General features: G+C 42.6%; 1 protein-coding gene across 1 annotated transcript; it reads right to left on the bottom strand.

Annotated features, from left to right (window-relative positions):
- Window positions 1–53,461: 53,461 nt before the first annotated feature.
- LOC127663490 (ectodysplasin-A-like) lies at window positions 53,462–98,047 on the bottom strand. The gene is made up of 6 exons (XM_052155088.1): window positions 97,972–98,047; window positions 91,665–91,841; window positions 91,546–91,580; window positions 88,325–88,376; window positions 77,021–77,151; window positions 53,462–53,707 (listed from the first exon to the last, which is right to left on the bottom strand). The coding sequence occupies exons 1-6, from the start codon at window positions 98,045–98,047 to the stop codon at window positions 53,462–53,464; spliced, it is 717 nt and encodes a 238-aa protein (XP_052011048.1).
- Between the last annotated feature and the right edge of the window lie 46,132 nt (window positions 98,048–144,179).

Raw genomic sequence — 144,179 nt, 5'->3', positions numbered from 1 at the left:
CGCCACTTTAGGGCGTAAAGGTGCCTGGTAGAGGGGCTCTGGCTTGGTTGATGGTATTCACAACGGTCGCCGGTAAGCCGGGCTAGCTCTTCCGCGTCCCGCCCAGGGACCAGACGTGGAGGTTCCAGAGGTCTGGGCGTGGGTGCCAGAGTGTGCCCCGTCCCTGAGAGAGGAGGTCCTTTCTCAGGGAATTCGCCAGGGAGGAGCTGTCGCGAGGAGCCTGAGTTCCGAGAACCAAGTCCGAGTGGGCCAGTAGGGGGCCACCAACGTGACTTGCTCCTCGTCCTCCCTGACCTTGCACAGCACCGGTGCAAGAAGGCTCACTGGGGAAATGCGTACTTGCGCAGCCCCGAGGGCCAGCTGTGTGCCAGCCGTCTGTCCCGAGGGGAGCCTCTGTTAGGGCGCACCAGAGCGGGCAGTGGGAGGTTTCCTGGGCGCGAACAGGTCTACCTGGGCCTTGCCAAACCGTTCCCAAATCAGCTGGACCGACTGGGGTGAAGCCTCCACTCCCGCCGGGCAGGCGTTGTCGTGATAGCGCGTCCGCTACGACGCTGAGCTTGCCGGGATGTGAGTGGCACGCAGCGACTTGAGTCGCTGCTGGCTCCATAGGAGGAGACGGCGGCGAGTTGTGACATGTGGCGGAGCGTACGCCGCCTTGCCGATTTATGCACGCCACCACCGTGGTGCTGTCCGATCTCACGAGGACATGTTTGTCCCGAACTAACGGGAGGAACTTCCTGAGAGCAAGAAGGACGGTCAGCAACTCCAGGCAATTGATGTGCCAACGCAGCGGGCCCCTTTCCAACGGCCCGCTGCTGCGTGCCCGCTGCACACGGCACCCCACCCGGACCGGAGGCGTCGGTTGTGACCAGGACGCGTCGGGACACCTGCTGCAGGGGCACTCCTGCCCGTAAAAAGCAGAGGTCTGTCCAGGGTCGGAGTGTTTTGAGGCAGGCGGGGTGATCCTTACCCGATGCGTGCCGCGGTGCCATGCTTGTCTCGGGACTCGAGTCTGGAGCCAGTGCTGGAGTGGTCTCATATGCATCAACCCCAGCGGCGCGACCGCCGCGGAGGACGCCATATGCCCCAGGAGCCTCTGGAAAAGTTTTAGAGGGACCACTGTGCCTGGCTTGAAGGAAGCGAGGCAGTCCAGCACCGACTGAGCACGCTCCCTCGTGAGACGTGCTGTCATTGAGACTGAGTCTAACTCCAACCCGAGAAAAGAGATGCTCTGAACCGGAGTGAGCTTGCTCTTTTCCAGTTGACCTGAAGCCCCAAGCAGCTGAGGTGCCTTAGCACCTGGTCTCTGTGTGTGCATAGTAACTCTCGCGAGTGTGCTAGGGTGAGCCAGTCAACGAGGTAGTTGAGAATGCGGATGCCGGCTACTCGTAGCTGGCCAAGGGCCGCCTCTGCGACTTTCGTGAAGACGCGAGGGGACAGAGACAGGCCGAAGGGGAGGACTTTGTACTGAAACGCCTGGCCGTCGAACGCGAACCGTAGGAAGGGTCGGTGTCGTGGCAGAATTGAGACGTGGAAGTACGCGTCCTTCAGGTCTAGAATGCTGAACGCCAGCCAGAATATTTCTCTGCGTAAGCATTTTGAACGGGAGTTTTAACAAGGCCCGATTGAAAACTCGCAAGTCCAGGATTGGTCGTAAGCCACCGCCTTTCTTGGGTACAATGAAGTAAGGGCTGTAGAAACCCTTCCTCATTTCAGTTGGAGGGACGGGCTCTACCGCGCCCTTGGCTAAGAGGGTCGCGATTTCCGTGCGCAGGGAACTGGCGTGCTCGCCGTGTACTGCGGAAAGCGGACGCTCCTGAAGGGGGCGGAGCCGGGCAAACTGAATTGCGTAACCGAAGTCGAATGGTCCGGTGCAGCCAGCGTGATGCGCTGGGAAGCGAAAGCCACGCTTCCCAGCTCTGCGCTAGGGGCACCAAAGGGACGAGTATTTTAGACGTACCCGGCGGGGCCTCGCGAGCGGGCGGAACAGGTAATGCAGCGTCGGGCGGCTTCGTTGCGGCCTGAGGCTGAGGTGCTGAGAATAGACTCAAAGCACTTACCTTGCTCCGCTGCCCGGCTGGGGGCGGGTTCTTGACTGAGGAGGAGGTCTGATGTTGGCGCCCTCTGGACTCGCCTGAACCGGCCGGCCGGGGACAGTCGTGGGCAGGCTGAAGGCGGATCGCCGCGTCCGGTGTACCGGACTGTTGTGATCTGAAAGCACATTGTCGCGAAAACGGCATTTGCGGGCCAGGTGACCCAGAGGCAAAGGAAATAGCTCTTTTATTGAGAATGTGGGTACCACAGCCCCGCCAGGGGTGTGGCAAATGAAAAACAAAGGATTCTCCTCCCGCCCTCCACCGGGGACGGAGCGGTCTTACCACCTCCGGAGCTAACGTCTTCGGCTCTGGGTCGGCTGTCTCAGGAACGCTTGGGAGCCTTCCGGGTCCTGGAGGGGGTTCGTGAGACAGGGGCGGCGCCGCCTGCGGAGTGCTCGACGCTGGGGCTGAGAGCTGGGCCCAGGTTGAGGTGGAGCAGGAGCTGGTTTCCTCACAGGGGACGCCTCGGCGGGCAGACAGGGCAGGGCCCGTGAGCGGCAGGTCTGCGGCGGGGCATGATGTGCGAAATGGCCTCCGCCTGCTTCTTCACCGCGGAGAACTGTTGGGCGAAGTCCTCGATGGTGTCACCGAAAAGGCCAATCTGGGGAGACAGGTGCGTCCAGGAAGCGGTTTTTGTCAGCCTCACGCATCTCGACCAGGTTGAGCCAAAGATGGCGTTCCTGGACCACTAGGGTGGCCATCGCCTGTCCGAGTGCCTGCGCTGTGGCCTTCGCCGCTCTCAGGGCGAGGTCGGTCGCTGAGCGCAGTTCCTGCAGCACATCAGGATCAGGTCCACCCCGTGCATGTTTCTGAGAGCTTTGGCCTGGTGGACTTGCAGGAGGGCCATCGCATGCAGGGCGGAGGCAGCGTGTCCAGCCGTAGTGTAGGCCTTCGCGTTAAGCGAGGATGTTGTCCTACAGGGCTTGGATGGGAGTACGGGCGACCCCGCCAGGAGGTAGGGCTACCGGGCATAGATGGTGCGCAACTGCCCTATCAACCTGGGGAATCGTGTCGCACTCCATGGCGCCTCGCCGTCGAGGGTGGAGAGAGTGGAGCGGGTGGCACCTAGACGAGCGGACAGCGGGGCTCTCCACGTAGACGCCAGCTCATCATGCACCTCTGGGAAGAAAGGGACCGGGGGATGCGAGGCCGCGAACGCGCGCTGCCCCCAGGAACCATTCATTCAACCGAGAAGGCTGTGGGGAGGATGGAGGGTTCCAGTCCAACCCCACGCTCAAGGCGGCCCGGGCAAGCATGTCGGACATCTGAGCTGCCGGCCTCAGCCTGGGCCTGCTGGCCCGGGCGGCAGTCCAGGGAGTCCTCGGCATCAGACACCGCGACTCTCCGATGCAGCGGCGAGCTCATCTGCTTCGGACTCGGAGGATAGACAGCCGGGCCGTGAGGCGAAGCCGCTATCGCCGCGAAGCGTGGACGGAGACCAGCGAAGCGTGTCAGGGAACGGGAGGTTCGCGGGGGCTACCCGGCGAAACTGCACCCGCTGCCGCTTCCAATCGCCTCCAGCGCCAACCGCACCGTCCTTAATCCCGTGGGAAGAAGGAGCAATGCGGGTGCAGCTGGGGTGGCTTGCTTTCTGTTGAAAGCGAGCCGCGATCGCTAACGTGGTCATGGTCATGTTCTCGCAGTGAGAACATGAACCATCCACAAACGCCGCCTGGTGTGATCGCGCCCAAACACACGAGACAGCGCCTGTGGCCGTCTGAAGCAGAGAGCACTCTACCGCGATCCAGGAACGACACAGGGGCGGAAAGGCATCTTGAAAAAGACGCGTCCTTAAAAGGACGCTCAACGCCGCTGTGTTTGCTCTTTTAGAGAAAATTACTCTTTTAGTAAAAACTCTTTTAATACACAGTGTGTGTGTGATACGCGTTCGCGCTTGTCGGCGCTCAGGGGCAACAATGCACGCCGTGCACTGAGAAGGAGAAAGCCGCTGTTGTGCGCCGTCAAGATCCAACAGCATGCAGATCGTCAGAGGAAAACAGGAATGTTTAAGTGGCGTGTAACTCGCAGCAAACTGCAGACAGACCATCGGCTCCGAAGAAATTTTCTGAATGAACTCCCGTATTTGCCCCGCTTAAATACCTGTATGTCCGGGGGCGGGGTATGCAAATACTGACTGCCAACTCCCATTGGCCCTTTTCAATAAGATCAGAGGTGAATATCGCCGCTCAAGAGAGACCCCTAGTGTCGCTTTTCCGACACAACGTGGAGAGAGCGACAGAAGGGGAACCAATAGTTAATGAAGAAATGTCTATCAAAGTACAGTTAAAGCATCAATTAATTATATAACAAGGTTACCAACTTACCACTCTTTCTGTCGTCTCATGATGCTGTTTTAAAGACTGAAAGATGGGAATCTAATGCAGTTAGATTCCTCTAATGCCACCCTCACACCACCACCTAAATTCACCTACATGTTTTTCACAAAATAATTTTCCAAGCTATTTAACGTTTTAAATTAACGTTTAAAAAATCTGTAACTTTAAAGTAATAATATTAATAAATGTTATCGTTACTGTTATTATTATAACTATTATTTTGTAAAAGCAACCGTTCCGTTTTCATGCGCTGATCACACAGTGATTCGGCCAATCAGGACAAAGTGAGCATTTAGAGGATTGACTGAATGGCCACGCCTAGCAGGTGCGCACATGAGTTGATCATGCATCGGAAGAGCCAAAGAGAATGAAACATCGTCAGATGATGCTGCATGTCATATAACTTTATAAACTTGTTTTCTATTTGAGTGCAATATATATAAAAAAAATCTATAAAAAAAAAGCCATAAATGAAAACAAAGTGAAAATAATACAGTAAAAACATTGCTTGCAAGTAAACAGATATATAGATATTTAAAAAAATCCTCCTTAGAACCAGTAAAATTTTTTTTTTGAATGTATTAATTTGTCATGTCATTACATTGTTTAGAGATTGTCCTCTGCAGTGACACCAGGACTCAGTAAAATCAAATCAAATCAAATTAAAATAATAATAAAATAAAAAAATGTACCAAAACATTTTTAGGTTTCAGGAATTTTTTTAACAAAACTTTGTATAGAATGAATGAAAGACATATCTGAATGAATTGATATATCATTTCACTTTATGCACTATATGTGGTTAAAATGGCTATAGTATCATTCAATGATGATGATTATTCGTTCTGTCATATCCGATTTTTGTAGATTCTATATGGGTCATCTCTCGTCATGCTTTCAATGCTTCTGTTTTCTTTTTTCTTTCTTTATCTTTATGTCTTACACACACACACACACAAATGGTTTGATATGAGGTGTGTATACTGTATGGGACGTCCTGTATAAGACCTGACCATTGTTATTTTCTACTTATTAGAAATGAGGTCTTTATAGGCCTCTGAAGTCGAATAATGTGACATTTCTCCAAAATGCTAAAGTAAAATGGTTTGATATGAGATGTGTATACTGTATGGGACGTCCCCCACAAGAACTGACCATTATTTTTTTCTACTTATTAGAAATGAGGTCTTTATGGGCCTCTGAAGTCGAATAATGTGACATTTCTCCAAAATGCTACAGTAAAATGGTTTGATATAAGGTGTGTATACTGTATGGGACGTCCCGTATAAGAACTGACCATTAGTTTTTTCTACTTGTTAGAAATGAGGTCTTTATGGGCCTCTGAAGTCGAATAATGTGACATTTCTCCAAAATGCTACAGTAAACTGGTTTGATATAAGGTGTGTATACTGTATGGGACGTCCCGTATAAGAACTGACCATTAGTTTTTTTCTACTTATTAGAAATGAGGTATTAATGGGCCTCTGAAGTCGAATAATGTGACATTTCTCCAAAATGCTACAGTAAAATGGTTTGATATGAGGTGTGCATACTGTATGGGACGTCCCGTATAAGAACTGACCATTCGTTTTTTCTACTTGTTAGAAATGAGGTCTTTATGGGCCTCAGAAGTCAAATAATGTGACATTTCTCCAAAATGCTACAGTAAAATGGTTTGATATGAGGAGTGTATACTGTATGGGACGTCCCGTATAAGAACTGACCATTAGTTTTTTTCTACTTATTAGAAATGAGGTATTAATGGGCCTCTGAAGTCGAATAATGTGACATTTCTCCAAAATGCTACAGTAAAATGGTTTGATATGAGGTGTGCATACTGTATGGGACGTCCCGTATAAGAACTGACCATTCGTTTTTTCTACTTATTAGAAATGAGGTCTTTATGGGCCTCAGAAGTCAAATAATGTGACATTTCTCCAAAATGCTACAGTAAAATGGTTTGATATGAGGTGTGTATACTGTATGGGACGTCCCGTATAAGAACTGACCATTAGTTTTTTTCTACTTATTAGAAATGAGGTATTAATGGGCCTCTGAAGTCGAATAATGTGACATTTCTCCAAAATGCTACAGTAAAATGTTTTGATATAAGGTGTGCATACTGTATGGGACGTCCCGTATAAGAACTGACCATTAGTTTTTTCTACTTATTAGAAATTTGGCTTTTAGAAATAAAGAAAAAAGATAGATAGATAGATAGATAGATAGATAGATAGATAGATAGATAGATAGATAGATAGATAGATAGATAGATAGATAGATAGATAGATTGAAAGAACGAAAGAACGGACGAAAGAAAGAAAGAAATAGATAGATAGATAGATAGATAGATAGATAGATAGATAGATAGATAGATAGATAGATAGATAGATAGATAGATAGATAGATAGAAATAAAGAAATAGAAAGATAGATAGATATAAATAAAGAGATAGATAGATAGATAGATAGATAGATAGATAGATAGATAGATAGATAGATAGATAGATAGATAGATAGATAGATAGATATAAAGAAAAAATATAGTTAGAAAGAAAGAAAGAAAAAGATAGACACAATAGATAGATAGATAGATAGATAGATAGATAGATAGATATAAAGAAAGAAAAAATATAGATATAAAGAAAGAAAGAAAAAGATAGATAGATATAAAGAAAGAAAAATTATAGATAGAAAGAAAGAAAGAAAAAGATAGACACAATAGATAGATTGATAGATAGATAGATAGATAGATAGATAGATATATATAAAGAAAGAAAAAGATAGAAAGAAAGAAAAAAGATAGATAGATAGATAGATAGAAATAAAGAAAAAAATAGTTAGAAAGAAAGAAAGAAAAAGATAGACAGGATAGATAGATAGATAGATAGATAGATAGATAGATAGATAGATAGATAGATATAAAGAAAGAAAAATTATAGATAGAAAGAAAGAAAGAAAAAAATAGATAGATAGATAGATAGATAGATATAAAGAAAGAAAAATTATAGATAGAAAGAAAGATAGATAGATAGATAGATAGATAGATAGATAGATAGATAGATAGATAGATAGATAGATAGATATAAAGAAAGAAAAATTATAGATAGAAAGAAAGAAAGAGAAAAGATAGACACAATAGATAGATAGATAGATATAAAGAAAGAAAAATTATAGATAGAAAGAAAGAAAGAAAGAAAAAGATAGACACAATAGATAGATATATAGATAGATAGATAGATAGAAAGAAAAAATATAGATAGAAAGAAAGAAAGAAAAAGAAAGAAAGAAAAAGATAGATAGATAGATAGATAGATAGATAGATAGATAGATAGATAGATAGATAGATAGATAGATAGATAGATAGATAGATAGATAAAAAAGACATAGAAAGAAAGAAAGAAAAAAGATAGATAGACAGACGGACGGATCGATCTGGGCAACTCAAGTGCTCTGAAAGCGCGTTCTTTCTGTGCTGTTACTGAAATTACCGTATTCATAGTAATAGGCGCACACACGTCTTTTTTTGGCGGCTGGCTTGACCGTGTATTTTCAAACCACGGCTGGCTTGACCGCAGTGACTAACTGACAGAATTAATAACTTTTTTACAACAGAAATTAATCAACACTGAATTTACTTAAGCTGGATTATGACACTATTTTGTTCTAGATCTACAGAGACAAACTTTGTTGCATAATTTTCCTATTATCCCTGTAAAGCTGCTTTGAAACAGTCTGTATTGTAAAAAGTGCTATATAATAAATGTGACTAAGTGAGAATTGTGACGAAGGCACTTGATCACGTATCGTTATTTTACAGTTGGATTGTATCACTTTGTTAGGTTACATATTCATGGTTTGTGATTTAATTTGTTGTTGGCGTTGTATTTTACCGCATTTGTTAAATTTTCTGACCATGAGAATTGCATTAATTGTATTTTATTTCACCTATAGAACCACATAACGATTCAGAGAGGTTCAGCGCTACCACCTTTGGAGCAATGCACAACATGCTGCAGAAATTTTCACTGCCCTTTTTGTGATGGTCTTTGAGGCACCCTTTGATTTCACAGTTGTAAGTCTTTGTTAAAATATATATATTTTAACTAAATAATATAATCTATTAAATTGATCTATTAACACTTTTTTCCCCCCTTATGCAAGTCTGATTTCCCTCTTATTCGAAAATGGTGGTGCCTTATTCTGATGGAGAACTTTGCCACTCTCTCACTCTCTCAAGTTTTTCTCTGTCTATAAATTAACTTAAAAATTTATTTGTCACAGGAAACATGCTGCCGTTGATGTGCAGGTGCCACCTAAAGCACAAGAAACTGAAATCGACGACAAGGAATGTTTTTATCGTCTCAAACGGGCACATGAAAGAGCATAATTTCAAAACAATAATTTACATGCATCCTGATTAAAACACAATGTATTGTTGAGGACACTTCCAATCTCCCCAGGGACAACAGATGGAAATTAGCTAGCAGCTAAATGTGGTGCAAACCATCTTTTCTCTTGTGAGAATAATTTCTTTGAAATGAATTAAATATTTCATTCCTTTTTTTGTACTCTTCTCTCATGAAGGAACCACAGATAGTCAAAGACCTCAGGACCGCAGTTGCATGGCTCTGGGAAAACTGCCACTCGTTCAGAGGTTTTGTGGAAGAGCCGTGGTATCTTAACCTAAATAAGGAAGACCAGGAAAAGGCCCTTCTTAAACTTGATCAGGCAGAAAAGAAAGATGATCTGGAACTGGCCAAAGAGCCTTTCATGTTTCAGTTCCAGTTTAAGGAAGACATGGAACTTTTTCTTAGCAAGTGTCATGATGAAAGGCGCCTCAGGATTAACTGCATTTGTATGGAGTTTTGATTTATTTTAATTATTTTTCTCTTGAGAATTATTGTTAAAGGGTAACTAAACACCTGCTCAGAGTCTGACTCCACCCACTAGAAATATTTGAAAATGCAGGAAAAGTGGGCAGACCCCGGCGGGGATAGAGGGAACGAACCGAGTGGCGGGGCTGAGCGGGGGGCACCTGAGACTCGTAGTGACGGATTAATTGACAGCTGCTGTCAGACTCTATGTTATTATTATTCCTCACACGGTCGCAAGACGACATGTACATGAATCTGGCGTGGTGAGCTGGAACCTGCTTACGTCAGCTGTCACCGCTACGTCACGAGTACCGCAACAGCCAATAGGAAAATTCAACTGCAGTAGCCACCGTTCAACCTGAAGAGGGCAGCACTCAGACGTTTTTACACCATATATTGTAGAATTAAAACACTTTATACACAAATGTCAAAAAATTACTTGAATCAATGACCAGTACTATTAAAGCCCCATGCTTACAGATCATTAACTAAAAAAAGTTGGTTTAGGGTTTAGTTACCCTTTAAATGTGTGCCTGCATAACTTTTATAAGATTTATATTCTTTGGTTTAATTTAGTTTTATATAATCTATTTATTATTTAGTTCAATTTTGTATTTTTTATTAATTACTATTATTTATTTGGAGCAGGTACAGCTAGTTTGTGATTCTTTTGATATTTCAAAAGATGATTTGAGAAAAAACTAATTTTATTTAAATTAATCATTTTTGTTTTTTCAGTCCATCATATAATTGTTGTGTTCTATGAAAAAAATTGTTGGTTGAGTATTAAAAATTATTTTCAATTAAATCAAATGTTCAAACGCTCAAGCTTTGTTTTCATTGTATTTTTTTGTTTTAAGCTTTGTTAAATTTATATTGTTAATCATTTGACTCAATTTATATTGTTAATCATTTGACTCAACAAAAACAAATGGATAAAGTATAATTTTAACTTTTAAAAAACTATTAACATTTGTTAATAGTAGTACATTGTCTTTTGTTGGACAAAACATAATTCTTATCTTTTATACTATTTGAGAATTGAGATATATACTGTACATATATATATATATATATATATATATATATATATATATATATATATATATATATATATATATATATATCTTTTCAATTAAATCATTTAAAAAAAGTATTTATAATAACGTTGTTTTAAACTTTAAAGCTGAAGTAGCGCAATGCCTTGCCGCACCCACTTCCGGCATCAGACGGTTAGGCTGGCGCTGTCGTCCTCACACTGCTATGACGTATGGTTCTGCGGTTCTGCAGTTAGACCTATCTTGGATTTTGTGAGACAATGGGGGGTGGACCTCCGATCCTCTAGGGGGGTCCGGGGGCATGCTCCCCTGTAAGAAAATTTTGTACATTTTAAAGTTATATACTTCCATCTGGTGCACATTGAGAGCAAAATTAAGAGGTTAGTATTGTGTTCTTGTAAACAATTTTGTGATCGTAAAGCTGCAGTAGGCAACTTTGAAATAAATTGAATTGTGAGAAACAGAGCCCCAAATTCTTCCCCATATACATGATGCTCTTCACCCCCAGCCAGGGTTTAATTGACAGAGCCAAGGCCTGCCTCGCTAAAAGCGATTTGGCTAAAGTTAGCTGGATTGACACTACCTGACCCACAATTTTCACCCAGAGCTAGAGTCTGTGGTGCTAACTAATCTCTCACAGGGCCTCGTTTAACTTAGAACCCATGTCTCTTCCTCATCTAGTGTTTGACGTCTCTTAAAATATGTTTGTATGCTTGTTCTGAAAAGCAGGGTACAAACTAGGGATGTCAGTTTCAGCTTTTTATCTTTTAATGTTACCTCAGACTGCTAATGATAGCTAGCTATTGAAGCCGTAAGCAGTGTAACGCTATCCCAATTAAGCTAGTAATGCTAATTTTAATTTACATTAATCATCATGATTGTAACTTTGACAGTAATTTTATCTGTTTGCTCTTGTACACTGATAATGATAAATTGTGTGTGGAGTAGTGTGTAAATGCAGTGGATACATTTAATGTTAGTTAACATTAATTACCTCAAAGATTTGTCATCCTCCTCAACCAAATAAAGTTAGGAATACTCCAGTGCAGAGTGTGTGTGAGCGCATGAGTTTACAGCAGCGGGTGAGGAGCTGACTGAACTGACCGGCACATGAGAGAGAGCGCAAAACACAACCTTTTATTTTATCTTATTATGAGACTGAGAAGTGCAAAAATATTTTAGATGAGAAGTGTAAAAATGATTCGGTTCATTATGAGACTGTGGCGGGGATATAGGGTTCAAAACAGTGTTACTATGAATGCAAACTTTATTACAGTGAAAAAGACACTATTAGCATAACATAAATATATTTTAATTAATTCAAATTTCCAACATTCTTTTGAATGTCCGTGTACTAAAATAAAATATTTGATGCCATGAGTGTACCTTCATTTACTGTTACTATTATTTTGAATGGTCATGGAAAATGAAGCAATGTGATAACAAGTTTACCTCGTCGCAAAAAGTAGTTCGTAAAATGTACCTGATGAACATTCACCTTTTGCTGAACCTTTATGCTTCGCAGAGCTAATGTGTGCTTCTAAATCACTTGCACCTTCAACTGACACATAAGTGCAGCTTTATATGTCATACATTCTGCTTCCCACGGATCTACACCTGGACTAAAGCATCTAAAATCTTCTGTAAATTTGCACTTTCATTTGAGCATTCGTGGAGAGATTTACAGGCAGGAATTTGGCCAATAGATGTCGCAAAAGAAGGCTAGACTTACAAAGACGGGTTAAAGCAATGCAAATATGCACGCACACACAATGAAGTATTAGACCAGATGCACATCATAATGCAATCCCGGACATTTTCCGCAAATTTAGAATCCGACGCTTTTTTAATAGGCCGGGCGCTTTTTTAAGGTCCCAAAAAGAGGACGTATGGTCACCCTTCATTTGGATGTCCTTGACCAGCCCACAAGTTTAAAAACATTAAGCTAAACATGTAGGTAACATCAGTAAATCCTCACCATTACTCTTCTTTTCGATAAAGTCCAAAAGGCTGCATTGCTTTATTTCTTGATGTTTCATTTTTCCTCCAAAGTGACACAAGCTGCCTTTCTCTAGTAGTGGAAGGCGGAGGGGGAGAGTGTCACGTCACGTGAACTTCAATCAAAATGTAGCAATATTATTGCGAGTAGCCTACGTTCTTCGAAGACCTTCGAGACAGGCTGTGTCATGAAGATTATTGAATATTCATACAGAAATATGTTTGTTGTTGAGCAGCGCCTAAACTTTGTGTTACCTTTAAAATTACATTCAGGGCTAAAGTCAAAACAATCGGGGCTGAAGTCCCGGAGAAATGAACTGGCGACGCCAATGGTCTACAGCTCCCTTACGACTCAGTGCACTTCACATTGTGTTTATTAATGCATATGGGGAGTACCTTCTTGCACGATCTAGTTGAAACCTCTCTACAATAATACCATTATTCTAATATTGGCTATAGTGTTTGAGCCCCGCCTGTTTTGGCGTGAAACTGTCCGCTATAAAAACAGGTGCACAAACACCATTTCCGTATAATTTATTCCTTCAAGACAGTGACCATCTCTTGTCTCGAAGCCCTCTACCTTCGCCATCAATTTATATCAGTGGGCGGAATCTTCACAGGAACACTTTCCGCTCCTCTGCAGTGCTCCAGGGAAACGCCCTTCCGCTTGACGCTTCACTGGTGAACAGGCCTCAGCATCCTGATTCCCCGCAGTGCTTTGGCAGGGTTTGTGTATCCTTACAAAGCAAAATATTGTATTTTTTTGAAGGGGTGCACTGAAATTTCGGCTGCCGAAATTTTTGGCCGAAAAAGGCACTTTCGTTTTTTGGCCGAAAGAGAAAAAAGGCAGAAAAGATATACCTCTTCGCCCCGCCCCTCAGTACTCAGATTTCACTCTGGATCGATCTAGCCCTTATCACAGCGCTACCCAACAAATCATGTCAGCGGTGTGGAAATTCTTCAAAGTTTCTGATAAGGACATGAAATTTGCGATCTGCAGTGTTTGTTCAACAGAAATTTTAAGAGGGGGTACGGTGCCAAATAACTTTTCCACGACAGGTTTGATACACCACCTAAAAACACGACATCCAATTCAATATACAGATTACAGCAAGAGATTCTACAGGAAAGTGCCCCGATCCACAGCAGTCCCACAACTAGCGCAGCTACACCACAACTTCAGACGTATCTAGCTGATCTACCCATTGCCAGAAGCGACAATCCCCTTGACTACTGGCGCATAAACAAAGACTACTTTCCTTTGCTTGCGTGGATTGCACACAGGTATTTATCTGCCCCAAGCACTAGCACAGAGAGTGAGAGACTGTTCAGTGCAGAATCACATGTTCTAGATGAGCTTTCTGACGGGAGAGACTGTCAGAAAGTTTAGCAACTTTTGTTCTTGAAGAGAAACCTGTCACTTGTACTTAAATAGAAAGCGGTCCAATTTGATGTGTATAACAATTACATTAAAATTTGTGTAGCCCTGCAACACTTGTTCTTCACTTGAGGCTACATCTGTTTACAGTTTGAGGTTGGATTTAGTTCTGTTACTGCTGTCATGCACTGTTGTTTTGCACAATAATTTTCACTTAAAGTAGACATACGTTTACATAAACAGAATAGAGGCCCGCGGCCATTCTGTGTTTTGCCTGTTGTTTTAATTAAAAAGACTTGCATATTTAAACTTTTTGAAAGATGCTAGCCTTTTGAATGATGCTAGCTAAGTTCAATACTTGACTGTTGTTTTGCATATAACAGTTTTGTAAAACTTTACATTATTTGGATAATTGTTAATAAAATCTGTCAAATTTGATTGTTAAAGAACTGAATGAAGAATAATATTTAATATTGTTTTAATATATTTTCTGTCCTCTTTTGGTGTGTTACTTTCAATAAAAGTGTGATTATTTTATTGGTTTGTAGTTTTTCAATTCAGATTCATTAAATTCATGAAATGAATGAAAAAGTTTCATATTAATACAATTATACACAAAACAAAATATATTTTTTAAAATAGGTTTTTAAATTTTAATTTCGGTGCATCCCTAATTTCTTGTGATATATATTATTTATATATTTCTTTATATAAAAGAGTCACTTACGTGTTCGTGTCTTTTAAAGATGTCATTCCGTAAGTGTTTCCTGTGTGAGAGACGCATCCCGCTATCAGATCAGCAGAATGATGGCACATCATTGTGGTGGCACACGCCCTGCAAGCCCCTCAATCTCTACGAAGAGCATGTTTTCCGATATGTAATGTGCGAGATGAGCTCCGGCCTTCTGAAAAAGCGTGTGGCCTCGTCTCGTTCAACGGTTCTGACACTGGGATAATAATGATAATCAGATGCACCGATACCACTTTTGCTATTCCGATTCCAATATTGGAAATCTCAGGACCGGCCGATCCCGATCCGATACCAGTGTTGTTTTTTTGCTTAATCAGTTTAGAATATCTTTACATTATTGTATGGAACTAATCTTTAATATATAAATAAACACAAACCTCTAACTACTAATTTTTTCAATATAAATGTATAGCTTATTAAGAAACACTTTATTATTAACTAGTATAATGGATAATGTAATTCCAGTATATTTCATCAGTAGAAAAGCAGCAGTTTCTTTTTTTTGGCAAATTTTATTTTAAATTGTATCTGGATTTAAAGGATTCAGATCTCTTTTTTTTTTTTTTTATTTAGTTGTAAGATATCAGCTCACTTTTCATTCACACAGTTATTTTTTGGAATCCATTCAACTTAAATATTATTACAATTTGTTATCTCAATCGTGCACCTTTAACTTTTAAACCCTCATGCTTTTATTTTGACATTCTGAACTCTCCAGGCAAGTTCACAGTAGTGTAATTCGCTTCTTATTCCAATTCTGGTAAAATCTAAATGCATATACTAAGTGAACTGAGCTATTGAGCATCTACTTCTGAGATGTTGTTCGTGAGTGAAGGCTAAAATTAGCCGTGATTGTGTATGTAAACAGAGCAGCACCATTCAATAATGCGCTGGAGCTGCATGTCCATTTTATATATTTACTTATTAAACACAGCCTTCTGTGATTCACAGAGCTATTGCATGTCTTCAAGTGGCTTGAAGAAACTGTCCTCTTTTAAGTCCACTTACATTGTGAACACCAAAAGCACTAAGGTCATTTGCGGCTGGTTGCCTTTCTGGTTCACTTTAACCAAACTGGATTTGGATCACTTAAAACGTACTATATGTGAAACCACCCTAAGAAACAAGTGAGATTCAGCGCAACAGTAGATGCCCATCCAGCGCGTGTCAGTATCACTGATCCATTTTAGAAAAACAGTGCAGTTACACAAAAAAAGCATGTTTCTCAATTCTTATTTGTCTGCCTATATATTTGGGAATTTCTATTGAACAAAAAAGGTCTAGGTCAATTTATTTATAGAGCACATTTAAAAACAACAAGTGTATACCAAAGTGCTGTACATGGGCAAATAAATAAATTAAGATTAAATACATTAAACAACACAATATACATTAATTCAAAAGCCAAATAATATAGATAAGTCTGCAGGTGTGACTTAAAAAGGTGAAAAGTTGGAGCAGATATGTTGCCAGAGGTTATTCCACAGGGCAGATCCCTTAATATCTCTTTAAACAGATTAAGAACTGTCCACTAGGGCTTGATGTTAGGAGGAATGTGATATGTGATAAACCTACGATTAATGGGTCAAAATGACAAGTTATCATTTGATATTGCTTATTTCTATGTACATATATTTTTAATATGAAAAAGTAGACCCCCTGAACAGAGTAGGTTTAGGCATACGACTAATTACTTTATCACAAATGCCTTATTTTATTAACAAAATAATTTCTCTAATCCTGATGCTCTTCTCCAATGTGCAAAATCAAACATTTATTAGGAGTTATGCCAGCATCTTAAAATCCTGCACCTCTGACCAGTGTCACAAACTTAGCGACTTTGCCACTAGATTTAGTGACTTTTTGACCCATCTAGCGACTAGCAACAATTTTAAAGACTTTTGTAGCCTGCTTTAGCAACATTCTTCCATATCTGACGACACAAAATATCATCAGCTCTGTCGTGAATGATGTCTAATATTTTTCAGGGTTCTAGCGCCCCCCTGTGTTTCAAGTAATATGACTGACCTGCATGCCATCAGCAGTCGGATTTTTGTCCAAACCGATGTTCTATAAATCGAATGACAGATGAGCTGACCTGTTGTTGGTATTTGTTGCGACAGTCTCAACCTCAATTCACGTGCATGCTCTCCGTTTAGAAAAGAAAAGTCAGCCTACAGCAATAGAAGAGCATTGAGAAATGATCTAGCAGAGAGAGAGAGTGGATAGGAACTCCTGATCTATAATAAAGCATAAGTGAAATGAACAGATGAGGTGTCGTTGTCAAAAGTAATTGTGACTCAGTAACACTGGCACAAGTAATTCACACTGATGGTTCAGCATCACACAACAGATATGTTTTAAAAAAAAAGATATTACAAATGATCTCCAAAACAGCTCCACATGAGGCATTATTAGGCATATAGATCTATGTTTTAAAATAAATAGTAAAACAAATCATCCCAACACTACACCGCTGCCTACCCTTAGTTGATATTGCTAGGATAACCCTAACCTTAACCTGACTGTCATTGTTTAATAATACAGTTTAATTAGAAACAAAACTCAATAAAATAATAATAACAATAATAAAGCCTAAATAGAAATCTCTCTAATCACTGTCTAATGTTTGACCATTCAATTAGTGATAGCTAAATGATTAGTAAAATACTAATTGTTAAATCATTAGTTCAGTAAAAAAAAAAACGGAAAAAAAAAAAAACCATATGGTTCTACACCTTTAAAGAACATTTTGTACATGAAAAGTATGTTTGTTTAAATCCATTAATTTCAAGGATTGTGCGTATAATACCTATGTAAATCTGCCTGCATAATCTCTAGAAAATAATTTTTTATCAATCTTACAAACAACTGTGATTTGGTGCAGTGTGAACAGTGCTGAGAAAAGTTGTTTCTGTGATGTCATGTGACAATACCGTTTATGTGCTGCTTCGGAATAGGTAGGACAATAAGTTTCTCATTTATAAATACATTTGAGGACATTTAATAGTTGTTCAAATAAAAATATACATATATTTTCTGTGTGCTAAATTGTCCAAATGTTTTTTGGTTCAATTACGATTTTCTGAAAGTTGGTATGGACGTGTTCCCATCATCCCTTCCTAAATCTACACTTCCACTGTATTTAATGTTACACAGTTTCTGTCACAGTCTGACTTGACTGTGCCTCCTCTGACTGTCAGTTTGTCTTGTGTGAGTGTTTTCCTGTGTTGGTTTTGTCTGTCACTCCCTCTTGTGTTTTGCACGTGGAGAACACCTGCTCCGTTACTTGTACAACAGTTATTTCTGCAATTATCTGACCAGTCCCCTGTGGCCAATCTATGTGACCATCCTAAGGCCTGTCCAGTTCCCTGTGGTCATTGACGACTCAGTCTCCTGTGGCCACCATCCGGACTGTGCAGTCAACAGCATCCAATTTCAAGTCTGCCCAGCTTCCTGTGGCTGCCAAAGACAAGCTTGACCTCGGCCTCCTCCCTGGCCGCCAGACCCTGTCCCATTCCTGAGGCCTCCATCCTGGCCATCTGAGCCTGTTCCACCTGACCTTGCTACTTCACACAGACTTACACCCTGGTCGGCTGACCCTGTGTCTGTCCTGAGGCTTCCTCCCAGTCCGCCAGACCCTGCCTCCCTTCCTCAGGCTGTCCTGGTCTGCTGATTTGATTTTACTGGATCTTAGCACAACTTTTGACATGGTAGATCATAACATCCTTCTGTCATGCCTTGAACAGTGGGTGGGCATTAAGCATACAGCACTACTCTGGTTTGATCTTAAATTCAGTACATTCTCAGTGGCTATTGGCTAGTTCTTTACATAATCAGTTTCTGCCTCCTGTGGGGTTCCTCAGGGGTAAATTTTGAGGCCACCTATATTTAATCTGTACATGCTTCCACTCGGTAACATTGTTAGGAAATATAACATCTACTGTATTTCCATTTCTATGCTGATGATTCTCAGCTGTACTTCCCATTAAAATCTTTAGTCTCTCATGGACTGTCTTGAGGATATTAAATGCTGGATGGCAAATAACTTTCTCCAGCTCAACAATGATAAAACTGAGGTGATTATCTTTGGTCCCTCCAAAACCAGAAGCTCTAAAGGTAAGTTACTTTCTCACTCCATATGTTGTCTCATGCAAACATTTTAGGTGTTATCTTTGACTCTTGAGCTTTGTCTTAAAAAAACAAATGAGCTCAGTTGCTAAAAACAGCTCTTCTCAGTTGAGAGTCATCTCCAGACTTAAATTGTCAGTTTCCTTTCAAGATCTGGAAAAAGTAATTCATGCATTTATTACATCATGCCTGGACTATTGTAATTCTCTATACGTTGGTCCTCCCCAATCTTCATTGGCGCGCCTGCAGATGGCACAGAACACAGCGGCTAGACTGTTAATGAGTGCTAAAAAGACTTTATCATATCACTTCAATTCTAGCTTCTCTTCATTGGCTTCCGCTCTTTTTTTCTAATTCAATTTAAGATTTTGCTGATTGTTTTTAAAGCTCTTAATCGACAAGCCCCATTTTATATTTCTGGCCTTATTTATTTGCATTCATCTCCTAAGTCTCTCTAGGTCTGCCAATAAAGCTCTCCTTTATGTCCCACGGTTGCATCTTATATTAAAATGTGACAGAGCCTTTGCAGTTGCTGCTCCACGCTTATGGAATCAATTGCCAACTAACATTAAGTGTGCTCCTTCAATCTCTTTAAATCTAGACTTAAGACACATTTTTCTCTTTGGCATTTCCTGGCTATTACCTTGTTGATTAGTAAATGGTATTTTTTTATTTAATGGAATTTATAATTGTTTTAGTGCAACAATTTGGTTAGTGTAAGCTGAATTTAAGTCTGGTCAAGTCAAGTAAATTTTATTTTTATAGCGCCTTTCACAACACACATCGTTTCAAAGCAGCTTTACAGAAGATCAGCATTAACAGATGATAAAACTGTAATGTCGTTGAATCATCATTGTGTAATTAGATAAAATACAATTCTTAATCGTGTTTAAAAATAATTAAATAATAGTTGTATTAATAACTCCAGTGAGCAAGCTGTAGGCGACTGTGGCAAGGAACACAAAACTCCATAAGATGTAGATTCATGGAGAAAAATAACCTTGGGAGAAACCAGACTCACTGTGGGGGCCAGTTCCCCTCTGTCTAACATCATGAATATAATGTAAATATTACTTATATATAGTTAAAGTCATTGTTTAAAATTATTAAACTAAGTAAGTGTTAAGGGTCAGTGTTTAAACATCGATTGTGTTTAAACTGTAAGATAAATTACCAATGTCTTTGAAGTCCATTCTTGATTAATTGCAGAAGATCACTGTGAGAAATATGAAATTGTACATCCTGTTCTGCTCTGTGTATGTGTTTCTGGCCTTCCATGTGTGTTCAGTTGACCCCAGATGCAGGCTGCAGTGCGCACGTTAGTGAGTCACTATATTTAGCAACTGCTGACCGTTTTCTTCTCTTCCTCTTTATGATGTTCCCCAGATGCAGGCTGCAGTGCACACGTTAGTGAGTCACTATATTTAGCAACTGCTGACCGTTTTCTTCTCTTCCTCTTTATGATGTTCCCCAGATGCAGGCTGCAGTGCGCACGTTAGTGAGTCACTATATTTAGCAACTGCTGTCCGTTTTCTTCTCTTCCTCTTTATGATGTTCCGCATACTTATTTCTGTGAGGAGATTAGGTCATACTCGTGCTCTTGAGGTGAACAAGGTCAACCGTAAGTCTGGCGCATCTGAATATGGCCCTTTTCCTGTATTACTCCAGAACACCAATTTCTCCCCCTTTGACCCTGGTTGTCACTTTCCAATTGGCTGATTCTTTGTTCCTTTGTCTTATGAAGAATATAAATAACATGCTTACATGCTTCCTTACAGTTTGGGGGCTCGTCCGGGATACCTCACAAACAGGTAAGGTAAATTTTTTGACAAACTTATGTTGACCTGTTTGTTGAGGTATCTCTGAACCGTATATTGCGTGCATTTGTTGGACTCCCTAAAAAGAAAGGGAAGGTTATTGCTCTGCCAAAGCTGCAGAAATTGAGCTGATCACTCCATTTTGAACAAATGCACATCGAGAACATTTAAATTGGAAAGGGTTTCTCTGCATCAGTAGGCCCCTGGAAAGGGAGCGTTTGCTCTGTGAGATACACAGAAAGGATGTAAAATACCTCAGATTGATTGTAGCAGTTGAACATCCTCACTAAGGTGGGAAGAGGACGGATAAAGTTCTACAAAAAAAAAGAAAGGGTCATTTGTTAGAAGAAGGTGCCCAGTCCAGCAGGCACAGAGTGTTTGGGGAAGTATATGTGTTGTTTGTTACGTGTTGGTTATAATTTGACTTTTTAATGTGCTTGTGAGAGTATCTGTATCTGTAAACATGAGAATTATGACTAAAGCGTGAGTGCATATGAGAATGTGGAATGTGTGATGAGTCCTTATAGAAAGGAACACAGAATGTATGTTATTCGAGCCCTGTAAATAAGGGGACAAGTGTGAATATAAGCCCTACAAGGGATATTATTAAAGTGACTGTTGTCTAATAAAGAAAAACTGTCTCTCATGTGTTGAATGAATGGTGGAAATGAAAGTTGTCTGGTGAAACTTTATTTGATGAAACATACAGAGAAGTTCAAAAAACGGTGTTGTGAATTAATCCTGTTAGAACTGAGTGTTTAAGAAGTGATTTCAAAAACTTGTTGATAACATACAAAATTTCTAGAGTGTTTAAAAGTGTTCAAAGGTTTGTTGATAACACATAAAATGGAGGAATGGGGGACAAACTAAGTCGTCCCCTGCCAGGGAAATCACCAAAGGCTTTCATGTTCAGAAATAATTAGGGATAAAATACAGAACCATACCATAGAAGGTTACACCTTATTTTATCCGCGTTTGCAAATCTGATTAAGTTATGACATTTTTAGATTACAATATATATATATATATTTAAGCTCTGATACATACATGGGATATGTGTATGGTTACAGTCACACCTCGATGGTTCAAATTGATAAAATGCAAGTACAACTTGGCACTCAAGATAAATAGAATAAAAATAAAAAAATGCTATTGGCATGGTTGCAGATCAGAGGGCCCCTGGTTTTCAACACATGAAGAACATGATAAAAGGATAGAAGGTCTGAAAGGAATAAACACCTACTGACCCATTACAATTTCAAAGGGGAAATACCATCGATTGTGACTCAGCCATCAAATTACAGAAGTTGGATTACTTTTGAATTAACACTATTATTGTTAGGCATACCTCGTCTTGTTTCACCGTTGCCCCTTTGTTTACCATTTTTGTCCCTTTTGTAGCTCCACAGTCTCCCTGTTAGCGTTCGTGTTCTCATTCATTGTTTTCACCTGCCCTGGTTAATTTGCCATTGGTTTCTGTTTATCCCCTTGTTATCCTGTTTGAGTTCTGTTTGTTCATTGGCCCCTTTGTCCTATGTCCATGTATTTAAACCCTGTCTGTTTGTTCAGTCGCTGTCTATCGTTGAATGTTGTTAGCCTGGTATGTGTTCCCTGCCCGTTTTCTCAGTCTTGTGTTTATTTCCCCATTGAGGGTTTTTCTTTGTGTTTATTCATTTATCTGTTCCAATAAAGTAAGCTTGCATTTAGACCCGCTCTCCTCGTCTGACTTCGCTGCCTCCATTCGTAACAGAACGATAGACCACCAAATATGGATCTAGCAGCTTACTTTACGGAACTGACCCAGGCGGATTTGACCATCCGCGAATAATCCCACTTCTTTTCCACTGTTGCCATCCACCTCGGCTTCGACGACACATCCCTGAAGACCATCTACCGGCAGAGGGAATTGCCGGACTCCGGAGACCTCACGTGGAGGGAATATGTGAGTCTAACCTTGAAAGCACTCGCTGCCGGGGAACCACCTCTCTTGATCCCGGTTTCCGCCTCTGGGCTTTCCGTGCCTGCCACGGCCAACGAGCCAGCGTTGCCAGCTTCGTCCGCCCGGAGGAGGAGGAGAAGAAAGGCTCCTGCTCCCCAGTCCCCGCCTGCCACGGTCAGTGAACCAGCGCCTACGCCTGCCCCAGTCTGCGAGCCAGAGCCCACTCATGTCATGGTGAGCGAGCCAGAGCCCACGCATGTCACTGTGACCGAGCCTGAGTCCTCGTCAGCCACGGTGAGCAAGCCTGAGCCCTCGACCGTCCCCGAGCCAGCGCCTGTAGCCTCAGACGTCAGCGAGCCAGAGGCCACGCCTGCCACGGTCAGCGAGCCAGAGCCCATGCCTGCCACGGTCAGCGAGCCAGAGCCCACGCCTGCCACGGTCTGCGAGCCGCTAGCCCCCGATGTCAGTGAGCCAGCGCCTGTAGCCTCCGATGTCAGCGAGCCAGCGCCTGTAGCCTCCGATGTCAGCGAGCCAGCGCCTGTAGCCTCCGATGTCAGCGAGCCAGCGCCTGTAGCCTCCGATGTCAGCGAGCCAGCGCTTGTAGCCTCCGATGTCAGCGAGCTAGCGCCTGTAGCCTCTGATGTCAGCGAGCCAGCGCCTGTAGCCTCCGATGTCAGCGAGCCAGCGCCTGTAGCCTCCGATATCAGCGAGCCAGCGCCTGTAGCCTCCGATGTCAGTGAGCCAGCGCCTGTAGCCTCGACCGTCCTTTCCAGAGCTCTGCCTTCCAAACTTCCCAAGCTTTCCAGAGCTCCGCCCTTCGAGCTTCCCAGAGCTCCGCCTTCCGAGCTTCCCGAGCTTTCCAGAGCTCCGCCTTCCGAGCTTTCCAGAGCTCCGCCTTCCGAGCTTTCCAGAGCTCCGCCCTCCAAGCTTCCTAGAACCCTGCCTTCCGAGCTTCCTGAGTTTCCCAGAGCTCCGCCCTCCAAGCTTTCCAGAGCTCTGCCTTCCGAGCTTTCCAGAGCTCTGCCTTCCGAGCTTCCCGAGCTTTCCAGAGCTCCGCCCTCCGAGCTTCCCAGAACTCCACCTCTCAAGCCTCTCGAGCCTTCCAGGGCTCCGCCCCTCCAGCCTCTCGAGCCCCTCGAGCCTTCCACGGCCCTTCTCCCCGAGTCTCCTATGGCTCCACCTCCCGAGCCTCCTACGGCTCCACCTCCAGAGCCTACTACGGCTCCACCTCCCGAGCCTCCTACGGCTCTGCTCCCAGAGACTCCAGAGCTTTCTAGGGCTCCACCTCTCGAGCATCCTACGGCTCCGCCTCCTGAGCCTCCTACGGCTCCGCCTCCCGAGCCTCCTACGGCTCTGCTCCCAGAGACTTCTGAGCTTTCTGGGGCTCCGCCTCTCGAGCCTCCTACGGCTCCACCTCCCGAGCCTACCGAGCCTCCCAGGGCTCCACCCCTCAAGTCTCTTGAGCCTTCCTGGGCTCCGCTTCCCGAGCCTCCTACGGCTCTGCCTCCAGAGCCTTCCAGGCCTCCGCCTCTAGAGCCTCCTATGGCGCCACCTCCATCGGTCCTGCCGCCAGAGCCTTCCAGGTCTCCGCTTCTAGGGCCTCCTCCCAGGGCCCCTGACCCTGTTCCTGACCTGTGGCCTCCTCCCAGGCCTCCTGACCCGGCCCCTATCTTGTGGCCTCCTCCCAGGCCTCCTGACCCGGCCCCTGTCCTGTGGCCTCCTCCCGGGCCCCCTGACCCAGTCCCTGTCCTGTGGCCTCCTCCCAGGCCTCTTGACCCTGTTCCCGTCCTGTGGCCACCTCCCAGGCCTCCTGAACCTGCCCCTGTCCGGTGGCCTCCTCCCAGGGCCCCTGACCCTGTTCCTGACCTATGGCCTCCTCCCAGGCCTCCTGACCCAGTCCCTGTCCTGTGGCCTCCTCCCAGGCCTCCGGACCCTGTTCCCATCCTGTGGCCTCTTCCCAGGCCCCCTGACCCTGTTCCCATCCTGTGGCCTCCTCCCAGGCCTCCTGACCCTGTTCCAGTCCTGTGGCCTCCTCCCAGGCCTCCTGACCCGGTCCCTGTCCTGTGGCCTCTTCCCAGGCCCCCTGACCCGGTCACTGTCCTGTGGCCTCTTCCAAGACTCCCTGACCCAGTCCCTGTCCTGTGGCCTCCTCCCAGGCCTCCTGACCCTGTTCCCGTCCTGTGGCCTCCCCCCAGGCCTCCTGACCCTGTTCCAGTCCTGTGGCCTCCTCCCAGGCCTCCTGACCCGGTCCCGGTCCTGCGGCCTCTTCCCAGGCCCCCTGACCCAGTCCCTGTCCAGTGGCCTCCTCCCAGGTCCCCCAAACCTGTCCTTGCCCTGTGGCCAGCTCCCAGGCCTCCTGAGCCTATCCTTGCCCTGTGGCCAGCTCCCAGGCCTCCTGAACCAATCCTTGCCCTGTGGCCAGCTCCCAGACCTCCTGAACCTATCCTTGCCCTGTGGCCAGCTCCCAGACCACCTGAACCTGTCCTTGCCCTGTGGCCAGCTCCCAGGCCTCCTGAACCGGTCCCTGCCCTGTGGCCAGCTCCCAGGCCTCCTGAACCGGTCCCTGCCCTGTGGCCAGCTCCCAGGCCTCCTGAACCTACCCTTGCCCTGTGGCCAGCTCCCAGACCACCTGAACCTGTCCTTGCCCTTTGTGCCCCCCAGGGCTTCCTGCCTGCCCTGTGTGCCCCCCTGGACTCCCTGCCTGCCCTCTGTGCCCCCTTGGACTCCCTGCCTGCTCTCTGTACCCCCTTGGACTTCCTGCCTGCCCTCTGTGCCCCCTTGGACTTCCTGCCTGCCCTTTGTGCCCCCCTGGACTTCCTTCCTGCCCTTTGTGCCCCCCTGGACTTCCTGCCTGCCCTCTGTGCCCCCTTGGACCTCCTGCCTGCCCTCTGTGCCCCCTTGGACTTCCTGCCTGCCCATTGTACCCCCCTGGACTTCCTGCCTGCCCTTTGTGCCCCCCTGAACTTCCTGCCTGCCCTCTGTGCCCCCTTGGACTTCCTGCCTGCTCTCGTGCCCCCCCTGGTCTGCCTGTCTGCTCCTGGTGTTTTTTTATTTGTTTCTTTTTTCGGATCGTCTGGAATCCGATCCTTGAGGGGGGGCTCTGTTAGGCATACCTCGTCTTGTTTCACCATTGCCCCTTTGTTTACCATTTTTGTCACTTTTGTAATTCCGTAGTTTTCACTTTTGTCCCTTTTGTAGCTCCACAGTCTCCCTGTTAGCATTCGTGTTCTCATTCATTGTTTTCACCTGCCCTCGTTAATTTGCCATTGGTTTCTGTTTATCCCCTTGTTATCCTGTTTGAGTTCTGTTTGTTCATTGGCCCCTTTGTCCTATGTCCATGTATTTAAACCCTGTCTGTTTGTTCAGTCACTGTCTATCGTTGAATGTTGTTAGCCTGGTATGTGTTCCCTGCCCGTTTTCTCAGTCTTGTGTTTATTTCCCCATTGAGGGTTTTTCTTTGTGTTTATTCATTTATCTGTTCCAATAAAGTAAGCTTGCATTTAGACCCACTCTCCTCATCTGCCTTCGCTGCCTCCGTTCGTAACAATTATAACATAGGCATAATAGGCATACTGTACATGACCATAAAATTTTGATTACGATCATAAAATTCCTATTGTAATTATATTTAATAATGCATACCACTGATGAAAATGTTAACTGTAATAATCGTTCCACTAACTATGACAGAGGCACTGGCAAAAAAAAAAAGAAAAAGAAGAAAGAAATTACCCAACAAAGTTAAGTATCTTCTACAATACATGAATGTTTTAAAGAAACTTACGACACAGTCAATTGACTGGACGTGATTATAGATTCATATTATCCAAAACCTTACCTCCAGAAATAACTGAATTGATATTAATTGAAGTGACTTTGTTGGATACAAAATTTGATCAGCCACAAATAGAGGAAGGAAGAACTAGGACAGGTAAAGACTTTAAAAAGCGTCATTGTCTCCCCATGCCTAGTCTATGTGGTTTCTTTAAAGACCACCTCACATTGCTGCAGATTATGGCAGCATATAGACAATATATTAATTACAACCAGAATCCATTCTGCTTATTAGGTCGTGATCTGATGCATAAAATTGGGGCTAAAATAACATTTGACTCTCCAATTGATGTTCCCCTCAGTATATTTCCAGTCTGTGTATACAGGATGTTATGTAAGTCTGCAGTTTCACATCTGCTGAATCCTCAGCAGCAAAAACAGAACTGCCAAATGTCGACCATTGGGCCGCCAACAAAGACGAGGCAGGCCTCAATGATTGCAAAACTCCTCTCTGACATGTCGGTATACTGCAATACAGTACCCACTATCCAAGGAAAAGGAGGAAGGTATAGGTCCCATAATGCAACAATGTCTGTGTAAAGTGTACCAGTATCTCATGCCACACAGCCTCTGTTCGCATTCACATACGGGGGCCAATAGTACACTTTATGCCACCTGCAACAGGGTTTCCGAGACTCGCCTGCTGTATTCTCCGCTGTGGTGCACGCCTCGCTGAAAGACACAAAGCTTCCACCACAGACTTGTTTGCTACAATATGCAGATGACATTCTAGTTTTCGGTCCCGATGCTGCATCCTGCACAGCTGCCTCAACTATTGTCTGCAACGTTCTGGCACAGGCTGGCTTCAAAGCTTCCAAAGAGAAACTGCAATGGAAAACTGAATGTTCACTATCTCGGTCACGAACTGCAAAAGAGCTTAGGTGCCGAACTGCTCTCTATAAGACAAGATTCTGAGAGAAGCCACACTCTCAGGGCAGAAGAACCCATTAAGTGGACAGCTGAGATGGACATGGCTTTTAAGCATCTCCGGGAGCAGCCGTAGCTCCCCACCAGCTCTGGGCTTACCCAACGATGGTGAAACATTCCACCTTTATGTGCACGAGGCGGCAGGTACAGCAGCACTTACAGACCAGCCAAAGGCCTCTCTGCGTGTCTGCGAGCTGTGGCTGCTGCAGCATTGGTGGTGCAAGATGTAGAGCGTATTGTTTCCGCTCATTGTGCACACATCTCACCAGGTAGGTGATCTCCATGATACACGGTCCAAAAATCTTCTTTCACAAATTGCTTAACAAAGGTGCTTTTTCTAATGACTCTCATGACAGTCTAGACCGTATAAACACAAGCACTTCCTGCAGGCCAGATGTTTCATCATCTGCCATGTAGGAGGGGGACCATTGGTATGTCGATGGGTCCTGTTCGAAGACAAATTATTCCATATACTGGTGTGACTATGCCGTAACTGAACTTCCTGATCGAATCATTGGGCCTACTCTCTCCAATAAAAATCGGCACAGCCTGCTGAACTATTTGCATTAATTAGAGCATGACAATTGGCGAAAGGAAAACCCATTAACATGTACACAGACTCAGAATATGCATATGGGGTGAAGAGAGGGATTTCAAGACAGCAGAAGGAAAACCCATATCACACCAAAGACCTAGTTGCAGAATTACTCAGAGTAGCACAACTGCCAACGAAATTAGCTATCATAAAGGTTGCAGGCCACATGGCAGGGGAGGTGAGAGGAAACAGATTGGCTGATTAAGTAGCAAAGATGGCTTCAAAGGAAGTCGTGATAAGACCAGATCTAAATCAAGCTGAAGAAACTGTTTCTATGATGCAGAAAACTTTAGTAAAACATATTGACGTAAAACTTTTATAGACAAACCCATCTGAATCTGATATTCAACATTGGGCCTTGAATAAAGTGAAACCAGATCAGAGTAATTTGTTAAGAGACAAGCAGGGTTGTTTGGCCCTGCCAAAACTGAATGACACCATCAAGTGTAACTAAACTCTCTCCTTTTGAGATACTAATGGGTAGGCCTTTCCCGACCCCCTGGGTCAAAGGTCGCGCTGGCTTCTTTCTCTCCACAGGTGACACGGAGTTGGTGATCGAGTAATACGTGGACTCCTTAGTGAAAAACATTGAATGGTCCTTGTTCTCAAGGCTGGGGAACCCCGGTACCAGGGTCCGCAACGGTCATAGCCGTGACCCGAACAGCAGTCTTGACTGGCCTCCAGCAACAGTGGATCCACAAGTCCCGAGTTAAGCCAGAACCAGAGGAGGGGCCGACAGGTAACTGCTGAGTGCGACCCCACTGGAGGAGCTGAACATGCAGTGTCAGTGGCTAGCATAATGCAGGAGCCCTAGGTCCTGAGAAGAAACACCACATGTGGGGACAATTCAACATATGGATTCAACCATCCACACCTGAACAAAAAGGGCGTCCTCCACTCTGACACAGCCGAACTACACGCCGGAGGACCAAAGAATCTGGAACAGAGTGGACAAGTTTTTTCAATCATTCTTTGCCCCCATTGGTGTAGCAAATGTTATGAATCAGGTAGAAATGAACAGGTTTGATTTAGTTACATTTATGAATGTTACAGAACAAGTGTTAGAGGGAATAAAGAAAGAGCTCCAGAACCGGATGGTATTAGACCAGCTCACTGCAGCACAGGGAGTGGTCTGTGTAATGGTAGGTGAAGCATGTTGTACATATATCCCAGAAAAGGATGGAACTGGTGGAATCATAGAGCAAGGTATAAAAAAATATTTCTGAAATAGTAAAGAGGTCACAAGACCGCGCCAATGGGGATGTTGATTTCTTTTCAGGTTTTCGGACTTTCATTTACAAAATGGAACATTACTTATTGGTCATATTCTGCGTCTTGCTTGTATTTTTCATCATCGCCTGCCTACGGCCTTGTTTTATGGCTTTAATCAAACAAATGAGTTCCAGCTTTCTTAGCTTAGTGGTAAGACCACCTCAAGTTGCTTATCGACTCCTAAGAATGAACGAAGAAGATAAAAGGGTTTAAAGCTCCCATGGTAAAGGTTTTAGCATGGTACAATGTTTGATATGATTGTGATCATTTTATGATCAAAGGAAGGATTGTGAGAAATATGAAATTGTACATGCTGTTCTGCTCTGTGTATGTGTTTCTGGCCTTCCATGTGTGTTCAGTTGACCCCAGATGCAGGCTGCAGTGCGCACGTTAGTGAGTCACTATATTTAGCAACTGCTGACCGTTTTCTTCTCTTCCTCTTTATGATGTTCCGCATACTTGTTTCTGTGAGGAGATTAGGTCATACTCATGCTCTTGAGGTAAAAAAGGTCAACCGTAAATCTGGCGCATCTCCATATGGCCCTTTTCCTGTATTACTCCAGAACACCATTTCTCCCCCTTTGACCCTGGTTGTCACTTTCCAGTTGGCTGATTCTTTGTTCCTTTGTCTTATGAAGAATATAAATAACATGCTTGCTGTAATAAACATTGAGTAGATTGAATACAGACCGAGTGTGTGGATATTTGAAATCGGTATAAATTAGCAAGTTCTCCAGCATCAAGTTGTGGCTTCTTAATAAGCGGTTTGATAATTGCCATTTTAAAGTTTCTTGGGACATTTCCTAAGCATAGCAAGGAGTTAATGATATTAAGGAGTGGTTCTGAGATTACAGGAGATACATCTTTTAAGAGCTTAGTTGGTATAGGATCTAACAAACAAGTTGTGGCTTTTGATGTTTCGATAAGTTTTGTTAGCTCTTCATGACCTATGATAGAGAAAGATTCTCATTTTCTATGAGTTTACTAAAATATGCTGATCTGGCAGCTTTTAGTGCCTGTCTGTAACTACAGACACTATCCTTCCCAAAGTCTCCCACCCATCCTCACCCAAGTATTATAGGCCCATCGCCCTCACCTCTCTTTTAGTTAAATCACTTGAGCGGATCATTAAAACACACATCATGAACTCTTGTAGACATGCCCTTGACCCTCTACAATTTGCCTATAGATTTGGGAGGGGGATGGACAGGTAGACAACAGGTAGACACATTGTAGTGCTTTTAAATTATCTGTATAAATACCTGGAAGGTTGTAAAACACATGCTAGCATTTTATTTGCTGACTTTTCATCAGCATTCAATACAATCCACCCACAAATTTTAGCAAACAGACTTAGAGACAATTTCCAGCTAAACTCAAAACTAATTAAATGGATCTTGGATTTCCTGAGTGGGCGGCCACAACGAGTAAGGGTGGGGAACACATTATCTGGGGTCCGCTTCACTTCAATTGGGATACCACAAGGTAGCGTCTTGTCACCACTACTATATATATTGTACACTGACTGTTGTCACAGTAGTTACCAAGGACGTCATATAATTAAATTTGCAGATGATACTGCTGTGATTAGTTTACTGGAGCAAGATGAAACTGAACATGGTCCAGTGTTGCATGAATTTGCTGAATGGTGTGAAGCTTCCCAGTTGCTTTTGAATACGTCCAAGACCAAAGAGTTGGTCTTTGATTTTAGACATAGGGCGCCCTCACCCACTCCGACTCTGATAAAAGGAGAGGAGATAGAGATGGTGATGGAGTACAAATATCTCGGTCTTATCATTGACCATAAATTATCCTGGGATCAATGTGCTGATGCCGTTTTTAAAAAGGGCCAACAACGTTTGTATTTTCTTAGGAAACTTAATTATTTTAATGTTGATAACAAAATTCTGACTTTTTTTTATAAGTCTTTTATTCTCTCTTACTGTATAGTATGCTGGTATGGACATTCAAAAATTACCCATAGGAACAAATTGGGGAAGATTGTTAAAACCTGTGGAAAAATCATTGGTAAACAACAGGTAGACCTGTACAAACTATATCTGACCAGATTGGCACAGAAGGCAGACAAGGTTTGTATGGATACAACCCATCCACTTTCAGTGGAGTTCAAGCTGCTCCCTTCTGGTCGTAGATATAGATACCCGAAGGTTAGAACAAATCGAGCAAAAAACTCATTCATTCCTATGGCAATAACCCAATCAAATAAGGTGGGGGGAGGGGTATGATTGGAGAATATATGTGAAGTAATGTGAAGTGGTTTTATTTATTTATTTTATTTATTTATGACATTGTGCATGTGGATAATGTTTGTTTTGTGGATTATGTGTCAATATGCCTGTATTGTACAACAAATTGCCTTTCGGGGACATTACATTTTTCTAAGTCTAAGTCTTCTAATTTTGTATTTTTCCACATGCGCTCCATTTTCCGAGCTGCTCTCTTGAGAGCATGAGTGTGTTCAATGTACCATGGTGCAGGGCTTATTTCTTTAATTTTCTTTAATCGAAGTGGGGCAACAATATCAAGGGTGCTAGAGAAGATTGCATTTATATTTTTTGTTATTTCATCAAGTTCTTCTGGGCTTTGGGGTTTATTGAGTGTATGAGATAAATCTGGAAGATTATTAGTGAAGCTATCTTTAGTGGTCAAAAGAATAGTCCTACCTGAATGATAGCATGGTGTAAATTGAGTAACATTAGTTGATTGCAGCATACAAGAGATGAGGTAATGATCAGAGATGTCATCGCTCTGCTGCAGAATTTCTATATTATCAACATCAACTCCATATGACAGAATTAAATCTAGCGTATGATTATGGCGATGACTTGGTCCTGTTACATTTTGTCTGACTCTAAGAGAGTTGAGAATAAATGCTAATCCCAACGTATAATTTTCATTATCTATGTGAATGTTTAAGTCACCAACAATTAAAGCTCTATCTACAGTAACTACAAGATATGATAAAAAAATTAGCAAATTCACCAAGGAAATCAGAATAAGGCCCGGGTGATCTACACATTGTAGCAAGGACAAAAGACGACAGAGATTTTTTATTTATATCTGACGGTGTCACATTAAGCATTATTAGTTCAAAAGACTTGCATTTATATCCTGTCCTCTGAGTAACACCAAAAACTTCACTGTAAATTGTAGCAACACCTCCTCCTCGACGCTTCAGACGAGGCTCATGTTTATAACAAAAACCTGAGGGAGTAGATTCATTTAAACTAATATATTCATCAGGTTTAAGCCAGGTTTCAGTCAAACAGAGCGCATACAAACTATGATCTGTAATCATTTCATTGACAATTAGTGCTTTGGTAGAAAGAGATCTAATGTTTAGTAGCACTATTTTTATATGATGTGTATTTTTAATTTGTTTGTTTTGTTCAAGTTTGACTTTAATAAAAAAATTTTATTTTTTATGATTTAGTGAGGGTATTGTGTTTGGTAGTTCGGGAACAGACACAGTCTCTATGAGATATCTAGGTGATACAGTCTCTATGTGTTGTAGTTTATGTGACCTGTGTGACATCTCAAGGCAGCTAGCAGACGATTAACCAGTTTGTCTGCTTCCTGACCTGGGCCCCAGTTAGTCAATTAATATCATTATTAAGACTATGAGCCAAATCACTAGAGAGGAGAGCGGCACCTTCCCTGGAGGGATGGAGTCCGTCTCTCTATAGCAGGTCGGGTCTACCCCAAAAACTCTTCCAATTGTCTATAATTCCTATTTTATTCTTCAGACACCACTCAGACATCCAGCCATTCAGTGACACTAATCTACTATAAACCTCGTCACCACGACGATTAGGGAGGGGGCCAGAGCATATTACAGTGTCTGACATCGTTTTTGCAAATGTGCACACCTCTTTAACATTATCTTTAGTGATCGCCGACTGGCGAAGCCGGACATCGTTAGTGCCGACATGGATACAAATTTTAGAAAATCTATGTTTAGCATTAGTCAGCACTTGTAAATTTGATTTGATGTCAGACGCTCTGGCCCCCGAAATGCAATTAACAATAGTGGCTGGAGTCTCTATTTCCACGTTCCTTACAATAGAATCGCCGATAACAAGGGCTCTTTCAAAATGATTCTCAGTAGGTGTATCACTGAGTGGGGAGAATTGATTGGAAACCCTAACAGGAACGGGAGAGTGGTGTCTCTTTGCTGAGCGAGTATGCCGCCGAGACGTCACCCAAATGTCCTGCTGCAGGGGCTCTATAGCTGGTACCAAAGTGTGTATGTTGCTCTCTGTACTGCCCGCATACGAAACAGTATCTACCGGCTTCTCTTTCTCACTGACCTCCACTAGTTTTCGGATGCGAGTCTCTAACTCATTAACCTTCTCCATCAGCCTGACTAATTCCTTACATTTATCACAAGTGAATCCCTCACATGTGACATGCAATGCAAGAAGAAATAACATGAGCTTATGCCATGACTTACCGCAAATTGTTTGTTGTTCATGAGCAGTGAGGGTTTGAGATTGATGTGAATCCCTCACGTAATTGTTTGTTGTTGTTGTTGTTGGTTGTTCTTGATAAGCGGTGCTTTGAGATCGATGCAATAATCTGTGTACCGCAGAGGAGAAAAAACGGGTGCGTTTAATCGCGATAAAAATAGAACGCGGATGCAGGTGGAATATGCGCGCAGTTGAATACGAGGGAAAACCTGATGCACGTTTAAAATGACAGATGTTTAGGATTAAAGGCTGAAAACAGTTATATAAGCGATGCTAAAAAAACTAGCAGGCTACAAACACAGACTCTAGCTAGGTGCCAGCAGCAACAGGTAAAATACACGCAGATGAAACAGGAGAAAAGCGGAAAAAACTGAAATGCGGTAAATTGACAAAAGAATATAAGTATTAACGATGACTATAACGATGAATGTTTGAGAATAAGAATAAGCATTAAGCAGGCCACAAACAAATTCTTGTGCAGTGTAAATGTGCTTTATAAATAAAATGTACTTATTATGTGAATTATGATAGCTGTTACTGTTAAATGGTAAAATGGTCTGCACTTATATAGCACCTTTTTAACCTTAACGGTATTCAAAGTTCTATACACTGCATTTCATTCACCCATTCACACACACACTCACACACCAGTGGCGGCAGAGTGGAGTCATGTGGGCCAGGATTCAAACCACTAACCCTGCGATTAGCGGCCAACCCGCTCTACCAACTGAGCCACAGATTAAACTGATTCACATAAATTTTTTTATTTATGTGAATCAGTTTACCATAATGTGCATTTCTGAATCACAGTATAGTGAATGAATCTCATGAAGAAATAAGGGTCATATTGCACCCTAAAATCAAAAGATAAGGAACATAAAGGATAAAGAAGTTAACTTTTAAGACCTGTGAGATTTAAAAAAAATTGCATGACATTATTAATTAGGCACTGGATGTTGTACTTTCGAGTTAGTTGGTAAATTCCATTATTCAGTTGTAATTCTCACTAATACAGTCCAGGGACATTTTTCATAAATTAAATGAAGTTGGTTTTATAGGACTATTAAGATTGTGCTGTAATTTTATGTATTTCCATGAGATTCACTCATTCCACATGTAAACTATGTGAATAATGTCAGAGCAGGTGAGCGTCATTCTTCCGCTGGCTGCAGAAACAGCTCTCATGACATTAATGAATCGCTGTCTGTCATCATGTGTAGATTACGATTGCATGAGTAGATACTCTAACTGTGAATCATACTACTTCAATCATATTTTTTGAGCCAACAAACTGCAAACATATGCTACTATGTGTACAACTGACAGTTCCCGTTTGATTTGTGGAAAGTGAAATCTAAATATGTACAAATTGGGAACATGTACAGTAAACAACTATGTAAAGAGATCTTTCAGTGAATGTAACCAGTGTGTCAAAATGTTAATGAAAACTCTATCGCTGATTAAAACAAATCTGGAGCGAGTGTTTTAGAGCAACGTGCCAACCTCCCACATGTAAGTCATGAACAGCATTTATTACCAGTACCTGACTGCAGTTGAACCAATAAAAACAACATCATCCTATGGTGTTTTTCAAGAATGAACTCTTGAATTTATACTGATGCTTATCTCAAATTCAAATCATTTACATTCTTTTGTTATCTTCGGTCTGTTCTTGTTTCAGTGTTCGGGTGGAGTTACTTGCTGCACAGTAGCATGTACTGTATAGGGGAGACTGGAGCTAGTTGTCACAAGTTCTCTTTTGGGCTACAGTATATCTCAGTAAGTAAAATGTCCAAAGTCCAATTACATGAATGTGTATGTGTGTTTTCTCTAGAAAAGACCTAGTTTAAAAAATCCTCTTAAAATTGAATAATTTTAGCCTAAATAAATTTCAATATCATAATTCTTTCTTTTTTCAACTATATACCACATGGACATACATTCAGACATGAGTCGATTATATATATTATATAATGAAGAAAGATTTCAACTTCAACTTCTCATTTCGGGCATTTTTAACCAATGTAAGGTCGGGACCAGTTGTCATGTTTTGTTATAAATGTTATAAATTAATAAAATATATGAACTACAACATTTGTTGTTGGAAAAAAGTGTCGGATAATTTTGCATTGTGGAGCAGAGGGGGGCAGGGCCGGGTCGGAATATCACGAGCCCTGTCCCCAATCGGCCTGATGAGGCGCGCAAGGGATAAAGGTGGCCAGTGACGATGGTTCGAGAGAGAGAGAGAATTATGGGCATGTCCGTCATGTGTGTGTTTACGTTTATGTGTTTGTGCTTTTGGATTAAGTTTGCATTAAATTATGATTTATGTTGACAAGCCGGTTCTCGCCTCCTCCTTGCCCATCATTAACTGTGTTACATTGGTGCTGAAGCCCGGGAAGGAGGAGGGATGCCCGTCGCAGAGGTCTCGACACCACCGTCCGCGGGGCAAGTGGGGACTGGATTCCCCGACCTCCTGGAGCGATGGAGCCGCTGCCAGGGGTGGAGGAGTGCCCTGCCATTGCCCAGAAACGCGGAGGGGTCGAGTGAAGACCGCCGTCCACGAGGGGAGGAGGGAAGTAACTCCCCGATCGCCTGGAGCGGTAGGGCCGCTGCCAGGGGCGGAGGAATGTCCCCAGGTGCCGCCAGAAAAGCGGAGGGGCCTTCTGTCCGCTGTGGGTCAGAGATTCGCCCGGAGAGGAGCGGCTGTCGTCCGCCAGAGAGTGTGGATGAGTGTTTGAGGACCACGCGACGGTACATCAGAGAACCGGTGAGTGAGCTTTTTCTCTCCCTCCTCTCTCTCTCGTTGGCCTTTTCCCTCGCCTATTTTGTTTTTGTTGTTTTTTCACCTTCTGTCTTCTCCCAGGTCGAGGAAGGTGGAGATGACCACACGGGACGCAAGATACACCCCGCCCCAGGGATAGGGGGATGTACGTCATGCCGGTGGCACGGAGGAGTGTGGAGCGGAGGGGGGCGGGGCTGGGCTATAATGTTGCATGCCCTGTCCCCAATCGGCCTGATGGGTGCTCGAGGGATAAAGGCGGCCGGTGAAGATGGTTAGAGAGAGAGAGAATTACGGGCATGTCCGTCATGTGTGTTTATGTTCGTGTGTTTTGGTTTTGAGTTTAATTAAATATGATTTATATTGACAAGCCGGTTCTCGCCTCCTCCTCTCGTGCGCCTCATCAGGCCGATTGGGGACCGGGCGTGCGATATTCCGCCCCAGCCCCGCCCCCCTCCGCTCCACATGCATCTTTTAACATTTTATTATTTCCTTTTTTGTTACATAATATTTTTCGTGGTTACATTTAGCTTAAAAGCTGTTTAATGGCTGGTTCCTGTTGTGACAACTTAGGCCTACCCCATATACGAGAAAAAAGTGTGACAGTTACCTAAAACTATATTTAATGAACATTAAAGAAAAATAAACATTTCAAACATAGCTTTACTCGTAATAGTGAGTCGTGTTCAGTTATAAGAATAAGTTTGTAAATGTTGGTGAGTCTGTAATACAAGCCTTCAAAGGTGTTGTCTGTCATTTGAAAAGTGTTTTTATATCATAGCAGTGTGTGAGTGTTTATAAAGTCATAATCAGTTGTTGTATTCATGATTTGTGTGCAAGTGAATAAAATGCACATTGTTTTAGTATTCATTTTTCCAGGAAACTGTGGCGTATAAATGTCTGTTTGTAAAAATTTATTTATAGAAATGTTGATTCTGAGACCAGGTTGCAATGTTCTGTAGGTTATAAGGGTATTTTGTGCAGACCAAAAGTTTGTATATGATGTACAGTATGGACACTACAGTATGCTATTCTGAACACAGCCACGGACTACATACACTGTAAAAAATTTATGTAATTTATGAACAGTAAAATACTGTAAAAATGCTACAGAAATAAAATGTTAATTGATTAATTGTAAAATATACAGTAAAATGTTTTAATATATTTTAAAAAATATATTGTACTTTTTACAATAAAATGATGTAAAAATGTAATTTTTTAGATGTAAAAAGTAAGACTTTCCTGTTTAATTAATGGTAAAAATGTACATTATGTTTAACCCTCTGGGGTCGACAGATACACCGGCGCGTCCTGCTGGATATTTTCGTCATTACGGCGGAAACAACTTAAAATACTCCGTCATTTTTGGGTATACAGATAATTGTAAGACATCATTAGAAACTATAAAGGGTCTACTTTTATTTGTGTACACTCACAATAACAACAAAATCTTGTGCTTTTGTAAAATAAAGAAAATAAAAAGGGTGAGCTTTCAGCAGTCTCTGTGTTCACGAGCATATTTCGGAAACGCGTCACAAAAATGTACTGAAACTCCACAAATACTTCTCACACAAACATGAAACATATGTCTAAAGAAAGCTTAAAATGTCTGCTTTTAAATAAAACAATTCGAATTTAAAACAAATATTCTCCTGCAATGTAATCTGTATGAAACTAAGCAATGTACATGTTTCAGCTGGCTGAGCTCATTATAGCTAATTTGATCACACCCCCCAGCAGAGCGCGCCATTCATACACTAATGTGCAGAATATATTTTATCTAGTGTTTATGCTGCTTCATTATCATCAATGCTTGTGCTTGCAAATATCTGTTCAGGTGTAAATGAGTAAAATGCACTTTAAATATGCCCATATTAGAAAATCACCATCTTATAATGATTTCTGAAGTATCATGTGACACTGAAGACTGCAGTAATGATGCTGAAAATTCAGCTTTGATCACAAATTGCATTTTACAATATATTCAAATAGAAAACTGTTCTTTTAAATTGTAAAAATAGTTCACAATATCAATGTTTTTACTTTATTTTGGATCAAATAAATCCAGTCTTGGTGAGCAGAAGAGACTTCTTTTAAATGGTAGTGTAGGTCTAAAATTAAGTAAAGTCTTTATGTAAAGAAAATGTATAGTCAGATTACTTCTTTTAGCTTAACTTGATTTAGATCATTCATTCTCTTTCTGTCACATTCCTCATTGATATGCCCAGGGGAGGCGTCTTTTGTCTCTTCAGGTGTAAATTACCTCAATATTCATGATCGTTCACACCTCCTCGCATATTACCTTTCAACACTAAAATTGTCTTACAAAAGTTCAATTACTATATTGTTTTGTATGAATGAGTGATCAGGATGGTTTTCACATTATTTTGTAGCAAAAACTCTGATCTATAAGATCCAGTTCTCAAAAGTCTTGTGGACAAATGTTTAGTATGTGTTATATGGCCTTATTTCAGTGACTTAAAAATTTAGTTTTTTCAAAAACCATGCATAAATATTATTTTCTCAAAAATACAAACATGTACACAGATGTTGCTCACATATTATTTAGCCCAGTTTGTGCTGAATACAGTGTTATCAGACTTTAGCCATTAATATGTTATTAAGCAACTGAAAAAAGCACAAATGTCAAGGCATGTCAAAACTTCTCCAGGGCTCAAAACATCCTCAGACCCCAGAGGGTTAACAAGAGTACATTCACTTTTTACAGTAAATTATTGTTAAAATTACAGTAAAAAACAGTAACCATTTCATTATATTTTATGGGAATAGTTATGTTTCATCATATTTTTAATATCAGTTACATACACTGGGGTTCTGTGTTATATTTGATGTAATTTAGTTAATGTTTACTGCATTATTTAAATCTCACATGTGTTACCATGATGGTGTTCAGTGTTTGTGTGAGTGAAACTGAGCACTGTCTTTACATGTTTATTGGTCACTGCTTGTGGAAGAGTCACTACTGATGAACTTCATGTCCTCCTGTGCCCTTCTGTAGTCACTAGAGTGATTAACAAATACCTTGTAAAGTAAACAAAATATATATTTTTTTTACAGTGCCAAGATATAAATTACAACCATTTAAAACTGTAAAATGTACAGGTTGTTCTGTAAAGTGGTATACATTTTAACTGTTTTTTGGTAAAAACAACAGGATTTTTTTTTACACTGTACTGTATCTGTAAATAAATGTAATATTGTAGTTTCCTGCAAAAATATATTGATTGGAGTGAAAATAATATGTTCATATTCACATCACAGCACACTAAAGCAGCTGAAGCTTTGTTAAAGAAAGTTTAAACAGTTGAAAATATACACATATTTCATGACACAGCCAGCTTTATCTAAGGCTCATATTTCCATACAAACCAGATTTATTGCATCATTACAGTGAGAGGCCTCGTCCACTTGTGTTCAAGTTCATTCACAGGTTCATCCAAACTGCCTCAGATACACATTACACCTCTCAATCATGTTTCAAAACAAGTCATATTCATGTGTCGTGTACTGCCAAACATTACACAAACTCCACACATTATAACTTCAAAAGCTTTTATTACAATTCGATCAATTTACTAAAAGAGATTCTTGCTTTATGTACATACATACATCGAGAATAATAATTCTACAAACACCATGAAATGTTTTTAATCACCAGAATGCTCAGAACTTCTTGGGGTAAAGGCTAGTTGTCACACTTTCAACTCAAAACCTTTTATTGAGATATACTGTATAGCCCATCTCACTTAATCAGAGGTTTTAAGCCAAACGTTCACTTACACAAATGTGTGTTTTCTCTAGCAGAGGTTTTGTTTGTTGGCTTCACACATTTACTTCAGAACCATCTTAAATTACAATCAGCATCGGATCTAGAAAATCATGCATGGGGTGGTAAGGGGTTGGCATGAAGTCTACGAGGGGTGGCAACACTAAATAAGCACAAATGCATAGTTAATAATTAAGATTATATAAGTCACTATCAAGTTAAAAATGCCCATAAATTTGTGATACAGTTGCATATCCACAGAGACCACATAGTCATCAACAAGATGCATTTTTACATTAAATTATACATAACATTCAAAATAAATAAAATATCAATCTGCAGAACGAAAGACATTGTCTATTAAACACTTTAATATATTCAAAATGTTCCTTAGCTTGTCCAGGGCTAGTTGTCACACTTTTACTTCCGTAAATATTTCTCAGAGTAGGCGGTAGGTTTATTTTTTTTAATCTCTTTAGCCACATACTATAAAGTCTTGGCTACAAAAAAGCAATTTAACATTTTCACAGTTATTGAACAAACTTTGACCTTTTAAGTAAGTTGTCACTGTGAATCCTGCCATTAAACCAGTGGCACCTAACCTTAAGTTTCATATAAACGTCACCGATAGAATTCAAAGAAAAATATTGTAATTTAAGAGGGATTTTTTGATGAGGCAGATGAGAAATGAGGATTTAAACGCAGCTTTTAATGAAACAAAATATAAACAAGGTAACTCAGAATAACAGGAAACAAAACAGAACGTGACAACACATGTGAAGACTGACAAAGAAACCAGGGGAAACAAGGGCACGAGGAACACCTGAGAAAACAACCATGAAAGAAAACTACAAAGGACTACAAAACTAACAGGAACAGGGAACTAAACAAGAATGTCAATGTGGCAGTTCTATGGTTTAACAGGAGGGAGTGTAAACTGAAACACAGATTTACACCTCTAACATGCTCGACTACGCCACCCTAGAGGCAACATTACCAGGGAATCGCCTTTCAGAATGATTTAAAGCACACAAGTTCGGTTACGGCTGAGTCAGGATCAGAGGTTGAGGTCAGTGATGGTGGCACAAGTCCTTTACCGGTACCTGGACCTACCCAAGGAGGTCCAGATGACCAGCCTGAGGTAACCCTGCGTAGAACAAGACGAATGGGGGCAGCGACGACATTCTAATGTGCATCACTTGCCGCAAGCGGTAGGAAGGGAGGTAAAATCTAGTAGTTCTCTTGCATCAGCATCGAACTCCATCGGAGCTGTATTTAGGCCTTGGTGTTAGATTTGTCGTCAGATGGTACACTTGGAAGGTTGGATCCTCGTCGGGACGACGACGACAATAGGGGTGGTAAGGATTGTAGCCGTTGTTAGTAATTGCCGTTGGCATAATGACAGGGCGGGTCTATTTCGCATGATTTAGTTGGACTATAAAAGCAGCGCGGTAGCGTCTGTGGGAGGTGCGTCCCATCATCACAAGTGACGTTATCCATTGCCGGCGTGTTACGGAAGTGTTTTATCTGTGTGGACTGAGGACTCCGGTTACACAGTATAGTGACGTGCATTGCAATAGGATGTTTTAGTGTCCTGAGTTGAATCACCGGTGTACCGCAAGTTTAAACTGTGTGCGAGACGTTGCAGTGGGCTTTCTGTTTGCTGCTCTCTGTCGTTAGTGCTGCTTTCTTTGTTGCTGTTCTTATTGTTGGGATTTGGTGGATGCATCCTCGCATGACGACGCTTGAAGCGTGCTGAATTTCACTCAGCAGGGTGCTGTAGATCGTCAGATCGACGGCGCAGTGCCTGTGATCAGTGCTCGCATGCTGTTGCGTGGCGTTTGCCGATATTACGTGTGAGTTCCGAAGCTGGACACTTTTAAACGTCTGCTGGGGTGGCCGCCTGGTGTGTCGCAGATTCGGCAACGTAACTCTCTCTCTCGCTTTCTTCCTCCACAAATCCATGAAACGGTTTGACCATTCACTAGCCAATGTCAAGATGGAAAGTCTTTTGTGTTTTATTGTTTCCTTTTAATTGGTTTATTTCTTTATTTTTGGTTCTTTATGATATCCATGAATGAAATCTGGTACAATTTAAATGGTTGATTCATTCTTGTGCATCTATTTTCTTTATTATTTGTGCTAGCCAAGTTCTGTGAATCTGTCTATTTAACATCCTGAATTTGGTTGGCCTTGAATGTGTATTTTCTCTTTTTGTATTTTCTTTTTGTCAACACGGTTGTGTGTTATTATTATTATTATTATTATTATTATTATTATTTTCTCGTGGGTTATTGGAGTTTTTTTGTGATCTGGTTAATTGCTTACCCAGTATTTTAAATCAGTCATTAAGTAATTTATCTTTGACCCAGTTTGTGCATTTACTCCGTTGTGAGTTATGATTGCATGTTTTTTTCTTTTGAGTACCAAGTTTTAGGAGAATACGTGTGTATGTTTAACTGGTACTTTTGCTCTCTCTCCAGGGGGTCGGGGACCCAGATCCGTGTCTGTGTGTGTGTGGACGAGCCTTCCTCTCTGTTTGGTGGCGGTCTCCTCCTCTGGTTCACATTTGGGGTGCAGTGTGAGTGCACGTGTGGTTGCCGTGGTTTCTTGAGGATAGGCAAGTGGTTCCCAGCCCTGGAGCAGGTGTAGCAGTGTGTGTGTGTGTGTGTGTGTGTGATAGCCCTAATTTTACTTGACTATTGGTACATGCTGTTCAATATTTGTTAATAAAATTATATTTTTTGTACTACGCCTCTGTTTCTGATCCTGACTCAGCCGTAACCGAACTTGTGTGCTTTAAATCATTCTGAAAGGCGATTCCCTGGTAATGTTGCCTCTAGGGTGGCGTAGTCGAGCATGTTAGAGGTGTACATCTGTGTTTCAGTTTACACTCCCCCTGTTAAACCATAGAACTGCCACAATCTGGCATAATCGGTTGTGTCGCACTAGTAGAGGCAGCGCCAGGGTCACGGGAATCAATCGAAACTCGCTCCTGCCGCAGCCTCTCATTATCTGCCCGTAATTGAGCCACTAAATCTTGCATTTCCCGCAGCTCATCCTCCATGATGAAACACAAAAAGATCACTTACCCAAACGGAATGACCAATAAAACAGCCACTACTGTTCTGAAGAGAGGGGAAAGAAAAAAAGGGAGAAAAAAAACACCAATGTCTCAATCTCCTAAACAACAGCCGTATCCTGCCGATTACGCCAGATTGTGGCAGTTCTATGGTTTAACAGGGGGGAGTGTAAACTGAAACACAGATTTACACCTCTAACATGCTCGACTATGCCACCCTAGAGGCAACATTACCAGGGAATCGCCTTTCAGAATGATTTAAAGCACACAAGACCGGTTACGCCTCAGTTGGCTGATAGGAGTGACGGCACATCAGAACGATTCGTGTTTGTTCCAAGAGAACGACGCTGTCCAAGATTTAATGGTAGGACTGGTGTTGGCATCGATGAGTGGGTCGAAGAGGTCCAAGCGTGTATGCGCACTCGTAATATGTCACGTACCGAACGGGCCTTCTTCATATATGATAATCTGGAAGGAGAGGCCCGTGACGAAATTAAGTATCGTTCTCTTGCGGACAGGAGTGATCCTGACAAGATAATTTCTGCTCTTCGTGAAGTGTATGGGTGTGCGGATTCATACGTTGCGTTGCTGGAGGCGTTCTTTTCTCGCCGGCAACGTGAGGGAGAAACATTACTAGAGTTCTCCCTGGGCCTGATGAGCTTGTTGGATAAAGTGAAAAGTCAAGCTCCACACGCCATTCCCAATGCTGATATCGTCGTACGTGATCAATTTGTTGAATATGTGTCTGATAATACACTCCGTCGGGAACTGAAACAATTGGTTCGACGACAGCCCACTGTAACGTTGTTGAATATGCGAGCCGAGGCCATTTGCTAGGAACGGGAGGGAATGCTGGGTGGTACGAGGGGTAGGAGTCAATCGGTACCGTTGATAAGTGGCATTCAATATGGTGTTCGGGGAGGGTCCGATTTGGATCATGGGGTTCGGTCGGGTGAGTTTGCCGAACTGCGGGAATTGCTGCGTCAGCAGCAACGTCAGATTGATCAACTCACTCGAGCTGTGTCCCGTAATCAAAATGTGCACGTATGCGATCGCTCTCCTCGTTCAAATACCGTAATTTGTAGGAGATGCCAACGATCCGGTCATATTGCCCGAAATTGTGATGGTGAACGACATCCCCCTCTGCCACCGGCATTTGCTTCCGATTCTGGTGGATTTAGGCCCGCTTCCAACACTCAACCGCCGGAAAACTAATTCCCACCGGGCTGCGAAGCCACAGTACGGTAGGGGAAACTTGTGGCTTGCGTGTTTTTAATGATAAGCAACTTGTGTCCCGTTTGGTGTCCTCATGTCCACACTTAGTTGTTAAGGTTGGGGGGATTCCTGTACCTTGTCTGATCGATACTGGGTCCATGGTGTCAACCATTACCGAGAGCTGTTTTCGGCTTAGGTTTGAACCATGGGGCCAGGATCGTTTACAGTCGTGCCATTGGCTGCAGCTCAGAGCAGCTAATGGGCTGGAGATTCCCTATATTGGCTACTGGGAGGTAGATATTGAACTGCGGTAATCTTGTCCAGGGATGCGGCATGCTAGTGGTCCGAGATCCCCCTGGGGGTAGCTCCGATACCCCGGGTATTCTAGGAATGAATGTACTCAGTCATTGTTACCAGGGCCTTTTCGGACACTATGGGTCGATGTTATATACCCTACCATCAGTAATGCAGGATGCTACGATTATCCATGCCTTCCAAGAATGCCAACGGGTCATTCGTACTGCTTAACAGGGCAGTAAGGTGAGAGTACGAGGACGTAGTACATGTCGTATATGTAGTGCTTTACCCCGCTACTATAGTAGGTACACTGCGAGAGGTGTATTTGGTGGACCTACCCGACGGGTTAACGGAGGTTCCTATAGCGAGCACCCAGGCAGCATTGTGTAGTGTCTCCGCCACAGTAATACCAGAACAGATTGAATCTGTTGAGTTGGGTGCATTAACTGCAGAGGAACGAGAGCAGGTCAGAGCGTTACTTCGGGAGTTTCAAGATGTGTTTTCTACCCATGAAGGAGACGTAGGTTGTACTAATCTCTTGTCACATGAGATCCCTCTTAGCGATGATATTCCGGTCCGACAGCGGTACAGGCGTATTCCACCATCAGAATATGAGCTGGTAAAAACGCATATTAGTCAGTTGCTCGATGCACAGATTATTCGGGAGAGTTGCAGCCCCTACGCCTCTCCAATCGTATTAGTTAGGAAAAAGGACGGCAGCCTCCGTATGTGTGTTGACTACCGCCAACTTAACGTCAAGACCCGCAAAGATGCTTTCCCGTTACCTCGGATTGAAGAAACGTTGGACTCCTTATCCGGTGCCTGTTGGTTTTCTACGTTAGACCTGACCAGCGGTTACAACCAGGTTCCAGTGTCCGAGCTTGATCGTCCTAAGACTGCCTTTTGTACACCATTCGGGCTCTTTGAATGGAATCGAATGCCGTTCGGCCTATGCAATGCGCCAAGTACGTTCCAGCGGTTGATGGAACGACTTTTTGGGGACCAAAAGCATCAGTCGGTTTTGTTATATCTCGACGACATTATCGTATTCTCATCATCCGTGCAGCAACATCTGCAGCGATTCAGGGTAGTGTTGGGTTCGTTGAAAGCAGAGGGACTTAAGGTAAAGTTGGAGAAATGCACGTTCTTCCAAGAGGAAGTGAGTTACCTAGGTCATGTGATTTCTTCTCGTGGGGTGGCAACCGACCCAAAGAAGATTGAAGCTGTAGCCCAGTGGCCTCATCCTACGACCGTGTTAGAGCTGCGAACGTTTTTGGGTTTTGTCAGCTATTACAGGCGTTTTGTAGAGGGGTTTGCCAAGTTGGCAGCCCCGTTACACCAAGTGGTTTCTATGTTAACGGGAGGTAAGTCCAGTAAGCGAGGTCAGGAAATAACCGCAGTGTGGTCAGAGCAGTGCGAGGAAGCGTTCCAAGCCTTGAAACAGGTTCTCACTACAGCGCCAGTGTTGGCTTATGCAGATTTTACCCGGCCCTTTATCTTAGAGGTCGATGCCAGTCACGTGGGACTGGGAGCAGTACTCTCACAGGAGTTTGATGGTAAAGTTAGACCCGTTGCTTATGCGAGCCGAAGCCTCAGGCCACCTGAGCGTAATTCCGCTACTTACAGTTCCATGCGTTTGGAGTTTTTGGCCCTTAAGTGGGCTATGGGTGAGAAGTTCAGGGAGTATTTGCTCGGCCATAAGTGCCTGGTACGTACTGATAACAACCCACTTAGTCACCTGGCGACAGCTAAGCTTGGGGCCACCGAGCAAAGGTGGGCCGCTGAGTTAGCAGCATTCGATTTTGAGATTCACTACCGGTCAGGTAAGACCAATCAGAATGCCGACGCTCTTTCTTGGTCACGTGGGGTTGGATCGGAAGGAAAAGGTAGCTACTCATTGGGGTCTGACGTTCCAGAGCTGTTAAGGCGAGTTGCGGTCTTGGAGTCAGGAGGGGGCGCAACACAGGGGGCTATACAGGCGTGGCCTAGCCGTTCCATATCCGATCTTATTGCTTTGCAGGCGGCAGACCCGGTTATAGGGGAAGTGAGGAGGTTCTGGCAGCGAGGGCAACGTCCAGAGCCTAGAGAGTGGCGACAGTTGGCTAAACCTATTATGATGCTGCTTTGACAATGGGACCGACTGAGTGAGCAGGAAGGTTTATTACATCGTAAAATCTTCCGTCCAGATGGAGGAGAGGTAATATTCCAATTGGTGTTGCCGGTGGCACTGCAATCAGAAGTGCTGATTCAGTTGCACCAACACCATGGTCATCAGGGGACGGAACGCACCCTCGAGCTGGTGCGGCAGCGGTGCTACTGGCCCGGTATGTCGGCCGATGTAGCTCGTTGGGTGCAAGAGTGTGAGCGGTGTCAACTGGCCAAGGATGTGGCACCGATTGCAAGGAGTTACATGGGGCATCTGTTGGCTTCCCGTCCGAACGAGATTGTGGCTATTGATTTTACCATCTTAGAGCCGTCTCGTTCGGGACAAGAGAATGTGATGGTGATGACTGACGTGTTCAGTAAATTCACTGTGGCTGTGCCCACTAAGGACCAGCAGGCTGAGACTGTGGCCCGTGTTCTGGTAAATGAGTGGTTTTTCAGATTTGGGGTCCCTGGCCGGATTCATTCCGACCTGGGCGGCAACTTTGAATCTCAGTTAATACAGCAGTTGTGTAGTCTCTATCAGGTGAGTAAGTCTCGCAGCACTCCCTACCATCCGGCCGGCAACGGTCAATGTGAGAGGTTCAATCGAACATTACACAACTTGCTGCAAACTTTGTCCCCTGAGAGAAAGAGAGATTGGGCATCTTGTTTACTGCAAGCTCTGTTTTGTTATAATACTACTCCGCATCAGGCCACGGGAGAGTCCCCATATTTTCTCATGTTTGGGCAAGAGCCCAGGTTGCCCATTGACTTTTTGCTCGGTAGAGTACAAGAGCCAGTTGCAGGTAGAGTGCATCAGTGGGTTGAGGAGCACCAGGCACGTTTAAGGGTTGCATTTGAGGGTGCACGAGATAGGCTGCAGGTGGCCGCAAACCGGTGTAAGGTTAAATATGATCGTCGGGTCAAGGAACTGCCGTTGTATGAAGGTCAGTTGGTTTACCTGCGTGATCACGGGGTCCGGGGTCGTCATAAGATATATGATCTGTGGAGTTCCACTTTATATCGGGTTGTTAAGGCCCCACCGGTGGGTGGATCTGTCTATACGATAGCTCCAGAGCAGGATCGGTAGAAGGTACGTCATGTCCATCGTTCATCTTTGAAACCCAGAGCCGAGGGAGAGGTGGCACTTGATCTTCCTGAGGTTCAGGTTGAATCGCCAGTTGCGGTTGCATTCGAGGCGGAGGAACCAATAGAAGGAGACCTGGTTTATGTGGTATCAGGAGTTCCCACAGTAGATCAGGGGGTTAATTTGAGTAGGTCTCCTTTGAGGCTGGTAGATGTTCCCGTTTCCGGTACAGTTGATTCAGCAGAGGTTGAGGTCAGTGATGGTGGCACGAGTCCTTTACCGGTACCTGGACCTACCCAAGGAGGTCCAGATGACCAGCCTGAGGTAACCCTGCGTAGAACAAGACGAATGGGGGCAGGACGACATTCTAATGTGCATCACTTGCCGCAAGCGGTAGGAAGGGAGGTAAGATCTAGTAGTCCTCTTGCATCAGCATCCAACTCCATCGGAGCTGTATTTAGGCCTTGGTGTTAGATTTGTCGTCAGATGGTACACTTGGAAGGTTGGATCCTTTGACAATAGGGGGGGGTAGATTGTAGCCGTTGTTAGTAATTGCCGTTGGCATATGTCTATTTCGCATGATGTAGTTGGACTATAAAAGCAGCACGGTAGCGTCTGTGGGAGGTGCGTCCCATCGTCACGAGTGACATTATCCATCGCCGGCGTGTTACGGAAGTGTTTTGTCTGTGTGGACTGAGGACTCCGGTGACACAGTATAGCGACGTGCGTTGCAATAGGATGTTTTAGTGTCCTGAGTTGAATCACCGGTGTACTGCAAGTTTAAACTGAGTGCGAGACGTTGCAGTGGGCTTTCTGTTTGCTGCTCTCTGTCGTTAGTGCTGCTTTCTTTGTTGCTGTTCTTATTGTTGGGATTTGGTGGATACATCCTCGCATGACGACGCTTGAAGCGTGCTGAATTTCACTCAGCAGGGTTCTGTAGATTGTCAGATCGACGGCGCAGTGCCTGTGATCAGTGCTCCCGTGCTGTTGCGTGGCGTTTGCCGATATTACGTGTGAGTTCCGAAGCTGGACACTTTTAAACGTCTGCTGGGGTGGCCGCCTGGTGTGTCGCAGATTCGGCAACGTAACTCTCTCTCTCTCTCTTCCTCCACAAATCCACGAAACGGTTTGACCATTCACTAGCCAATGTCAAGATGGAAAGTCTTTTGTGTTTTATTGTTTCCTTTTAATTGGTTTATTTCTTTATTTTTGGTTCTTTATGATATCCATGAATGAAATCTGGTACAATTTAAATGGTTGATTCATTCTTGTGCATCTATTTTCTTTATTATTTGTGCTAGCCAAGTTCTGTGAATCTGTCTATTTAACATCCTGAGTTTGGTTGGCCTTGAATGTGTATTTTCTTTTTTTGTATTTTCTTTTTGTCAACACGGTTGTGTGTTATTATTATTATTATTATTATTTTCTCGTGGGTTATTGGAGTTTTTTGTGATCTGGTTAATTGCTTACCCAGTATTTTAAATCAGTCATTAAGTAATTTATCTTTGACCCAGTTTGTGCATTTACTCCGTTGTGAGTTATGATTGCATGTTTTTTTCTTTTGAGTACCAAGTTTTAGGAGAATACGTGTGTATGTTTAACTGGTACTTTTGCTCTCTCTCCAGGGGGTCGGGGACCCAGATCCGTGTCTGTGCATGTGTGGACGAGCCTTCCTCTCTGTTTGGTGGCGGTCTCCTCCTCTGGTTCACATTTGGGGTGCAGTGTGAGTACACGTGTGGTTGCCGTGGTTTCCTGAGGATAGGCAAGTGGTTCCCAGCCCTGGAGCAGGTGTAGCAGTGTGTGTGTGTGTGTGTGTGTGATAGCCCTAATTTTACTTGACTATAGGTACATGCTGTTCAAAATTTGTTAATAAAATTGTATTTTTTGTACTACGCCTCTGTTTCTGATCCTGACTCAGTAACCGAACTTGTGTGCTTTAAATCATTCTGAAAGGCGATTCCCTGGTAATGTTGCCTCTAGGGTGGCGTAGTCGAGCATGTTAGAGGTGTAAATCTGTGTTTCAGTTTACACTCCCCCTGTTAAACCATAGAACTGCCACATCAACATAAAAGTCAAGGCAAACAACAATGTATATGTGACAGTTTTGAAATAAACAGCACTACACACATTTGTGTAATTAGACTTCGGAGCCAAGTCAGTACTGAAATAAAAAAGATGTCATGATACCAGTTCTTACAACGAATGTTTGAAGCCGCTCATATGCTAAACTCACAGCATTATTAGCGTCACGCACGTTTTGTAATAGATGACAGAACAGAGCAATTATTCACTGTTAAATGCATGCAGAGTGTATTTATATAATTAAATCACAGCATTTTGCCTTTTAATAATCACACTGGGTCATTTAAACAACTTCTTATCCAGAGATGTGATGCTACCATCCATAAACACACACAATCTGAAAAATACTGTCAGGATAAAAGCTCAACCCACCAGAAATATGTTTATACTGTATAGTAAAATGTAATATTCACAATAATAATAATTCTAATAATGTGCTGAGAAGTAATTGCTCTATTTTCATTTGATGAATGTTTGAATAATTAATTTGATTAAACACCATTTTGATGCTAAATTTGAATTAAAGTTAAAAACAAGGAATTCAGAAATTTTGTAATAGAAAACAAGATTTGGGAAAAAAGAAAACATACACAAGTAATGTTTACTTAATTATACATTGTTGTTGTGGTATCGAGAATCATTAAACTTTTTACTTGTATTGGTACATATTACTGAACTTTTGGTATTGTGGCAAGTGGCAACCTTACTTGTGACAATTTCCCCCTGTGACTATTAGCCCCGATCTCCCTACAGTGCATCCGGAAAGTATTCACAATGCTTCACTTTTTCCACATTTTGTTATGTTACAGCCTTATTCCAAATTGTATTAAATTAATTATTTTCCTCAAAATTCTACAAACAATACCCCATAATGACAATGTGAAAGAAGTTTGTTTGAAATCTTTCAAATGCATTAAAAATAAAAAAAATCACATGTACGTAATATTCAGAGCCTTTGGTCAATACTTCGTTGAAGCACCTTTGGCACCAATTACAGCCTCAAGTCTTTTTGAATGCTACAAGCTTGGCACACCTATTTTTGGGCAGTTTCTCCCATTCTTCTTTGCAGGACCTCTCAAGCTCCATCAGGTTGGATGGGGAGCGTCAGTGCACTGCCATTTTCAGATCTCTCCAGAGATGTTCAATCGGGTTCAAGTCTGGGCTCTGGCTGGGCCACTCAAGGACAGTCACAGAGTTGTCCTGTAGCCACTCCTTTATTATCTTGGCTGTGTGCTTAGGGTCATTGTCCTGTTGGAAGATTAACCTTCGTCCCAGTCTGAGGTCCAGAGCGCTCTGGAGCAGGTTTTCATCAATGATGTCTCTGTACATTGCTGCATTCATCTTTCCCTCGATCCTGACTAGTTTCCCAGTCCTGCCAATGAAAAACATCCCCACAGCATGATGCTGCCACCACCATGCTTCACTGTAGGGACGATATTGGCCAGGTGATGAGCGGTGCCTGGTTTCTTCCAGATAGGACACTTGCCATTCAGGCCAATGAACTCAATCTTTGTTTCATTTGACCAGAGAATTTTTCTAGCCACTCAGGCCTGATTGGTGGAGTGCTGCAGAGATGGTTGTTCTTCTGGAAGGTTCTCCTTTTTCCACAGAGAAACACTGGAGCTCTGTCAGAGTGACCATCAGGTTCTTGGTCACCTCCCTGACTAAGGCCCTTCTCCCCGATTGCTCAGTTTGGGTGGGCATCCATCTCTAGGAAGAGTCCTGGTGGTTCCAAACTTCCATTTACGGATGATGGAGGCCACTGTGCTCATTGGGACCTTCAATGCTGCAGAAATGTTTCTGTACTCTTCCCCAGATCTGTGCCTCGATACAATCCCTTGGTTTGTGCTCTGACATGCACTGTTAACTGTGGGACCTTATATAGAGAGGTGTGTGCCTTTCCAAATCATATCTAATCAGCTGAATTTACCACAGGTGGACTCCAATCAAGTTGAAGAAACATCTCAAGGATGATCAGTGGAAACAGGATGCACCTGAGCTCAATTTTGAGTGTCATGGCAAAGGCTATGAATACTTATGTACATGTGATTTATTTTGTATAAATTTGCAAATATTTCTAACAAACTTCTTTCTTTTTGAATTTTGAGGGAAATTATGAATTGAATCAATTTTGGAATAAGGCTGTAACATAACAAAATGTGGAAAAACTGAAGTGCTGTGAATACTTTCCGGATGCACTGTATATACAAATAATCGTGCTTCAATAATGATATGCTTTTTCAAAAATGTCATATAGAACTGACCATCTAAAGTCAATGAATAGATCACATTTATTAAGCATCTCTGGGGTGACACAGAGAAAAGAAAAGAGAAACAAGCTACAAGATAAATAATGACAGGTTATGTGGACCAGTGGGGTGTCAAACTCATTTTAAACTGAGGGTTGGATTTGACTAAATGTCACACTGCATGAATTGATTGAATTGATTTATTAAAGTCTTGGTAAAGCTTGATGTACTCATGAATGGAGAGTGCATGCACAGATTCCACTTAATAAAGTCCTGTTTCACCTTTGTCACAGCAGTAATACACCATCACAAACTGAACATTAACACCTAAGGCCTACATAGAAATGAAAGGTATGGATCATTTTAATTACAAGGTCAACTCTGACACTGAACAGTAGGTGGGGATTTTTGACCATATATTTGTATTCTGGAAATAAGCCCAAAAACAACCACAACATGCAATTGTCCATGTTTATGAATGATTTAAATAACAAGGCAAGATACAGAATCACTGTGCACGTGCTGCAGTAGACAAACCAGTGATTGGCCGCTACTGTAATCAATAGTCAAGGACAGCTGTAGTCATTATTGCATTCGGGCAGGGTAGAGACAGTTCAACAAACTCTTACATAACATCTGCGTAAACTATAATATACTTTTATATTTTATACATGGGGACACCAAATTCTGGGATGGCAGTGTTGCCTAATGCCACCCCAGTAGATCCGCCCCTAATTAGAATTATTTTTATGAATTCAACCCTCCAAGCTAAAATTTTAAGTTTTGCTTTAGCAACAGCAGAACACAATAAAACCACACTGGCAAACACCACAGAGGAGTCAGCTGTATAACGAAGGGAGATTTTAACCCAAAGGCTGAACTCTGTTCTCTGGACAAGGTTATTTTTCATCAGTGTCAGGTCGGGGCAAGTTGCCACACGTTTTAAATGTTATAAATGTGTAAAATTATTATTACTATATTTATTGGCCAACATATTGGACTGAAATTGTCATGACAACTTGCCCCGTTATCAGCATGCATTCACTGAACTGCATCTTTTTTCCTGGACAATAACAATGAATGCATTCAATGGCTTTTTGTAATGAAGACTTCCTGGTATGTACTTATTCATAAACTGCCTTTCAAAAGCAAGCCCTTAGAAATATTTACTTAAGTACAAATTGTGACAACCAGCCCCTGGTCTCCCCTGTAACATGTGGTATTGAAATGGTGTTCAGGATGCGTCTCCTAACCGCACACTGCCCAGAAATGTGGTGTGATTGCTCATGCTTATCAGCGTGTCTTGGTAAACCATGCGAACAGAGATGCGCTGATGCGCACGCAGTTTCATCACTCCAGCCGTATAGCATGTGTTGAATTTGCGCTGACCTGTCTCAATACTACACGTGCAGCGCAAGAACACTGATCCATCCACCAGAACCTCGTAGCTGGCGATATCCGTAAAGTTCAGGTAGTATATCTGATCGACAGAGCAGAACACAACAAATCACATTCAATATTTTTTATTTATATGTCCTGTGGAGATACTAGGGCTGTCAATTTAACATGTTAATTATATTTAAAATATATGTATATATACAGTTTATAATTTACACATCAGCGATGTGAGATGAAAGGTCTGTCATCTTTAACGCCGGAGTCCGAGTTGAGTCTCAAGTAATTTTTTTCTGCCTTTAAAAAATACAGATTTACAAAATTCTGTATTTTGTATTGTATTGAGCCAATCAATACAATACAAAAAGACATATTCAATTATTAATTTCAGGAGGCCTTTTCATTTCACACTAGTGAAAAATGTTGCATAGTGAGGATATTTTCAAAAATACTGAAATCGTCTAGGTTACGTATGTAACCTCCGTTCCCTGATGGAGGGAAAGAGACGTTGTGTTGAAGAAGCAACACTAGGAGTCTCTCTTGAGCGCCGAATATGCCTCTGATCTATGAAAAAAGGCCAATGAGAATTAGGCAGACAGTATTTGCATATCCCGCCCTGCGTTCATTCAGGATTTTTCTGAGGAGCCGGAAATGGTCCGGCCACCACAGTGGCTCGGCTCAGCAATGTGGCCGAGAGGACACAACGTCTCGTTCCCTCAATCAGGAAACAGAGGTTACATACGTAACCTAGATGTTCCCTGTCTGTCGCTCACTTTGACGTTGTGTCGAAGAAGCGACACTAGGGGTCCAATTTAAATCACTACATGCGCTGAGCCATGTACGTGTACTGCTGATAAAAGAACAGGCAAGTATTTCACGTGCAAAGGCGACCAGTTGTGTCAGGCTGCATGTACCCGCCCCATAAAAGTCATCTTTTACCTAAACAGGGGAACACTTGCCAACCTTGGAATGGGCCAAGCCTAGCCGGGCCTCTTTTCTCTCTGTTTCTCGCATATGGTGCGAGAAACGGCTGGGGCCCTTAAACACATCGTGGGAAGGGGGTCTTACCCAGTTTCCTATTCTTTCAGGGGGAAAAAAACCCTGCGGAGACCACACCTGCCCAGGGACAGGGAGCTAAAAGTGGTGAAATACATCACATGGGCCACTCAGGTCACATGTGGAAAAATGGCGCGGTGGTAGATCCAGCCTCAAGGAGGGGGGAGTTGCTATAATACGGCGACCGGAGAGCAGCTGGAACTGCCTAAGGGAGACACTCGTAAGGGGACCGTACCGCGGAAAATACACACAGGAGTCCCGACCAGAACAGGGTAGATTTGGGTATCCGCAGTGGATTGGGTCGGCGAATTCCTCCGCTGAATTGCGGACCCATAGGGCTAGGGAGGAGTCATCCAGGGATCCGAATGTACGGGATCTCCTGAGAGAAAGCGCACAGTTTTACCTTGGCCGAGGGAAAGGTCCGTCAGTGTGTTACCGAGTTCTAATGGCTCGGACCTGAGAAAACGCAGGACGATACTGACTCAACCCTGAGATTGCAAAATCTTGCAAAGGTATTAGGTGTTGCCCAACCCGCTGCTCTACATATGTCTGCCAGGTGTTGTGGTTTCTGCCCCATTTGTGCAAAATCACTCAAAGTCGTGAGTTTTTGATTTCAGAAAAATAGACTTTATTGTCAGGCCATAAAGCCGAGTTGCCTGCAGAACAACTGATGTGTCTTGAGTTTGCACCTGCTTACATAGGTCTCACAAGGCATGGCTAAAACCTTTTTGTTCTGTGTCTTCTGCCTGTAGTGTTTAGAGCAGAAAAACCTCTTTGGGGCCCCACCACCAAATCTTCTCTAGTGTCAAACCATGAGACTCAAGTTTACCATATATGAGTACCATATGTGGTCACGCATTGCATTCTGAGGGGCCTAATCTTCACAGGCCTCTATACTCACACCCACACACTCACAGTAAAATACATACTTGACCATCAGAAATAATTGTAGAATTAATTGGCAGTGATTATACTTGATTAATGTATACTTAACTTGATAAAAATACACCAAACAGGGAGGTGCCTCCGGCCAGTGCCCACGAGGATGCAACACTCCTTGGTGAGTGTGCTCGAACCCGCAAGGGGGGGCATGGCCTGGGTGTGATAGGCCAATGAAATGGTGTCCACCACCCAGTAGGAAAGCCTCTGTTTGGAGACAGCGTTCCCTTTCCGCTGTCCACCAAAGCAGACAAAGAGCTGCTCAGAACGTCTAAAGCTCTGCGTGTGGTCCAAGTAGGTCCGCAAAGCACGTACCGGACACAGCAACAAAGGGGCTGGGTCTGCCTCCTCCCGGGGCAGCGGTTGCAGGTTCACTACCTGGTCTCTGAAGGGCATGGTAGGAACCTTGGGCATGTAGCCCGGTAACTGTCTTAGGATCACATGTGTGTCTGCCGGACCGAACTCCAGGCAAGTGTCGCTGACAGAGAATGCTTGCAGGTCCCCGACCCTCTTGATGGAGGCGAGTGTGATCGGCAGGGCAGTCTTTAGAGAGAGGGCCCTGAGTCCAACTGATTCTAGTGGCTCGAAGGGGGGTCTCTGAAGGGAGATCCCAGGAGTGGAACAGGCTTGGCCGGGAAGGATTTAACCTCCAGGCGCCTCTTAGGAACCTGATGATTAAGTCGTGCTTGCCCAATTACTTGCCGTCTACTGCATCGTGGTGGGCCGCGATAGCAGCAACATATGCCTTCAAGGTGGAAGGGGACAGCCTCCCCCCAGCCTCTATTGCAGGAATAAGAGCACTGACCTAACTGCACACCTCTGTGGGTCTTCGGCCCACCAATTTGCGAACAAGTGCCACTTTAGGGGCGTAAAGTTGCCTGGTAGAAGGGGCTCTGGCTTGGCTGATTGTGTCTACGATGGCAGGTGGTATACCAGCTAGATCTTCCACGTCCCGTCCAGGGGCCAGATGTGGAGGTTCCAGAGGTCTGGGTGCGGATGCCAGAGCGTGCCCCCGTCCCTGAGAAAGAAGGTATTTCCTCAGGGGAATTCGCCAGGGAGGGCCTGTCGCGGGAGTACGAGGTCTGAGAACCAGGCCTGGGTGGGCCAGTAGGGAGCCACTAGGGTGACTTGTTCCTCATCCTCCCTGACCTTGCACAGCACCTGTTCAAGAAGGCTAACTGGGGGAAATCTGTACTTGCACAGCAGTTGTTTGGCCTGGCAAACTGAATTGCGTAAACGAGTCGAATGGTCCGGGCCAGCCAGTGTGACGGGTTGGGAAGTGAAAGCCACGCATACAAGCTCGGTGCTAGGGGCACCAAGGGGACGATTATTTTTGACATACACGGCGGGGCTTCGCAGCGGGGCGGAGCAGGTAGTATGGCGTCGGGAGGCGAGGACGCGTCCCGAGGCTCTGTTGCTGAGAAAAGACTTGAAGCACTTACCTTGCTCCACACACCCAGCAGGGGGCGGGTTAGTGACTGAGGAGGAGGTCCGGTAGAGGCGCAATTGATGATGTATAGGGTAAATACTGAATTTGGTTTTCCAATATCATTACTTGCATCATCTATTTAAATGTTCTTTATCTACTTAATAATGTTTACCGTTGTTTTACATTGAAAAACATGATTAAGTGGAGATGTGCTGTCAACTTTAGATTTGAAGCAAACGGTGAACTTTTCTTCCATCGAGCAAGTGATTGTGTGTAATATTAGCCGAAAGAGTTTTCACGGATCCACACTTTGAAAATCTACTGGAAACACCGTAATAGATCATCTGGGGAACTTTGGGAAACTAATTTCCACATACTATGATTTGGAACACCCTCATTCTAATCTGGGATACTGTTTAGGGCTATAAAGTGTTTTGTAAAGTGTTTTTATTATACACGTGAGGGTCACCACCTTCAATGTGTTTCATCGTGTTGAAATGACATGACCTGTGGCATTTTACTAAACATTGAAGACAATCCTTGCGCTAACTGACTGCCGCCTATGTAGATACACTGTTGTTTGGTGACGCGAAGAGCAAAAAGAACACAATGGAACATACAGTATCTCGCAAAAGTGAGTACACCCACACATTGTTGTAAATATTTGATTATATCTTTTCATGTGACAACACTGAAGAAATGACACTTTGCTACAATTTAAAGTAGTGAGTGTACAGCTTGTATAACATTGTAAATTTTCTGTCACCTCAAAATAACTCAACACACAGCCATTAATGTCTAAACCGCTGGCAACAAAAGTGAGTACACCCCTAACTGAAAATGTCCAAATTGGGCCACAATTAGCCATTTTCCCTCACCGGTGTCATGTGACTTGTTAGTGTTACAAGGTCTCAGGTGTGAATGGGGAGCAGGTGTGTTAAATTTGGTGTCATCACTCTCACACTCCCTCATACTGGTCACTGGAAGTTCAACATGGCACCTCATGGCAAAGAACTCTCTGAGGATCTGAAAAAAAGAATTGTTGCTCTACATAAAGATGGCCTAGGCTATAAGAAGATTGCCAACACCCTGACACTGAGCTGCAGCATGGTGGCCAAGGCCATACAGCGGTTTAACAGGACAGGTTCCACTCAGAACAGGCCTCGCTATGGTCGACCAAAGAAGTTGAGTGCATGTGCTCAGCGTCATATCCAGAGGTTGTCTTTGGGAAATAGACGTATGAGTGCTGCCAGCATTATTGCAGAGGTTGAAGGGGTGGGGAGTCAGCCTGTCAGACCATACGCCGCACACTGCATCAAATTGGTCTGCATGGCTGTCATCCTAGAAGGAAGCCTCTTCTAAAGATGATGCACAAGAAAGCCCGCAAACAGTTTGCTGAAGACAAGCAGACTAAGGACATGGATTACTGGAACCATGTCCAGTGGTCTGATGAGATTAAGATAAACTTATTTGGTTCAGATGGTGTCAAGCGTGTGTGGCGGCAACCAGGTGAGGAGTACAAAGACAAGTGTGTCTTGCCTACAGTCAAGCATGGTGGTGGGAGTGTCATGGTCTGGGTCTGCATGAGTGCTGCCAGCACATCCAACATGTACTGTGACATACTGAAGCAGAGCATGATCCCCTCCCTTTGGAGACTGGGCCGCAGGGCAGTATTTCAGCATTATAACGACCCCAAACACACCTCCAAGATGACCCCTGCCTTGCTAAAGAAGCTGAGGGTGAAGGTGATGGACTGGCCAAGCATGTCTCCAGACCTAAACCCTATTGAGCATCTGTGGGGCATCCTCAAATGGAAGGTGGAGGAGCACAAGGTCTCTAACATCTACCAGCTCCGTGATGTCATCATGGAGGAGTGGAAGAGGACTCCAGTGGAAACCTGTGATGCTCTGGTGAACTCCATGCCCTTGAGGGTTAAAGCAGTGCTGGAAAATAATGGTGGCCACACAAAATATTGACACTTTGGGCCCAATTTGGACATTTTCACTTAGAGATGTACTCACTTTTGTTGCCAGTGGTTGAGACATTAATGTGTGTTGAGTTATTTTGAGGGGACAGCAAATGTACACTGTTATACAAGTTGTACACTCACTATTTACATTGCAGCAAAGTGTCATTTCTTCAGTGTTGTCACATGAAAAGATATAATCAAATATTTACAAAAATGTGAGGAGTGTACTCACTTTTATGAGATCCTGTATTTATTATCGTGCTTTAACAGCGGAGAGAATGGGAGATTCAGTAGCTGTTCTGCCGAAGAAGTGAAAAAGGTCTGAAAAAAGAAGACAGAAAGGCAAAAAACTAGAGTAAACCTCCGTATGGCATACACAAGTTGGCAAGATTTGATGACAGAGAAAACCTTGTGTAGTGATGCCAATGTTGCTTCTTTTTGTTGGACAGGTAATGAATTATGAATTGTTTAGACCACTCTCTAAAATAGTATCAGAGGAATTTACAGAAAACTCATACAAGTAATGTGTAATTTTCTTTTCTTTGTTCTCACAGCTATAGTAACGGGGTCCATCTACCTCCATCTCAATGAAACGGCACACGTCTTCATTCGTTTAGTGCAAAGTATCTTGGCACAGCGATTGTTGTGGATTTTGTGTAAACCATGACTTTGGTTGCCTCGAAACATGAAAAGTTCACCAAATACTTGTATTCATGGACAGGCTAAATTTAATCATCAAAAACTATTCTAATCTTTCCTTTACCGTGACATTCTATATAGCTAAATAATTGAGGTTTATTTTATGTTAAGCAGTTCTCTAATAAAGGTAATAACTGTCTTTAGAAATAATGCTTAACGTGTCCCGTTTGGAAGGCAGAGGTCGCATTTGTGGGCCGCATACGTCATCGAGTCTTGTTTCATTTTTATTTTTTTTATTGGGAATGCAAAAAGGTTAACAAGGTTAACTTATAAATGTAAGTGCATATACATAAAATGAATTGACAATAGATAAAACAAAATAAGAAAAAAAAAGAAACAAGACAGCCTTGATGACCAAGTGTGCCATGTTTGATATAGTTGAAACATACATTTTTTGTCAAAGATTTAATCTTTCAACACAACATACACAAACACATCTCTCTGTCAGGAAATATCACATTTGGTCTGATATTTAAACCAGGGATGCAAACTACTCACCTTTCAGCTAAAGTCACATTCCCCATCTGTCGCTCACTTCGACATTGTGTCGAAGAAGCAACACTAGGGGTCTCTCTTTAGAGCCTCGTGCATCTCTGACCTTGAGAAAAGGCCAATGAGAAATTGGCATACAGAATTTGCATGTCCCGCCCCCGGACATACGGGTATAAAGGGAGGGAAATGCGTCTGTACATTCAGAATTTTTCTTCGGAGCCGACCGGTTATGTGATCAGCGAGCTGTATTCACAAGACTGTTCCCTTCCTCTCTTGGAAGAGCGTATTCTGTTGCATCTATGGCGCATATCAGCGGCTATCTCCTTCTCTGCACGGCAGTGCAACTTTGTAATTTTTATAAAAGAGTTTATTTCTCTAAAAGTGCAATACACAGCGGCGTTGAATGTCCTTTTCAGGACGCGTCTTTATAAAGATGCCCTTCCGCCCCTGTGTAGTTCCTGGATGCAGTAGAGTTCTCTTCACTCCTGACGGTCACAGGCGCCTCGTGTGTCTGGACCGCGATCACACCGAGGCAGCTTTTGTGGATGGTTCATGTTCTCACTGCGAGAACCTTACAATGGCAACATGGGGTGTGGTAGGAACCTTGGGCACGTAGCCCGGTCGCGGTCTTAGGATCACATGAGTGTCTGCCGGACTGAATTCCAGGCAAGTGTCGCTGACAGAGAACGCTTGCAGGTCCCCGACCCTCTTGATGGAAGCGAGCGCAATCAGCAGGGCAGTCTTAAGAGAGACGGCCCTGAGTCCAGCTGATTCTAGCTGCTTGAAGGGAGGTCTCTGGAGGCCCGTGAGGACTACCGAGAGGGCCCAGGAGGGGAACAGGCTTGGCCGGGAGGGATTTAACCTCCGGGCGCCTCTTAGGAACCTGATGATTAAGTCGTGCTTACCAAGGGACTTGCCGTCTACTGCATTGAGGTGAGCCGCGATAGCAGCGACATACACCTTTAGGGTGGAAGGGGACAGCCTCCCCTCCAGCCTCTCTTGCAGGAGTAAGAACACTGACCTAACTGTGCACCTCTGTGGGTCTTCGGCCCAGGAAGAACACCAATCTGCGAACAAGCACCACTTCAGGGCATTGAGCTGCCTGGTGGAAGGGGCTCTGGCTTGGTTGATCATGTCTACGACAGTAGGTAGTAGACCAGCTAGATCTTCCGCGTCCCATCCAGGGACCAGACGTGGAGTCTCCAAAGGTCTGGATGTGGATGCCAGAGGTCCTTACTCAGGGGAATTTGCCAGGGAGGGGCTGTCGCGAGGAGTACGAGGTCACACGAGACAACGCCTGTGGCCATCTGAAGCGGAGAGCACTCTACCACATCTAGGAACTACACGGGGGCAAAAGGGCATCTTTATAAAGATGCGTCCTAAAACGACGCTGTGTATTGCTCTTTTAGAGAAAATCACTTTTTAAGAGGAAATCACTCTTTTAAATAACTCTCTAGAGTTTGGGTTTCTGCACTGTCGAAGTGCCCAGGGGCAATTTGCACTTCCGGGCAAGAAGGAGAAATCGCCGCTGTAATGTGCTCTCAATCCAACAGCATGCTGAGCATGAGAGGAATACTGGAACTTGGTGTGATCTCACGCGTCTCTCTCACGCGACACAACGTCGAAGAGAGCGACAGACGGGGAACCTGCACTCTGTAAGGAGAGTGAGCAGGAGGGGATATACCCTGTACTAAAAAATCTCATCTCTCTTGATGTCTCCACTCAAACAAAGGGGTGCCCGGAATTTAGAAAAGATAGAGAGCAGATTCTTTTAAGATTAGATATTTTTCTTTTATTTCTTGTTTTATATATTCAGTGTAGGCATTGGTTGATCATGGGTCAACTGCCATTGAGACAAGAATTAAAGAAAATACATTTAAGAATGATTTAGATCACATATGTCAGAGTCAAGGCCCGCGGGCCACATCCGGCCCGCAAGAAGGTTTTTTACGGCCCCTGGGATGATCTTGATTTATTATTAGAACCGGCCCGCAGCAAGCCGGCAGCCCGCAGATCTTTTACACGCACCAATACTACATTTCCCACAATGCAAAGGTGACGCACCGAGCAGTAGGCTGCTTCATTTCAATATTTATTGGCACAGCAGTCGTCAGCATCACAGTAAAATTAACTTTCAGATACCCATCAAAAATGGCAAAACGGAAGGTGGATACTGAGAACCGGGGTTTCAAACAAGGTGGGAGTCGGAGTATATGTTCACGAAGGTAGCTGGAAAACCTGTGTGTCTTCTGTGTGGAGAAAGTGTGGCGGTACTGAAAGAGTATAATCTGAGACGACATTATGAAACGAAACAGCGGACAAAAACAAGAATATGGACATGGAACAAAGGCTACAAAAGGCAGAGGAATTAAAACGAGGCCTCAAATCTCGACAGGCTCTGTTCAAAAAGCCAAATCACAAGGCCAGGCTGCTGTCAAGGCCAGTTTTATTTTGGCAGAAGAGATCGCTAAATCAGCCCGGCCATTTACGGAGGGGGATTTCATCAAAAACTGCATGATTAAAGTTTGTGACGAAGTTTGCCCAGAAAAAAGGCAACTCTTTTTAAATGTGAGTCTGAGCAGAAACACCATTGCCGAGAGAGTAGACCAGTTGTCCATCAATCTAAAAGAGCAGCTTGTGAAAAAGGGAAAAGATTTTATTGCATATTCCTTGGCTGTGGATGAGAGCACCGACATTTCTGACATTGCCCAGTTGTCAATTTTCATCCGCTGAGTGGACTCCAACCTAAGCGTGACAGAGGAGTTTTTGGCTTTACGTCCTATGCATGGCACAACTACGGGCATGATTTGTATGAAGAGGTGTCAAGATGTGTAAATGAGATGGAGCTGCCTTGGGAAAAACTCGTGGGTTTGACAACCGACGGAGCACCTGCGATGTGTGGACACAGGAGCGGACTGGTGGCGAAGATACGGGAAAAGATGCAAGAGGAAAACGCGACAGGTGAGCTGACAGCTTATCATTGTATCATACACCAGGAAGCGTTGTAGCGGTAAAGCCTTGAAAATGGAGCATGTAATGAGCATCATCACGCGCACAGTTAACTTTATCAGAGCCAAAGGTTTGAATCACCGCCAGTTCAAGGCATTTCTGACGGAGTTAGAAACGGAGCATGGTGATTTGCCTTATCACACAGAGGTGCGATGGCTAAGCCAGGGAAAGGTGCTTCAAAGATGTTTCGAGCTTCGTGAGGAGATTTGTCTGTTCTTGGACAGCAAAGGGAAAGACACAACACAACTCCGAGACGAAATGTTTCTGTGTGAAATGGCTTTTCTGTGTGACATTACGAGTCATCTGAATGCAATAAACTTGCAGCTGCAGGGTCGGGATCGTGTCATCTCTGATATGTACAGTACAGTGAAGGCATTTAAAACCAAACTGACTCTGTGGGAGACGCAGATGCGGAAAGAAAATTTGAGCCACTTTCCCAGCTGCCAGACCATGAAAGAGAAGCTCTCTACCAGTGCGTTCCCGAGCACACAGTTGGCTGATAAAATAGGTATGCTTGCCGCTGACTTTCGACGCCGATTTGCTGACTTTGAAGCACAAAAAAGCAGGTTGGAACTGCTCGGTAACCCATTTGCTGTTGACGTGGAAAGCTCACCACCAAACCTCCAAATGGAGTTGATTGACCTCCAATGCAATGATGCACTGAGGGCAAAATATGCGGCAGTGGGTGCTGCGGAGTTCAGCCCGTTTCCTCCCGGCACAATGCCCCAGCTGCGCATCCAGGCTGCTCAAACGTTGTCTATGTTTGGCAGCACATACCTGTGTGAACAACTGTTTTCTTTGATGAACCTGAACAAAACAGCACACAGAAGTCGACTTACTGCTGAACACCTCCACTCAATTCTGAGGATTTCTTCAGCTCAGAGCCTTACCCCGAACATTGATGAACTTGTGGAAAAGATGGGACACCACCAAGTATCACCCTCAACCTCAAACAAGTGAACATTACTGTGCAATCACATATTTAGAGTTTTTACTCAGTTCAAGTTTAAAAGTTAAAATTTAATATTTGTTTTCACTGCATGTTACTTCTCCTTAAACAAAGTGTTGTTTTTGATTAATAGATTTTTGCACTTTATTTTTTTGTATTTCAATCCAATTATATTTTAAAAATATTTCAGTTGAGTGGATGATAGAAAATTGCTATTATTGTTTTTTCTTTGAAGTAAATTTAGCCCACTTTTGCTAAAATAGAAAATATAGTCTACTGATGGTGCCTTGAATACCGGTTTCTTTCATTTAATGTTCATGTTATGGGGATATTTATATAAAGGAAATTTGTCTTTTGTGTCTGTTGAAAATTAAAGATTACTGACAGAGCCATAAGAAAATATTGCTTTATTTATCTGATCATATTGTAATATATTTGTTAGGTTTTCAGTAGGTTCAATTAGGTTCACTAGACTATATGCGTCATTTAAAAATTTTTCAATGAACATTCGAACAGTCCGGCCCTCGTCTTGTAGCTGATTTTTTTATTTGGCCCTCCGTCCATTTGACTTTGACACCCCTGATTTAGATCATTTCATGTTCTCTACTTTTCAAATTTGCTTTGCGAAGTTGTTTTCTTGGGTTAGTTCTGTGACCAATCATGCCAGATAAAATTAAAATAAAGTCCTAACCTTCAATAAGGAAGCAGAAGTAAGCAAACGTTACAAACATTTTTGCTCAGATGCATTTAAGAAGATATTTAAGAAGATTTCGTCATTTAAAATTGTATACAAATTTTGCTATTCGTGCTAGAAAAGATTTAATTATAAAAATAATTGAAAATGCTAATAAAAAATTGGTCATTAGCAGGTGAAACCCATGGAGAAACACTGAGATTAAATTGAATATCATAAATAATTTCATGTTGTCATCATTAAGTGTATGTTGTTCACTAACTCTGCAACTAGTCTCTCACCATTGTAGATGACCTGCCAAATGATTTAATGAAGTGGCTAATACTGCAGGAGGAAGTCAGAGGAAAAAAAAAAGACTGAAAGATGTGGGCTATTATCTGATTGGCCCTCACACTATCATGACTGCTGGTAATCATTACTTAATTGACATTACAAATATGGATTAAATTTCTCTGGATAAGACGATTTCAGTCAAAATGACTAATTGGATTTTTGACTTTCCAACTGCCATCCATTGGTTCAAAACTCATGTCTAAATTGTTCTGAGGGTCTAAATTTTTATCCAGGGTAAACATTAACAATTTAAAAAAGTAAGAGTTAACCAATTGGATTGGTACTCGCCTACATTTTCCAGAGAGTACCTTCACTTTAAAGAATAAGGGTAGTGGGTGTTACAAAAAGTTGGAGTATCTTTTTCTAGTACAAATATTTCCATCTTGAGATAAATCTATGAAAGTATCACTTTAAAGGTATGAGTTTCTTGCCTCTACAATTTAACTGAATCATTTATCAGGAATTGCTGAAAAATATAAGAGAATAATAACTGAAAAAGTTAGTTGTGATGAATGTAAAGAGAATGTTGAAAAGGAAGGGAAAGCTTGTGTTTTATTAATGATTTTATGGCTCGTGTTTTAGAAATCATTAAGGGAAATAATGCAGGAGTCCAGAAGGACCATTCAAGCATTAATTCTTTAATTTTATTCTTTTAATTTTCTTTTATATGGAAAATGATGTGTTGTGACACTAATGTTAGATACAGTGATATGAAGGAGAGGTTCAAACTGCTTTCCTCATCATGATTAAAGATTTTAAGGGCAATTAAGGTTTTCCCAATTCAGAGGACAATTTGAAGTTAAGTGTTTATATAAAAGATAAGAGATTAAGTTGAACATTCATATGGACAAGAGAAAGATAGATTTAGCACATGGCTGGAAGCAGTGCTATCAGCAGATCAGGGTCAGGAACAGTAATCAAATTTCTAACAAGAGAAGAATGTCATGTCTTGTCCTGTCTTGTCATGTTATGTCTCACTTCTGTTCTTTCCCTCTACTCTGTCTCCCTTTGTTGGTCGTTCTATGTTACTTCCCTCTCCTTTACTCCGCTCCCAGCTGTTTCTTATTTTCCCTGAGTTCTTCGTTAATCCTCTGCCCACCTGTTCCCTCTTTCCTCTGATTAACTCTCTATTTCTCTCCTCGCTCTTGCTACATTCTCTGTCGGATTCTCACTCAGTTATACTACACCTTAGAAGCAACTACTGCCCTGTCTGTCTCTGTCCAGAGTCCTGTCCTGCTGGCGTATACCATTATTATACTGTTCTCCACTAAGGACCTTATCCAATCTCTGTGCCCAGTTACTTGACGCCACGAGCTACTGGCACTCTACAGCTACCTGCTGCCTTGGGAGAGACCCGCTGGCTGTTATCGCTTCTCCACTCACCCTGTCAACTACCTGTGGACCACCACCGCTCAAAGGGAGCGTTTTTTTGCTGTTTTTGTTATCGTCCTCTCTGCGGACTGTTTTTATTTGTTTTCCTCTCAAGGAGAAGACCCTGTGTTGACTTTTTACTGAGCTTCATTAAAGACTCTGTTTGTTTCTTACATCGCGTTTGGGTCCTCACTTACCTTCATAACAAAGAAGGTTGAAAGTTCTGGAAGAGGTTTTTTTTTTAAGATGGTTTAACAAAAGTTTGAAAACAGTTAATATAATGAATTCTTATAATTATCACTTTTTTCACTGTTGAAGGATAACTTAAATGTATTATTGTGAGATTCTAAAATGAAAAAGAAGCAACAGCTGTAATGCGATGGAATGTCCCCCTCTAAACCCCTTCACTTTCTCACTCTCTGTTTGATAAGTGTCTGCTTGAAACAAGAAACACAAGAGCTGATGAAGTGTGTGCTAAAGGCACATCTTTAAATTGTTGAATTTTCTTTTATATGGAAAATGATGTTATGTGACACTAATGTTAGATACAGTGATATGAAGGAGAGGTTCAAACCGCTTTCCTCATCATGGTTAAACATTTTAAGGGCAATTAAGGTTTTCCTAATTCAGAGGACAATTTGAAGTTAAGTGTTTATATTAAAGATAAGAGATTAATTTGAACATTCATCTGAGAGAATAAATGTAGGTTCAAAACTATCTAGAAACCATTATTGATTAAGGTGATGTTTTAATTAAGCTTCCTAGAAGCTTGACAGAGGCTACCCTGTATTTTATTTTATTCTGATATTAGTTCCCACGATTATACAAGGATGTACACTCACCTAAAGGATTATTAGGAACACCTGTTCAATTTCTCATTAATGCAATTATCTAATCAACCAATCACATGGCAGTTGCTTCAATGCATTTAGGGGTGTGGTCCTGGTCAAGACAATCTCCTGAACTCCAAACTGAATGTCAGAATGGGAAAGAAAGGTGCTTTAAGCAATTTTGAGCGTGGCATGGTTGTTGGTGCCAGACGGGCCGGTCTGAGTATTTCACAATCTGCTCAGTTACTGGGATTTTCATGCACAACCATTTCTAGGGTTTACAAAGAATGGTGTGAAAAGGGAAAAACATCCAGTATGCGGCAGTCCTGTGGGCGAAAATGCCTTGTTGATGCAAGAGGTCAGAGGAGAATGGGCCGACTAATTCAAGCTGACAGAAGAGCAACTTGGCCTGAAATAACCACTAGTTACAACCGAGGTATGCAGCAAAGCATTTGTGAAGCCACAACATGCACAACCTTGAGGCGGATGGGCTACAACAGCAGAAGACCCCACCGGGTACCACTCATCTCCACTACAAATAGGAAAAAGAGGCTACAATTTGCAAGAGCTCACCAAAATTGGACGGTTATGACAATTGGAAAAATGTTGCCTGGTCTGATGAGTCTCGATTTCTGTTGAGACATTCAGATGGTAGAGTCAGAATTTGGCGTAAACAGAATGAGAACATGGATCCATCATGCCTTGTTACCACTGTGCAGGCTGGTGGTGGTGTAATGGTGTGGGGGATGTTTTCTTGGCACACTTTAGGCCCCTTAGTGTCAATTGGGCATCGTTTAAATGCCACGGCCTACCTGAGCATTGTTTCTGACCATGTCCATCCCTTTATGGCCACCATGTACCCATCCTCTGATGGCTACTTCCAGCAGGATAATGCACCATGTCACAAAGCTCGAATAATTTCAAATTGGTTTCTTGAACATGACAATGAGTTTACTGTACTAAAATGGCCCCCACAGTCACCAGATCTCAACCCAATAAAGCATCTTTGGGATGTGGTGGAATGGGAGCTTCGTGCCCTGGATGTGCATCCCACAAATCTCCATCAACGGCAAGATGCTATCCTATCAATATGGGCCAACATTTCTAAAGAATGCTTTCAGCACCTTGTTGAATCAATGCCATGTAGAATTAAGGCAGTTCTGAAGGTGAAAGGGGGTCAAACACAGTATTAGTATGGTGTTCCTAATAATCCTTTAGGTGAGTGTATATGTATATTGTGACGTTTGCTAAAGGAGCAGAAACACAACTTGAATGAAAATGTATGTTCTGCAAATGAGTTTAATTTGAGCATTTTTAATTTTAATTTGTTCAGTTTTAATAGACTGTTTAATATTGAATAATGCTTAGTGAATTTAACAATGGTTTGAATTGGTTTTGGCACAGTTGTAATTGGTTCCACCGCCCTGGAAACCTACCCAAGATGGGAAGGGTAATATAGGAAGTGGTTAGAAGCATCAAAAAGAAGGTCTAGAAGAAACCTACCTGAAAAGTGTGAGTTCCACTCAACCCGACTTTATTTTAATAACCGCTTTATTAAAACATTTATTCACAGTGATAAATACTAAGCATTCTGTCACTGTACATCAGGGAATCATACCCCGTGTAGAATATTATTTAAAGATTAGATTTGGGGGGTAATACTTTGAGAACCGTTGCATACAAAGAAGTGCCTAAATTATTAAAGAAGTATTACACAAACCTGAGAATGTATGTATGATGAAGAATTAGGATTGAAAAATGACTTTTACTCATGCTTTTATTGAACTCAAGTACATTTGAATATTAATGAAGAATGGAAAAAGAAAACATGGTGGTGACTATAGATTAACATTGCTTGGCTTGTTTCTTATAACAATTTAAATAGAATTGTTTAAGAAATGGGATGTACAATTGGCTAAAATTATTATAATGATTGGAATAACAATCCTTGTGGGAGGAATAATAATCTGTTGTGTGTTACCATTGATTTTACATTCTTGATCTGAGCAACAGTAAGTAGATTACCTTGAACTAGTGCTAGCCTAACCTGTCTCCAAAGGGTGATCTTCTACAATGCGCAAAGTATCTGGGTTGATGTCCGTCTGTGGTGTTTTATAAATGATTTCAATGTAAACGTGCACTAGATAGACATCTTTGACGGCTTGTTTCTGTTTTTAGATGCCATGTCAAGTTAAAAAGAACTTTAAATGTTAAACGTCTCGAGTTGAAATGCATTCAAGCATGTGAACTTTTGGCATCTCTACCTCAAACCCTTTCAAACCACCAACTGCCTAAATTTGCACTAAAGTTTATGTTAATAACTTTTGAACTGTGAGTCCTAGAAACTAAATAATTTTCGCTCTGATTCCTTGGCTCAAGATGATTCGATTGCACCGTATGAAGTTATTTTCCATCATAAAAATGTTTCCACCATTTAAAATTTTCTGAAAAAGCTACTTTTTCGAAATCATCCTAGGCCGTTTGTCTGATTTGCACAAAAATTGGCCTGCATCATTCACAGAATTTTGATAAACCATACCATTTTCGAATGGCACTTCAACGAATTCAACGAAGACCACGCAAAATTGAACTTGAGGCTGTATCTCCGCAAAGGTTTGAGTGATTGGGACGAAACATGGAATGTGTCATCACAATTAGGCCATGAGGTTACCTGCAGCATTTTAGCACACTGCCCCCTACTGGTCACAAGATATAAAAAAAGCACATTTTGCTCATAACTTCTGAACTGTGTCATAAAATCATCAAATTAGTCTCATTTAATTTAGTTGGGTATAGCAAGTCCAACGATATAAAAAAAAATCATATATCGGCCATTTTGGATGTTGGCCATTTTGAATTTTCTGAAAAAAAAACAACTTTTTCGAACTCGTCCTAGGCCGTTTGTCCGATTTGCATGCAAATTGGCCTGCATCATCTAGAGGCACTCACGACAAACAGGAATTCACAGAATTTTGATAAACCATACTGTTTTTGAACAGTTCTTCAACTAATTGGATGAAGAGCATGCAAAATGGACGTGTGGGTATATCTCCGTAACGCTTTAGCGTTTTCATACCAAACGTATTATTTGTAATATGCAACATGACTCGATGGTGCCTGCTGAGTTTCGGAACAGTGACACCTAGTGGTCACGAGATATGAAAAAAGCAAATATTTGCTTATAACTTCTGGACATTTTGTCATAAAATCATCAAATTGGTCTTATTAGATTCAGTGGGGTATAGAGAGTCCAACGATATGAAAAATGTCTATGTCTGCCTTTTTGATTTTAGTCATAAAATACTGCATTTTACGAACGACTTGGCATATCGTTACGAAACTCTGTATGTGTCTTTGACACAATGCTCTGAAGGGACTCAAAAAGTTTTGGGACAGTGCCACCTTGTGGTAAAAAATTATAATGCTATTTATAAAAATGCTAATAGCTATTGACTTTTGCTTCCTTTCATGAGACTGGTATATTCCGTGGTTCATGCCGAGAACAATGATACCAATTATGTCATGATTGAGTAAACTTGTCTGCCATTTTTAAATGTTTTGACTTAACTCCTCCTAGACTGTTTGTCCGATTTGCACGAAAATTGGCCTGCATCATCTAGAGGCACTCACGACAAAAAATATTCACAGACTTTTTATAAGCCATACCATTTTCGAATGTCGCTTCAACGAATCCGATGAAGAATGCGTAAACTTTCACTTGAGGCTGTATCTCTGCAATGCTTTGAGGGATTGGTACAAAACTGGGTAAGTGTAATCACCATTAGGCTCTGAGGTTACCTGCAGCGTTTTGGTACACTGCCCCCTACTGGTCAGGAGATAGAAAAATGGCTATTTTGGCTCACAACTCTTGAACGCTTTTCTGCATGTTAACCATCATACCCAGATACTACCTGAGCAGTTTCAGAACAGCACCACATACTGGAAAAAAATTCTAAGAAGTAGCTATTTTTAGTTGTCTTTAAAATAAATTGTTTTTTTATGATTTTTTTAATGACATTTTCTAACTCCTCATACACAGTTGATCGGACTCCAGTAGGAGGAAATCTATTGTTATTGATGGTTTTATTATTATTATTAATATTCCTCTTCTACTTGAACCCCAATATCTAAAAAATTCACTAGTCAAAATATTTCTAATTTGGCACATTGATACTACAGGCCAACAGGAACCCCCATTTTCAAAATGATGGTATTTCCACCCCATTTATCCAAATCATGCCTCATATATAATTGGGAACAAAAACACCTCAAGAACCCATAAGGTCTGCCGTGATGGATTTTCCAGTACATGAAAATTTGGGAAAACCTACAAAAATCATCTTCTCTTAAACCGTAGATCCAATTGACTTGAAATTCTGTACCCATGTGTAGAATTGATGTCTTTCAATTTGTTACATAGCAAAAATGTATTCAACACAAAATGGCTGAAAGGGGCGTATTTATGTAAATGTACACATTGCCTCAATTTATATGTGTCAATAAATCAAATGTAATTTTGACTGATGGTTTTTCAAACATAACATGCTTCAAGATGACATCACTCTTAAGTACTGTGCAAAGAATTGCCCACATTTGCCCTTAGGGGGTGCTACAGGCCATGCCCAAAAGTCCCATTTTCTGGTCAAAAATGTTCTAATTTGGTACATTGATACTACAGGCCAACGGGAACCCCTACACCAAGAATGGCCCATATTTGCCCTTAGGGGGCGCTACAGGCCACACCAAAAATATCACATTTTCTGGACAAAAATGTTCTAATTGTTTGTATTGATACTACAGGCCAACGGGAACCCTACACCGAGAATGGCCCATATTCGCCCTTAGGGGGCACAGTCTAGATTTTTTTTAGTGCAGGTGTCACAAAGATTCAACATTCTAAACAAATTCAGGCTGCATGGAGTGGACTGTTGCATTGTTTCATTTTATTCTAGATTGTTCTGCACCAAATGAAGTTTCAGCAAGAATGGCTGAAAGAAGGCAATGCTTTTTTTCCCTTCTGCTCTAGTGTATTGAGGGGCTGCTGTGTTTTGTTAAAACTGTGTGTTTACTGTTTCAGTACTGTTCCAAATGTTGCCTATAAGCTTACATAAAATACAGCCTATTGCAACAGTACTTGCTAGGAGAAGAAATTAGATACCAAGCAATTTTGAGTAATCATGCTAAATTTATCTCTTGGTACTAGAAAATATCTTGCCATTATATCAAACACACTTGAAAGCTATTTTGTTTGTTAAATGCTGCTTAATATTGTCTTCGTGTTTGTTTTTGAGTCGCCACAGTATGCAATATACTGGCATGGCTTAAGGTCAATATTAGGTAAAAAAAAGCAAAAAAGAAACTGCTTTCTCTAGAAACTCATCAGTATATCATTGTTTTGAAGAATGAAGGCTATACAATGCTTGAAATTGCCAAAAAACTGAAGATTTCATACAAAAGTGTACACTACAGTCTTCAAAGACAAAGGACAACTGGCTCTAACAAGGACAGAAAGAGATGTGGAAGGCAAGATGTACAACTAAACAAGAGGATAAGTACATCAGAGTCTCTTGTTTGAGAAATAGATGCATCACAAGTCCTCGGCTGACAGCTTCATTGAACTGTACCCACTCAACACCAGTTTCATGTACAACAGTAAAGAGAAGAATTGCAAAGAAAAAGTCACTATTGAAACAGAAAAACAAAAACAAAAGGTTAGAGTGGGCAAAGAAACACATACATTGGACAACAGATAATTGGAAAAGAGTGTTATGGATCTAACCCCATTGAACTTTTGTGGGATCAGCTAGACTGTAAGGTGCATAAGAAGTGCCCGACAAGACAGCCACATCTATGGCACGTGCTACAGGAAGCGTGGGTGAAATGTCACTTGAGTATCTGGACAAACTGACAGCGACCAAAACTATACGGATATACCCCAACCAGAAACCATGGGTTAACGGCGATGTTCGCGCGGCACTCACTGCGCGGACCTCCGCTTTTAATTCTCCTAACACGGAGGAGCGTAAACAAGCCAGTTATGCCCTCCGTAACACTATCAGTGCAGCTAAACGCCAGTACAGGCACAAGCTTGAAGGCCAGTTCAACACCACTGACTCTAGAAGTATGTGGCAGGGAATTAACACAATCACGGACTACAAGCGGAATAAAGTCTCCGCCATGAACACCGCTGCATCTCTCCGGACCGAACTTAATACATTTTATGCTCGTTTTGAGGACAGTAACACCGCCCTCGCGGAGAGAGCACTCGCTGCTGACGCTACAGAGGTTGATTCACTCTCCGTCTCTGTTGTGGATGTAACCCGATCATTCCGACGGGTGAACATCCGTAAAGCCGCTGGTCCAGACGGCATTCCGGGCGCGTCATCAGAGCGTCGCGCGAATCAACTGGCTGGTGTTTTTACGGACATTTTCAATCTGTCCCTCTCCCTGTCTGTAGTCCCCACATGCTTCAAAACATCAACCATTGTGCCTGTACCGAAGCAAGCTATAATCACATGCTTAAATGACTGGCGTCCTGTTGCTCTGACCCCCATCATCAGCAAATGCTTCGAGAGGTTAATCAGAGATCACATCTGCTCTGTTCTGCCCCCTCTTTGGACCCATTGCAGTTTGCCTACCGCAACAACCGCTCCACTGATGATGCCATTGCATCTACAATACACACTGCTCTCTCCCACCTGGAAAAAGGAACACATATGTGAGAATGCTGTTTGTAGACTACAGCTCAGCATTCAACACCATAGTGCCCTCCAAGCTTGATGAGAAACTCCGGGCTCTGGGCTTAAACAGCTCGCTGTGCAGCTGGATCCTGGATTTCCTGTCAGGCAGACGTCAGGTGGTTAGAATGGGCAGCAACACCTCCTCATCACTGACCCTCAACACTGGAGCCCGCAGGGCTGTGTTCTCAGCCCACTCCTGTATTCCCTGTACACACATGACTGTGTGGCAACACATAGCTCAATGCCATCATTAAGTTTGCTGACGATACGGCGGTGGTAGGTCTGATCACTGACAATGATGAAAGAGCCTACAGAGAGGAGGTGCACACTCTGACACGCTGGTGTCAGGAGCACAACCTCTCCCTCAACGTCAGTAAAACCAAGGAGCTTGTTGTGGACTTCAGGAAGAAAGGCGGAGAACACAGCCCCATCACCATCAATGGAGCACCGGTGGAGAGAGTCAGCAGCTTCAAGTTCCTCGGTGTCCACATTACTGAGGAACTCACATGATCCGTCCACACTGAGGCCGTTGTGAAGAAGGCTCACCAGCGCCTCTTCTTCCTGAGACGGCTGAGGAAGTTTGGAATGAACCACCACATCCTCACGCGGTTCTACACCAGCACTGTAGAGAGCATCCTGACTGGCTGCATCACCGCCTGGTACGGCAATAGCACCGCGTACAACTGCAAAGCCCTGCAAAGGGTGGTGCGAACTGCCAGGAACATCATCGGAGGTGAGCTTCCCTCCCTCCAGGACATATACACCAGGCGGTGTGTGAAAAAAGCTCGGAGGATCATCAGAGACTCCAGTCACCCAAGTCATGGGCTGTTCTCACTGCTACCATCAGGCAGGCGGTATCGCAGCATCAGGACCCGCACCAGCCGACTACATGATAGCTTTTTCCCCAAGCAATCAGACTGTTGAACTCTTGATCTATCAGGATCAATAATTAGCACTGCACTTTATTAATCTATAATCTCACACTGGACTGTCAACATATTCTCCTCAATACAACTGCTATATATATATATATACACATATATATTTCATATACTCCCACTTATTGTATTGTATTGTATATTCTGTTCTATATTCTGCATTGTATATAATTATTGTGTTGTGTAAGTATGTGTACATCTGATTTGTAAATTGTTTTGTGTAAGTATGTGTACATTTGACATGTAAATTGTTTTGTGTAAGTATGTTGTTTACTGTAATTGGTATATGTCTCGTCACTGTCATGACTGCTATGTTGCTCGGAACTGCACACAAGAATTTCACCTACTGTTGCACTTGTGTACATGGTAGTGTGACAATAAAGTGATTTGATTTGATTTGATTTGATTTGATTTAGAATGCCAAGGATCTGTAAAGCTGTCATTACTGCACGTGGAGGATTCTTTGATGAGAATTCTTTGAAATAGTTTAAGAAGTTCTGAACATTTGTTTTTCAAATTGTAATAGTAAATTATTTAAAACTTCTGGCTGCCAGTATGTGTGTGTGTATATATATATATATATATATATATATATATATATATATATATATACACACACACACACATTTTAATGTTCTTTTATGGTTCCCTTACTCTGATATGTCAATGACTGGTACAGCCAGGGGAAAATAAGCCATCTTTACCAGTAGTGGTGAACCTGCAGCAAACCTTTGGCAACAATGGACAGTTTGCCACAAAACTCATTTTCATTTGAAAATAGTCAGTGGCAAATCTGTGGCAAATTTTTCATACACTCGTACACTCGTACACGTACACTGCTCAGCGCATGGCGTGATTTGAATTGGACCCCTAGTGTCGCTTCTTCGACACAACGTCGAAGTGAGCGACAGACGGGGAACGTCTAGGTTATGGATGTAACCTCCATTCCCTGATGGAGGGAACGAGACGTTTTGTCCTCCCGGCCATGTCGCTGAGCCGAGCCACTGTAGTGGCCGGACCATTCCGGCTCCTCAGAAAATTCCTGAATGAACTCTCCTTATTTGCCCGCTTTTATATCCGTATGTCTGGGGCGGGGTATGCAAATACTGTCTGCCTAATTCCCATTGGCCTTTTTTCATAGATCAGAGGCATATTCGGCACTCAAGAGAGACCCCTAGTGTTGCTTCTTACGTAACCTAGACGACTTCATGATTATGCTGCCTTCACGTGCTATCATAAATACGAATTTCATATTTTAGTCATAATTTAGACTGGGAAACTCAGAGATCATTTTGACACCGGAGTTTCTGAGGGAAGAGACAAACTTTCAACATGGTTATATTTATTTTTCTAAATATAGCTGCCTTGTTAGTGCCTACTGTTTTGATCATAAACATTTATGTATATCATTAACCATTTAATACATATTATATATTTTTTTTATTCACAGAGAAAACAGCATGTATTTGAACAATAAATGACATTGTCTTCAGCAAGCTGACTAAAATGTATTATGGAGTTTTCCAAAAAATATCCAAGAATGAACATTGCGTCATCAATGCTTCCTCCCCGACAACAAAATACTTGAACATGTGTGACATGCTCATAATTACAAATTCAGATGTGAGAAGTAGAACAATTCCGATGAGCATGTGTTTTAAATGATTTACACCCACATGAGAGTTCATTCATTATAGTGTTCTAATAAAAGCAGTTTTATTCACTGGTGCTGGGCCACAATGTTAAGATCACATGACCAGCTGAATACTTCCCTCTTTATCTCAGTAATCAACTGTCATCGGACACTTTTGCTTGCGGAATGAATTAATCATGGCTGACTGTAATTAGTGCATTTCTACAGTGGCACAGGTAACAATAACTGAATGCACCTATAACAGACTTCAAATGATGAATAAGCTATTGCTGAGGTGTATACAGGAGTGTACTCACTTCTACCTGACTATAGATGAAGTAGATCCCATCCACCAGCACCTCCAGCTCTCCTGAGCGCGAGTACATCCTGAACACTTTGTGGTGCGCTGCGATCATCTTCCAGTTTCTCAACACACCCTCTGTAAGATCTCAGTAGGAGAAAATGGCAATCACTTAGTATCATCACCCAACAAAGATTTGTAGAAAGATGTATCACTTGCTAAAGTCTTTGGAAGTTTTTCAGACTATTTTGAAGTAACCAGTCCGTCTGGCATTGAAATCTATGGTAGCCCTTAAAACGCTGAAAATTTGGCACAGTTATTGGGGTGGTCCTCCACAGTCTTCTGACCAACTCCCAGACCAACCCTCTAGTGCAACCAACAGTCCAAAGTTTGACTTTTCTTTTGTTTGTAACTTCTGACACTTTTGCCTAGAAGAATAATATATTTTTTCTTCAGGTTTCACACCTAATGCTGAGTTGAGTGAAACTGCTATACCGCTATACCTACAAATGTTGTCCAGATTCTCCAAAATTTGTCTCAGTTTATTTTTAGAACAAGCTGCACAAAAGTTATTAGATGGACTTTTAATTTCCACAATCAATCAAATTACATCGTCATGAATTTGGCGAAGTCAACTAAAATCTCAAAGTCAGACCACATCTCAGCAATGCTTTGCCCTACTGAAACAGAAATGGGTGTGCATAGGCCTAAATTGCGACCGTCATCTCACCCATCTACTGGTCAAAAAATCCCAAGAATGTAGATTTTGCACAAAACTTTAAATAATATTTATTTATACATTTTTTGAATCATGCTTTTTTCAAGATTTTTATCATTAATAATTGCCTTTTAAACACTTTGTCTCAACTAATTTGGCTCACATGACCTTTTCACCATACCGGACAAGAGCTTTGCACTTCTGTTTTTTTGTCTCTTACCGTCCAGTTTGAATTGAAGCTACTGAGAAGAGTCAATCAAAATGTATTACGGGTGGGAGCACAGAACATATTTTTCAGGAATAGCTGATGGAGTGAGTCTGCACCATCCCTCCAATACCTAAAAATGCTAGTGAGGTGTTTACATGGCAAATGAAATCAGCGCAATGGGCAAAAATCTACCTATGACAATTGGGTTATTCATAAGTTTTACACCGATAAAGGAACAGAGGTTCCCCTTCTGTCGCTCTCTCCACGTTGTGTCAGAGAAGCGACACTAGGGGTCTCTCTTGAGCATATATACGAATATACCTCTGATCTATGAAAAAAGGCCAATGAGAAGTTGACAGCTAGTATTTGCATACCCCGCCCCTGGACATACGGGTACAAAGGCGAGGCAAATACTAGAGTTCATTCAGAAATTTTCTTCGGAGCCGATGGTTGTGCATGCTGTTCGCGTGAGATCACACCAGTTCCCTCTGACGCTCTGCATGCTGTTGAGATGGCGCATTACAGCGGCGATTTTCTCCTCCTTGCACGGCAGTGCAATTGCCCCTGGGCGCTTCGACAGTGCAGAAACCCAAACTCTAAGAGAGTTGTTTAAAAGAGTGATTTTCTCTAAAAGAGCAATACACAGCGGCGTTGAACGTCCTTTTCAGGACGCGTCTTTTTAAAGACGTGTTTCCGCCTTTGTGTAGTTTCTGGATGCGGTTGATTTCTCCCCACCTCCGACGGTCATAAAAGCTGCCTGGCGTACCTTACACACAGGCAGCGTTTTTATGAATGGTCTATGTTTTCAGTGCGAGAACATAGCCATAACAGCATTGCGGTCGCGGCTTTATATTGTCATGAGATAAAGCCACTTCAGCCGCCCCCCCCCGCGCCTCGCCTCTTTCCCACGGGATTGGGGTAGGCGCCACGGGCGAAGATGGCGATTTGGGGACAAAGACGGGCTGTGTTCGCCAGGTAAATCTCCGCGAACCTCCCGCCTCCCTGGTATGCTTGCTGGCTTCCGTTCGAGCTTGGGATGAGCGATTTCTCTCCAATAGTTTATGTTCTCAGTGCGAGAACATAGCTGTGGCAGCATTGCGGTCGTGGCTTTCTTTTGTCATGAGAGAAAGCCACTTCAGCCGCCCCCCGCGCCTCGCCTCTTTCCCACGGGATTGGGGCAGGCAACACGGGCGATGAAGACGATTTGGGGACAATGACGGGCCTGATGGCCACCCTCGTGGTCCGGAAACGCAACACATGGACTGGACCTGGTCGCAGTAGAGGAGGTAGACAAAGCACGCTTTCTCAAACGCTCCCGTCTCCCAGCTCTGTCCATTCTGCGACACCACCTGATGACTCCACCCAGCAGTCCTCAGTGGTGAAGAAACAGACGGAGGCCATTTCACACATCCTGCCCTGCCGCAAACCTGCCACCAGTGGCCATGCCCTGTCTGCTCGCCGAGGGTGTCCTCCTGCGGCTTTCAAGAAAGAAAGAAAAGCAGTGCTCGCCTCAACAAACATGGGCCCAGCTCTCAGCCCTGGCGTCGAGCTCCCCGCAGAAGATGGACGCCCCCTTATCTCACAGACCCCCTCGAGGACCCGTAAGGCTCCCAGGCGCTCCTGAGATGACTGACCCAGAGACCGGAGAATCTTTTGTTGAATTAATTTAATTTGCCACACCCCCTAACGGGGGCTGCGGTACTCACATTCTCAATAATAGAGCTATTTCCTTTTTTGTCTCTGGGTCACCTGGCCCGCAAATGCCGTTCTCACGGCACTCTGCCGCCAGGCCTCAACAGTCCACAGGCCACAGTCCGCCTTCAGCCCCATGACTGTCCCCCGGCCGGCCGGTTCTGACGAGTCTAGAGGATGCCTGCAACCAGACCTCATCCTCCAGTCATGAACCCGCCCTCTGCCAAGCGCGGAGCAAGGTAAGTGCTTTGAGTTTGTTATCAGCACCAAAGCCTCGGGACGCACCCTTGCCTCCCGATGCCACACTACCTGCTTCGCCCCGCTGCGAAGCCCCCACCGGGTACGTCCAAAATACTTGTCCCCTTGGTACCCCCAGCACAGAGTTTGGAGGCGTGGCTTTCACTGCCCAACCCGTCACGCTGGCTGTACCGGACCATTTGACTCGGTTATGCAATTCAGTTTGCCAGGCCCCGCCCTGTTTCCGCAGTAGACGGCAAACATGCCAAATCCCTGCGCAAAGACGTGATAGGGCCTGTCCCCCCAATCGAAATGGAGAAGGGTCTCTACATCCCTTACTTCGTTCTACCCAAGAAAGGCGGCGGCTTACGACCAATCTTGGACTTGCGAGTTTTTCAACCGAGCACTGCTCAAACTCCCGTTCAAAATGCTCACGCAAAAGTGTATCTTAACATGCGTCCGGCACCTAGATTAGTTCGCAGCGGTAGACCTGAAGGACGCGTACTTCCACGTCTCAATTCTGCCACAACACCAACCCTTCCTATGGTTAGCGTTCGACGGCCAGGCGTTTCAGTACAAAGTCCTCCCCTTCGGCATGTCTCTGTCACCTTGTGTCTTCACGAAAGTCGCAGAGGCAGCCCTTGCCCCGCCCAGAGAAGCCGGCATCCACATACTCAACTACCTCGACGACTGCCCCATACTGGCCCACTCCCTAGAGTTACTATGCACTCACAGAGACCAGGTGCTCAAACACAGTTCAGGGCATCTCCTTTCTTGGCATGGAGTTAGACTCAGTCTCAATGTCTGCACGTCTCACCAACAAGCGTGCACAGTCGGTGCTGAAATGCCTCGCAAAGTTCAAGCCATCCACAATGGTCCCTCTAAAACTCATATAGCATCCTCCGCCGCAGTCACGCCGCTGGGGTTGATGCATATGAGACCGCTTCAGCACTGGCTTCAGACTCAAGTCCCGAGACGAGCATGGCGCCACGGCACACACCGTGTGATAATCCCCCCCGCATGCCGCCAAACACTCAAACCCTGGACAGGCCTCTGCTTTCTACAGGCAGGAGTGCCCCTGCAGCAGGTGTCTGCATCATTTCAAAGCAGCTTTACAGAAGATCAGCATTAACAGACGATAAAACTGTTATGTCTATAAAGTCGATGAATCATCATTGTGCAATTTAGATAAAATACGATTCTTAATCGTGTTTAAAAATAATTAAATAATAATTGTATTAATAACCCCAGTGAGCAAGCTGTAGGCGACTGGCAAGGAACACAAAACTCCATAAGATTTAGATTTCAGTGAGCCTTCTTGCACAGGTGCTGTGCAAGGTCAGGGAGGACGAGGAGCAAGTCACACTAGTGGCTCCATATTTTCCCACCTGGTTCTCGGACCTCGTACTCCTCGCGACAGCCCCTCCCTGGCGAATTCCCCTGAGGAAGGGCCTTCTTTCTCAGCGGCAGGGCACGCTCTGGCATCCGTATCCAGACCTCTGGAAACTCCACATCTGGTCCCTGGACGGGACGCAGAAGATCTAGATGGCCTACCACCTACTGTCATAGACACGATCAACCAAGCCAGAGCCCCTTCCACCAGGCAGCTCTACGCCCTGAAGTGGCGCTTGTTCGCAGATTGGTGTTCTTCCCAGGCTGAAGACCCACAGCGGTGCGCAATTAGGTCAGTGCTCCTATTCCTGCAGGAGAGGTTGGAGGGGAGGCTGTCCCCATCCACCTTGAAGATGCAGTAGATGGCAAGTCCCTTGGTAAGCACGACTTAATCATCAAGTTCCTAAGAGGCGCCCGGAGGTTAAATCCCTCCCGGCCAACTTTTCCCCTCCTGGGACCTCTCGGTAGTCCTCTCGGGCCTCCAGAGACCTCCCTTCGAGCCGCTAGAATAAGTTGGAATCAGGGCCCTCTCTCTTAAGACTGCCCTGCTGATCGCGCTCGCCTCCATCAAAAGGGTCGGGGACCTGCAAGCGTTCTCTGTCAGCGACACTTGCCTGGAGTTTGGTCCGGCAGACACTCATGTGATCCTAAGACCGTGCCCAAGGTTCCTACCACTCCCTTTAGAGACCTGGTAGTGAACCTGCAAGCGCTGCCCCGGGAGGAGGCAGACCCAGCCCCATCGTTGCTGTGTCCGGTACGTGCTTTGCGTACCTATCTGGACCGCACGCAGAGCTTTAGACACTCTGAGCAGCTCTTTGTATGCCTTGGGGGACAGCGGAAAGGAAACGCTGTCTCCAAACAGAGGCTTTCCCACTTGGTAGTAGATGCCATTTAATTGGCTTATCACACTCAGGCCGTAACCCCCCCTCCCCAATTGCGGGGCCGAGCTCACTCGACAAGGAGTGTTGCGTCCTCATGGGCACTGGCCAGGGGTACCTCCCTGGCAGACATTTGTAGAGCAGCAGGTTGGGCGACACCCAACACCTTTACGAGATACTAATCTCAGGGTTGAGTCAGTTTCATCCCGTGTTTTCTCAGGTCCGAGCCAGTATAACTCGGTAACACGCTGATGGGCTGGCTGGGTGAATCGCTTGCATATAGCGCCCTTTCCCTCGGTTGAGGTAAAACTGTGCATCTTTTTTCCCAGGAGATTCCACTCAACTCGAATCCCTGGTCGATTCCTCCCTAGCCCTCATGGGTCTGCAGTTCGGTGGAGGAACTTGCCAAACCAATCCACTGTGGGTACTAAAATCTACCCTGTACTGGAATAGGTGCTCCACAGGGTGAGGAATCCTACGCGGACTCCCCCTGTGTGTATTTTCCATGATACGGTCCCCTTATGAGTGGACCTGCGTTTTCCTTTGGCAGTTCCGGCTGTCCTCCAGTCGCCGTGTTGTAGCAACTCCCCCTCGCTGAGGCTGGATCTACCACCGCACCACTTCCACGTGTCACCTAAAAACACATGTGATGTATTCACCACCTTACCTCCCCAGCTGGGTAGGAGTGGTCTCCGCAGGGTCTTTTCCCCATGATAGAATAGGAAATTGGGTAAGATCCCCGTCCCTCAGTGCGTGTAAGGGCCCCGGCTGTCTATTGCTCTATGCGAGAAACATAGAGAGAAAAGAGGCCCAGCCAGGCTTGGCCCGTTCCCAGGTTGGCAAGCGTCGCCTTGTTCCCCTGTCAGGGTAACCAAAAGAATTCCGACGACTTTGGTGGGGCATTGGGGAAGGGTACGTGCAGTCTGATACAGCTGGTCGTCTGGCACCTAAAAAACACCTGCCCGCTCCTGTGTCAGACCACGTACACTGCTCAGCGCAACGTAATTTGAATTGGACCCCTAGTGTAGCTTCTCCGACACAACGTGGAGACAGCGACAGAAGGGGAACGTCTAGGTTACGAATGTAACCTCCGTTCCCCGATGGAGGGAACGAGACATTGTGTCCTTCCCGGCCACGTCGCTGAGCCGAGCTGCTGTAGTGGCTACAAAAATCCTGAATGAACTCTAATATTTGCCTCACCTCTGTACCCGTATGTCCGGGGGCGGGGTATGCAAATACTAGCTGCCAACTTCTCATTGGCCTTTTTTCATAGATCAGAGGTATATTCGGTGCTCAAGCGAGACCCCTAGTGTCGCTTCTCCGATACAACGAGACGTTGTCTCATCGGGGAAAGGAGGTTACATTCGTAACCTAGACATTTATTGCGTTTAATACATGACCACATGCATTGGTGTAAGAACGTGCATGTAAACACGCTTTTATATGTTTGTTTTTCAACACTAATGGAGGTAAATTGGACCTGGCAGATCACATTCAGACAGCTATGACACATTGCACTTTTTTTATTGACGTTTTGTTGTCTTTTTGACTTTCCTTTGGATTTGGATTGTCCACAGCATGAAGGTAAGATATTGTGGATTTATTAATTAATTATTTAAAAATGTCCCTGTCAGCTTCCAATTCTTATGACATCCCCTTAACACTTTAAAATACTCATGATAACTTGTGCCAACTCTAAAACCTCTAAATCCATATTGCTAGCTAATAAAGCTTGATATCGACACCATACAGATCCAGGTAGCAATTGCTGGACAGGAAGTTCAAAAACAACATTTTCAAGATGGTTAAGTGCAATTTCTCTGGAGCATAATGTGAATACTTGTTGTGCTAGTTAACTTGGTATATCTCTTTGGCATCATCCACCACTGTCAGCTTCACAAAGGTTTTTGCTTTATTTTTGATTTTCATAAAACTTAGGCTACTGAATTATGACTATTTGATTCCATTTTTGGATTTCCACATCCTACAAATCTTACTTTCAACCCTGCTCTTCCATGCCTGTCTGTAATTTTCAAATAATCCTGAAAACCTCCAACAGCTGTTTCAGGATTAGGGTTTGATTAGGATTGGAGCTGAACTCTTTAGGACATGGTTCTCTTTGAATTAAACTGATCAGTTCTGAATAGTCAGTGAAGATGTCAACAATGGTCATAATCTCATTGAAGAGTATACGACTTTAGAATGCTAATCGATTAGCATGCTAACTGTAGGGTATCTTAGCAGGCAGGTGACTCCCAATTGGTATGTATCTTTGGCTATGTTCTAGGGCTGCAACAACTAATCGCTAAAATCGAAAATGATCAATAACGGAAATAATCGGAGTAGTTGGATATTTACAGTAAGCACGGTGAAGCCCCATCATTAATGGCACTTTAGAGCCTGGTGAAAAATGTGTTGTATGATGAAACTCGTTTAAAATACAATGGAGACAAGTATAAGCAGAAAAAACATGACCCAAGTTGCCCAGTGCACGAGAGCACTTTATAAACAATTCAAATAAGATCATAATAAGCATACAGTTTAATGTGAAGCAGTTTCTGTTTCAGGTGCGTTGACAGATTCCTTGTACTGTTTGATGAGTAAGAGATTCTCTCCAGTGCAAAACTTACATTTTAGTGCTATTTTCTATGTATTATAATGTATATATGTTAGGAAATTAAAATGCGATGATATATTTCGCAAACTTTTTGTTTTTACCACAAGCGAGTCTCCGTTAAACCCTAATGAACAAGTGATTGCGCGCATCCACATCAATCAAACTCATCGCAATGCACAAAGAGTGTGCAGTCTTTTTGATTAAACTGTCCAACATCATACCACGATTTCAGTTTCGATGTAATCAATTGTGCAGCTTTAAATGTTTTTAAAGTGTTTTGGTTTCTCCTCATGTAAGCGCATATAATAGAGTCTTTTCAGCGCAAGAGTAAATCTTCGCAGGGTTTAGATGATTGTACTATATTAAACTGTATATAATATAGAATATAATGTATAATAATGATAACGGTCCAAATATTTGAAAGTCCTCCTGATAATGCCACATGTAATGTCTGATTTCACTAGTAAATGTATACTATGGCAAACATTATTTTACTGTATACAGGTATGTTTTAAAATAATATTTTAGAAACATGCAATCAGTGACTAATATTTTAAAACCTACAATATTCATTTAAAATAGTTAAAATGTATGTAATCAGTGACTGTGTACAAGCATATGTAACGTCTGGGTTACAGATGTAACCTCCGTTCCCTGATGGAGGGAATGAGACATTCAGGATTTTTCTGAGGTTCAGCCGCAACATTGGCTCGGTTCAGCGACGTGGCCGTGAGGACACAACGTCTCGTTCCCTCCATCAGGTAATGGAGGTTACATCCATAACCCAGACGTTCACCGTCTGTTGCTCACTTCGTCGTTGTGTCGAAGAAGCGACACTAGGGGTCCAATTTAAATCATGCCATGCGCTGAGCCATGTATGTGTACTGCTGACACAGGAGCGGGCAGGTATTTTACGTGTCAAAGCAACCAGCTGTGCCAGGCTGCACATATCCTTCCCCAACGCCCCATAAAATCATCAAAGCATTCTGGTTCTTTTCCTCTGACAGGGGGGAACAAGGCGGCATGCCAAGCAAGGGAGAAGGCCATGCCAGCCACGCCTTTTCTCTCTCTATATTTCTCGCATAGAGTTAAAGCGCCTGGGGCCATCTTAACGCTATCATACGCATCGGGGAAGGTGATCTTTCCCAGTTTTCCTATTCTTTCAGGGGGGAAAGACCCTGCGGAGACCACACCTGCCCAGACTGGGGGAGGTAAAGAGTGGTGAAATACATCACTTGGGCTTTTAGGTCATATGTGGAGAATGGCGCGGTGGTAGATCATACCTCATTGGGAGGGAGGAGTTGCTACAAACATGGCGACCGGGGGTCCGTGAGGACTGCCCAAGGGAGATGCGGGTCGGCTCGTAAGGGGACCGTACTGCGGAAAATACACACAGCGGGAAAAGTCCATGTGGGAGCCCGTCCTGTGGAGCACCTATTCCAGTACAGGGTAATTTGAGTACCCGCATTGGTCTTGGTCGGCGAATTCCTCACAGGAACAGAGGGCTAGGGAGGCATCATCCAGGGAGCCAGGTTCGTGGGATCTCCTGGGGTAAAAGCGCACGGTATTACCTCAGTAGAGGGAAAGGGCGCTATGTGCAAGCAGTCCACCTGATCAGTTTGTCAGCGTGTACCGAGTTCTACCGGCTCAGACCTGAGAAAACATGGGACGAATCAACCCTGATATTGTAAAGTATTGTGTGTTGCCCAACCCGCTGCTCTGCATATGTCTGCTAGGGAGGTGCCCCTGGCCTTAGGGCCTTTATCATTTCTGTTTTTTTTATTTTTTTATATTTTAATAAAATACAATAAATATTTGTTTTTATTCGATTCATTGATTAATCAAAGAAATAATCGAAGAATATCAAAATAATCTTTAGTTGTAGTTGTACTATGTTCATACAGTAGTTCAGCTGTATGATCACTCAGTCTTAGTCTTTAAGTTGTACTTCTGTATTCTTTGAGCTCTATGCATTGTCATTGGTGAATATTAGCTTGGTGTGGCATCGTCTTTGCTGTTAGCAGATATATTTGATTGGATCAGAATAGCTTTGTTCAAACTGTTAGTGTTTGGGATTGACATCCGTATTTACTTGTGTGACTCTTAAACTGTCCTGATCAGACTCCTCTCTGGTGGGAGAATATGGTGCTCACTACTGTTACTGACAATCACTGTCTGTCCAACATCCACATCATGAAGTAAAGTGAAGTAAGATATTATATCTGGTCTGAACAGCCAGAGGCATTTACTCATCTAGTTTGTGTCTGTGATCGGACTGCTATGAAGTTTTAATAAACTGATTGAATATGACAGCCCTAACATTAGTGATTGAATGCAACAGAGCATCTGCAAAGTAGGGAGGTCCATTTTCAGACATTTTCATAATCATTTGTCATGGAAATTAACAATCAATTTATAGTTAACGTTAATACCGCAAAATGCATGTGAAGGACTTTGAATAATAAGAGCATGTAGCCTACTGATTGAGTATAGTTTAAAGGAATATTCCAGGTTCAGTACAAGTTCAGCTCAATCGACAGCATTTGTGTCATAATATTGATTACCACACAAATTCATTTCAACTCATCACTCCTAAAAAGTTTTTCAAAAAGCACAAATGTGTGTTCCAGAGAGACACATACAATAGAAGTCAATGGGGTCCATTTTTGGAGGGTTTAAAAGCAAAAATGTGAAGCTTATAATTTTATAAATACACTTACATTCATTCTTCTGTTAAAGCTCATTTATTAATGAGCTGTTAAGTTGATTAAATCATCATCCATACAGTCATTTTAGGGTTTAAGTGTTTGTTGACGTTATGTAGTCTTGGCAATGAAGTTGTAAAATTGTCTATAATTTCACACAGATGTGGTTAGTAAGTAATTTTATCACAGTAAAATCATGTTAACACACATATTGTTGATGTCTTGTGTCTATATTTTTGAAACATTGAGTATTTTAATGTTTACAGATTAAACCCCATTGACTTCCATTGTATGTGTCTCACGGGAATACACATTTGTGCTTTTTTTTAAATTAGAAAAGGAGTTGAATAAAGTTTTGTTGTAATCAATATTACGCCACAAATGCTGTGAAACTGGAATATTCCCTAAATTTAATGCACTTAAGAAACACAAGTATTGGCATTTTACTCTTTAAATATTTTTAGTTCAGTGTATTTTTATTTATTGTTTCGTACAAATTTGTGAACTGTTTATTTACTGTTAATGAAATATGTTAGTAATAAATATACCTAGAGTTCATTAAAGGTTTGTGAGATATTTTGGACATTTTGGCTTCTTTTTTGTTTGAATTGAAGTCAAATCATAAATTGCTGTATAAACACAGTACTGCTTCTTTGGTGATAGTGAGAAGTCTGTGTGGTTTTTATTATGTGTTTGGTACGAGACGTAACTTGAAGCACGCAAGCGCCCTCTAGTGATGGATGACTTTACAAACAGCTTATCAACGTCCGCTAACATGATAACTGAACGCATTTCTTCAAACAGGTCTGACAAGGGTATTTTACAGCTGTGTGAATGTAGCAATAAATAGACTAAACTGCGTTAGATACTTACCTTCCCTCACTTGTATTGTGGTTTCTTGGCCTTGCAGGTGCACCATAGCTGGCTGCAATACAAACAACTCAGAGCTTTAAATGTGAAATGTTCATCATCACATGCTCAAACACAATTTTCTGTCATTTTCAGAAGAAAACTCCAGGGCATTGTTATGCGGTTGCTAAGGAGTTCCCAGTGGTTGTTGTCATGCTGCTATGCGCTTGCTAGGGAGTTCTCAGTGGTTACTAGGGCATTGCTACTGTAGGTGGTTGCTTATTAACCCAGTCAAAAGGGCCCACCACCAAGTCACTATAGCTGGTTTTCCATAAGCATTTCATTTATGCAAGAAAACAAAATGTTACATAAACATGGTCTGCACATATATAGTACCTTTTTAACCTTAGCAGTATTCAAAGCTCTTCACACTGCATCTAATTCACTCATTCACACACCAATGGCAAGGTGCTCCCGCCCCCGGACATACAGGTATAAAGGAAGGGAAATACGTCATGCATCCAAGCTCTGTGCTAGGGGCACAAATGGGACGATTATTTTTGACGTACCCGGCGGGGCTTCGCAGCGGTAGTGCGGCGTCGGGAGGCAAATTAAATAAATTCAGACAAGGATTCTCCTCCCGGCCCTCCACCGGGGGACAGAGTGGTCTGATTACCAGCTCTGGAGCGAACGTCTTGGTCTCTGGGTCGATTGTCTCAGGAGCGCCTGGGAGCCTTCCGGGTCCTCGAGGGGGTCCGTGAGACGGAGGGCGTGCGCTTCCTGCGGGATGCTCGACGCAGGGGCTGAGAGCTGGGCCCGGGTTGAGGCGGAGCGAGCAGACGGGTCTTGGCCTGTGACGGCAGGTTTGCGGCAGGGCAGGATGTGTGAAATGGCCTCCGTCTGCTTTTTCACCGTGGAGAACTGCTGGGCGAAGTCCTCGACGGTGTCGCCGATGAGGCCGAACTGGGAGACAGGGGCGTCGAGGAAGCGTGTTTTGTACCACTAGTGTGGCCATCGCCTGCCTGAGTGACTGCGCTGTGGCCTTCGTGGCCCTGAGGACAAGGTCGGTCGCGGAGCGCAGTTCCAGATCAGGACTACCCACGTGCAGATCTTTGAGTGCCTTGGCCTGGTGAACTTGCAGGAGGCGCTGTAGGCTTTGGCGACCAGTGATGACATCGTCCTACAGGCCTTGGAGGGGAGCACAGGGTGACCCCGCCAGGTGGCGGCGTTCTCGGGGCATAGGTGGATTGCAACCGCCCTATCCAACTGGGGAATCGGCGTGTACCCGTGGGCCGCTCCGCCGTCGAGGGTAGTGAGAGCGGATGAGCGAGGGGCTTTGGCACTGACTGCGCACGCTCGTTGGTGAGGCGCGCTGACATAGAGACTTTGAGTAAGAGGGTCGCATGTTCGCCGTGTACTGCGGTAAAGCGGACCCCCCCTCAGGCTGGCAAACTGAATTGCATAACCGAGTCGGATGTCCTGGCCAGCCAGCGTGACGGGTTGGGAAGTGAAAGCCATGCATCCAAGCGCTGTGCTAGGGGCACAAATGGGACGATTATTTTTGACGTACCCGGCAGGGCTTCGCAGCGGTAGTGCAGCGTCGGGAGGCAAATTAAATAAATTCAGACAAGGATTCTCCTCCCGGCCCTCCACCGGGGGACAGAGTGGTCTGATTACCAGCTCTGGAGCGAACGTCTTGGTCTCTGGGTCGATCGTCTCAGGAGCGCCTGGGAGCCTTCCGGGTCCTCGAGGGGGTCCGTGAGACGGAGGGCGTGTGCTTCCTGCGGGACGCTCGACGCAGGGATTGAGAGCTGGGCCTGGGTTGAGGCGGAGCGAGCAGATGGGTCTTGGCCTGTGACGGCAGGTTTGCGGCAGGGCAGGATGTGTGAAATGGCCTCCGTCTGCTTTTTCACCTTGGAGAACTGCTGGGCGAAGTCCTCAACGGTGTCGCCGATGAGGCCGAACTGGGAGACAGGGGCGTCGAGGAAGCGTGTTTTGTACCACTAGTGTGGCCATCGCCTGCCTGAGTGACTGCGCTGTGGCCTTCGTGGCCCTGAGGGCAAGGTCGGTCGCGGAGCGCAGTTCCGGATCAGGACTACCCACGTGCAGATCTTTGAGTGCCTTGGCCTGGTGAACTTGCAGGAGGCGCTGTAGGCTTTGGCGACCAATGATGACATCGTCCTACAGGCCTTGGAGGGGAGCACAGGGCGACCCCGCCAGGTGGCGGCGTTCTCGGGGCATAGGTGGATTGCAACCGCCCTATCCACCTGGGGAATCAGCGTGTACCCGTGGGCCGCTCCGCCGTCGAGGGTAGTGAGAGCGGATGAGCGAGGGGCTTTGTGACGAGTGGAGAGGGGTGCTCTCCATGCAGTCGTCAGCTCATCATGCAACTCTGGGAAGAAAGGGACCTGGGGCGTGGCTGTGAGAGGCGCGCAAACCCAAGGAACCAATCATCCAGCCGCGACGGCTGTGGGGAGTACGGAAGGTTCCAGTCAACGAGCATGTACCCCGCGAAACAGAGCCCGCTGCCATCCCCAGATCGCCTCCATTGCCAGTCACTTTATCCTCAATCCCGTGGGAAGAAGGAACGACGCGGGGGCGGCTGGAGTGGCGTTCCTTCGGTTGAAAGAATGCCGTGACCGCAACGTTGCCATGGTGTGATCGTAGCCCAGACACATGAGACAGCGCCTGTGGCATGTCATGCACTCTACCGTATCCAGGAACTACACAGGGGCAGAAAGGCATCTTTATAAAAAGGACGTTCAATGCTGCTGTGTCTTGCCCCTTAAGAGGAAAATACTCTTTTAGAGAAAATCACTCTTTTATAAACTCTTTTAGTTTGCGCTGTCGAAGTGCCCAGAGGCAAACTGCACTGCTGTGCAGAGAAGGAGAAAGCCGCTGAAGTGCGTCGTAGATCCAACAGCAGATCACCAGAGGTAAGAGGAACAGGTGTATGTGACTCGCAGTTCGCTACATACACGGCCATCGGCTCTGAAGAAAATTTCAGAATGAAACAGACGTATTTCCCCGCCTTTATACCATATGTCCGGGGCCGGGACATGCAAATTCTGTCTGCCAACTTCTCATTGGCCTTTTTTCATAGATCAGAGGTATATTCGGCGCTCAAGAGAGACCCCTAGTGTTGTTTCTTCGACACAATGTTGAAGTGAGCAACAGACGGGGAACACCTAAACACAAGTATGAGCAATAGTAATTCCTTAACAAACACCATAAATAACACTTACCTGGAACTCTCTTGTTTTGATTTTATCAACAGCTCCTGCAAAGAAGTATATTTTTATTAACAAGATAGATAACCAGAGGTTTTGTTTTTTCCCCATCATAAATATATTTGTTCTTTTACCTGCTGGACCCTGGGTTCCAGGAAGTCCTTTGGGCCCTGGGGGTCCAGGTGTGCCCACAGGCCCAAAAACATTGCTCCCAGGGATTCCGGGGATGCCTGGAAAACCAGGAGGCCCCTGTGGCCCTGGTGGTCCGAGAGGCCCTAGAGGTCCAGGTGCACCAGGCGATCTTTTCCTACCTTGGAGGTGTGGACAGAGGAAATTCAAAGACACTAACAGACTTGCATAAATAATAACTTTCACATAACCCTGCCCCCAAATATGGATAAACGAATCAAATCATCTTTTTTTTTTATTCTGTCAAAATGAAAATCTGTATCTGGAATTATCTGCCAATGATGGAAAACCTCTGTTTGTCACCCTTTTATGTTTAAATCTGTGACAAAAAGCCAACTCATGCCTGTCATCAATGCTCTTCTAGTATGCATACTACATTCCAACTCAGTTTAAGGAGTCACAGACGGTATGATAAATGTTTAACTTTTTAAATTTAAAATTGTGCTCACCTGCATGAACAGCTAATTAAATTGCAAGCTTTCATATTAAGCTTTAAACTTAAACATTTCAAATATGTCATATTAAAGCAGATGTTTAACAAATGTCCTTACAACAATAAAATGTATTTCCCCTGTCAGCTGCCTTTGACGTCACAGCTCAGGATAGCTGCTGTTGAAGGGTTTGTAATGTGTGCGTTCTTGTGGTGCCATTGTGACTGCAGTTTGAGGAAGATTTAAAAAGAGAGCTGTCAAGTTGGACACTTTGAGCTTCCTGTTGTATGTAATTGACCCTTTACTAAGCCCAGCCTTAAAAGAACTTTTGATCAATTCTGTCTTAGTAACTGTTGTCGGGCTGCCATTACTCTGACACGCGTTTGTTATTTTCATGAGACATGAGTAATGTCTGTTTGAGTAATTTTAAAAATAATCCCAAAAATTTAAAACACTTTGTTACCGGGTCATTTGTAATAGTGATATGTGTTACCCAGAGAGGATACCTGCAGTGTTTTTCTTTCTTTTATTAAATAAATCTGGAGAAGAGCATGTTTTGGATTAAACCGTGTCAGTCATCATTCACAAATGAACATATAATATCTGCAACGGCACCTACATTTACTAAATTAAAGCTAATAACGGAACGTTATATCATTTATATATTGATTCAAGTCAGAGTAAAAGCGATAGAAAATAAACAGTTCATATCATCAAAATGAGTATGTTATAAGATGTTATAAACAGCTCTGTTCACTTACTCTAATGTAATGAATGTAATAATCATTTGCCTTGATTCTGATTTAGTCTGCAGTTTATAATCAAATGACTGTGTCATTTAAAAATTTCTTTTACAAAAAACTTCTGATAAATATGCATTATTATGTCACTCTTCAAACCAGCCCACGGACATATATTTGCCATTCCGTTTATGAGAATATTTTGCCAAAAACCGCGTTGTCAATGGCAATCTCCCATTAATCCCAATGGGGAGTTCTGCAGAGCTTGACAGAGCAAGCAAATGTAACCAAGGGGGGTGGAGCTTTGCGAAGGGTCAATTGTGATCACATTACATGTCATATTTGTCAGACAGACAGATATTTTAATTTTACATTTTACGTTAAGTAAGAGTACTCCCTAGGAGTCAGTATTATTTTATCATTTTAATTGTTTTCATGAATGAATATGACATATAAGATTACATGATTTTACTGTTATAAAAACACATTTGTAAGAGATTAGCCGAACTGGAGGTGTCAGAATAAACATGAAACGTGCATAATCATTGTCGTTGGAGAATCTGGTCAATTGCGAATAAGCTATGAATTGGTGGCACAATTTGCTATTTTGAAATATGTAGGGTTAGGATGCAAACGGTGCAATAATCGGAAAAGAAGCTCTGAATTAAATTGCACTTGACTCAGCCCATTAGGGCTTAACACTCAAGATTTCACCAAACCCACTTGCACCTAGACTTAGCGCATACTTGCATGAAAATATAAAAACTTCATGGTCATGCCCATTCACTTTGCACTAATGATGCAATGCATAGAGATGTGCTTAAAGGGATAGTTCACCCAAAACTGAAAATTCTCATTTACCCACCCACATGCCATCCCATATGTATATTACTTTCTTTCTTCTGCAGAACACAAACGAAGATTTTGATTCACAAATGAGAATATTTCAGCTCTGTAGGTCCATGCAATGCAAGTGAATGGTAATCAGAACTTTGAAGCTCCAAAAAGTATACAGTATATATAACCATCATAGAAAAAATCCATATGACTCCAGTGGATAAATTAATGTCTTATAATGAAATGCTAGGTGTAAGAAATAGATAAATAGATAAATATTTAAAACTTTTTTTTTTTACAAAAAATGATCACTTCCAGCCAGCTGTGGTATGCTTGTTCATGAGGGTCGAGGTTACACAGCCTCTCGCAGAGAACTGTAAGCATGTTGGCAAGAACTGATGCGTGAAATACAGAAAATACAGAAGCACTGTGTTGTTTACAACGGGCGATGGAAAGTTATACAGAAGCTGAATTGGTTTTGCTATAGATTTGTATCTGTTTCTTTTTCAAGACAGTGCCCGCGTGTGCTTAACCTGGATGCCTCAAACTACTGAAAAACTTTAGATGACATCCCTGTCACCATCGCAAGAGGAAAGGTGCAAGTGAAAATGTTTTCCCTACCGATTTCAGACCAACCAAGGGATCCTACGACATCGACATGCCAATGCGCTTATGTCACGCGAGAGGCAGTTTAAACTCTACCCTCATGACCGTGCGTCCCACAGCTAGCCAGAAGAAGCAAACATTTTTAATAAAACAAAAGTTTGAAATAGTGAGTGTTTCACTTCAGAAGACATTAATTAATCCACTGGAATCGTATGGATTATTTTTATGATTTTATGTACTTTTTGGAGCTTCAGAGTTCTGGTCACCATTCACTTGCATTGTATGGACCTACAGAGCTGAAATAGTCTCCTAAAAATCGTCATTTTTGTTCTGCAATAGAAAGAACGTCCTACACATCTGGGATGGCATGACAGTGAGTAAATGATGAGAGAATTTTCATTTTTGGGTGAACTGTCCCTTAATGCATATACTTACCCATAGGGCTGGGCAATATGGCAAAAAATATTATCACAATATTCTTTTTCATATCATTCGATATCGATATGTATCACGATATTGAATTACATTTGCACATTGCAATTTTTTTTTTATTCCTTAAAAAAAAGAAGAGAAAACAAAATCCTAAAGAGTCTAAATAATCTTTACAAAACTGCGTTGGGGGCCAGACACAGCCAATGCAGTGGTGTCTGAGGGATCTTTTATGAAAATATATATTTTATAGAGTTTATCAATTGCGTGCAGTTGGATATGAATGTAATAAGATGATCTGTTCATTTGAATCATAATGACAGTATATATATATATTTTTTTTTAATTTATATTACATTTATTTATTTTTTATTATATTTCTTTACATACAGATATCCAAGTATGGGGGCATAGAAGCCCTTGTGATTGAGGAATGATACTGTATGGGTGTTCAGGGGTATCTAGAGAGAAACTTTAGAAAATGTAAAAGTCTGAATGGACAATTTTTCTATTTTCATTACAGTGAGAAAGACTAGGCTACAAACTAGTAATTGTTTTGTCTTTCATCCTTGTCAGAGATGATGAAATCTGAATAATTTCACAAAATTAGAACAGAAATCTATTTGTTTATTATTAAAAGTGTGGAACATGCTGATTAATAAAACTACATTTAGAAAGAAAAACATTATGTTCGAAAGGCGCTCTGGAAACACGCACCTCATGTTTACTCACATGGGGGAAAAGAGGCAGCGTGTGCGGACCGGGACAGGGCATCAGTGAAGTGTGTTTCAGTGCTAGAGAAAAATATTCAAGAATACAGCACAGAAAGATCAGATATGATGTATCTGGCACCGTTGTTTTTTCACGCTGATCAATAGAGACGATGAGAGGGCGTAACCGTCGTGATGAGGTCTTGCAGTCAAGATGGAATCAATCTGGGGTCCAGACCCGGGACGCGGTGACCTGCGTAGCAGGGGAAATAGCAACTGCATACAGTCTGAGGCTGCGTATCGACTGAAGTGGATGAAATCTGCACAAAGCCTCTCCCAACGCTAGTGAACCGCTTGCCCTGCGCTGCTGTCAATTTTACAATCCACCTCGCGAGCTTTACGCTCGGCTTCCATAGGAAGGAACTGAAAGCGCTCGCTCACATTCGCTCACTACACGCTAGTGGAAACATACGACAAGAAAGCCAAACTGCAAGTGTTTTTAGCCACACGCATGTCTAGATGTAGAACACAGGCTAAATATCGAAAATTACTCAAAAGCTTATCGTCGATATCGTGGAGTTTTTTTATCGCGATAAATATTTATATCATTTTATCGCCCAGCCCTACTTACACACCACTAGATGCAACATGAAGTCACATATTTAAATGACACATTGCTAAGGCAAGAGTAAAAGGTGATACTGCATGTCTACTGTATTGTGTTTGAATATTATTTTATTACATTATTAAAGTTTATTTTTATAATATACAGTAACATCTAATTAAGATAATTTTGAACTTTAGAATGGTTTTATTTTTATATTACATACTAATGTAATAGTATGTTTCTGTAGTATTTCCTTTTTTCACCTTTTTTATGTCCATGTGATCATAAATGAAATGGCCAGTCGAACATGCAGATATCTCTTTACAGAGTTCACACAAGGTCCTTGAAGTGCTTAACGTGCTTGCATTTATCTTTCAGGAATGTAAGAACTGGAATACCTGGAATATTACCTTGTTTTGTGCAAAACTACACATAAAGTGTGCCCCCCCCCCCAATTTCCCCCTGCCCCCCTTCAAGAACTATACACTTCCAGAGTGAGGAAAAAGGCTTATTTTTTATTTTTATTAGATTTGCACTATGTAGGTGTAAGTGTGTATGTATGAAGGTGTGTGTCTGTGTGTATGTACGTATATGTCTAATAATTTTTTTATTATTATCTATGTCTAGCTGCTGTTTTTGTATTGTTTTTTGTATTGTTGTGCACTGGAAGCTCCTGTCACCAAGACAAATTCCTTGTATGTGTAAGCATACAAGGCACAAACACGCATGGATTCAGTAAAGATAATTTAAAGTTAATGAGCACTGCCAAAAAAACTTCTGCGAAACTCTCGCTAAATTGCCACAATTCTTAGAGAGGCAGTACGGTTTCCTATCTGTCACTCACTCAACATTGTGTCGATGTAGTTGGGAGCCCCAAACATGTCTGATCTTTGATAAAAGGCCAGTGGGAATTAGCAAGTGGAATTTGCATGCCACTCCCCCGGACACACGGGTGTAAAAGGAGCTGGCTCGTCATTCAGATTTTTTCTTCAGAGCTGAGCAATTGATTCACAGAGAGCTAAATTCCACTGCCAATCCATTCACCTCTGCATGCTGTTGAGTTTACGGAGAATTACAGCGGTTTCTCCCTCTTGTGCATGGATTGAGTGCAGAGAATGCCCCTGGGTGCTTCGACAGCCTAAAAGAGTATATATTCTTGGAATAAAAGAGTTTATTTTCTCTAAAAGAGTGGCACTGACATAGAGCGTCTTTTCAAAGATGCCTTTCCGTCTGTGTTTAGTGCCTGGTTGGAATCGCTACCACTCCACCTCTGACGACCATGATCGCTGTCTCACTTGCATGGGCCTCGCTAACTGCGAGAACATGACCATGGCGATGTTGCGGTCGCGGCTTTCCTTCTTCAGAGGAAAAGTCACTCCAGCTGCTCCCCGCCCCGGTCCTTCTACCTATGGGTATGAGGCTGAATCAGTTAGCACTGGGGCCAATTTGGGGACCACAATGGGAGTGGTTCCACTGGGTAATCTCCCACGGACCTCCCATTCCACAGTACGTTTGTTTGCCCCAGTCAAGTTATGGGATGAGAAAGGCGACTCGCCACAGGGCGAGTTTGATGTCTCATTCGGGGCTCGGAAACAGGAGGAGCTCTTGATCGTAGCTTTGGAGAGCAGGCTGATCAAATTGGATTCGGAGGACTCAAATGGGCTATCACCTTTGTGTGCGGTCGCCCAGTCTGAGGCCAACGCAGAGCTGGCGGTCATGCTTGCCCGGGCAGCCACAAGAATCAGACTGGAGTGGAACCCTCCACCCTGCCCTGAAACCTCGTGGCTTAACGATTGATTCCTGGGCTCAGAGCGCTGGTCACGGCCGCGCCCCGCCCCCGGTCCCATTCTACCTGGAGGTGCACGAGGAGCTCACGAAATCGTGGCAAGTACCTTTTACTGCCCAGACCCGATCTCTGAGCTTTTCTGTTCTCACTACTCTCAATGGTGGGATGGTCAGGGGGTACATGGTGGAATCGTCCGAGACTCCCATCCAGGGCCTGTAAGCTCACGCCATCCCTGGCAACCAATGCTTACAGTGCCGCTGGGCAGGCCACTTCTGCCCTGCACACCATGGCTCTCCTGCATCCTGACCCAGGATTGATGCAGGAGCTGCGCTCGGTGACCGATCTCGCCCTACGGGTGATGAAGGTCATGCCGTGGACTCTCGGGCAGCCGATGTCCACCTTGGTGGTCCAGGAGCACCGCCTGTGGCTTAACCAGGTCGAGATGAGGGAGGCTGACCAGGTGCGTTTCCAAAGCGTCCCTTAGATGGGCAAACCAGGGACATGGAGACCCGCTACAAGTTTGGAGTTGGTGAACAGACCACTCCATCCCCTGGTGGAGGGCCAGGAGGGGAATCCTTCATTTCCTTTGAATTTGATTTTGCTACATTCCCACATTTTCAAAGAAAAAGCTGTTTCCTCATTCCCTGGGTCACACACCTGCCGTTTATGGCATCGTTGTTTACGACCGACAGATTCTGCACATTCACTGCAGGCACGCTGCTGCGGAGATCGCAACCCTTCTGCAGAAGGACTTGATAGATCCTGTCTCTCCAGCCGAGATGAAGAAAGGGTTATACATTGTGCAAAATAAAGGCGGTGAGTTGCGGACAATCTTGTACCTGTGAGTACTGAACCTGGCCTTGCACAGACTCTCGTTCAAGATGCTGATGCAGAAATGCATTTGGCATACGTTCAGCATCAAGTTTGGTTCGCGGCGGTAGACCTGAAGGACACATACTTCCAAGTCTTGATTTTACCTTGGCACGGACACTTTCTGCGGTTCGCCTTCGAGGGCCAGGTGTTCCAGTACAAGGTCCTAACTATTAGGCAGGTGGTTTTAATGTTGTGATTTTTAATGTTCAAAGGGGAGATGTGATGTTGAAACAGGGAGGCTCCATCATGCAATCCATTGGGGCTTTCACAACGCACTTCCAGTAGGTATTCGAACCATCCACGTGGGATTTCCACGCTTAGCATTTTAATAAGGGAAAGTTGAGTAATCCCTCCACTTCTGCCTGTTAGCCTCAGCCAGCCATTGGAATAAACCATCACTGATAATCCGCTATTGACAAGGTTTGAATAAGGCTCTTCAAATTCATCTCGCTGGGTTCGATGACTCACGTGTTTGGGAAGCCCTCATTCAGTACTACCTCCTCAGAGAATGACGCCTCAAACAGTGCTCGACCAGAGGTCAGACACACACTTCCACCCTTTTCTCTATCTCGACCGGATGAGGAGGAGCCCATGCAAGTGAGTTCTGCTCGTCTAACATTGGCTGAGCAACGGAGGAGGATAACGAAAAACCTGTGCCTCTATTGTGGAGCTGCTGAGCGTTATGAACTGCCCTATCCACCCTCCCAGGTTGCTGGTAAGCTCTATCTGTTGTAACCCTGTATGCAGCAAACCTTTCTACATTGATGTCTTGGTGAAAGCTGCTTCCTTTTCCTTCAATGTACATGTACTTCTTGACACTGGCTCGGCAGGCAATTTCATCTCACCCTCACTCATCAACTGCTCAACCTCTGGATCAAGCTGGTTGAGAGACTCCTACCCATCCACGATAAGCAAACCTATCGGCTCTGGTTATAATCACCCACCAAACTGAACCTCTCTTCATCCAGATTGGCGCCCTTTACACAGAGTCCTTGCCTTTACTCATTCTCCCAGATTCCCAGTTGGACATCATCCTCAGTCTCCCCTGGATCACCCATCATAATCCAGTCATATCATGGTCCACTAACAAGGTAACTGCTTGGGGGTCTCACTGCTTTTCACGGTGCCTTTTGATGTCTGCCAGTCTCTCCCATCCTGAACTTCTCCTGTGTTGCACCACCACCATTGAGAGCCCTCATCTGCCATTGGAGACTTCCATCCCTGCTGAGTATCTGGACTTCTCTGAGGTGTTCAGCAAACAAAAAGCCTCAACTCCCTCCACACCGTCCTTGGGATTGTGCCATTGATCTCCTCCCTGGTGCCCCTCTCCCTAGTTGTAAGGTCTACCCTCTGTCCATTCCAGAACAACAGGCAATGGAGAACTAGTTGATGAAGCCCTGGTACTACAGAGGGGCACACATCTTCACCAAACTTGATCTTCGTAGTGCATATAACATGATCCACATCAGAAAAGGAGATGAGTGGAAAATTGCCTTCGTCACCTATGAATATCAGGTCATGCCATATGGACTGGTCAACACCCCCTCAGTCTTCCAGTCCTACATGAACGAGATCATATACATTCTCCATTGGTTTGTCCTAGTATACATCGATGATATCCTCATCTACTCCCCCTCCATTGAGGAACATGTCCCTCATGTAAGGCTGGTCCTACAGTGCCTCCAAGATCATAGTCTGTATTTGAAAGCTGAGAAGTGTCTTTTCCACCAACCCATCATTCAGGTCTTAGGATACATCATACGCCCCAAGGAGTTCAGATGGACCCCTCCAGGGTACAAGTGGTGACCATCTGGGCCCCACCAACAACCTTGAAAAAACTACAATGGTTTCTCGGCTTCACAAACCTCTACAGGCGCTTCATCAGCACTGAAGTCACTCCACTTACCAGTGGAACCTAAGACCCTTACCTGGTCCCCACAAGCTTATACGGCAATCCAGTAGTTGAAAGCTTCCTTCACCTCGGCACCTATCCTCAGGCATTCCAATCCCGACCTTCCCTTCATAGTCGAGGTCGATGCATACACCACTGGAGTAGGGCCCAAACTTTCTCAGCTTCAAGGCGTCCCCCCAAGTTACATCCCCATGCCTTCTGTTCCAAGAAGTTATCCCCAGCAAAGTCAAATTACAATGTTGTCACTTTGGAATTGTTAGCCATCAAACTAGCACTGGAAGGGTGGCGCCATTGTCTGGAAGGTGCTTCTCATGCCTTCACCATCATCACAGACCACCATAATTTGGACTACCTACAATCTGCTAAACATCTCACTCCCCGGCCCTGTTCTTCAATTTTTCTGTCACCTATTGTCCATGTTCCAAAAATATCAAAGCCAATGCTCTCTCACGACTACATGCACCAGACCAGTCCACTCCTGTCCCAGAACCTATACTCCTGCCATCTATCATCTTCAGCCCCATCCAGTGGAATCTAGAACAACACATTCCCCAAGCAACCTCTTCTGAGCCCACTCCAACTGTCTACATAAACTTTTTTATATCTCATCACCACTTCACACACCTCTCCTAGAATGGCTCCACTATTCCCCGAGGTCCGGACATTCAGGGATCACAAGAACCCTTGCCCTGGTTTGCAACAGATACTGGTGCCGCAACTCACCCAGGATGTTACCCACTTTGTCCGCTCCTGCACCGATTGTGCTATCGCCAAAGTGCCTCACCGTCCCCAGCTGGTAAACTGCTGCCTCTACCAGTCCCTCACCATCCATGGTCCCACCTTGGAGTGGACTTTATTACAGACCTTCCTCCTTCCCAAGGGCACACCTGCGTACTGGTGGCAGTAGACCTATTTTCTATGGCTTGCCGATTGATCCCATTGTTACCATTGCCATGGAAACTGCCAAGGCACTGTTCCATCATGTCTTCAGGACCTTTGGAATACCTGAAGACATGGGGGCTGACAGGGGGCCTCAGTTTGTCTCAAGGGTATAGCAGTCTTTAACCACCTGGGTTTTCTTGTTAGTCTCTCTGCGACTAGAGGATGGCCCTGCCTACACTGTCCAGACCCCGCCATGACATCCTGGACCCATCCTAACACAGTTCCATCAACAATAACCTGGCTGTCCTACTCCACAGGGGACAAGGCTGCCCACGACATCAGTTGCTCCGTTCCTCAGGAGCTGCCCATGGAGGACGGGGTGGGGTATACTGTCAGGCTCTCATCAGTCTCTGCTCCCTCTCTTCCCCAATCCAGCTCTCCCGATTATTGATCACAATCTCCAGATCTCAATCAGCCACCTCATCAATGACCTCTAGTTCCAATTCTGTCTAGTCTCGTTTGGACTACTTACATGTGTACTACTCTTCCTTGTGACATTTCCTGAAGAATATCTCCTGCATTTGAGTTATTAGTTTGTTTGACTTCACCTTTGTTTTTGATATCCAGTTCTGTTCTCTGTATATCTCTTAATAAATCTGCATTTGAGTTCATCTTGTTTGTGGTCTTTTCTTATAGAGAAAGTTATGTGAGCAATTCTTATTATTTGCACTTTCTGCATTTCTATTTTGTATAAGAAAAATTAAAAGTTCACACCAGGAATACGCTGTGGAAATAAATTATATTATTTTATATTTTGCCTATAATTTAAGTACTGTTCAAATTATCTGTCTTTGATTCTTAATTTGTCTTTAATTCAGTTTTAGTTTGTTTTAGATTTATTTTAGTATATTTTTTATATACAAAGGTTTGTGTTTTTGTAAAGATTAGTTTTGACACTTACAATAAAAGATATAATAGAGAATAATTACCTTTTTTTCTTTTTCCACTGCCTTCTGTAACAGAGAAACAAAGTGTATATCAAAGTTATGAGCCATAAGACAAATCACAATCGAGATCTCTAAATGAGAATAATATTACAAGTTCAGGTCTGCCTAGATTCCAAAGTTTGCAACAAAAATCAGAGATCTCATTTATAACTCAAACATTTCTCATCAAATTCAAGTGATGATCTGATCAAATGATGTGACGTATACTATCTGCATTAAGATCAACAATAATTCACAGCTTTACACTCTATACTATGTCAACAATTGAGTAATTTGTGATCTGTACTTTTTTTCCCCTAAGGAATATTAGGAGAAACATCTGAGACAATTTTGAGACCTCAACGAAACATATCTGAGAGCCAAAAGAACGACATCTGAGCAATTAACTTTTCCTCTGGGGACTCGGGCTGAATTTGATAAAGAACTGTGTCATAAAGCACCAGTACACACACACACACACCTACTCACACACAGACACATGATCACACACACAGACACATGCACACACACACACACACACACTCACGCACGCACGCTCACACACACACACACACACACTGCACACACTCACATATACACAGACACACACAATCACACACACAAACACACTGCTCACACTCACACACACACACACACACACGTATGCTAACATACACACACCCACACTCACACACACACACTGCACACACACACTGCACACACACACAGTGTCTCAGTAAGGTGCACTCTTGTAATTGTGCATTCTTGTTTACATGATTCTCATGTGCCTGCAGCATTAGCCACAACACAACCAGCAAGCTTCATTACTTACAATACATCAATATCCTGCTAAATTCCTTGCCTTTTAATTAAGCCCAGATGGAAAGTGTGCATGAAAAAGTGTGTGTGTGTGTGTGTGTGTGTGTGTGTGTGTGTGTGTGGTGTGTGTGTATGCTACACTATCATACTTGTGTTTCTAGTAAATCTTGTATGCTCGTACACATGCATAGGAATTATTTTACGTAAAGTGCAGTCGTCCAGGTTCAAATATACTGTGTCATTACACAGTTTTATTTAGCACCATAAAAGCTGAGAAGTGTAAAATAACAAAGCTAGAACACAGAACAGAGATGTCCAGGAGAGGTAAGAAACCTTAATGTTCAAACATTCACAGTCACAGCAGCCAGTGTTTGTGTTCTGCTTCAATCACTGCAAAAGTTTGACCTCAAGAGCACAATCTCTCTGAAACCCTGCTGGATTTGTCCTCTGAAGCTGAGTATACAGGCTGTACACACACAGGCTTTGGACTAATTCATGTTTGGACAGTCAGAATGTGAACAGATTTATGGCCTATTTATATGCCTCTCTCGTTTAAACAGATCACTGATCTTTCCTGAAATACTCACAGTCACACAATACGTGTCTCTGTGAGCAATAATAACATGAATGAGCACTGCAGTCACAAGACAAACTTAAAAAACACAGAGCCGTGAAGAATGCAATCCAGCAACAAGACAGAGAAAATAAGAAATAATGAATAAAAAAAGAAATAAAAATAGAATAAAATAAAAAATTAATAGAAAATAAAGTATATATAGAATACACAATAAGACAAATATATAAATATACACTCACACACATACATACATATATATACACATACACACATGCGTAGTGCAAATTTAAATACAAATCTGTTATAGATAGTGCAAGGGAATGTAATGGCAGAAGAGGTAGGTTGTGTTGGATAAATATAAAAAGACTAAACTGTAAATTGCACATAATTATTGCTCAATGGTGCAGTTTTAACTGTTCATGAGATGTATAGCCTGAGGGAAAAAACTGTTCCTGTGCCTGATGTTACTGGTGCTCAGTGCTCTGTAGTGCCTGCCAGAAGGCAACCGTTTAAAAAGGTAGTGGGCTGGTGAGTGGGGTCCAGAGTGTTTTTCCAGCCTTTTTCCTCACTCTAGAAGTGTACAGTCCTTGAAGCGAGGACAAGGGGCAACCATTAATCCTCTCAGCACTCTGAACTGTCCATTGTAGTCTTCTGATGTCTGATTTCATAGCTGAACCAAACCAAACAGTTACTGCACTGCAGAGGACAGAATCAATGGCTGCTGAGTGGTACTGTATCAGCAGTGCCTGTGGCAGGTTTAACTTCCTCAAATGACAAAGTAAGTACAAAGTCATTATCCCCACCGTTTTGAGCGTGTTCAGCTCCAGGTTGTTTTGACTGCAACAAGAACAGCCAGCTGTTCAACCTCCCTTCTGTATGCAAAATCATCTTCATCTTGGATGAGGCTGATAACAGTGGTGTCATCTGCAAACTTTAGGAGCTTGACAGAGGGGTCCTTGGCGATGCAGTCATTTGTACAGTGGGAGAAGTGTAGTGGGTTGAGCACACATCCCTGAGGGGCACCAGTGCTGATTGTATAGGTGCTGGAAGTGAATTTCTCCTGTCTCACAAGCTGCTGCCTGTCCTTCAGATAGCTGATAATCCACTAACAGATAGACATGGGAACAGAGAGGTGATGTAATTTAGTCTGGAGAATAGCTAGGATGATGGTGTTGAAAATCAAACGGAAGTCCACAAAAAGAATGGGACTTCACACTGCTCCAGTGATCTATTGAAGATCAGTGTGAAGATGGGGGCCAGCTGGTTAGCACAGGATCTAAGACAGAACTGCCATCTCGGCCCTGTGCCTTCCTTGTCTTTTGTTTTTGGAAGTCACGACACACCTCTTCTTCAAAGATCTTAAGTGAAGGTTGAGTAGCAGGATGGGGGAGGAGGGGGGGTTGCAGGAGGTGTGGATGTTTGTATGAAGTGAAGGTCAGAGCGGGTGAGGGGTGTGAGATTGTGGCTTTCAAATATACAGTAGAACACATTCAAGTTGTCAGCCAGTTGTTGGTTCGCTACAGTGTTGGGGATAGGAGTCTTGTAGTTACAAATTTGTTTTAGGCCATTCCACACTGATACAGGTTCGTTCTCAGGGTATCTTCTTTTAGCCACTCTGATTTCCTTATTCAGTGTGTTCCTGGCCTGATTGTACACAACGTTATCCCCACCTCTGTAAGCATCCTCTTTTGCCTCAGGGAGCTGCCTATGTTCTGCTGTAAATCACGGTTTGTCATTGTTGGATGTTAAATAAGTCCTAGTAGGAATGCATTTATCCTCACAGAAACTGATATATGATGTAACATTATCTGTGAGCTTGTCCAGATTGGTGTCTGCAGCCTTGTGGTTCCAGCTCTGCTTCATTGGTCCATTTCTTTACAGTCTTTACTACAGGCTTAGCAGATTTTAGTTTCTGTCTGTAGGTTGGAAGAAGATGAAGCAGACAATGATGATAGAGTCCCAAAGCTGCTCTAGGGACAGAGCGATATGCATCCTTTATCGTTGTGTATCAGTGATCCAGTGTATTACAGGATCGTCTACACTGTCTCTGGTGGGGTATGTAATGTGCTGTTTGTAATTGGGCAGTTCACGTGTGAGATTTGCTTTGTTAAAATCCCCAAGAATATTAATAACTGAGTCTGGGTTTTGTTGTTCCGTGTCTGTGATTTGATCAGCCAGCTGTTTCAGCACTGCATTCATGCACGCATGTGGTATAAGCACTGGGAGTCAAAATTTATGTCAGAGAAAGAAAGAAAAGTAAAGAAAAAAGGTATCGCAGCTGCTGGGTGAAACTCACAAAACCCATCATGAATGAGTACAGGTTTTAATGTATCCTAAAATCAAATGAAAGAAGTAAGATAATTGTGCTGAAAGAAAATGTAGCATAATTTTAGGTCCATTAGTATTTCTAGCATTGTGACATTGTATTCATTACAATTAAGCACATGTCCCTGAAAATTTGTTTATTACTGTAATATTTCTACAGTAATATAATTATGCTTTTACAATATACATTTTCCATCATAATAAATGGCTACCTTTGAATGGCTGTCATTTGAGAAATATTTATCAGCCTCACGCTGATAAAACCCTCTCTGTCTCACTCTCACACACACTCGAGCAAGCCTTCGTGTCAGCACACCCCGATACTCAGTGGGATTGTAAACAGCTGTTTAACAATAGAAAATCTACAAGAATGGTGACACTCTCTGCTGCTGAGAAGTACACTTAAACTTACATCTTGACAATTTAAAACGATGTTATTCCTGACGAGAGCCGCAACAAACACCAAAGTAATTCCTCTCGTGATCTCTCTCTCAGTTTCTCTATCTCTCTCACTCACTCACAAGCACACACAAAGGCACACATGCAAAGAAGCACAAGCATCTCCATTACTAGTTCTAACATGATGTTTTCAAACTACTAATGAAGGCCTGGGCAGTATCAAAGCAAGACGTTGAATCTGTGGCAGAAGAAAGTAGAAACACGTTTACACCTGGTTTAACCCTCAGGGGGTCTGAGGGTGTTTTGGGCCCTGGAGAAGATTTGATATGCCTTAACATTTGTGCTTTTTTCAGTTGCTTAAAAACATATTAATGGCTAAAGTCTGATAACACTGTATTCAGCACAAACTGGGCTACAATAATATGTGAGCAACACATGTGTACATGTTTGTATTTTTGAGAAAATAACGTTTATGCATGGTTTTTGAAAAAAATTACATTTTAAGTTACTGAAATAAGGTCATATAACACATACTAAACATTTGTCCACATTTGTTTAGACTTGTCCGGTAGGATTTGCTGTTCGATTTCGTGTGTAAAACTATCGTCGTTTTAGTGTCTGCAAACATTGCTTCACTTGTTTTAGAGTATTATTTATTGCTAAAGTGCAGCATAATTTATTTGCGCTGTACATTAGTTGCATTTGTTCCCGTGCAACCCTCAGTTTCGGTTTCGGGTGACCACGTGACTAGCTTTGTTGTGCTAAGTAGCATTAAGGCGTGGCCAGCGCCAGGTAGGCTATTTAAACTGTTAGATACATAATCATTCAGGAGAAGCGATCGATCTACAGGAGTCTTCAGTTGTATGTAAGTATGTTTATTTCATTGTTTTTAATGTTGTTAGAGTGGTATTCATTGCTAGATCAGGTTCTGTTTGTTTACTGTCTTGAACGCAGGTCGCTTAAACGTGTGTTTGGTGTGTGTGCGCTATATTTGTGTTGACTTGTCTCATAGTATTCGCTGATAGATTTGTTTAGACTTGTCCCGTAGTATTCACTGCTAGATTTGTTTTGACCTGACACGTAGTATTCGTTGCTAGATTTGTTTTGACCTGTCGCATAGTATTCGTTGCTAGATTTGTTTAGACTTGTCCCATAGCATTCGTTGCTAGATTTGTTTAGAATTGTCCCATAGTATTCACTGCTAGATTTGTTTAGACTTGTCCCATAGGGTTTGCTGTTAGATTTCGGGTTGGTTATCCAGTGTGTGCAAAACTATCGTCGTTTTAGTGTCTGCAAACAGTGCTTCACTTGTTTTAGAGTATTATTTATTGCTAAAGTGCAGCATAATTTATTTGCACTGTACAGAAGTTGCGTTTGTTCCCGTGCAACCCTCAGTTTCGGTTTCGGGTGACCACGTGACTAGCTTTGTTGTGCTAAGTAGCATTAAGGCGTGGCCGCTTTATCCACTGAACGGCTCATTAAAGTGTGTATTTACTGTATTTTTTATTTTTATCTCTTTTATTATTTTACTTATACATACATACTAACATGTCTAGTTCACTAATAACACATGCCTTCAAGCACATCCCTGTTCTCTGTTGTAGACCATTTAAAAGATACAGATGCAAGACAAAACACAGCCCACACAACCTACGGCCGCTTTGCACTTCAACACCTGCTCCACTCTCGTTCTCAGTTGGACTCTGGAACTGCCAGTCTGCTGTGAACAAAGCTGCCTTCGTTCCAGCTTTCGCCACACAGTCCACCCTCAGCATCCTGGCACTGACAGAGACATGGATACGTCCTGAGGTTACAGCAACACCTGCTGCTCTCTCCAACAACTTCTTCTACCACACCCCCCCAAACATACTGGTAGGGGTGGGGAAACAGGTTTGCTCATTCATAATAACTGGACTTTTTCACCACAGGCTTCAATGTGTAACAATACATCTTTTGAATTCCATGCAATTACTACAATGCAACCCACAAAATTACATGTTGTTGTCATCTATCGCCCCCCAGGTCAGCTGACAAGCTTTCTTGAGGAGTTGGATGTCCTGCTGTCCTCCTTGCCAGAGGATGGCAGGCCACTTGTGGTTCTTGGCGATTTCAACATACACCAAGACAAGCCCCAGGCCATTGAAATGAATACTCTTCTGGCCTCATTTGACTTGGAAAGACTACACACCACAGCAACTCACAGGTCAGGCAACCAGCTGGACCTCATTTTTACACGTAACTGTACCACCTCAAATATTCTTGTTACACCTTTACATGTCTCTGATCACTAATTTGTTCAATTCAACATGATTCTCCAATCCATTGTAAAACCGACTCCACATTTGGTTTCCTTTCGCCGTAACCTCCGTTCCCTCTCACCCTCTCGCCTTTCCACTGATGTCTCTGCCTCTCTTTCCACAATAAATGTATTTTCCATGCTTGATGTAAACACTGCCACAGACACACTTAGCTCTACTTTAACAACCTGTCTAGACAACATCTGTCCTCTCTCCTCTAGACCAGCACGTACTACACCACCCAGCCCCTGGCTGTCTGACGTCCTTCGTGAACATCGGACTGATCTCAGGGCAACTGAGAGGAGATGGCGTAAATCTAAAGATCCAGCTGATCTAGGTAAATATCAGCTTCTGCTTGCAACTTTTTCAGATAACGTTAAAGCTGCAAAAACTTCCTATTACCAGACCAAGATCAACAGCACCACAGACACTTGTAGCTTGTTTAGAACATTCAACACACTTCTCTGCCCTCCCCCTCCACCACCTGACACATTACTGACAGCAGATATCTTCGCCACATTTTTTACTAATAAGGTTACAGCCATCAGCAATACATTCACTGCACCACACCCTGTCAAACACCTGGCTCCTGCATGCAACTCTTCTTTCTCTATGTTCTCTCCTTTATCTGACACTGAGGTCTCTAAACTCCTCCTCTCCAACCACCCCACAACCTGTTCCCTTCACCCCATTCCATCACACCTTCTCCAGGCCATCTCTTCGTCCATCCTACCGGCACTTACACACATACTTAACACATCCCTTCTTGCAGGCACTTTTCCCACTACATTTAAGCAGGCTCGAGTAACCCCACTGCTGAAAAAACCTACACTTAACCCCACACAGATAGAACACTACAGACCAGTCTCTCTCATCCCATTCATGGCAAAAACACTTGAAAGGGCAGTTTTCAATCAGATCTCTGCCTATCTCTCCCAGAACAAGCTGCTGGATGACAAGCAGTCAGGCTTCAAAAGTGGACACTCCACTGAGACTGCCCTGCTCTCTGTCACTGAGTCGCTGAGACAGGCGAAAGCTGAATCCAGATCATCCGTTCTGATTCTGCTGGACCTTTCTGCTGCCTTTGACACAGTCAACCATCAGATCCTACTCTCCACCCTCTTTAAACTGGTCATCACTGGAACTGTGCTTGACTGGTTCAACTCTTATCTCTCAGAAAGGTCCTTTGAGGTAGCCTGGCGAGGGGAGGTATCCAAGCCACATCAGTTACTTACTGGGGTACCTCAGGGTTCAGTGCTTGGGCCACTTCTCTTCTCCATATACACAACATCACTGGGACCCATCATCCAGTCACATGGTTTCTCTTACTACTGCTACGCTGATGACACGCAACTCTACTTGTCTTTCCAGCCCAACGACACCACAGTGACCGCTCGAATCGCTACCTGTCTGGCAGACATCTCAGCCTGGATGAAGGAACACCACCTTCAACTCAAGTCAAGTCAAGTCAAGTGGTTTTTATTGTCGTTTCAACCATATACAGTTAGTACAGTACACAGCAAAACGAGACAACGTTCCTCCAGGACCATGGTGCTACATAAAAACAACAAAGGACCAACACAGGACCACATGAGACAACACAACGAAATAAAATACCTATATATATATAAAAAAAACCTACATATACCTATATAAAGTGCACGTGCAAACATGTGCAAAAAGTACAGGACAGTACAACAAATTACTGACAATGAACAGGACAATAGACAGTGCAGCGCCGACCAGTACTCAGTAGTGCAAAAAGATGACAGTTTGTAAAAATGTAAACATAACATACTATGAGATAATGTTCTATGCACATAGCAGTTATTGAGGTAGCAGACAGTTATAAAGTGACAGTAATTAAAGTGCAACTCAGGACACGTGTGTGTCAAACCAGTCTCTGAGTATTGAGGAGTCTAATGGCTTGGGGGAAGAAGCTGTTACACAGTCTGGCCATGAGGGCCCGAATGCTTCGGTACCTCTTGCCAGACGGGAGGAGGGTAAAGAGTTTGTGTGAGGGGTGTGTGGGGTCGTCCACAATGCTGGTTGCTTTGCGGATACAGTGTTTTTTGTAAATGTCTTTGATGGAGGGAAGAGAGACCCAATGATCTTCTCAGCTGTCCTCACTATCCTCTGCAGGGCTTTGGGTCCGAAACGGTGCAAGTCCCAAACCAGGCAGTGATGCAGCTGCTCAGGATGCTCTCAATAGTCCCTCTATAGAATGTAGTGAGGATGGGGGTTGGGAGATGTGCTTTCCTCAGCCTTCGAAGAAAGTAGAGATGCTGCTGGGCTTTCTTGGTGATAGAGCTGGTGTTGAGGGACCAGGTGAGGTTCTCCGCCAAGTGAACACCAAGGAATTTGGTGCTTTTGAAGATCTCCACAGAGGAGCCGTCGATGTTCAGCGGAGTGTGTTCACCTAGTGCTCTCCTAAAGTCAACAACAATCTCTTTTGTTTTGTCGACATTCAGGGACAGGTTATTGGCTCTACACCAGTTCGTCAGCCGCTGCACCTCCTCTCTGTATGCTGACTCGCCGTTCTTGCTGATGAGACCCACCACGGTCGTGTCATCGGCGAACTTGATGATGTGATTCGAGCTGTGCATTGCTGCACAGTCGTGAGTCAGCAGAGTGAACAGCAGTGGACTGAGCACACAGCCCTGGGGGGTTCTCTCTATCTCCCAGTGCTCAGTGTGGTGGTGGTGGAGATGCTGTTCCCGATCCGGACTGACTGAGGTCTCCCAGTCAGGAAGTCCAGGATCCAGTTGCAGAGGGAGGTGTCCAGGCCCAGCAGGTTCAGCTTTCCAATCAGGTGCTAGGGAATGATTGTGTTGAATGCTGAGCTGAAATCTATGAACAGCATTCGAACATATGAGTCCTTATTGTCTAGGTGGGTGAGGGCCAGATGGAGGGTTGTGGTGATGGCATCGTCCGTTGAACGGTTTGAACGATACACAAACTGCAGTGGGTCTAGTGAGGGGGGCAGCTGGGTCTTAATCTGCCTCATGACGAGCCTCTCGAAGCACTTCATGATGATGGGTGTAAGTGCGACGGGACGGTAGTCATTGAGGCAGGACACTGAAGACTTCTTTGGCATGGGGATGATGGTGGTGGCCTTGAAGCACGTTGGAACGACGGCGCTGCTCAGAGAGATGTTAAAGATGTCGGTAAGAACATCTGCTAGCTGGTCTGCACATCCTCTGAGCACTCTGCCTGGAATGTTGTCTGGTCCAGCAGCCTTCCGTGGGTTGACTCTACGTAGAGTTTTCCTCACATCTGCCGTGGTAAGACAGAGCACCTGGTCGTTGGGAGGAGGGGTGGACTTCCTCGCCATCACGTCGTTCTGCACTTCAAACCGAGCGTAGAAGTCATTCAGCGCATCTGGAAGGGAGGCATCTTTGTCACAGGCAACTAATGTTGTCCTGTAGTTGGTGATGGCCTGGATGCCCTGCCACATGCGCCGCGTGTCACCGCTGTCCTGGAAGTGACTGTGGATTCTCTGGGCGTGTGCGCGCTTTGCCTCTCTGATTGCCCATGACAGTTTGGCCCTAGCTGTTCTTAGGGCTGCCTTATCGCCTGCTCTGAAGGCGGAGTCTCGGGACCTCAGCAGCGTGCGCACCTCCGCAGTCATCCACGGCTTCTGGTTGGAGCGTGTGGTGATGGTCTTGAGAAAGTGACATCATCAATGCACTTGCTGATGTAGCTGGTCACTGATGCTGTGTATTCCTCCAAGTTGGTAGAATCGCCATATGTTGCAGCCTCCCTGAACATGTGCCAGTCAGTACACTCAAAACAGTCCTGAAGAGCAGAGATGGCTCCTGCTGGCCAGGTTTTCACCTGCTTCTGAAGCGGTTTTGTGCGTCTGACGAGCGGTCTGTATGCTGGAATTAACATAACAGAGATGTGGTCTGAGTAGCCGAGGTGGGCGGCTCGCACGCACGCCTGGGATGTTTGTGTAAACAAGATCAAGCGCGTTAGCCCCTCTCGTTGCAAAGTCCACATACTGATGGAATTTAGGAGCACTGTCTTGAGATCTGCATGGTTGAAATCTCCGGCGACAATAAACAGTCCGTCGGGGTGAGCGTTCTGCAGTTTGCTCATAGCCCCATACAGTTCACAGAGCGCTTCCTTAGCGTTAGCTGGGGGAATGTAAACTCGGTTATGCAAACAGTGGTGAATTCCCATGGTAGATAAAAGGTCTGCATCTAACAGTCACAAGCTCCAACAGCGATGAACAGTAACTAGAGACTAGCATAGAGTTCTTGCACCATTCCGTGTTGATGTAAACACACAAGCCACCACCGTGAGTCTTACCGCAGAGAGCTGTATTTCTATCAGCACGAAACGAGGCGAGCCCTTCTAGCTGAATGGCGGCATCCGGAACTCTGTCGCTGAGCCACGTCTCCGTGAAAACAAAGACGCAGCAGTCTCTAAACTCACGCTGCGTAGCCTGCTGGAGTCGGATATAGTCCAGTTTATTGTCCAGGGAGCAAACATTTGAGAGCAGGATAGACGGGAGAGCCGGCCGGCTAGGGTTTGTTTTTAGCCTAGCATGGACCCCGCCCTCTTTCGCGCTTCCGCTTTCGCGCACACCGCTTACGACGTCCTCTCCCGGCCACCGGCATCAGGCGACGCCGAGGGCTGGAGGCCTGGTCTCCGCAGCAAGCCGATGCACGCGTAGCGCCTCCTGCAGGTCATCATGCAGCTTGGTTTTTGCATGAGTCTTATATTTCAGTAGTGTCTGGCGATGGTAGACACGAACACCGGTTGCTCCGATGTCCATGTGTTGCAAAAGTCGGGCTTTTTTAACAAAAATAGCACCATTGTGGATCCGGAGTGGCCACTGCGTGCTACCGCGCCGCCATCTTGGATCAAAAGAACTCAACCCAGTCAAGACCGAACTCCTTGTCTTTCCAGCCAACCCTGCTGTTGAACACAACATCACCGTGCAGCTGGGTCCAACTACAGTTTCACCTTCCAAAACGGTCAGAAATCTAGGGGTAACCATTGATGATGAGCTAAATTTCACAGACCACATTTCAAAGACTGCAAGATCATGTAGATTTACACTACAATATCAGGAAGATAAGACTCTTCCTCTCTGTACATGCCACACAACTGCTCGTTCAGTCACTTGTTATAACTAGACTGAACTACTGTAACGCTCTCATTGCAGGCCTTCCTGCATGTGCTATTAGACCTCTCCAAATTATCCAGAATGCAGCAGCACATCTGGTCTTTAATGAACCTAAGAGAGCACATGTTACACCATTCTTTGTCTCTCTCCACTGGCTGCCGGTTCATGCACATACTAAATTCAAGGCCCTGATGCTGGCATACAAAACAGTCACTGGGTTTGCTCCAGCATACCTAAAAACATTTATGCAGAGCTACGTTCCCACCAGAAGCCTGCGGTCGGCTAAGGAATGTCGCCTTGTCGTACCAAAACAAAGAGGCACCAAAACACTTTCACAGACTTTCAGTTTCATCATACCATGGTGGTGGAATGACCTTCCCAACTCAATCTCTATCACTCTCTATCTTCAAAAAATGGCTAAAAACACATCTTTTCCAAAAGCACTTAACCGGTCACTAAAAAAAAGTGCTTGTTGCACTTAAATCTGTTTTGTATACTATTCTGATGATAGTGAAACTTTGTAATATGGCACTTTTTGTACCACTGTCTCCTTAAGACGATTCGCTTATGTTTTCCTCTTAAGATGATTCGCTTATGTTTTCCTCTTTTGTAAGCTTTGGATAAAAGCATCTGCCAAATGAATAAATGTAAATGTAAATGTCCACAAGCCTTTTGAGAACTGGATCTTGTAGCCTAGAGGTTTTGCTACAAAATGATGAAAAAACCCATCCTGATCACCCATTCATACAAAACAATATAGTAATTGAACTTTTGTAAGACACTTTTAGTATTGATAGGTAATATGCGAGGAGGCGTGAACTATCACGAATATTTATGTGATTCACACCTGAGGATAAAAAGAACCCTCCCCTGGGCCTATGAATGAGGAATGTGACAAAGAGAATGAATGTGAGGAGACTTAATGATCAAAATTTTTAAGTTAAAAGAAGTAATTTGACTATACATGTTCTTAACATAAAGGCTTTACTTAATTTTAGACCTACACTACCATTTAAAAGTTTTAGAAGAAGTATCTTCTGCTCACCAAGACTGTATTTATTTGATCCAACATTGTGTGAACTCATTTTACAATTTAAAAGAACAGTTTTCTATTTGAATATATTGTAAAATGCAATTTGTGATCAAAGCTGAATTTTCAGCATCATTATTGCAGTCTTCAGTGTCACATGATCCTTCAGAAATCATTATAACCTGCTGAATTTCTAATATGGGCATATTTAAAGTGCATTTTACTCATTTAACCTGAAGACATATTTGCAAGCACAAGCTTTGTTGATGATATCGAGGCAGCATAAACACATTAAAATATAATCTAAAAATTCATATTATTTTTATATCATATTACATATTTATATCATACAGCATACAATGTAAATGCCTGCTTTAGCCGAAACAGCATTTAAATGTAACTAAAACTTGCCTATTAGGACATATTTCAAATGTCAATACTTTGAATCCTGTCTGGAAACAGTCCCACTTGTAAAATATGTACATTTATATAAAATAGCATGTCAGCTAATGAAAACTAAATTACTTACTCGTCTGAAATTGTATCCTCTGCTGGATCAAGTCTCTTTTCAAAATACAAATGTTCCCGCTCTTCTTCTGTGGAAAATGTTAACTCATCCTTACATCCAGGAGTTTACAAACATGCAGAAAAGATGAGTTGTGTTGTGTTTACATCAAAATCTAGCAGTCGGGGGGCGTTCACCATTTGCCTTGATCGTCTCAGCACATTAGCTGTATGAATAGTGCGCTCTGCTGGTGGGTGGGATCACATTACCTATAATGAAGCTGAGCCAGGAAAACCGTACATCACTTTGTTTCATACAGATTACATTGCAGGAGAATATTTGTTTTAAATTTGAATTGTTTTATTTAAAAGTAGACATTTTAAGCTTTCTTTAGACATATGTTTCATGTTCATTTTTGTGACATGTTTCTGAAATATGCTCTTCATGAGCAGAGACTCTGAAAAGACAGAGACTGCTGAAAGCTTACCCTTTTTATTTTCTTTATTTTACAAAAGCACAAGGTATTGTTGTTATTGTGAGTGTACAAAAATAAAACTAGACACTTTATAGTTTCTAATGATGTCTTACACTTATCTGTATACCCAAAAATGACGGAGTATTTTAAGTTGTTTCCGCTGTAATGACGAAAATATCCAGCAGGACACGCCGGCACGTCCATCGACCCCAGAGGGTTAAAGATGTGTCTTTAGTGATCAGATGTGGTCAGCGCTAAATACAGGTCTTAAGGGGGTCTAAAACGTTTTGTGATCAGATCACAAAAAACATATATGAATGTGATCAAAAACGCATTGTGACCACATCACATTTGAGGTGTAAACTCTAATCTGTCCTGTATGCATCCCGGCAGCAGCGAAGCGCCACCCCATACCTGTCAATCAACCACTGCGCTAAAATAAGAGTTTAAACTTTGTCGGTTACGAGTGGTTTAAAAGGAAATAACTGTCCGATCAGCTTCAACTCAGATTAATACAGGTAATCTACTAAAATAATGGACAATTCTGCTTGAATTGTCCAATTCTGCTTTGCTCTGGAGAAAACATGCACAGGGAGAGATATTTTTGACAAACTCAACAGCAAACTGGATGATCTGGGTCTGTATTGAGACAATTGTGTCAGCGTGTGTACAGATGGTTTTTCCATTCTTGGGCCTCTGAAAGAACACCACTTAGCGAACAGCACTTCAAGGCATACAGGTGCCTCGTAGAGTGATGGTGTCTACCATGGCAGGTGGAAGGCCACTGAGGTCTTCCACATTCCATCCAGGGGCCAGACATGGAGGTTCCAAAGGTCTGGTCACAGGTGCCCCATCCCTGAGAAAGAAGGTCCTTCCTCAGAGGAATTTGCCAGGGAGGGGCAGAGCGAGGAGAGTAAGGTACGAGAACCAAGTCTGCTCCTCGTCCTCCCTGACATTGCACAGGGTCTGTGCAAGCAGGCTCACTGGGGGGAATGCATACTTGCTTAGTCCAGGCGGCCAGCTGTGTGCCAAAGCATCTATACCGAGGGGTGCCTCGGCCAGGGCATACCAGAGCGGGCAATGGAAGGATTCTGGGGAGGCGAAAAGGTGTACCTGTGCCTGCCTATATCGACTCCAGATCAGCTGGAGACTTGAGGTGCTGCTGAATCCAGAGGAGGAGACGGTGGGCTGTAAACATGCGAGGGGAGTGTAAACCACCTTGGTGGTTGGTATATGCTACCGAAGCTGTGTTGTCTGTTCGAACCAGCACATGCTTGCCCTGGATCAATGGCCGGAACCTCCGCACGGCGAGCAGTATTTCCAACAACTCGCTGTCTTTCATGCCTGGGCACTGCCCACGGTGAGGCATCTTTCGTGGATGCATCATGTCCTCATTGCGAGGACATGACCATGGCAACGTTGTGGTCGCGGCTCGCTTTCATACAAGAGATATCGACCGTATCCAGAAATAACACATAACCGGAAGCAAAGATGCGTCTTTAAAAAGACATTCCGATGTGTGCCACTCTTTTAGAATATATGTGCCGTAAGGATCCAGCAAAGGTGAATGGAAGCTGTGGGAATTCAGCTCGCTTATTTCTCAATGAAATAGCGACCGCTCGGCTCCGAAGAGAAGATCTGAATGAGTGGTATGCACGCCCCTTCACTCGCCAAATCCCCTTGGCCTTTTATAAAAGATCAGAAGGTGTCTCGGGCTCCCAAGAGTGACCCCTAGTGGAACTACATCGACACAACGTTGAGTGAGTGACAGATTGGGTTCGAAACCCCTTCACTGAAAATGCAAGTTGTCACCTGTCATCAGTACAACAGAATGCCCTTTGACTTAATAAGCACCGCTCACTTTTATTGGTACCAGAGGCTGATTTACGACAAGCTGTCTTTTATATTAAACCTTGGATTACCATAATCTGCTCACTGAAACTGGTGCAACCGTCACACTAAATACGGTATGTATATGGTGTGTACATCCTTGTAAGTAGTATGTCAAAGGTGTTATTAACCAATTTCATTTTTGGGTGGAGAAGGGGGTGCAAGCTCAAATTAGGAAAATTAGCGCGTGTTCCGAAAGGTTGAAAATCCCTGCAGTAACACACAGGTATAGTGTATGATGTATATCATCATGAAACAGAGTCCCTCCACTCCAAATCCAAATAAAAGTGGTCACAGGAGATGCATTTAAAAGACCAGGTGTAAACAGCAATGTGTCTCACCTGACCGGATCACCCGAGACACATCTTAATACCAGGTGGAAACGGGGTCAAAATGTCTTGAGATGTGATAACTGTGGTTTAAGCAGAATAATTGTGTGGCAGGGTGGAGGGCGGGGCCGGGTCGTGATCCTACGCAGCCGGTCCCATATTAGGCTAATCAAGCCTCCGAGGTATAAAGGTCGACTGCAGGGTGTCGTGCGGGAGAGAGAGATCGTTAGCGGACATGTTCGTCGTGTGCGTGTTTATGTTGTCTTTTAAGTTTCTCATTAAAATATTATTTATATTGAAAAGCCGGTTCTCGCCTCCTCCTTTCCATTGATCCCTTTACACCTCAGATGCTTGATTAGCCTAATACGGGACCGGGTGCGTAGGATCACGACCCGGCCCCACCCTCCGCCCTGTCACAAATTGACTCTGGACTTATTGAGAAATAATGCACACCTGAGGTATAACTCTGCTGCATGTCGTGAGCGCATTATTTGAATATTGGTTAGGATTACATTATTTGAGTATAATATTGGCACATACTATAGTGCAAATTGTGGAATATTTTCTCATAAGCTATTTAAGGTAATTTTTAGGTCTGGTTGATGTATTTCAGTATGCAGCTGTGAAAAGTAAGTGCAGTAACAATCCTGAAGACAATGAAAACACATGATCTAACCCTTAAGAGGTGCACGTGCCATTCATCAACATTCCTGGCACACAGTCATTGTGCTTTCTGCATTCACGACGAACTGAGTAAGCTCTGGCAACATGCAAACAACAGCACTGCAATGCAAACAAAATGTTGCACAAGCTATTAGTAAAATTTCATAACCATTTAAGATCTTATACAGGACCTTTTAAGGGAACTCAAAGTCACTATGACTGGATTACATTTTACCTTTAGTTGCCCTTTTTGTTCGCCACAGAATTGTTCTGGCTCCGTCTGTGAGAAGGCCATAATCTTCATGAGTTTCTTCTGGCCTCTTCATCTGTGAAAAGATCACAGATAATTATGACTGTTATTAATCAGAACCACTGTTTCCCTGAAATACTATCTCAAAGATCCATATCTTGTGTGCGGTTTTGACAATATCAAGCATCATTGAAGCATCAAGCAAAGTAGCATGTTTGCTGTGGTTTTAATTGTGATCAAGTTATGATATTGCAATGCCTCGCCATGTATTGAGTTATAACATTTGGACTGGGACGTGTATCTTATCTTGAGGTAGTTGACAATAACCAGCTCTATTTAATAGAGAGAGTTTTTTTGAAGATTGGTGTATTGGACGCTGACACGTTTTATGTAGCGATTATTTCAAAGAGCGTTAAATCTCTGATTGGTTGCAATATCATCTTCAATTATTTGCACTCATATTCTGGGAAATGAAATGATGATTGATTAGCAGAGTATTTAGTGGAATGAGCTGGAGCAACTTTAATGATAACAATTTTCAGATGTGTATTATTGCTTTGGCTTCACTGAGTGAAAGATTTCAACAGATCTAAGAGAAGAGTTCCAAAAATACAGCAAAGCAAGCACATTAAACATGATTTCATGACATCACATCTTCAGCACATGTTGCAATTGTATTAAAAAGACAATCAGCTTCAACAATTTTGTGGGAAATGGCACTGAAAGCGAATCGGTACAGTACGTTCGGCAGATGGCAGGACAAGGAATTGGAGCCATGTGGATGTCCAGTATTTTAGTGCATTTTCTTTTCTCTGATGAAATGACTTTGACAAAATGCTCGACTAAATGGCAAAATGTCTGGGCCATAGTGCAGCTTCTTCTTGTCAAGAACCGCCTATTTAGACAGGAAGAGCAAACTGACATGTACAGCAATCAATCACAGTTTGTATCTGTCCTACGGGTTTCTAAGATATATATGTGCATAATGTGATAAGCAGTGCTAGATAAATTACAGTTATTTAATCTACACCTCATGGCCAAAAGAACATGGACATCTGAACAACAAACTCATATATGTTATTTGAACATTTAATTTAAAATAAACTTTGTATTAATATGACTTGCTTAAACAGCTTCCACTATTGATGTTGAACATGGCTTTGGGGGTTCATTACCATTCTGATACAACAGCATCAAAACTGATATATCGCGACCTCTAGTGACAACCACGTGTTTATAAATACAAAATAATGCCTACAGAACCAAACAGAACAATTAGTTAACATGATGTAAGTAATAGCTCGTGTGAGTTGTAATAGCGCCTGTGAGATGTGTGTCCATCCTAAATCCAAGGTTCAGGCAGTGGCATATGAATTATCCCATGCTTTACGGTTGGAGTTGGCATTAGCTCATCCTCTGAAGTCCATTGTAGTAGATTAAAGTGATGTCTGGATGGCACCGGCTGCAGTTAGTCATCATCACTCAGCGACACATAGCAGTGGAGTCCAGCACCAAGCTAGAACGGAGCTAAATCAGGTGAGCTCTGGTAATCTCTGTATAGAAGGTGGATCCAGCTCTGGTAACTGGATAGGAATCCCGAGGTTGAGACAGGGAAACAAATATAATCATTTTAGTGAAGATGCCATTTCATTTATTGCAGAGTTATAGGTTATTTCCGGTTCCGGCAGACCTAACTAAAGCAGCATAATTATGAGTTGATGAATAAATTACGTGTATGCCTGGCTAAATAGACAGAGGTGTGGACTCGAGTCGCGTGACTTGGACTTGACTCGGACTCGAGTCACTAATTTGATGACTCGTGACTCGACAGACTCAAAAAAGACTTGCAACTTGACTTGGACTTCAGCCGTCTGACTTGGAAATACTTATACTTTTTAAAACCAAAGATAAGAGTTGTATAATTAAAAATGTGCAGTAAATCAACAATTAATGTCCCAAATAAACGATTAATTTGATTTACAAATATGCATGTCAACGCTCCTTATTCAACCAATCACCAATCAGCTTCCACGAAAGTTGGATCAAGTTTGAAGACTGCTGCGCGCATTTAAGGACAAGGACACAGCAAAAATGATTCCAAAGGTGATATAATTGGGATATATTGAATACAGCGTTAAAGGCAACAGAAGGATTGCAACATGTAGAACCTGTGGTTCCAAAATTACATACACCTCGTCGATAACGTCCAATTTTGTGAGGCATCTGAAAATCCACAGACAGAGGTAAGTTGTTAACTAATTTACGTCAGCTATGGTTCAGTAACATACATGTCTATGGCAGCACATGGCAGATTTACAGGCTAACAAATTCTGCATATCGAACCGCAAACTATTGTTTTACTGTGGTCAGTAGCATTTAACGTGTTATAGCAATTGATGTAATGGACTAAATCTACCCAGTGTTTTATCACGCTGTTGTATGAACTCAATAAAGGAACTGCATGACCACACACATGTTGGTGCTTTTTGAGCATAACTGGTTAGAACGTGCATGTAAACACATTTATTCATTTGCGGACACGCTGGTCCTCTGTCATGGGTTTAGCTATATTTACTTAATTATTTATTTTTTTATTATTTATTTAAACCGATGGAGTGCGTACTCCAGGTAGGGAATGAGGTTTTGCCCCAAGTGAAGGAGTTCAAGTACCTCGGGGTCTTGTTCACGAGTGAGGGGACAATTGAGCAGGAGGTTGGCCGGAGAATCGGGGCAGCGGGGACGGTATTGCACTCGCTCTATCGCACCGTTGTCACAAAAAGAGAGCTGAGCCGAAAGGCAAAGCTCTCGATCTACTGGTCAATTTTTGTTCCTACCCTCACCTATGGTCATGAAGGTTGGGTCATGACCGAAAGAACTAGGTCGCGAGTACAAGCGGCCGAAATGGGCTTCCTCAGAAGGGTGGCGGGCTTCTCCCTTAGAGATAGGGTGAGGAGCTCAGTCATCCGTGAGGAGCTCGGAGTAGAGCCGCTGCTCCTTTGCGTTGAAAGGAGTCAGTTGAGGTGGTTTGGGCATCTGGTAAGGATGCCCCTGGCCGCCTCCCTAGGGAGGTGTTTCAGGCACGTCCAGCTGGGAGGAGGCCTCGGGGAAGACCCAGGACTAGGTGGAGAGATTACATCTCCACACTGGCCTGGGAACGCCTCGGGGTCCCCCAGTCAGAGCTGGTTAATGTGGCTCGGGATAGGGAAGTTTGGGGCCCCCTGCTAGAGCAGCTGCCCCCGCGACCCGACTTCGGATAAGCGGTTGAAGATGGATGGATGGATGGATGGATGGATATTTAATTATATTGGTTATGGTTCTTTAAAAATCACAAAACCGATCATTTACTCTGTTCGCAGCCTACAGTATATAACTCATCTGCAACTTAAATGTCTGCAATTAGCCACTGCCTGGTAATATTTCAGATTTCATTCACCAGTTCAGCACGTTCAGCGTCCTTTCATATGGAGGCCCAAACCTGCATAAATAATAAATGAATAAATGTAATAATAAAAAAAAAAATAAAGGAATAAATGTCTTGATAAAACAAATATAATTAGTTTTTAATTACATTTATTCCTGAATTTATTATTGTATGACTTTATTCCTTTTATTATTTTCTATATTAATTTTTAACTTTATTTTTATTCTTTTTAGCTTTTAATTATTTATTCATTTATTTTGCATATTTTTTTTATTTGTGTTAATTTATTTTTTGTATTTATTTATTCCCACATGTATTTATTTCCATATTTATATATTCCCATATATATTTATACATGTATTTATTTTTACTTTACTGTGTGCAACATGGAAATGAGGGAGGCGGTCCTTGCGGAGCTCCAGTGCATCATTTGTTGAGAGCTCAATAGTACTTATTGGAAGCAGATGGACGTCCCACATTAGCACACTTTAACTCACACAGATTTTGAATATGCAGGGAAAAGTTTTGCAGGGAGTTTAACAATCCAGGATGTGCTAAGACATTCATACCGGACACAGCTCTCCTAAACCATCAATAAGCACCTCTACTCTAAATGAAACATAGTTATTTGATGCATGATTATCGACTCATTTTGTGGATTAGTTGAAGAAACAGCTCCGCATTTATTTTGTGATTGTAGTATAACCAATAAATCTTGGACTGACTTAAGCTCTTATGTTTTTACAATAAGCCAATGGTAAGCAGGACCCGCCCACATCATTATCATACAAGAGCCAGAAATGTAAGAATAAATACAAAAATAAATATATGTGGGAATATTTAAATATAGAAATAAATACATGTGGGAATAAATAAATATAAAAATAAATGAATGCATAAATAAATAATCAAAAAAACTAAAACAAATGAAAGAATATTTTTTTTTTTAAAGAATAAAAATAAAAAGAGAAAGTAGAAGGACAAAAGTCGTACAAAAATAAATTCAGGAATAACTTTCATTAAAAACTAATTATATTTGTTTTATCAGACATATATTCCTTTATTTATTTTCTTATTATTACATTTATTTATTTATGTATTTATTATGTATTTATGTATTTATTTATTATTTTTGCATGTTTTGTCCTCCATACTTTCACTGCGTGTTTAGAGTAAAAGTTTGGTTTGCCTTAATGTGTGTCCAAAGATAAAATCCATGTATCATCTTTATTACCCTCTTTGGTCTTTACAGGTTGATATCGATAAAAAAAAAAAAGAAGATAAAATTAGATTATAAATTAGAAACTTCTAGATAAAATTTGTATACATTTACTATAGTAATTAATACTCTGTTACTAATTTGCGCAAAGCGCACTAATGACTTGTTTAAGACTTGAAGCTAAAAGTTGAGGACTTGTAAATTGACTTGGACTTGACTTGGACTTGCTTGCCTTGACTTGGGACTTGACTCGAGACTTTAATGCAATGACTTGAGACTTGTGACTTGGAAAACAATGACTTGGTCCCACCTCTGTAAATAGATGAGTCTAGACTTAAACTGAGTGAGTGTGTCTGTTGTTAGGAAGACTATCCCATAACTAAGTAGCCAAAAGGATCCACCTATATTGATATTCTAGGTACTATTAACAGGCCTGAATTTTGTGACCGTAATGAAAGTGATGGAATATAGAGTGGTAGACGGTTACTTAAGTACTACCGAGCTAATCCATTTAAAACTTTGAACGTAATTAACAGAATTTAAAAATTAATATGAAATTTACCAGGTAGCAAATGTAACAATGATAAAAATGGAGCTGATATGATTATATTTCTTGGTTCTCGTCAGCACTCTGGCAGCTGCATTTTGAACCAATTTAAGTTTATTTATTGAACTTGCATTACATTCTCCCAGTAATGCATTACAATAATCTAGTCTTGAGGTCATGAAAGCATGAATTAGTTTTTCAGCATCAGCAACAAAGAGCATGTGTTGTAACAGCTATATTTCTGAGGTGTAAGAACAAACTGCTATTCTACAAACACTGGAAATTTGATTTTCAAAGGACAGATTGGTATCATATATAAAAGCTAAGTCCTTCGTTGTAGGAGAGAGTCAAATTATATTTTAGCAGCTTATTTTTAGAGGTTTTTGGTCCAATAATTAGTACCTCTTTTTTGTCAAAATTGAATTGAAGAAAATTTTTGGACATCCAATCTTTCATTTAATTGATACAATGCTAATTTGTAAAATTTTTCAATTTCGTCAAGTTTTGAAGAAATATAAAGTTGGGTATTGTCAGCATAACAGTGGAAAAGTATTACACGATTCCTGATAATGTCTCCCAGGGGAAGCATATATAAGAAGTAGGGTTGCAACGGTATGAGATTTTCACGGTATAATAACCATCTCAGAAAATATCACAGTTTCACGGTATCATGGTATATGGTATTACACAATTATTATTATCAGTTACAATGACCCTTAAAGGAGTGAAAACAGAAGGGATTTATTTTTTGGTTGAACAAATGCTTTATTATAATTGAAACTTGAAACAATTTTTTCTTTCATTGAAGTATGTGTACAAAAAAGTCTCCCTTTTGAAAATAAATAGAATAATTAAGAAAGCTAACAGAATTATAAGAATAAACTGAATTATAAACATAATAAAAAAATAGCATGTACTGTAACAATAACATGTTATATAACTAAAGCATGTTAGTTTACATGTTAGCATAGCATGTTAAATTAACTACTAAATGAAAAATAATATCAGCTGTGTGAGCTTTAAAGTAATGTCCTCTGATTATTAAAAATTAACATATACTCCAGCCTGATTGCTCATGTCTGTAACTTTAACTCAATGGTTCTCAACTGGTTTTGCTTCAGGACAGATTTTACATTGGAAATGAAGTGGTGACCCACCATAGTAAAAAGTAACCTGTATTTAATATAACCTGGGTTGCATTTCCTTTTATGTTGCATAGTTTTGTTTATGGTTTTCAAGTACAAGGTCATGCATCAAGAGACATTATTTTGTTGTTGACGTCATTGCAAAGTGTTGCTCTTTTCATCCTCAGTGCTGTTTGGCAGGTCAGGGCTGCCTACTGTTTGAGAGGTTTGACTTGAGTTTCTCTGTAACGCTTTAAACTGCAAAAGTCTAACTAGAATTGAAATTGTTAACATCAGTTTTGAGGTTTGCTCTCCGCAATATTGAGGGAAACCCAGTTGTTGCATGTGTGCGCCAGAGAGCAGATCTCGAACGTGAGCTGGTTACGTAACACATGCAGATGAGAAGCCTTTAGCTAATTGCAAGATTATCGTTAAATCAGCCTCGGCAGTCCTAAATAGGCTATCACTTGGGCGGCTACCGAAATGTCTTCAATGGGAGAACATGGCATTGTTCTTTCCCTGCTGTCCACGACCCAGTCCGAATAGACCTAAGACCCACTTTTGGGTCACGACCCACCAGTTGAGAAACACTGCTTTAACTCACACACACAATCACTTATGTCAGACTCGCTTCTCTCTGACATTCACTGCGTGTGTGTGTGTGTGTGTGTGTGTGTGTGTGTGTGTGTGTGTGGTGCAAGTTGACGCATCTGACAGGCAGTCGAGGAGGAAAGGAGATGTGCATGCACAGGTGAGATTCTCTGTCCGGTTGCATTTTATTTTTCAATACTGTAGGTCCTATTTTAGAACTTGCAAACGTACATGGTATGATAACAGTCAATATTCATACCGCCATATACCGTGAAACTGGTATACCGCTGCAACCCTAATAAGGAGAAAAGCAGAAGCCCTTAAACAGATACCTAGCACTCCATACTTAATTTTTTTTATTTGAAAATTCCTGGTTTACACAGACAAAGTGGTAGCGGTCTGCTAAATAGGACCTAAACCATGCATTTCCACAAATGTGAACATTTCTCAAACATATCCAAGAGAATGTTGTGATCTATGGTGTCGAAGGCAGCACTAAGATCTAAAAGCACTAGAAGAGAAATGCAGCCATGATCAGATGATAAGAGCAAGTCATTTGTAACTCTGATAAGAGCAGTTTCTGTACTGTTATGGGGCCTAAATCCTGACTAAAACTGTTCATATATACCATGTCTATGAGACTACATTTTCTAGTATTTTTGACATAAATAGGAGATTTGAAATCTGTCTATAATTAGCACATTTTCCAGGATCAAGCTGTGGCTTCATAATAAAAGGTTTGATAACTGCCATTTTAAAGTTTCTTGGGGACATGTCCTAAAGATAGCGAGGAGTTAATAATATTAAGAAGAGGTTGTTAGATTACAGGGAACACCTCTTTAAAGATCTTAGTTGGTATTGGATCTATGGACTATTGGACTATTGCTTTTAATGTTTAAATTTTTGTTAGCTCTTCATAACCTATGGCATGATTGAAGTTGCTCATGAGGAAAATTATGTGACACTTTTTTTGAGGTGCTGTGACAGACAATTGCATAATTCCAATTTTATTTATGATGTAATCAGAAAATAAATTGATGAAGTCATTACTATTGTGCTGCGACGGAATATCTGGTTCAGTCAAGGCTTTATTCCTAACCAATTTAGCCACAGTACCAAATAAACACATAGGATTGTTGTGGTTATTTTCTATGGATTTGCTAAAATATGCTGACCTGTCAGTTTTTAGTGTAGCTACAGACACTATCCTTCCATGCACCGCAAATACCTCTAAATTTGTATACTTCTACTTGTGCTCCATTTTCTGAGATGCTGTCTTGAAAGCATGAGTTTGATCATTGTACCATGGTGCAGGGCTTTTTTGTTCAGCGTTCTTTAATCAAATAGGGGAAACATTATCAAGAGTGCTAGAGAAGACTGTATTTCAATTTTAAGTCAGGGCCGGACTGGGACACAATTTCAGGCCGGGAAATCCTAAACCCATCCAGGCCATCCTATGCACCCAAATAAAATTTAGAAACACGGACAACCTTGTTTTTTTCCCCCAACCTTGTTTTTTATTTCACAGTATGACCATAACATAAAAACATAAACAACCAACCTAGAAGTAAAGCAGTCCTAATATCAAATGTGTCTGCACATAACGTACATACAAGCATTTACTCTAGAAGTCCAAAGCTGTTTCTACCTCTCTACCTCTCACTCAAAAGTGTATATATGTATTTTTCTTTTCTTATTTTTCTTCTACCTGTCATCTCACTCCCTGGCTGAATCTGATGTGTGATCATTGCACCACAACTAGTGCTAGGTTGGCTGTCTCCACCTTCATTTGATGAAAAAAAAAGGACATTTGTATTACCTTATTAAATGTATGCATCATCTTTCATGTCAAATTCTTACATTTGATCAATAAATTCAGTTATAATAATAAGACACTTTAGGGCTATTACCCATCAAATTAAAAAATGTGCACTGCAATTACAACTGCAATACATAATGTTATGAGATTGATGTTTCAAATAAATGTTTGAATATAAAAAAAATGCAATACTTAAACTAAACCGCCAATAGGTAGCGGCAAGTGACCATCTTAATTAGTGAGTCATTCATACAAAAGATTCAAAACACGATTGAGTATTGCTGTGAGATGCGCTATGCTAAATAAATAACAATACATTGTTGTAACAGCAATATCTCCAAGTTTTGTTTTTCACTGTAAAAATGTCATGATTTGCCAATGCAAAGAGAGTGCCGCCACCTTTTCTCCCCACTTCAAGCACTGATTATAACACAAACAAATCATCCTCCTGGTGGCTTTTTTTTTTTTGTCAAAAGCGACAAATCCAGCGACTTTTACTGGTGTTTTTGGAGACTTTTGTGGTGTTTGGAGACTCGAAAGCAGGAATCACTCTGCAGTTAGGCCTACTGTGCTCAACGAACAGCGGGTGCTGCCATGAGCCCCTCTCCCGTCCAAAAGCGCTCACAGGGGTCAGTCTCTCAGTAGCCTCACACAGCAGTCAGAGCAGAGAGGAGACACACACACCTCCGCGTCCAGGCTGCAAATGAATCACGCATGCGCATGGCCGCCGCCGTTCCCGCCCTGGCTTACAGAGCGGGGTATAAATGTAAATGTTCACTCACTCTCACACAAAAATAAATCACTGCATTTAAATTGACTCACGACATAGCTTTCCATTCACTCTAGTCTAGTCTCTTGCCAAGTTCACTTGTGCCAGCTCTCGCTAGTCTTATCAATCTCGATTTACATAGGCCTTTAAGACAAAACCCCAACATTCTTTTTAAAGACTAAACCCACAAACATTCTTTTTTAAGATTAGATCAAATCTCAGCCCTAGCCAGTATTTTTTTTTAACAGCTAGGCAGTAGCTACACTTAGCTAAAACTACCCACACGACTAAGACACACACACACACACACACACACACACACACACTGACGAGGACTACAATCGTTAAGTATTAAAATAAAATCTGAATTGTCTGCAAAATAATTATTTTGTTCTTTTAATTAAAGTCCCAACTGATTAGCCCCTGATACGTCTCTCAACATACACCACACACACAGTTACATATTGCCTAAACTTTATTGAAAACACATAAAAATGGAGAAATTTCTTGTGAGGACCAACAAGCCAACCGACGCACCACCAGCTGCAAAAAAGCTTCGAAGGTACGATGAAGCATACCTGCAATTTGGGTTTACAGTCACGGCTGATCTGAGACCTCAGTATGTCGTGTGTGCCGAGGTGCTGGCAAACGACAGTATGAAGCCCTGCAAATTAAAAAGGCACCTCGAAACAAAGCATGCTGGCATTAAAAATAAACCAGCTGAATATTTTAAAAGAAAGCTTGATGGCCTCCATCAGCAACAGGCAACCATTTCAGTGCACAGCACTGTGTCTGAACAGTGTTTGGAGGCATCGTATGTAGTGGCCAAAAGGTAAACTGGGTAAACCGCATACAATCGCTGAGACTCTCATTTTGCCGGCAGCGCAAGACATGTGTAGAATAATGGCGATAGTGCAGCAGCCAAACTCGGTGCAGTACCACTGTCCAATGACACAGTCGCTAGGAGAATTGTAGACATGTCCAATGATATCAGAGAGCAACTGATAGAGTTCGTAAAAAAGAGTCCTTGTAAAAAATATAAATCCACTGATATTGCTGGGCAGGCACAGCTCCTCACCTATGTCAGGTATCTGCGGGACAAGGCGATTGAGGAGGATGTCCTGTTTTGCCGGCCTCTTCAGTCGCACACTACAGGAGAAGCCATTTTCAATGTCCTTGATATTTTTATCCGTGAAAATGGTTTGGCTTGGGACCGATGTGTTGGCCTATGCACGGATGGTGCGCAGGCAATGACGGGGCGTGAGCGTGGCCTAGCTGCTCGCGTTCAGCAAGTAGCTCCACTTGTGAAATGGACACATTGCATGGTCCATCGCGAAGCACTAGCTGCTAAAAAAATGCCGGTTCTCTTTGACTCCATGCTTAACCAATCCGTGAAAATAATAAATCTCATCAAATCACGGCCGCTAAACTCTTGCTTGTTTGGGGTCCTCTGCCAGGAGATGGGGTCAGGGCACAAACAGCTGCTTCTGCACACTGAAGTTCGCTGGCTCTCCAGGGAGCGGGTGTTACAGCGGTTGTATGAGCTGCGAGAGGAGGTGAAATGGTTTTTGACAGAAATCAAATCAGATCTGGCGAAGCATCTGGATGACACTATGTGGCTTGCGTCTCTGTCCTATTTGGTCGATATATTTGACCGCTTGAATGGCCTCAACCTGTCTTTGCAAGGCCGCGAAACTCATATTTTGCTCCTTGCAGACAAAGTGCACGCCTTCACACAAAAACTAGACCTCTGGCATGGCCGCATCAGTCAAGGGAACTGCGACATGTTCCCCAGCCTTGCAGACTTTATCACTGATGCAGGCACGTCACACGATTTCTCCTCCCTATTTCAATCAGCTGTTAGCAATGAGAAAACAATTTGCGACGTACTTTATAGAGGATTATCGCTCTTTTGCGTGGGTTCGAGATCCGTTTGTGTGCACAGCAAACGAGCTATCAATTGATATGCAGGAACAGCTTATTGAGCTGAAGAGTGACAGTAGACTGAAGGAACTCTTTAGCTCCTGCCCTCTTTCGTCATTCTGGGCAGCATTGATGCAGGAATACCCTGAACTCTGTGACGTCGCCTTGAAGATTCTCCTTCCTTTTGCGTTGACATATTTGTGTGAGGCAGGATTCTCAAAAATGACTGCACTCAAAACGAAATACCGCAATCGTGCACAAATCGAGGATGATTTGAGGCTATGTTTATCAAACATTGAGCCAAGAATTGAGGATCTTTGCAAGGCAAAGCAGGCTCAGGTCTCACATTAACATCACCTACCAGCAAGCTTCTGTAAAAAATGCAGATGATGCCTACTATTAGGCCTAGTAATAATAACAATAATAAAGCATAAATTAATATCAGAGGTCTGGTGCCAATTCCCAATTATAGCAATAGCCTAGTAATGATAATAGGCCTACTGATGATGACAATAATAATAATAATAATAATAACAACAATAAAGCATGTAACCTCATATAATTATATAGCAATAGCCTAGTAATGATAATAGGCCTACTACTACTCATAATAATAATAATAATAATGCCTGCAAGCTCACATTAGAAGTCTGGTGCTACTGCCAATAATAATAATAATAATAATAATAATAATAATAATAACAACAATAAAGCATGGGGTGGGGCGGGGGGCACTGGGGCCCCAACTGCAATGAACCAGCTTTGGGGGGGGCCCAGCTTGCAAAAGGTTGAGAACCCCTGATCTATATAATGTAGCAAGGGCAAAAGACAACTGAGATCTGAAGATGTCACATTAAGCATTATTAGTTCAAAATACTTAAACTTATATCCTGTTCACTGAGTAAAACCAAAAACTTCACTGTAAATTGCAGCAACACCTCCTCCTTGACCCTTTAGACGAGGCTCATGTTTATAACAAAAACAGATGCCTAAGCCCCCGAAATGCATTTAACAATAGTGGCTGGAGTCTCTATTTCCATGTTCCTTACAATAGAAATGCCTATAACAATGGCTATTTCAACATGATTCTCAGTGGGGAGAATCGATTGAAAATCCTAACAGGAACAGGAGAGTGGTGTCGCTTTGCTGAGCGTGTATGCCACCGAGTCACACAAACTCCCTGCTGCGGGGGCTCTACAGTTGGTACCAAAGTGTGTGTGGCTCACTGTACTACCCACATCTGAAACAGTATCTACCAGCTTCTCTTTCTCACTGACCTCCACTAGTGTTTGGATGCATGTCTCTAACTCTTTAACCTTCTCTGTCAGCCTGACTAATTCCTTACATTTATCACATATGAATCCCTCACTAATGACGGAAGAAGCAATCATAAATGTGGCATGCAATGCAGTAAGCAATAATATGAGCAGATACCATGACTTACCACAATTGTTTGTTAATAATGTTGTGGGGGTGGTTCTTGAGCAGCGAGGGTTTGAGGTCGATGTGAATCCCACACTCAATTCTTTGCTGTTGTTGTGGTGGTCCTGATCAGCAGTGGTTTGAAATTGATGCAATAATCCATGTAAAACACATAGGAGAATACGAATGCATGCATTCGAAATGTGAGATGTAGACAAGCAGAAAAAAATAATAACGGGTGCACAATGTAAAATAAATGCAGTTGAAAAAGTAGGAAAGCAGGTAAAAATGAAGTGTGCTGAAAAATGGCAAAGATTAAAGATAAAACAATGAAGCAGGCTAGCTAGCTACAAACTCAGCATACCGGCAGCAACCAGAAACAAACAGAGGTAGAGTATGTGCCTTAACCCTCTGGGGCCGACGGACGTGCCGGCGTGTCCTGCTGGATATTTTCGTCATTACAGCAGAAACAACTTAAAATACTCTTTTTACTCTACATTTTTGGGTATACAGATAAGTGTAAGACATCATTACAGACTATAAAGGGTCTACTTTTATTTGTGTACACTCACAATAACAACAAAATCTTATGCTTTTGTAAAATAAAGAAAATAAAAAGGGTGAGCTTTCAGTAGTCTGTGTTCACGAGCATATTTCAGAAACTAGTCACAAAAATTAACTGAAACTCCACGAATACTTCTCACATAAACATGATACATATGTCTAAAGAAAGCTTAAAATATCTACTTTTAAATAAAACAATTCAAATTTAAAACAAATATTCTCCTGCAATATAATCTGTTTGAAACAAAGCGATAAACAGTTTTTACTAGGCTATCTAATTATCTGTAATATGATCCCAGCCACCAGCAGATGTGCTGAGACGATCAATGCAAATGTACATACCCCCGACTCTTAGGTTTAATGTAAACACAACTCAACTTTTCTGCGTGTTTGTAAGGATACACAGGCGACTGTAAGGTTTGATTTAAACACATTTCATTCATTTTTCTGCACGTTTGCAATGATACACAGACCAGAAAGCTCCAGGATATTATGGAGGAGTTAAAATTTTCCTCAGAAGAAGAGCGGGACTCTGATGAACGTTTGTATTTTGAAGAGAGACTTGATCCAGCCGAGGATACAATTTCAGACGAGTAAGTCATTGAGTTTTCATTAGTTGACATGCTATTTTATATAAACGTGTACATATTTTACTAGTGGGACTGTTTCCAGACTTGCCAGCCAGGATTCAGAATATTGACATTTGAAATATGACTCCTAATAAGCAAGTTTTAGTTACATGTAAATGCGGTTTCGTCTAAAGCAGGTATTTAAATTGTATGCTGTATAATATAAATATGATATGTAATATAATATAAAATTATATGAATGTTTAGATTATATTTTAAATAGTGTTTATGCTGCCTCATTATCATCAACAAAGCTTGTGCTTGCAAATATCTGATAACGTGTAAATGAGTGAAATGCACTTTAAATATGCCCATATTAGAAAATAAGCATATTATAATGATTTCTGAAGGATCATGTGACACTGAAGACTGCAGTAATGATGCTTTGATCACAAATTGCATTTTACAATATATTTAAATAGAAAACTGTTCTTTTAAAGTGTAAAAAGAATTCAGAATATCGATGTTGTTTCTGTATTTTGGATCAAATAAATCCAGTCTTGGTGAGCAGAAGAGACTTCTTTTAATGGTAGTGTAGGTCTAAAATTAAGTAAAGTCTTTATGTAAAGAAAATATATAGTCAGATTTGGATCATTAAGTCTCCTCACATTCATTCTCTATCCCTCATTGATATGCCCAGGGGAGGGTCTTTGTCTCTCATGTGTGAATTGCAATGAATATTCATGATCATTCACGTCTCCTCGCATATTACCTTTCAAAAATAACATTGTCTTACAAAAGTTAAATTACGAGGTAGACGAGCACTTCGGTCGCGGACAGGTGCAACCCCAAATTTATAAAACTGCAGCGATCTCGGCTTGCCTGAGACTCAAGACCAAAAATTAGGTGAGACATTTTTGGGGCTGGCCGGCTACTATCGAAGGTTTGTGCCTAGTTTTTCCAACGTCACCAGGCCGCTGACTGATCTCACAAAAAATGGAGCCCCAGACCCTGTCCAGTGTACGGAGTCATGCCAACAAGCTATCACGCAGGTAAAAGCTGCACTTTGTGGCGGGCCACTTCTGCATTCCCCTGATTTCTCTGACCGTTTTGTTTTACAGATGGACACATCAGTCAAGGGGCTGAGTGCTGTTCTGTCCCAAGTGGTGGAGGGGGAGGAGCACCCAGTGCTGTACATTAGTCAGTTAGTAGAAACAGTGATCATGATCTATAACTCTATAAATCTATACATTGAATGTACAGACTCCTATACTGAGGTCACCAGAACCAGCTGGATCCAGCTCCATTCCTGCTTCGTGTTGGACTCCACTGCTACGTGTCGCTGTGTAATGACTAATAGCAGTCTGTGCCAGCCAAACATCACTTCAGTCTACTACAATGGACTTTATAGGATGAACTGATGCCAACTCCATCCATAAGACATGGGATACTTCATATGCCATGGGATAGTTCATATGCCATTGCCTGAACCGAACTGAAACTGAAAACACTGTACATATTTGTCCTTAAAGCTGAAGTATGGAACTTTATCTTTGTTAAAATACCTTCTCCTGTCCCAGCTTAATACTCAGAGTCAACTATAAATTCGTCATTCATAGGTACATATTCTCGGAAACTGTAAGCACTGTCTTTCTGTGGCACTTTTACAAAAATGCTGTGTTTGTTTTGAGAGAACTGCTTAGACCTGCCCCAACAAAGTTACTTGTTCCATTTCATTATCGAGTAGTTGGATAGTAAGCAAGGTGAAGCCCCATCAGTGACGTCACTTTAGAGTCTGGTGAAAAATGTGTTTCATGAAGAAACTTGTAAAAGCAAACATTTCACTTACATTTTAGTGCTATTTTCAACATTTTATAATGTATATATGTAATGACTTTAGCAAAACTTTTTGTTTTTACCACAAGTGAGTATCCGTTAAACTCTAATGAACAAGCGATCGCGAACATCCACGTCAATCAAACCCATCGCAGTGTAGAAAGAGTGTGCAGTCTTTTTTTATTAAACTGTCCAACATCATACCGTAATTTCAATGTAATCAATTGTGCAACTTTTCATGTTTTTAAAGTGTTTTGGTTTCTCCTCATGTAACCGCATAAAATGGCCATTCCTGTGAGCACCAGGATGAGTCTTTTCAGCGCAAGAGTAAACGTCAGGGTTTAGATGATTGTATTAATCTGTATATAATATTGAATATAATGAATATAATGTATAATAATGATAACGGTCCCGATATTTGAAAGTCCTCCTGATAATGCCACATGTAATGTCTGATTTCACTAGTAAATTTACACTATGGCAAACATTATTTTACTGGATAAGCATAATTTTTTTTTAAAAGAATAGTTTGATCAGTGACAATACTATTTTAAAACCTATAATATTAAAATACTTAAATGCACTGTATGTAATTAGTGACAGTGTACAAGTATATGTATCTAACATATTTATGTATTTTTTGGACAGAATTATTAATATTTCTATTCTGGAGTCACATAAGGGGTACACCTTTATTGTATTCGGTCAAAAATGACCGAAACAGCCAAGATGTTGACCATTTTTTAACAGCTTAGGTGGGTTAATGATAAGCACTTTTTGTTAAGTTTTACAAGTAAAGTTTTGCATATGTCCTTAAAGTAATAATACAAATTTCATACTTAACTTTTTACGATTCTGGCTTTGTTCAAAGTTTTGTGGGAGTATAGAATCATTAATTCAGTACTGTAAATCAATCAAAATCCTTTACGGCCTTTATAATATAATATTTTTTAAATCATATTTTAATAATATACAGTATATAATATATAATATATATTTTTATCTGATTTATCGATTAATTGTAAAAATCTATGAAGATTAATCGATGTAGAGGATGGCGTAGGAAGGACACGGGAGGCAGGTTGCTCCAAAAAAATTTAAGACTTTTTAATTCGTCAAGTTAGCACTTTACAACTTCTTAAAGTAACGTAGCTTTATAACGCAAAATAGCTTCCCAACAGGATTCTCTCAGTCTTTGACTCTCCCCCATTTATATGCCGCTCTCCCCATGCTCACTGAAATTAGAGACAGGTGTAAGACATAATTTAGCTCAGGTGCAAGCGCCATACCGCTTTCTCTCTCCAGACGGGCGCTTGACCACGCCCCCGCTGCCACATACCCCCACCGCCCAACTCATGGCCGGGATGCCATCTGGCCTGCCAACCATCAGCGACAGCCATCTGCGCCCCCGGTGTGTGGACCACCTTGAACTTAAAATGCTGGAGGCCCAGATACCACCGGGTGATCCGGGCATTAGTATCCTTCATGCGGTTGAGCCATTGGAGTGGGGCGTGATCTGAGCAGAGGGTGAGGACCGCCCACTTGATGGCCAGACACTCCTTTTCTACTCCTCCCCCTCCACCACCTGTGAAAGTACGGCCCCCAGCCCTCTGTCTGAAGCGTCCATCTGTAAAAGGAAAGGGAGAGCGAAATTAGGTGCCCATAAAAGCGCCCCCCCACAAAGTGCGGCTTTAACCTGCGTGAACGCTTGTTGGCACTGGCAATCATTGCTATAAATGTTGATATCATCTAAATACTAGGGCTGTCGATTTAACGTGCGATTAATTTGACAAAAATTAACGCGTTAAAAAAATTAACGCACATTAATCGAAGGCTTAACTGAGAAATTCAAGCTTGTAGTACCACCTGTTTACTCCAGAGGGCAGTAATTGAAATTTCAGCTGTGTGAGCAACACACAGTTTATACAGTGAAGAAAACAGTTTATTGCGTTCAAAACACTTGATGGAGCGCAAATGCGATCTTTAAGGGATCTTAAGATGTGTTTAAAGATTGAGTATTAAACTATATTTAACTCGACACAGTGACCTAAACATTTTATTTTTATGACGCAACACACCCGAGATGCGACATAAGCATGTCTGACGCAGGTCGTACGGTCTTTACCTCATACATATTTAATTACCAACGAGGTTAAGGATGTGTCCTTTAAACTGTTACACCGTTTTTACCCAGTCTATCTTTATTTAAGAAACATGCTCCCTGAAATAGATCCACTTTGCTCCTTCTGTAATGCTGTAGATTAAAAGTTTGTTTGTTTGTACATACCTCTGTTTTAACTAGTATTTCTTTGCTTTATAGAGATGTTTTATATGGTTTTCACAGATTTGATAACTTAAGTTAATATTTTCTGATTAATCTGTTTATTTTTCTTGCCAAGTTTTTAATAAGTGTTTTAATAATATACAGTATACTTTATATTATGTCTATAAAGCCCCTATTTGCACTTTTTTGTAAAGACTTGAAATATTATTTAAATACTATTTGTACCTCCAACAACTCCAAAGCATTGAAAACCATTACACTATGTAATGAATATAATGTCTTGGCATTAATGTAAAATATATCTGTAGTATTGTGTACTATGTGTACCCCTGGCTTGTTTAAAAAAAATAAAAAAATGTCTAACGCAGGTGTAAATTGACGGGTCCTTAAACAAACCCTCACAATAAATCTCCAACTGATTGACAAATTCACTTGTGAAATGGATTGCTGTGAACTGTATGCCAATGATTGACTTATGATCAATATTATGGTAGTAAACAATACATTGTATTCTAAAGCCACTTTTTATATTGTCTTATCAATGATGAACTCTTCTGCCACAAGAATGTAATGCATTTTAATTATCTGAATATTTGTTTATTTTATATATATATATATATATATATATATATATATATATATATATATATATATATTTTTCATATTTAAAGATAACTATGTATAATTATTTCATCATTATATATTGAATTATTGTTATATGAGGGGTTTTCTCAGCAAATATTTGTATATGCAATTAATCACGATTAATTAATCGGGACTCCATGTAATTAATTCGATAAAAAAATGTAATCGATTGACAGCCCTACTAAATATGCAGCGGCGTAAGCTGTATGCGGTCTGAGGTTTCGGTCCATGAGACGCTGAAACGTAGCCGGGGCCCCAAACAAACCGAACAGAAGCGTCACAAATTGGTGCAATCCGAACGGAATGGAAAAGGCTGTTTTTCCACGGGAAATTGGTGTCAAGGGGATCTGCAAATAACCCTTTGTCAAATCCAATGTTGAATAAAATTGAGCAGTACCTAACCGATCGAGCAACTCATCAATGTGACACAGAACCGTACAGACCCGTCGCTCTTGGGGACAAGAACAACCGGGCTGGACCAATCACTGTGGGATTCCTCTATTACCCCCATATCAAGCATTGCATCTAATTCTTCCCAAACTATTTTCTTTTTGTGCTCGGGCAAGCGATAGGGAAGGCTACATACCACCACTCCCGGTTCGGTTTCGATGTGGTGCTGGATGAGGTTCGTACGACCCAGTAGAGGGGAAAACACGTCTACAAACTCCTGTTGCAACTCGGCAACCTCTGTGAGTTGATATGGTGAGAGGTGGTCTCCACAAGTGACCGGTTGTGCCCTGATCGGTGAGGATTTCCGGGAGATTATTTTGAAGAGTGCCTCCGCAATACTACGTGCTGAGATGGTGCTCAGAGGCACTGCTTCCGGATATCGCGTTGCATAATCCACTAGGGCTAATACAAAGCAATGTCCGCGCGCTGTCCACTCTAATGGCCCGGGGATCCGGACCACCGTCCCCAGCTCCATCAAGGGGCATTGATCCCGGAAGTGTCCCAGATCCCTGCAACCCCACAAGCGTCAGCAGACACTTCCACCTGAGGGGGAGAGCGGCAGGGCACTGTAGAGGCGGGGGGGTATGCTGCAGGGCGGTGGCACTGGACCCATTCCGTGGTACACCTGGGTAGACGATGGACCAGCTGCTCCAGCACCACCTAATCTAACACACCCTCATTGTCGCGGGCCCCCGCCAGCAGCCATTTTCATCACGCGTCCTGGAGCCGTTGCGCGAACGCAAACGGGTGGTCGATCTTCCCCATCTTCAAGGTCCGGAAAAGCTTGCGGTGATGTTCCGGATTCCGACCTACCCGCTGCAAGATAGCCTTCTTCAAATCTCCATACGCCAGAAGATTAGGCACCGGCAGTTGTTGGGCAGCGAGCTGGGCTTCCCCAGACAGCAGCAGGAGGAGACTGGCCACCCACATGGCCAGCACCAGATCTCCGAGGTTTTCTCGAAGACATCAAGGAAAGCCTCAACTTTATCATCAGCCCCCATCTTCAGGAGCGTGGGCAGGTTCTGGATTGCATGCCCGTACCGCTTTCTCTCTCCGGACGTGCGCTTGATCACGCCCCCACTGCCACAATCGATTATCAAAATAATGGTTAATTGCAGCCCTACATAACATCCTCAACATTTGGTTGCTCCGTAGCCGCAATGATTGCAGCTATTCTTGCGTACCAGTAGCTCTTAAAAGGTGCTCTGCTCCCATGAAAATGGGCTTTATTCCCTGCTAGGATGGAAAAAAGTTCAGAGGTAACTCTGTTCCCCAGTCAATGCTCTCTTGTGACATGCTGACTGGGGAACTTCACTCGTAAGAGACTTACATTGGGATGAGTGGCTCTCTGCTTCTTCTGAGCAGCCATGTGATCTCACATGTCCCAATGCCACATGACTTAAAATACAGTGCTTAAAAAATTACTTATTTTCTGTTAATTTCGTGGTGCTTTCAGCTTTTATTTGCTTTGATAATCTGATTGTGTTGTACACTCCTCTGCCATCGTATATATCATTTAATTGTGGAACAACCCAGAATTTCAGTTTTGTGAAAGTCTGTCAGTTGTGTGTTCATGAGTGCACAAGGGAAGCTCATTTTCACTGAAAAGTTACTTAAAGTATTTGTGTGTATGCTCTCAGAAGACTTGAAATACAACGCACAAGCCGCATGGACTACAATAAGATACTTTTGCCTCCTCGTTCATTCAAATTCATTAAATTTCTCCTTATGTATTCCACACAACAACAAAAAAGACGAAATGGTTTGGAATGGCATGAGGGTGAGTAAATTATGACATCACCTAGCAGATAGTCCCACCCTAAACTCACATCACCTGTTGAGTGAATGTTGCCGTGTCGAGCAGGTCGGGATGCTCAAACAAACAAAGCAATGTTTAGAGTTAGTGTTCAGACTTTTCACACAAATAAACCTACAAATGGCTTAATTATAGCTGACTGCATATTAAAAAGGGATCAGAGAAAGTGTTTTATAGAAAAAATTAGCTTTAAGATCACAGAATGTTCTGTAACATTGTTCAATTTCCATGCTTTTCAAAACAGACCAGACTAAATGACACATATGGCAACAACTTACTCTTCATCAAAGTCATTACTGTCAAAACCAGAGACCTCTTCTCTGTTTCAGCCTCTAAACAAGAAAGGCTTAGAATTTCACCTTCTGACAAAAAGGGGCAGGAAACTGTCACCCATCCAAAGAGTGACTGTGGGCTGTGTGCTTTCTGCCCTATTCAAAGACACAAGAATGATCAGATAAAGCAACTCGAATCAAAGCTCTCCTGAGGCAGAACTGGGCTTACCCCATGGGTAAACATATATAAATGCTTTACAGGTGTATTATTACACTGCTGATGGCCCAAAATGACCTACATTTATGTGCTCATACCCTCCTTCCAGGTCTTGGCCAAAACCTCAAGCGAATGGCAAAGTGAACATCGGTGTCGGATAACCACGTATCCAGACGCCCTGTTCACTGCACTTGTGTGCTTGGTGTTCATGTATTGTTATTAGACTATTGATGATCTGGGAGGCCGATGGATGATAAGATAAACTGGCTCCAAACGAAAGACATATTGGAGGCGTGCACAGTGACTTACGGTTGAAAAGCAGGACATCTTGTCTAGACTGTGAAACAGGACCCCCAGGGCCTAACAGAAATCAGTTGGCACTCACTTTCACTATCTGTTTCCCATACAATGTTTTTATGCCGAACATCTCTTTTGTGCTGCGCAGAAAAAAAGTCCTACAGGTTTGGAACAACGTGAGGTTGAGTAAATGATGACAGAACACAATTAGGGATACAACTCTGGTGTGAAAACAGAATTAAATGAAGTGTCTCCTTCTATCTTGGTGTTGACACTGAGAGTATGTGTATGTGTCTCCATGTGCCTGATTAAAAAAAAAACACAGACTTCATGGTCATGGAAAGCAGAGTACTGAGTTACAGACAAAGTCAAGTTCTACAATATCTCATGGATTTGAAGTCAAGACTGTGTATTTCTTATTTCTTATTTCAGATACAGTGCCAACATACACACATTTTCTTGGGGATCTCCCAAAATCTATGAGCAAAGACTCAGACATGAGTAACCATACAATATTACACATTTTTTACATTGTGTGTTGTGCTTCCAACATCTGCAACAGATTTGTTTCAAGTACTCCATTTATCTAATGTGCAGCATTCTGGTATGTCAAATGCTACACCAGTTGCAGTAGATGTTGAGCAGAAATCAATCGTGGATTATATTTTCCCTCTAGTTTTTTTATTCAGCAAGTACCATATATATTAACCTCTTTGACTCTAGAACAGTTTTTTGCTGCTGCCTGCAGTTTTTCACACCCATTTCAAAGCTCACCTTACACACATACAGTGGACTAATTGCATAAAATTGGTCTCATTTTACAGAAAACCTCCTACATTTTAAGAAAATATTCCAATAATTCATAAATAACATGGTACATGTTTACAATATTATTACGAACATACATTTTCTTATTTCATTCTACTAGATGGCAGCAAGTACTAGGAAAAATATATTTTTATTAATCACCTTCCATCACAATATACAGATCTGAAATGTAGGTGGCGCTCTAACGCAGCTGAGCACTCACACCATAGACAACTAGTCTTTTTTTTAGAAGAGTCATAGACCTCCATTTTCGAGCTAATTTAGTGCCAAAACTAAACATACAAATAGAATGTTTTGCAAACAAACACAATCCGCTTCGCGATTCTTTAAAATTGCGATTTGCAAATACAAATGGACATTTGAGAAAATAAATACCAGTTTCAGTTTTTACTAGACGTTTTTGTTATTCATGACATAATAACATGTTATTAATAGAAAGGATAACATTTTTAAAGAAAATTTGTGTTTAATAAGTCATTTAACACGTTTATGGCAGCACTGCGTCATCTACTGTTTTGAAAGAGGATTACTCAGCCCATTTGTGAGAAAATGAAGTAGGTGGTTGAGAAAATTGTGCCAAAAGTCATGTGACTCAAAGTGGTATGTATTTGTTCACATCGGATTTTGTATTTGTTTGACAATCCTGTTGAATTTGTAGAATAGATTTTATTTATTTGTGAAATATAATGAAACACATTTTTTATATTTGTATAAGAAAAATTTATTTGTTTGTTAAGCCTGTGGACAACTACTCTTCATTTTCTCTCAAATGTTCCTTTGTATTTGCAAAATCGCTTTCTGTTTATTTGTGAGTCCAGATTTTCTTTGAGAAGCGGATTGTTTGTTTGCAAAACTTTCTAATTGTTTGTTTAGTTTTGGCACTAAATTAACTTGATACTCCTTTATTGTTTTCTTCAAATAGCTTGTCTAAATTGACCAGTCTGAGTTGTCTAGAAGCTCATCAAAGTCTCAGCTCTGTGATAATGTAGATTGATTTATCATCAATAGATCCTATTTTGCTGATGATTTGTTTCTCATGCTTTTTCTACTGGACTGCATATTTCGATCTGGATTTCTGAGACAAAACATTGAACCAAACCAAGCTCACAGACAAGTAAACAATGGCTCATTTGAAAGAAAACAGCCCAATGTAAGAGTTGATATACAGTTTGGGGTATTTGTATTTGATGTCTTACAGAAATCATATTTCACTTTGTGATTCTTTCGAACTGTGGTAGATAGGGTAACAAAATAAACTGTATTTCTTTCATTTGATATATGATTAGCCTATTTAAGTGCTATGTGAAAAAACTTTTGTATTCATATTAATACATCAGACTACATCAGAGTAGTGCTCATTTGTGACATAAATGTATAATTCTTTTTGGCCTTATTTTGTTATTTTATGTAACTTAAATGCAAAATTGATGAAAAAGTAAAAATGAAAAGTTTAGATTCCAAGCTTTCAAATGATACCACATATGCCTGACATTTGTATCTGGGGACTTTAAGCGTTATTTTTTAAGTGTAAACTTTTTCACAATATCAACTTTATTTTTCGCCAATATCTTGCCATCTAATTCATGACACAGCGATTTGTGTCTGTCAACACTGTGACTTTCAGTATCAGGCATGTTGGGCAGTAGATGTTTTATTTATCTTTTTTTCATAAAATGAAAGCGAACAGGTATACCATGGAAGAAAGAAAAGAAATTTAGGTTCAGAAAAACACAAGTAAAATATTACAACATTTTCATGAGATGACATCCATCTGACGCATGAGTACTAGGCTGTGACAGGGCGGAGGGCGGGGCCGGGTCATGATGCTACACACTCGGCCCCTAATCACGCATCAGAGAGGGATAAAGGCAGACTGGAGACTGCAGTGGGACAGAGAGAGAGATTAATGGGCAGCTGTCTGACACCTTTGTGTGTTTGTCTTTTTGTTTAAATATTAAAATGTTATTATAATAGATAATAGATGTTTAAATAGATAAAATATTATTTATATCATCAAGCCGGTTCTCGCCGCCTCCTTTCCAATAACCCATTTAAATAGGCCTACAGTACAATATTCTGAAATATATCAAATGTAAAAAAAAAAATATGCCCCCACATTTGAAATATCTGGGTCATTAGACAAAAGACTTCCCTCGCATGCTGTCCTGGCAATGTGCAGTGTGTGATTGTTCATTTGGAGCCCAGGTGTTTAACAGCATTCATCCAGCTGTTGTGTTTCGGGCTCTCGATGAAGTGTCAACAAACACTCACATGGTTTCGTGCATCGCTCTGATAGCCAACTTTCATGTCCCATCATGGAAATGTCAAATGTATTTAGGATCAATTACTCTG

Source organism: Xyrauchen texanus, chromosome 23 (assembly GCF_025860055.1).
Source record: "Xyrauchen texanus isolate HMW12.3.18 chromosome 23, RBS_HiC_50CHRs, whole genome shotgun sequence".
NCBI lineage: Eukaryota > Metazoa > Chordata > Actinopteri > Cypriniformes > Catostomidae > Xyrauchen > Xyrauchen texanus.
The sequence above is the reverse complement of the archived record's forward strand: the minus strand, read 5'-3'. Positions and strand labels throughout refer to the sequence as shown.

Bases quoted from the DNA above. Each gene is read 5' to 3' on its own strand.
- LOC127663490 (XM_052155088.1), bottom strand. From the start codon at position 98,047: ATGTACCCCCTGACCATCCCACCATTGAGAGTAGTGAGAACAGAAAAG. The intron at 91,581-91,664 runs GTAAAAGAACAA...ACTTCTTTGCAG, and splicing joins TGGAACCCAGGGTCCAGCAG to GAGCTGTTGATAAAATCAAA. The intron at 88,377-91,545 runs GTAAGTGTTATT...TTTGTATTGCAG, and splicing joins TCAAAACAAGAGAGTTCCAG to CCAGCTATGGTGCACCTGCA.